General features: G+C 43.4%; 2 protein-coding genes across 3 annotated transcripts; both read right to left on the reverse strand.

The window, feature by feature from the left end:
• Positions 1 to 2,773: 2,773 nt before the first annotated feature.
• Positions 2,774 to 117,426, reverse strand: LOC147891117 (Urb2/Npa2 family protein). Of its 2 annotated transcripts, XM_087389408.1 has the most exons (11): positions 116,898 to 117,426; positions 90,098 to 91,973; positions 87,931 to 89,418; positions 43,772 to 44,178; positions 42,065 to 43,679; positions 40,606 to 40,849; positions 39,925 to 40,414; positions 19,248 to 19,410; positions 18,918 to 19,021; positions 18,717 to 18,808; positions 2,774 to 3,221 (listed from the first exon to the last, which is right to left on the reverse strand). In XM_087389408.1, exons 1-11 carry the CDS (start codon positions 117,329 to 117,331, stop codon positions 3,145 to 3,147), a joined length of 6,990 nt encoding a protein of 2,329 aa, XP_087245534.1. In that variant the 5' UTR covers positions 117,332 to 117,426; the 3' UTR covers positions 2,774 to 3,144. The 2 variants fall into 2 exon arrangements, with proteins under 2 accessions (XP_087245534.1, XP_087245535.1); XM_087389409.1 differs by lacking the exons at positions 2,774 to 3,221; positions 18,717 to 18,808 and having other exon boundaries at positions 19,014 to 19,049.
• Positions 117,427 to 138,847: 21,421 nt separating this feature from the next.
• Positions 138,848 to 140,030, reverse strand: LOC147891118 (uncharacterized). Its single transcript, XM_087389223.1, has 3 exons — positions 139,832 to 140,030; positions 139,444 to 139,570; positions 138,848 to 139,241 (listed from the first exon to the last, which is right to left on the reverse strand). The coding sequence occupies exons 1-3, from the start codon at positions 140,028 to 140,030 to the stop codon at positions 138,848 to 138,850; spliced, it is 720 nt and encodes a 239-aa protein (XP_087245349.1).
• Between the last annotated feature and the right edge of the window lie 4,149 nt (positions 140,031 to 144,179).

Consider the following 144,179-nt stretch of genomic DNA (forward strand, 5'->3'; position numbering starts at 1 on the left):
CTGCTGCAAGTGCCACAACAACGATGATGGCTTGTATGCCAATGATGTAGGAGATGATGATATTGCAGACCCCGCGCATCTAGTTCGACTCGATCAAAATGGTTTGACTAATATGAGACGTTCCATCCATTCTAGCTAAGTATGCTTTAGCATGGTGAGACTATAAGTTGAGACACTTTTTGAGTTGAAAACCCTCTTAAGTTGTAAATTGATTGCCTTGCGGCATTGGAGGATCATCTTCATTGTAATGGTTTGTGTTATTATTGGAATATAAATTTACTCATTAGAGTGTTGAATTATTTTTCTTTTATGTTTGATGGGTGGTTTGCAATGAGTTAACATGTTAATAGCTTTTAAACGTTGCTCTCTTGTCGGTTGTTTGTAAGACAGATTGTCGAAACCTTTTCTCTTGTATGATTTTTCCAAAGATGTAAGCATTCACTAGGGATGACAAATATTCTTAGGGAGAACTAATCTAGATGATATGCTTTGCTTAGGTTCCCCTTGTTTTCATTTATTTGCATCTTATGAGTGTAGGCGATGTTGCTTAAGCATTTTGGTACAATACTAGAGGGGTCAAGATAGGCCACCGTGATGGGAGATGTAGAAGATGCCAAGGTCACGAGGAAGACATTTTCCATCTTTTCATGACCTACCCTCATTCTAGGAGAATCTAAAGATTGTTTAGATTCAACTAGGAGAACTTATCATCTAGAAGGCCATTCTACCTAGAGATGCATTTAAAATAGAATAGGATTGCTCGCAATGCTCTTTAGGATTTAGATTTCTAGAAACAGTTTGAAATTTAACAATGTAAATGTTTATAGTGAAGGGCTTTTCTGGCATTAGTGAAGCAAGAAAAAGCACAGTTGATGCAAGAACTACAGTTGAATGATGAACTCTCAAAAAAGGAATCCCAAGACTATAAGTAGGAGACACATTGTGAACTTTGAATACATGGTAGTTTTGTCGAAGCCTTGTGGTACTCCCTTAGGAATTTATATGTTGCTAGTTGGACAAGTAGTATTTTCTTATAAAATATATACAAAAAAACATTTTATCTTCCCACAAAATTGCATATTATTATCTTTGAATCACACAAATAGTGATCCCTAAAAGTTGTCAAATAATAGACAAAAAGGTGCTGATATATTTTTCAAACTATGCTCGATAAAGTCCAATAAACAATGCTGGTCCAAAACAAGTGAGGTATGACCCCTTAAAGATACCATGAAATATTACATAGAATGGCCTCTTTTCATAACAATTATGGCTCGGTGTTCATACAAAAGAAAAAGGCACCTCACTTCTACTTTCAAACACAAGACAATGGGAGAGAAACCTTATAAGTGCCACATGGAGCTCCCGAATCATCTATGATATGTTGCCGTTGTCAACTATGTATTTGATGCCATCATAACTCTTTTTTAGCAATGAATACTAGATTCAGCATCCATTCTATGACTTGACTCGCCTTGATTGCGCTAGTTCCAATCATCTAATCTCCATGACTCCACTTGACTTTGGTACCTTTATCTATATGCATTGATCTTCATGTTGCAATACCTACCTATGATTGTGTACCTTTGTCCATGCCAAATTTTTTTTGTTGTTGAAAGGATCCATTGAATCTTTGCACGATCTTGCACATGCTTTGGTTAAAATTTGATTTCCTCTCAAAAGCACCTATAAGCCATATTTAACTTTAGACCATTCTAGATATATTCGTATGAAATCCCTCACTTTTCACAAATCATGTTCACTCATGTATTACAAAATTCCTAGTTACAATGCCACTCCACCGCTTCAACACTACCGTTTTTTAGTGATCATTTTTCTTTTTGCTCAAAATAAAACATGTGGATTGTATCAAAGTTGCATATATATATATATATATATATATAAGTTTGCAATCCAAAACACACACAGTTTCTCTTTGAATCTAGGAAGCATCCAAAGGACGGTGATGGCATGGTAATCACTAAAACCAACGCTAGTTACTACACAACCACCCTTGAGCTGATGCCGACAAATTGAGGACTTCTTAAGCAGTAGATCATGATATAATCAACAACATATTCGTTGGAGCAAAATGGAATTTTAAGCTTCATGGTACTGCTTTGAGAGTATTCCAAGTGTATCCTCAACAAGCCAAGCTCAAAACGTTCCAACAGACAAGCTGTTCTAGCTAAAAGTTTTCCCACAAGATTTGGAACTGCTCAGGGACAATGTGAAACAAGAAAAAAAGATCAGAAAAGATACAAATAGTAAGCTTTTTACTAATTTACCAGCCAACAATGTGTGACAAGACAAAGGTTTCAAGTACAACAAAATAAATCACCAGAAGAGGATCGATCAGCAAAGCTTCTAAGACAATTTGAATGACCAAGGACAACATTCACAACCAATGTCAACATCTAAATCCTAAGTAAATCAAGATAAGACATGATCTTATCATAAAAAGAATGGTCTTCGAAGGCACAAGAGCAGCACCTTTTAGCGATCAGTTTTAAACCAATATACTATTTGAAATGCAACTCACAAGCCCAGTGCTAAAATTATTTCCCACCTTATCACCCTTGTTGATATTTAATTTCAAAAGCTAATCTCGCTTTGTGGGACCACATGCAAGAGTCAGTCCCCAAATTCAAAAAGACTATGACTCACAAAGGCCAAACAGATGTTGCATAATTTTTAATAAGGTTAGAAAAAACTATTTCCCACAGCAATTTATAAGGAAATCCTTCGACATAGCACCAATGATATCCCCAAGTCTACCAGAACCTTCTAGGATGCCAAATTCCAATGTTGAGAGGGAAAAATCAGTTAATAACTTTTAGCCATTATTGCCTTGGTCAAAGATTATGACATATGAGCGATGACCATCTTGTCCAATATCTCACTTAGACCTGCAAATTTTTTTTCTATTTGAAACAATTATATTGAGTCAACATTCGTTTTAATCCCTCATATGATACAATGAAACCCCTTCAATGCCTCATTATCTGTCTCTGTGCATTTTAATTTGGACCTGCTTCCCACGTCCTCATGCTTTGAAATCTATATACCAATTGCAAATTGAAATTGGAGGATTGTGCAAATCCTGAATCCTTTGATGTACATTTTCCTACACTGCTGGAATATTCATACTTTTCCAGTGTACTTGAAGTGCTGTTCGTAATCACGTCGTAAGGCCGTTAGTGAGCTTCTCCTTGGTCCCTCTGCAACAAGAATTCCAGCATTGAGAGATTTATGGTTACATTAATAATATGCTTACACCTGAGCTTGTCCTAGCGCCTCTCTATATGGAAGCAAAAGGGCAAAAAAAGACAGATACAACACTCTTACGCAAAACCTGTTTGATTTATAGATTACACACTCGGGGATCATTCGACCTTCAGGAAATCGGCATATCTCACACCACATGCAGCCTTGGTGTCGTTTCAGTTCTGTACTGCAAAAGGTTCATTTTGTCTCGTAGACTCAGGATCCAGCAGCTACATATCTCTATGGTGTTTGGGCTAAAACTCGTAACCGTGATTAGCGCACTTAGACGCACTTCAGGTTCTTATGCATTGGAAACACCTTCGTGTAGGAAAACATGTGTATGCAGGTGACAAATTTCATACTGATTAATTATCTATCGTAACTGATATTCCAAATGGATCTTCTAAAAAGGAGACTTCTATTAAGTATGAAAGACATCATGATCTGGATGAGACCTGGACCCTCAACCAAGTAGCCATCAGTGTATGGACAATATCTGTCCAGATGCAAGAAAAGGTATGACAAGGATGATCTATGAGTGCTCTAATGCCTCTGTCCATCCAGCTCTTCTCCCACCGAAGCAAGAGATGATCCGACAGGGACAAGGAGTGATACTGGCAATGATCTCCCAGCTCAAATTCAAATATCCTTGGGGAGATTTACACTGGGAATCTGGAGTGTCTCCCAAAGGACAAAAAAGTGGAGCTTGATAGCCCACGAAAAATCTCCAAAAAAACCTGAGGCTCAATCAACAATAGCCAGGCTACGGAACCCCCGGTAAGGTAAAGGATAAGAGGGATAAATCTGCCCATAAACTCTACAATCCGAGTCCAAATAAGCCTGGCCTGCTTGCACTCCCAAAGGCACTGCTGAATGGACTCTTGACACATGTGAGCATGACTGCATGAAGAATCGGCTCCAAAAGTCTCCCTCCATTTAAAACTGCAATCCCGCCATGAATTGATAGCCGAAAGATAGAGAGATCTTCCTATTCCTAAGACATCTTCAGAGACTCCTCCAAAAATGATTCTGCAAATCAACAGAACCTCTCCCCATGTCTCAAATTTCCTGGCATTGCTCACTGTAAAATCAGAGAAGGGGTGGGTTTTGGAATGAAGAAGTGCTAAAATCCACTCCTACTTTCTTGGATTCCATTGCAAAATTTTGATGGGAACACCTCCATATCCAGGGTCCCAAGCCAAGAACCTCTGGAAGTGGGTCAACAAACCAAGACTTCCCAACCTGTCCTACAACTTCTTACTGGGTGTAGGTGTGCATCCTGGATGCAATCCTCATCATAAGACCTGAATAATCTGCCCCCAAACTGTACAATGAAAATCTAAGTACCCCCTCCTCTATTCCAAGAAATGACAATCATTTGGAGGGGGATGGAGTATAAGGGTCACCTCCCCAATTGTGAGCCCCCATATAAGAACATGGAGGACGATTACTTATCCTATAGGAAGGAAGAAAGGGGATAGAATTAGGGCTGCCATGTGGGCAGCAGATTGGCTGCCACATGGGCAGAACAAGTATCTTCTTGTTTAATTTTATTTAGGGCAGCCTCACAGGCCATCTTGGCCAGTATCAAGGCTGGCATTAGATTCTTGTTGAGGGCACATGAGCTGGAGCAATGCATAGCTAAATGGAGGTTGGCTACAGAGGCCTGCAAAGATGGCCCGCAGCAACAGGTTCGGACACCATACAGCAAGGCAGCCAAAAGACTGTAGGAGGTGGGGTCAGCCACCTGGTTGGCAGCCAGGTCTGGTCGGGTGGATTTAGATTCAAAACCTGCTGCCCTATTTGGGTTGGCCTAACCCTAGGTCCAGTCGGTTGTTACAGCAGGACCTCGTGCCCCATAGAACAATTCCTTTGTGGGCATTCTATAGTTGAGAACTGAGCATTCAAGGGCACTCCAGCCTGCAGACCAACAATCTATTGGGGAGCTACGTGAAGGGCATGACTACAGCAGTGTTCCAGAGATCCATTCACTAAAGCCTGCAGATCATCACTGAACGCGAAGAGCAGAGGGAGAGCTTGAGATCAGACTAGGAGTTCTTGTAGGAGCAACAGTCCCAGACTTCTATGCGTTGGAAGGAGCTTTGTCTGCAAAGAACCCTAGAGCATAACTTTGCAGGAGTGCTTACCTTTGAGCTGCTGAAGAAACCTACATAGAAGCATGTGGCAGAACACGAGTCTACTTCAGAGGGTGCAGCAGCGAACGGAGTCATATTTTGGTACCTTACCTCAGTGATTGCTTGCTGAATGTGTTGGAGTTTTGTACTTGCTTTACACCATTATATCTATTCTGTTTTGGTTGAATCTGAAAAAGATAACCAGCAAATGTGGTAGGTGATACTTCTCATAGTGGTTTAAACTCCTTGAAATGAGGTTTGTAGACCCAGAAGCCACGGTGTTCATGCACAAATTGTGGATCTGTCCATAGACTTGGACTTTGTGGTGGAAGATGGCAGATGGCAGATGCTGCTCAGTCAGAGGACCTAAGGATAATGGCCATCATTGGCAAAGATGACAACAGGCACTTTGAGGTCGCACAAATGGTTTAGAATTACACAGTTGCATGATAGCGGAGGGTACTTTAGGGAGGTGCCCAGATTGCTTCAATGGCAAGCAACAAGAGTTTACAGGGTATGTAACATCAATTTACTTTATTGGAGACTTCAGCAGTTTGATTTGGGGTACCTGTCTCTTTATGAGTTCTCAGTTGCTAGGAGAATGGAGGGTGAAAACCTTTCATATGGACAGAGGGGAAATTCTCATTGTGGAGAATTTAACGCCTATAACAAGATTGCCATAGAGGTTCGTGGTGCAAACTTTGAGGAGTTTGGAAGACTGGCTGGTATGGATGATCAGGAGGCTTCACCATGTTTACCCTACTTGCATTATGCTGGAAGAACCAAGTGGTGAACCAGTTGAAACCTCTCACATGGAGATTGGTGATCCAAAGGACCAAAACACATGCATATACCCACTAGATGTTACGCTCTAGCCGAGGTAGCATGACCTCGGAAGAATCAGTCGACATTTCTCTTAAAGGATTTCGGTTTGTAATATATCTGTTTGCGCTTCATGTAAATGATCGGGAGGGAATTAATGTCAAGGTCCTAGGTGAGGGTTGATAGCACCAGACTAGGTGGATCTAAGGCTAAGGGCCTAATGCAAGAAATGTGCCTAGGGGCAAAGGAAATTAAAGTAGCCCAAGAGAGGGGTGAAAAGATGCATTAGTAAGGCCCTATAATGATGACATGTGGCATCTAGATCCATCTAGGGAGATGGGGCTTGTTGGAGCTAGTGAGAGAAGGAGAAGTGGGCTTTTACGTGAATATGGATTTTTGGATTCTCTGTGAGCTCTCACGCTTCAGCAAGGTTGACTGGGTGGAACAATATTGGTGCTACTCCCGTGATCTACCTGTAGTTAGAATAGAAGAGTTTTACATTTGGTATCAGAGCCCAGGCTAGGAAGTTGCGTGTGAAGGAGGGGCAGGTACAGGACTGTTCGTGGGTTGGACGGTGGGGCTTGATCGGCACTGGCCTACGCAGACAACATCGAATTGAAAGACCTGCGAAGGAGTGAGGGGATCTCCTAATCAGACGATACGTGATTGACGAATCTTGGAGCGGACAACAGGTTGGAGCGCAGGCGTGACGATGAATGACGTATCTGTTCGGTGGTCCTCCCGTGCTGGCTAGCAGGAGCTTGCGGTGTGTTAGGTGACTTTTCGTAATATTTGCTCGTGACCTCCACGCGACGGACTGATCGACGAATTACAAGGTGTTGCTGCCCGTGGTCTACGACAGAATGAAGGCTTAACAGGGGCTCGTGTTACGGGTGGTCTTCGATGAGATTTGTAGATGGGCGACGCGCAGGCAGGATTATGGAGGATCTGGGAGCCTGTGAAAATATGTTTCGTCACATCTCTCGCTCTCTGGCTACGTGACTGGCTGGCCCGTAATAGAATTCGACCTGTTTCCCAACGGACTCACAGTCATAGCCTTCTAAGGCCACGCAGACAGCTTGTAGGCTGAGACAAATTCCAAACAGAGAGCTACGCCTTGGCAGAGAAAAAAAAAAGAGCGCATCATTTGTTGTGGAGCTGAGGCGTGTATACCGTCTGTTTCATTTGGTATCACAGGGGTATCAAATCGAGAGGCAGGAGCGAGCAAGACCAGGGAGCATCAATTTTTCCTTCATTATAAAATTTCAGTTTTTAGTGTGCAGCTTATTATTCTGTACAGCAGAGTTTGCGGTTTACTATGCCTGTGTATGTACTTGTGTGTTTCAGTCAGAGTTAGTTTGCAGGAATTTTCCTAGTATAGGGAAAAGCGGGATTCCTCAAATGCCTAGTTAGCGTGAAGCTGGGATTGCAGGTATTCCCTAGTATAGGGAATTGTGTCAGAGTGCCAGTACCCTGAATTTTGTTAGTCTGTAAATACAGTGTTCTAGCGGTGTTTAAAAAAAAAAAAAAAAAAAACACCCATTGACCTGAATGGAAGCTAAAGAAGGGGCTTCCAGGAGGGACCCTGGTGAGTCAGGAGTCCGGCCGACCCAGCAGGTGTCGTGCCCAGTAGCTCACACCTTATCTGGCAGGATTGCATTACTTGAGGATGCCTTGCAGCAGTTATTAGCGCAACAGTTACAGGCCAATCCAGGGCAGTCTGAACTTAGAAGAGTGATACACAGTATGTCTGCCAGACCTTCTCGAGATGAGAAAGGAAAGGCTCCAATGGAACCGAAGTCTAGTGTCCATACGGTCGAGCCTAGAAAGGCTAAAGTACCTAATATCAATTATAGGCCTGAAAAGTATTCTGGTCGGATGAATGACGGTAGTTCTGATGTCATTGAGACCTGGTTACACAAATGGGACGAGGCGTTCGCCATTTGTGAAATCAGAAATGATATCAAAAAGATCCGCGAGGCCACCCACATGTTTAGTGAGGCAGCGGATCGGTGGTGGATTAAACAACAAAAAGATGGTATAGCATCCACTACCTGGGAGGGGTTTAAAAGAGAATTCAGAAAACACTTCTTAACTCCTGACGAAGCATCCCGAGCTTGGCATCAATATAGAAACCTTCGTCAGAGAAATTTGTCAGTGGCAGAGTACACTGATAAATTTCGAGAGAGTGTAATGAAGGTTGATGAACCCCTGCCTTAATCAATCCAAGTGAAGGATTTCATATTTGGATTGAATGATCGGATTAAATGGAAGTTTGGGCTAAGTATGAGAACACGTTGGATGATGCAATAGCCGTAGCCCTGAACTATGAAGATGCCAAGGGCAGCAGGCCAAGTGGGTTTGCACAGGTCGAAACCCAGTATGGGTACCAGAAGAAATCTAGGTTTAAGAAGAAATGGATTAGTAAAGGGAGTGGTTCTCAGCCGAGTGGTCAAGCCAAGCAAGCGAAACCAGCTGAAACTCCTAGATCAAGTACCACCATTGGAGTAAAGAGGAAAGTAACACCAATGGCAGCCCGGGCTTGGTCTAAGTCTTCCTTAAACCCAGAGCAAAGAGAAAAAGCGAGGAGAGAAGGCTTGTGTTTTGGATGCCTTCAGCCTCATCAGTGGAAGGATTGTCCACGGAATAAGGATCGTCGGATGGCTGAGATGGTAGTCTCAGAATGCAATGTGGAAATGGAGGGAAGTCCCAGAGCGGGAGAGATGCAGATTCAGCTAGCGGGATCTTCTCAGAGGTCAGTACCTTGTTTGTTATGTGTGTCTATTGCTAAGCTAGTAACGAGTGCACCTGATAACATCCTCCGTACCGAGGCCCGCCTTACTAGACGGATGCAAGACCTGGGTTATGATAAGGAGATCATTTGGACTGTCGTGGCACTTTACGAGCGAGTCTCAGGCAAAGTCAAGATTGGGTTTGGTTAGACACAGGAGATCATGAGCACTATTGGGGTAAAAAAGGATGTCCTCTTTCACCCACCTTGTTTGGCCTCTACATAGATGAGCTCAAGACTTTCATGCAAACTCTCGGTGGGGTTGGGTGCTCTCTCGTTGGTACTCTGATTCAAATCTTGCTGTATGCAAATGATGTGGCGCTTTTATCTTCTTCTGTATAGGGCTTTCAGAGACATTTAGATGCATCAAAATCCTTTTGTGAGTCATACGATTTGAAGGTCAACCTTGGCAAAACCAAGGTTATGATCTTCAATACCTCCCAGGCAGCCATGCATAGAGAGCAGTTCACATTTGATGGATCGCCGGGTGAGATTGTCTTGTCTTACACATACCTAGGGGTTCTCTTCTCTGGTCCTATTTTCATGATGAGACTAGCTATGCCGGCTCATCTCAGTAGAGGGTACGCTTCTCTAGCTAGATAGGAGAGAGAATGCTTTCACTCACACTTTCAGGATCCCAGGACCAAGACTCTTGTTCGACTCCTTGATTAGACAAGCGGGGATGTATGGCAGCCCTAGTTGGGGGGCAGATCTTTCACATGTAGAGTGGGCTCGGGTGGAGCGTCACCATGTTCTCATGTTGTCACGTATGATTCGAAGTAAGCCGTTGGTTCCTCGTCAGATTATTCAGGCTGAGTTTGGATCACCCCTTGTACAACTTGATGCAGCATTCTAGGTCATCACGTATCAATATCGAGTCAAGGCCCAAGGGGTATGGAGACTGCACCTCAGGGTGACGTAGATTTCCATGATTGACATAGTCCTCTATGGCTTTAACTGGTGCTGAGTGTGACCACAGATGCTGGTATGTGCACACATTCAGGTGGTTTGAGAGATTGAGTCTCCACGTGGATAGACTTCCTCCCTTCCAATACAACATTGATGCGCCGTTTCTCCACTCAGGTTTAACCAAGTCATATGGGAGGACCTCTTGCAGCTACACACATTCCAAAGTAACCCACAATTGTCTCTGAAGAGGCAATAAAAGTGACCCTGGATCTCGTAGTATACTGGACACCTGAAGATGAAATGCTCCTCTGACTCAATCTTGTGTAGCTCACAGAGTGCATATCCGTCGCTCCCTAGGTACTCCCTCAACTCACCCACTCTCATTACGAAGTTGGTGCGAAGAAACCCAAAACTACCCAATAGAGATTCTCAACTTAATGGGGGAGGTGGACCCAGGTATATCAATAAAACCCTCGTCAGAGATACGTAGGCAGTGATCCGATACCTCTAGCCTAGCCTCTGCCTAGCCCCCACCTCTACCTACAGCGCCCCCTAGCCTAGCCTCTGCCTAGCCACATCCCCCCGCCTATCCCCCGCCTACAACGCCTAGCCTACCTACAGCGTCTAGCCTACCTACAGCCCCTAGCAAGCCAATTATACCTAGGCGACTGCTCAGAAGCAGCCTAAACAGCCTCAGCCCAAGCGGCAGCTCCCCTCTCCTGTGGCGACACCTGCAACAGCTACCAGCAGCAGCCCAGCAGCCCATTGGCTGCCCCTACCTCCTCCACAGCACCGAAAGAGCAGCTCCTTAGCTTCGACACCTGCAGGAAATCAAAAAACCCCCAGCAAATCAACCTTGCAGCAAAGAAGGGACAGAAAAAGGTACAAGGCACTACAATGAGGCACTAAGGCAGGCAAGGCAAGCAGGGGGGAGAGGAAACACTGCACCAACATGCCCAACATTCACCCCGAGGCATGTAAATATGTGATTTCAGTGGGATACCCCCTTTTCTCTCCATTATCTCTGTAAAAAACAGAAAAACAAGCAGTAAACATTTGCAACATGCCTACATGTGGATGTGTGGAGGATATTTGGGGAAAACAAGCCTTGGAATCTGCTTTGACGGCCCTCTCGAATGGGACAGCTCACAAAGGTACCACTGAAGTGCTCACATGCCTCAACAAAATATGCCTTGTGTTGATTGAAAAAATAGACAACCTAGAGGCCACAAATGTGGCCTTATTGGCCGAAAAAGCTCATGTTGACAAAACCCTTGCTGAATTTAAAAAGCAAGGAGGGAAAATACAAGAAGAGTGGAGGAAGGAAAAGGCCAAGAAAGAAGATTGGGAACAACAAAAAACAGATATGATGCAAGATATGGACGTGAAAAACAGACTTCTTACATCCCCAAGATAGAGAGCTTGGAAGCTCAGATGAAGGCAAATACACACGGAGATGAAGGGGAGCTTCAGCCATCCCTACACGAGGAGCTGAACACCATTAGGGAACAAATGAAGCAGCTCAAGGGGGCAAAGGGAACTTCAGAAGAAAGATGCAAGATCATAGATGAACTGAAATCTGAGAATGAAAAACTCAGAAAAGACTTGGCATTCTTGCAAGAATCTATGAAGGGTAAACAAGCTGAATTCACCCAGAGCAGGATAAAAGGAGAAACAGTAAAGCCCTAAATGACTTAGTCCGAGGTCTCACAGTAGGAGATACTCCTATGGGAGATGCAAATGCTTTGTTCATCAAAATGGGTGTGAACCTGACATATGAGACAGCTTGGAGAGTTGGCAAGCCCAATGCACCCACAAGGCCACTTGTGATGAAGCTTCGAACAGCCATGGATAGGAAGACCCTCATGAGCACGAGGGTGACCTTGAAAGGGGCCCGGATCTACCTGGACGATGACCTCACCCTCCTACAGCAGGAACACCGGAGGGAAGGTATGGTACATGTCATGGCAGCGAGAGAAGCAGGGAAATGGGCTGCATACAAAGATGGTAGGGTGATCATCCGAGAGAGAGGAGATCAGGACCAGCTGGAGAAGGAAGAAAAGGAAGAGAAAGAAGAGGGTGAATTATGACGGTGTCGGGCCAAGGGGACACAACGTGAACTGAGAATTGCAGTGTGGAATTGCAATGGTACACTCTGGTCTGATCCGGGTGGTTTCTCTGAGACATACACTGACAGAGACATGGTCTTCTATACTGAGACACATGAGAGCCTTGAGAAAGGACTGCCCATTGTGACAGGATGTACATGGGAGTCATCTCATAGGAAGGAGACGAGGACAGACACTAGTGTGCAGGGTCCGTGGGGAGTGGCTATCCTCTTTAGATCACACATGAGACCTCTCATATTAGTGGCACGGAGAGAGGAGCCACAACACATGTGGATACGAGTCCAGCTACCAGACGCATGACCGATTCTCATAGCAGTGTGTTATTTCCCCCCAGATACTTCATCCTATGCATGTGAGGTCACCACAGAAGGGCACAGCTTGTATGAGTCGAATCATGATGATATCACTGAATTCTCCAGGCAAGGGGACATCCTCCTTCTTGGTGACTTCAATGCACGCACACGGAACTAGATGAACTTGAGCTCGAGATAGTGAGACACTCTGCAGATGCACCGTAGGTGAAAGAGTATGGACGACATCTACTTGAGCTAGGGATTGTTCATGATTTGATAATTTACAATGGTCTTCAGAGATGGCCATCATCCGGTGGTCTCACTTGTTTGCCACATGGCGGAGGGACAAGCACAGTGGACTATCTATTAGGTCCCTTGGCCTTTACCTCATGGATATACGACTTTATTGTGCCTCCTCCCCCACTCCGTGCTGATCACTCACACTTAGCCTTTTATATCTCTACCACTATGCCAGTCACAAGGAGGGTCCCCCCCATGCCCACTTGTGTACAGGTTCACTTTGATCGTGCCCTGGACCCCATCTATGTGAGCAACCTGGTGAAGGGACTTCCAGCCCTCCTACTTGGAGATGTTGTGGACCTCGCCCACGCCTCAAACACCCTTGTCACAGTAGTCATGGACGCATCCATCAGGTCTTTTCCCACAACTCGATCTACACGTGCTTCACTAGGGAAGATGCCATAGAATCCTTGGTATGATGACGAGTGCAGAAAGATGAGAGCTCACCTCACACTTAAGCAAGCCCTTGGCCACTTGACATCACCCGAGGCATAGCGGATCTCACGACGACTGACATGTCGTAAGTGGCAAGCCTTCCTCACCCACAGAATGTACGAGGTGATTAGTTCTTTTCGAGGGGGGTATCCCACCATTGGTTGGGGGCTTCTATCGGAGGGGAAGCCACCTATACCCATCACAGACCCAAGTGTTTGGCACACTTATGCACGCTCTCTTTATGATGTCCCAATGCAGGCACCACCCGATATGTCCACTATGCCTAGGCCCCACCACTTGCCACTTATTCACTGCATAGAATGTTGCACTCAACCAGCTTCATAACCGGAGAGCACAGGACCATGAGGGGCTACAGACTGAGCATTTCGATCATGGATAGGATGTTTTGGCTCCGGTACTAGCACAAAATGTTCAACCATGACATATGTCATGGCTTCCCACCCTCATGGAGTACCACCACCACGATACCGATACACAAGGCAAGTGACCCCATGGATAGTGGAACTATCGCACTCTCATGATTGGCCACACACTGGTCAAGATCTATGGATTGATACTGGAGAGGGAGATCAGCAGCCATACAAAGGCATATGGGTAGGGTCCTCTAGGGCAGGCAGGTTTCTGGAGACAGTACTCCACTGTAGACCACATCTTCACCTTGAGGACTATCATGAGGAGGCGAGGTCGAGAGATGCTAGAAAGTCTATGCTTGTTTTGTAGACTTTCGGAAGGCCTTCGACACTGTCCCGCGATCCCGCATGATCAGGAGACTACAATATATGCAGATTCCAGAGGTTCTGATTTGGGGAGTGGTGAGCCAATACGAGTCCATCGCAGGGAGAGTTCGTGTCCCAGGAGGCATATCAGACTGGGTTGAGAGTACGATTAGAGTAAAGCAGGGATGTCCTCTCTCATTGACTCTCTTCGAGCTCTACATTGATGAGATTACATCTTTCATAGACCGTCTAGGAGGCGAGGGAGCACCACTAGCAGAGTTGATGATACAGATTCTGCTATATGCGGATGACATAGTCCTCCTGTCTTCTTCGGCAGAGGGAATACAGAGACTTCTAGATGCCCTAGAGGTGTTCTGTAGAGAGAGAGACCTGATGGTTAACCTTGGGAAGACCAAGGTCATGATCTTCAATACTTCTTACACAGTGCTCCATCGACATAGCTTTACATACCAGAGTCAGCCAATGGAGATTGTGCAGTCCAGCACATATTTGGGTGCAGTTTTCATAGGGCCAGTTTTCACGACAACCCATGCAGCCAGAGTACGACTCACACGAGGGCACGGTGCTTTGGCTCGACTAGAGCGACAGTGCTTCCATGCACACTTCCAGGATCCATCGACGAAGTGTTGGCTTTTCGACACTCTAATGAGGCCGACTCCCATGTATGCGGCACCTTTTTGGGGTGTGATATTTCAGCAGCAAAATGGAGGAGATTTGAGCGGCTACATGTGATTATGGGCTCTAGGATGATTTGGAGGAAGCCCTCGGTCCCCCATCAGATAGTACAGGCAGAGTTTGCCATGACCCCCCTCCAGATTGATGCCATCTTTCAGACAGTGACTTTCCTCCACAGAGTTTGGGACCTACCTCGTGAGAGACTTCCGAGGCTGGCACTAGAGTCCTCCATACGAGTAGCAGAGAGGGGGGTAGATACAGCATGGTTTGCACGCACCACCGCATGGTTTTTCAATCATGGCATTTAGATCAATCGACTTCCCCTGTTTCAGTATAGCATGGATGCACTGCTCGAGTTGATCCCACAGGATGATATTAACCGCATCATACCGTTAAATCTCCTCTAACTCCACACATCTCGCACACTTGGGGGAGGGACCAAGAGTTCCCCACCAAGACCTAGCTCTACTATGATCACTTTCTGAGAGTATTAGAGGATGGGCTCATCATCACACCTTAGTATCTCGAGGACAGAGGAGTCTCACATGCATTGAGGATTGCCATCGGATAGATGCGGGTCTCGTCCCATCAGCTGAGGATCAAGGCAGGGAGAGCTACATGTATACCTAGAGAGCAACGGACTTGCAGGCTGTGCACGATGGGGGCGGTCGAGACAGAGGAGCACTTTCTATGTGTCTGCCTAGCGTACTATGAGATCCGAGGGTGCTACCACTGCCTTTTTCAGGAGTGGCACGGCTTTGGCCCACTCTCACGATTGATCCACTTCCAGGACCAAGTTTGTATTGGGCTCTGCCGACACAGGGAGACACTACTACGACATATCAGAGAGCAACAAGATGGAACCACCGCACCACAGGTACTGAGATAGACGAGTGCAGAGACAGGTCACGGATTTCTATGCATTTGACTCAGCTCCAGGGCACTTTGGGATAGAGGAGGAGGAGCTAGCTCACATGAGAGATATATGGATCGGTGGAGAGAGCCGACACAACACTATTAGGCGAGGGATACAGGGACTGCACACGGCGCGATAGGCGACTAGAGCACACACGATCGAGGTTTGACCTATTTCAGCTCTCCTTAGGGGAGATCGACCAAGGCGAGGCATCACCCTTGACATAGCCCATTGGATCCAGAGATCGAGGAGGCCACGCCCTCCACCACTACGAGAGACATCCCAACAGATGCAGATACGTGAGCTCTTTGCATGTGGAGCCGGTTCATGCACTCGGGACTCTAGCTCTGAGCACTTGATATTTTTTCATGCCACCCTCATGCTATTTTGCTACTTTTTGGCTATTTTGTACTAGTATAGCATTTTAGTACTCAACAAGGGCCTTAGTGAGCCCTTTGCCCTAGCCCACAGTGATCTATATGAGTTACTTGATTCCTTCCTTTCCGCAAGGCCTTTTGCAGACGTTTCTCTCTCTCTCACACACACACTTTTTTTTTTTGGGTGAAATCATTGATTGATTATATTATATGAGTAGTAACCTCAAAGAAAGGTTCTACAATTACATCAACTGAAAATTTTAGTATATGCCAAAAAGACCTCATGATCTATGCAGCGGGTTTGTAAGCAATCAAAGAAAGATTGCTGCAGAGAACGCCTAAAAAAGCCAAACAGAGAGAAAGTAGGATCACCAAAGACTTTACAATTCCTATATGTCCATAAAGTCCATAGTGCCCAGTAGCGAACCCAAACGAAGAAAAGATGCAACTCCGGTCCGGATGGATGAAACCCAAATAGCTAGAAGAACTTCCCAAACGGAACAGATGGGAATCTCGCTCGCAAGTGCTGTCGAAGCAGATCAAAAAACTCACGAGAGCACGGACAATGCCAAAACAAGTGAGGCACAGTCTCCGAAGAAGCAGAACACCTATGGCAAAGTGCAGGAGCAATGTGTCGATGAGCTAATAGCTGTCCACATGGAAACACTCCCAAAAGAACTCGCCAAAAGAAAACCTGTTGACGAAGCGGTACTTTATAGGCCCAAAGTTGCTGTAATCTTTTCCTCCACCACTTGGCTGGGCGATGCATTCACCAAAGAGAATCACCTCTCTCTGAAACCCAAGGTTGAGGCAAAAGGATTTTATACAATGCAGGTACAGTAATATGAGCCTCAAAGGACGAGAAGAGGACCCTGGAGAAGTCAAAGTCCAATCTTCTAGTCGGTCCTGGAGTTCCAAAGGAGGAATCGGAACAAAGGGCGAAAGCATAGAAGTAATTTGTCGCCACAAAGGACGATAATGAGAGCCCAATCCATATGTAGTGGCTGCTAGAGAAAAGGGGAGCACAGTACCAGCATCATCTATAACACACACACACACACACACATGTTTCCGCATGTGCACAACTTTCACAAATTGTTCCATAATTACCCACACAGAGTCGTGACCCTTGATTTGGTCTCTCTCTCTCTCTCTCTCTCTCTCTCTCTCTCTCTCTCATGTTTCCGCATGTACACAACTTCCACAAATTGTTCCACAATTACCCACATAGAGCCGTGACCCCTCTATGTCCTACATAAAATCCATGGAGATAATTTCCGATCTGCAAGAACTATTTTAAGATCTGCTTCTCTCTAAGAAGGTAGACCATTATGCAAAGTAGACAAAAAAACATCTTTAAATTCAATCATTACATAATTAGAAGAAGCTTTATGCTTTTCAACAACATCTAGTACTAATTTTCTTCTTTCAGATGTGGAAGAATAAAATCATCCACAAAACTAAGTTCATAAATATATACCTTATATTCTTGCTAGTGTAGAGATCATTCCAATTCCACTAAACAAATATATAGGTACATCATGTTCCCTCTGGATCTATAAGACTCTACCATGTTTTTCGAATATGATGGAGTTATTTAAATAACTCTGCTGCAAGCTATGCCCAAGACTGTAAAGCCATTCTCGACCAAGAAAAACATCTTGTCGAGATGCAAATTTAAAAATCCAAGGCCTCCTGATAGCCTTAAATGTCCACCTCTACACCATGTATAATGGTGTCCCAAACTTTCTCATCACTGCCCTTTGCAAGAGAGATTACATGTTTATGGGCACTTGGACTCTCACAGGCAACTTCAATTTCTCAACTAATGATAATTAATCTTTGGTGTTTCTTCTCAATCTACTTTTATTGGTCTCTTTCTTCACGAGATTTCTAAAACTCAGATGCTGCGTGGCTCCCAACAACAATAGGATCAATCATTAAAGTCATCGCTCTAATACTAGTGTAACGTCAACTACATAAGAGGGCTCTGCTTTTATTTGTCTCTCAGCCTTAGATTCTACATGATCTCTAGTTGCTCTCTTACTCTCGTGAGGTCTCTTTTTCTCTCTCGACCTCCTTCCATCCTAAGCTCCACTTCTAGAATCCTCCCCTGCACCCAGCACCTCCATTTGGGGCCTTTAATTGGGTGCCATGTGTTTTTCCATTCAAGTAGTCCTTTTAGCCTTCCATATGCACCCCACGGCCTAGGGATTAATTCCAAGCCATAGCTCTTTACACCAACATGATGCTAGCATCCCACCTTGGTAGACGCTATCGAGCCCTCCTAGTTTCTCGCCTCACCGTAACCAAGCATAGGCTTCCACGATTCTAGTTGACATAATGGATTATGCATAATGATGCAATTGCTAAGATCCAACCACCATTTTGCATTATGGGAGGGATGGTAGGGCATGGGTTGTGAACAAGTTCAAATCCAGAATCTCACTCCAGTTCAATGAAGGAGTCTAGGGTCCTCAAGAGGGAATGTGCAAAATTTTAATTTTGCACCATAAATGTGCACTATGCCCTAGGAGTTAACCTAGTTCTAGGGTCTAGGGTTTTCTACAAAACCCACTATTCCTTTTTATTTCAAAGTTGTGTGCAATTCACAATGTCCCAAGCTTTCTCCAACCTCACAAACTTCACAGAGCTAAAAGCTGAACGTAAAAGAAACAGGAAAAGAGTTGCTGGTTGCAGACATACATTGCAGGCCAATCTTTGCTTCAACACTACCGTGATAGCTTACTCTATCAATGCCAGTAAAGCATATATCTAGATAATCCAGAAACATGCCAAAACTCATCCTCTAAAAATATACATAGTGCAGTTTCAATCTCACGATAGTCACTCACTCTATGAATGCAATTAAAGCATATAATAAAATAGGCAATCTAGTCAAATTGTACCTCCAAGGACTGCATACAGTTGCTGTAAATCATCTGTTGAACATGCATTGATCAAAGCATATGCTCCAGGTCGAAGTGCCCCTTCAATCGCTCTGAATTGACCACATAGATCAGCCTAAACACAACTTCTACAAGGACAAGAGAATGCTTCTTTCTTGAAATCTTACTGAAAGCTGAGAGACAATTTTAAACACAAAGCACCTGGAGAGGCCCCTGACTGTCATTCCATATCCGGAAATAATACAGATGTAGTCTGAAAGGAGATGACCACAATACTTCCCCAAGTTTTCTTTATGCTCCGCGACCTTAGTTAATACGCATACAATCATGAGGCTGCCAGATAAACGTACAAAACTGTATATACAAGAAAAGAACATTTAAAGAGACTTTGAAACTTGCTTATACAAATGCTTAAGAGCCCCAAGCCCTAATAATCAGGGAGCGAGGAACAAACAATTTGACATCTTGAGATCCTACGGTCGAAGAGGATCACAAGTACATGGCAAGAGATATAAGGAAGATGAGATACACCTCTTCATAGACTCGCCTCAGCCAGCTTGCGCAATGAATTGCAGATTGCATGTTCAAACTTCCGTTCTTTTGCTGGGACACTATTGAAAGTTCCATTATCTCAAGGAAAAACAGAAGGCATCGTAAGGAGTCACCGAGGAGAGCCATACAATGGCCACTCTCCCTGCATAACCACAAGAGACAGGTGATGCTTGAAATAGTCCAGGAGGTATTTCCAGATGGTCTTACCTAATAAATACTTTCCAAAATGGACTTGTGAACTTAAAGATGCCTCAAACAATTTTCCAAGAAGATCAGGGATTTGATAAACTTGGACTTTGCAAATTCACAAAAGTCACACCCTATTTACTTGGGTATAATAACCTTTACACGTAAGCTTTGAAAAGAAACCTCTACAGAGCAGCTGACATAAAGAATGGCCATCCTGCCTGATTGAGAGAGAGAAAAAGGAAACAATATGTAAAATGATCAAGAATTACTGGACATGCTTAACTAACAGAGCCATGGATCACAAGTGTGTACTAGATCCATGGCACCCACTTTGCTGGTCATCCTCATTTGATACCTGTTTTGTGCTTTTCTATTGGCAGCACTTTTCCACCACCACATGTGGCTGAAGTTATGAAGTCATCGCAGACATAGCCACCACAAACATTTTCATGGTAACAAGATATTGAGTCACCTCTGCTAAGGTCCCTCACTTAAACTCTAACAGGTCAAATTCAAAGTCTGTGAAGTTCTTTACTCATGCATATTGCAGAAGCAGATTGGCTGACAAATAGGTTCCCATGGTCATGAACCACTGTCAATCTTGTTTTATACAATATTTGACGATCAAAGAGACTCGATCTCAAAAGAGAGAAAGGAAGGAATCATTTTCAAGTCTGGGAAAAGATTCATGAAACAAAAACTGCAACAATAGCAGCCAAGGACAGTCATGTGCATCTAAGCATCCTCAAAAGTCATGAGGGAGAGCCATGCCTTCAAATCCTCATCAGTCATACAGTACTTGCCACCTCTCCTCCAAGGAAAGAAAGGCCCGACCCTTCTATTAGTCTCTTTTGAACAACTAGTCAAATGGGCTAGCTTGTACCCGAAGGACCTGTTGGAATAGCAAAGGAAAGTCACATGATCTCGTCACATAGAACTCAATTAAATAGGCAAAGAGACCCACAAACTTAAACAAAATAAAGACAGATTGTCAATCGGGTAAATGATACTAGTTTATTCCAATTGCTACATTTAGAAAACTTGATGGAGACCCTTAGGAGGATTCCCCCGGACCTAGTAATGCCTCTAGGCATGGGATATCGTTAGCATCTTGGGACCGGGGAGAAGTTGATACCAAGGCATCGGAGAAAGCTAAAATAAATTCCACACACTTTGAATTACAAAGGAGGTATGGGTCTTGTACAACCAGCGTCTTGCAACCCCAAACTACGATTAAGTACTAAAGGGGCACATGGCATAGTGGCACGTGTATGCTTCAAAAAATTATTATTGCACAAACCTGAGGACAATTGTACACTTCAGGAAGGCAGTGGCTCCTGAGCCGAAATGGGAACTAAGAACAAATCCTGAGGCTCCATGTTGCTCAGAGCTATAGGAGGCACATCCGTAACGCATCTGCATGAAGAAGGCATTGCCAACTACCTCTGACTCATATGGAGCAAAGGCACAAAAATAGTTCATTAAATCACCTTGCGGTAGTTTGGTAATAGGATAGTCGTAATTACACCGAAGGTCTTCAGTTAGGCCATGTTTTATGTTATGTGATGGACAATGGACAACGGGCCACATGATGTGGCATACCCCAACATACATCCATAATGGCGTTACACATAGAAAGGGAGGGTCACAAGGGATTGAGTATTGCACATCTGCCTGCAATTGAGAGGTAGTTTGATTGCATCTAGAAGAAGAGCACAAATAGCCGTGATAAAGGACAGCATGTCTATGTGGTAGGGATAGCATTTGGCATGCACTGTCAGGGCCCAGCAGTAGGCGACCTCAGCAACAGCCAGTAGTCAAAGTTGGGCTGATCCAGTCGACAAATTCCCAGACACAGTCGACTATTTTGAACAGACCCTAGTCGGGTATTTGTGTTGGATCTAGGGCCCTCCATTAAACCTATAAAAAGGCGCCTTCTTCCGCATGTTTCCTACAGCAACTGAAGCCTCTACAAGCCCTGTAGATTGAAGGAGTGTTCAAATATCTCTCTCTTCTATAGTTCTCACTAGGAATCATCATTCTTGATTGCTATTTTGCCCAACATCACTAGCTGCATGATTCTGGCTCATTCTTGAGCAGTTTTTCCCACAACTGTGGAAAAATACTGAGTTCTTCTTTTCCTCTCTATGCTATACTGTTTGTGTAAAATTTCCGTGAGTGAGCACTTTTGTTCTTAGGGAGGTCAGTGATGTTTGAGTTCATTCCATTGCATTAGGGTTTTTTCCCAAACAACCCTACATTCTATCACACGGATGGAGGGCACCGTTCTACTGGTATAATAAATGGGGCTTTGCCACGTTTCACAAAGGCAAAGCACTCACCATGTCACTCACTCTAGGACAGCCAATCAAATGCTAGTATTGCATTTGTGTATGTGTTTGATGCATTCTAATTGGGCACATTACGTTAGTGCTACATAAGAGGGGGCTGAATCCCTAGCTTCCATGAGAAGCCACCATGTGACTTCACCCTCACACCTCCTCAGTTAGGATTTACTATGTACCGGGTTCATTGTGTGTGTGGAGTCATTGTCGCACTTTCAATTCTATGCTTTCATCCTAGCCAGCTTTGGCATTTCCATTGTACCAATTCATTGTGTGTATACGCATCTTTACCTACCTATGCATGTGCGTGGAGGGCACTTTAATCTAAAAGGCCACCAAATTCCATCTTGCTAGACCTATGAATACCCTACAAAGGGCAGTCACCTAGCAAAAGAGAGCACCCTCCCTTGACCAGAGTATTGGAGACCCTAAAGGGATCCCCTATACTCCTTAGATTTAGAGGAGATCCCTTGCAAGGTGAAGAGGAAAGACCTAGCAAAATCTAGATGAAGAAAATCATGCGTGAAGGGAGACCTGTCTTAGCAAGGAAACTTGTAGAAGAGGATCTGAGCAACCACTAAATCAAGACCAGTAAAGACATGAAGTCATAGTTGCTATTTCTTAGTCAAAATGTCAAATAGGAAGGCAAGGTGATTCTTTTTTTAAAAGAAGCAAAAATCAAATCATATCAAACAAGGCACAGTGTTGTCATTTGCAAAGGAATCACATTAGCAAGTGCAGACCATCTACTACAAAAATCTATGTGGCAAATGCTACAAAGTACAATGCAACAAATAGTTGAAGAAGCCAAAGTCGAAGAGATTACACAGGCTTGAAAGTGACTTCTTGCTCACGGTGGCTGCCATAGCAAATCAGCAATAGCGAACCATGCCAAGAGAAGACAAATAAAAAACAAAAAAGCAGCAACTCACCGGCAAAGCATCCAAAGATAAAATACTTCGACACAATTGGCAAAAACCTGCAATGCTAAGCATAAGATCGGTTGTTATGTCCATGTGTGGACATAACGTTTTGTGGAGGTCAAATTAACAACGTCATGTAACCTAAACTTGAGATAGTTGAGACACAACGTACCATTGGTACAATTAGGTAGTCTTATGATTGAGACCCTAAGACACCTATGCCTATATAAGTTTAAGTCTTAGCTCATTTAGGGCATTCGTGAAAGTGGGGCCTCTTGAGAACATCCAACTAGGATGGAGCTTGTCCAAGCCGATGATTCCCTAATGACACCCATGCACAGATGGAGCTGCGTGGCATGGGACGTGTAGTCTTACTTGAGTGATCATTAGTCCAAGGTTTGCCTAAACTCTCCGAGATCTACCTAACCTCTAGCTCAAGGGTGATCCTTACGAAGGTGTATGGTTGGGTGGTTGTGCTAGCCTACACCATGTCCTTGCGTTTGTGTTCTAACCTCTCATGGTGTTTGCAAGTAGCTCGTGGATAGAGTATTCTGCAATCCCTAGGTTGGATGTGGCTAACCATAGATGTTTCATTGGTGCTATCATTGTAGCGGGAAAATAAAAAGGTGGCAAGACAACATTTGCTGCTAGTGTAGTCTAATGCCGATTTGGACAAACACAAAGCAGAAGACTTGCAACAAAAGATCAAGGAGATATTGGTATGAACAAGCGGCATGACAATCTACATCAAACAATCTGATAATCATGCAATTACCAACTGCACCTACAAAACACCAATGGCAACCATCGCTACTAGCATATGATGTTGACCTGCAAACAATCAAAAGAGGGCCAAAAGGCCCACAAACATGGGCCATAGTAGCTACACCATCTGTAACAAGAAGCATATACGCACGAGAACAACACCAGCAGTTTGTGGGAAAACACCAATAAAAGTACAGCGCGAGCACCTTGTAGCGCATGGGTGACGGTCTTGATACCAAGAAAAGGCCAAAACACTAGAAATTGCATCTGCAATAATCGCCAACTTGCTGAAGTACAACAAAGAATTTCAGAATTCTTTTGAGAGGCTAGAAACTAATGCAAAGAATTTTGTACCGGAAAACGTTTTGTCCCGCTAGCCAAACATGATGAAAGTGTTAAAAACTTCTAAAAGGCTGTTCTTCAGCAGAAATCAGCCTCTGAGGTCACCACAAACTTCATTCAAGTCATGCCGATCATTCTGATTGGTTATAATGCACCTGAAACCTCAACATAGAGTATATCTCTCCAGTTGAATACGTTTTTCTATACTTTTCAATCCACAAATTGGGCTCACAAATAGGGCTTGCAAAGACGCACATTTGTTTATGTGTATTTGCTTTGACATTGAGAGCCTACCATGGATCTGCACGCTTCATTGTTTGATGATCCTCTATTTTCACAAAGAAGGCGAATAACATTGCCAATTTATTTTACCCCATTATCCTCATCATCAAGAGCTGCATATATAAGGCTGAAATGAAGTACAAAGGTATAAAACCTAAAACTCCGAGGTGTAATTCTAATTGGGGTCTTACTCAACTACTAACTCTGGTTAAGGAAAAAAACCTCAATGAGGGAAAGAGTATCCTAACCTTAGTAAAGGTGCACACAAGTGAAGAAGAATCAAGTAAACGTGCACACAAGTGAAGGAGAAACAACTCGCTAAACTATTGTATTGAGAATATAAGGCTGAAATGAAGGACAAGGGCATAAAAGTCTGAAACCCTAGCATGTAACCCAATTGGGGTTAAGACCCTTACAAACAATCAACCCAATCACTAACTAGTTAAGTAAAAAAAACATCAACAAGGAGAAAAGTGCCCCTAATCCCTAAAATTGAGCACTTCCTTGAGGAAATAAACCTCAACAATGGAAAAACTGCCCCTAACCTTATTACTAACCTAACATGCCTTAATATTTCCGACACCCTCTTGCAGTGACAATGTTCCAATGTACAAGGTGTGCATTGCGCTCTCAATCCCCAAATGGAAACAAGTTTAAAGCTTTGTAGAAAACCTCAAACTTTTCTGGAGTTAGTGCCTTGGTGAATAGATATGGCCACATTTTGGTGTGTTGGGCAAAAGATCTTGCTGGTCTCCATTGCATATAGCTGTTCTCCTACATAATGATAGTGAATTTCAATGTGTTTCATGTGGGTATGGAAAAACGGATTATGTGCTACTGCAACAGCCCTCTGGCTATCAGTGAGAATTGGAGCGGGAGACTCCAGTGATGCATGCAGATCTGCAAGCAATTATCGCAACCAAACACATTCAATTGCTGTTGTGAAATCTGCCCTATACTCAACTTCACAAGAGGAGGTACTGTTTCCATGTAATGCATGAATGTCTGTTAAAAAAACAGTTTCGATCAGTTGATTGTTGCGTGTCATACTCATCATCCCAGCCCCAGTCACTATAAACATGCAGCTACAACTCACCACCTGGGAAAAGACAATCCAGATAACCATGTCCCTTGCCAATAACAAAAAAGCACACTTGACCCCTTGCTAATGTAGTGTCCTTGGACTATGCATAAACCTGCTCAACTACGACACTGCCAACTGAATATCTCGCTCAGTATTGCACAAGTAGATGAGGCATTCATAATATTGAGACCTCCTTCCCCTGTGGAGAGAATGAGGGTCTCCTAAGCCACCCTGGCTACAACATATGAGGCACCATCTAACCCACTCCAAAGAAAGTTCCTGACTGGTCTCATGAGCTGAGATATACAACCTTTGATCTGCACCAACAAGAGCAAACGAACCAGGCAGTAGCCAATAATACCTGGTTCACAACCACTACTCTAAAAGCAAGGTCAAGTCTGGCAGAACTCCAAAAAATGAGTTTCCTCCTGATGCTCTCCAACATGGGAGCAAACTACTGTGCTGGAGAGTTGCCCACCCCATCTTCAAGCATTTTCAACACTTTGTGGCAAAGGTTGAGAATGAAATAGGCCTCACAGTTCAGATTCTATGCACAGATAGAGTGGGGGAGTATATGTCTCATGAATTTGAGGCTTATTTGAAAGAGAAAGGCATCACACATCAACTTACAGTGAGGCTTACCCGTTAGCAAAATGGCAAAGCTGAGCAGAAGAATAGAACTCTTATGGAGATGGATAGATGCATGCTCACAAGCAAAAAGTTGCCTCATAGGTTTTGGCTTAAGGGTCTCATGTGTGCCAACTATGTTTTGAATCGGGCTCCCACTAAGGCTTTGAAAACAAAGACTCCTTATGAAGTTTGGCATGGGAGAAAGCCTTTAGTGGAACATTTTCATGTCTTTGGATGTGTTGTATATGCCCATGTGCCTATTGAGTTTCGACATAAGTTGTCAGACAAGGCAATTAGATGCATATTTGTTGGGTATAGTGCAAAGAGCAAAGGTTACCGTCTCTACAATCCTGCTTCACGCAAGATTTTTGTCAACAGAGATGTAATCTTTTCAAAAAATTCAGCACATACACAAGCTGAATTTAATGTGCCAGCTTCTTCTACATCAGATGATGTTTTTGAGAGGTTAATACCCATTGCTTTGGGTTCCGCATTTGACATCCCTGCTGAAAATCAGAATTTGCAGCAAGCTCCTCATGTTCCACATGCCCCGATTCAGCCACCGGCTGATTTAGTTCCTCTACAGGAAGAGGAAGATGTTGTCAGGCAAGAGACTACAGAAATGCATGTAGCCAAATCTGTTCCCAATTGGCTGCTCCAAACTCTCAGGGAGAGTAAACTTGATGCTCCTTTGCCTGGCAGAACTCGTAGTGCAGCAAGGCACAAAGGGGGGCCTCTTTCCGTTGAATCAACTTATGCGGGTACTCTTCTTGATGAGGAAGAGCCTAATACTTTGAAGAAGCTAAGGCCAATGTGCATTGGATGAATGCCATGCAAGATGAGTTGCAGTCCATTGAGAAAAATCAGACCTGGAATCTTGTGGATTTGCCACCAGGAAAGAATGCCATAGTACCAAATGAGTTTTTCCAAGTAAAAAGAAAGTCGATTGGGTCCATTGATAGGTACAAGGCACGGCTGGTTGCAAAAGGCTATGCTCAGAAGAAGGGCATTGATTATGAGGAGACATTTGCTCCTACTTCTAGGATGACTCCTATTTGATCAGTTATTGCAATGGTAGCATATTTTGATTGGAATGTTATTCAGTTGTATATAAAAACAGCTTTTCTTAATGAAGACCTCCTAGCTTTGAAATTTCGGGTAATGCACATAAAGTTTGCAAGCTTAATAAAGCTATGTATGGGCTGAAACAAGCCCCACGTGCATGATACTCCAAATTTGATGCCGTTCTGACCAGCAAGGGGCTTCATAATAGTCCAACTGAAAGTACCCTCTACATCAAGAAGGATGGGGGGGATATTTTGGTCATCATTCTTTATGGCATGCTCCTCACAGGGTCACATGAAGAAAAAATTGCAGATTTCAAAGCTGAATTGAAAGCTACATTTGACATATCAGATTTGGGCATGTTACATTTTTATTTGGGGATCCAGCTTATACAAGAGAGACGTGGCATTATTATGTCTCAATCCAAGTATGTGCAAAAGCTCTTGGATCGGTTCAACATGCAAGATTGCAAGCCTACAGCCACTCCCATGGAACCAGGGCTGAAGCTTACTATGTATGATGCAGGTGAATCAGTAGATGCCACACTCTACAAAGCTTATGATCTTGCTGGGAAAGGGATGGATGTCTGAGCGGTTGAAAGAGTCGGTCTTGAAAACCGAAGTATTCAGTAGAATACCGGGGGTTCGAAACCCTCTCCATCCGTGAGTACAGCCATGAGTTAGCATTCTCACGTGGTGCGTTTCCCACCCCGATTTGAAGAGTGCTTCTTGTCAGTTATGACCAAAGCCGAGCCTAAGAGGTTAAAAGAGATCATCACAATTTCATTTATGACGCGTCTAGCCCAATAGGCTCTATTTCATTGAGAATCAAAATATACGGCGAGAGAATCAAAATATACGGCGGTGTTTCAGCTTTCCCTAATTGCTACGTCAGGCTGTTGGATGCCTCATTTATTTGTGCAATACACAGCCTGATATTCAGTTTGCAGTGTCGCATGTGAGTAGATATATGCACAACCCAAAGACAACACATTGGCAAGCTGTAAAACGCATCTTCCGTTACTTGCAAGGCACAAAGTCTTATGGCTTGATGTTTCCGAGGGGGGGTGACTTACAGATGCATGCTTACAGTGACTTTGATTGGGCTGGAGTTTATGACACTAGGCAGTACACAAGTGGTAATTGTTTCTTTTTGGGACATGCTTGCATTTCTTGGCTAAGTAAGAAACAATCTACTGTGGCTACTTCCTCATGTGAAGCTAAGTGCAGGGTAGCTTTCACAGCAACAGTTGAGTGTGTGTGGCTACGTTGCTTATTTGTTGATCTTCACCTATCATTGGAGGGTTCTTCTCCAATTCTCACTGATAGTCAGAGTGATATAGTAGTTGCAAAGAATCATGTGTTTCATGCTCGCACGAAGCACATTGAGATTCATTATCATTATGTCAGAGAGAAGTTGCATGCAGGGGAGATCAGTATGATCTATGTCTCCACACCTGACAATGTTGCAGTGTCACGAGGACGTGAAAAGTGATGTAAAGTATCTTCGTAACTCAATCTACACTTAACCCGAGGTTAACCATGGTTAAGTGTTGTAATGGTTTGGCTGTGAGGGACTGGCTAGAGGAAGTGCACACTTCCTAGAAGTTCCTAAGGGCAAAGTCTAGGTGTAGTACTAGGTTCTAGGGGCAAGGTAAAGGCTTTAAAAGAGGGGTCTAAAAGTTGGGCCCAAGGACAACCAACGTTGTCCTTGGTATGGGGGTTAGGACTTTAATGAAGGGGCAAATGGCAAGGAGGAGGTGCCATTTGTCATGCATGTGTATGCATGCCCTTTCCCCACCTTTTCTCTCTCTCCCCTCACTCTCCCAGAGATGTTGAACGTTTTTAGTTGTTCTTGTGTGCAGTTTTTGAGCTGTTTGAGCTGTTTCAAGCCTGTTTTCAGCCGTTTTAAGCCGTTTTAAGCTGTTTTAAGCCGTTTTGAATGTTTCAAGGCTAGTACGCACTTCTAGGAAGTGCTAGAAGTTATTTTTGAACTTTCTAAAAATTTTCGTACGGACTATATGGACGTACGGCTCTACGAAATCCGTACATACGTGTTCAGCTGCCTCCAGCAGGTGCCCGGGTTGTCTTTTGCTGTGTTGGATCTTTGTGCACATGTTTCTGGCTGCGTGGTGGGTTCTGGAGCTATTTTGGACCAATGTAGGCTGCAGGAGGAACTTTCCTTGCTCCTTTTGGCACCCTCTCTTAGGAGGACTCATGCATAGATCCCGAGGCAATCATTTCGGGACAGATCTGTGAACCATCTTTCCTCTACAGCTCTTTCTTGTTCACCCTCCGCTCTCTACCTTCATTTCTCTCTTCTCCTGATTGCTGGAAAACACCTACACCCTGCGGGGAGCCTGGACAGAGGATAGGTGCGAGGAAGGAGCTCGCCCCTCTGCCACAGACAGCGGGAGTTGGTTCCAGGTTCTGTTTTCCTTGTTCTTTCTTGCTTTGCAGCTTTTTGCAGTGCATGCATGTTGTGTGCAATCCCTTCACAACTCCTACAGGTTCTAGTAAGCACCCAAAGGCAAGGGTGATCCTGTGAAAGGCCTAAGGACAGTGTGGATACATGTGATAGCCTCGAGGCTGCCTTGAGCTCAGTTTGCCAGTGGTCTGGATGCCTGAATGCCTCTAAGTTGTGTCAGATCAGAAGTAAATGCATGAGTATTTGTACTTTTTTAGCAGCAACCTAGGTAGTTTGCTGTTTTAAGAGGAGGGTATGTCACAAGGACGTGAAAAGTGATGTACAGTATCTTCGTAACTCAACCTACACTTAACCCGGGGTTAACCATGGTTAAGCGTTGTAATGGTTTGGCCGTGAGGGACTCACTAGAGGGAGTGCACACTTCCTAGAAGTTCCTAAGGGCAAAGTCTAGGTGCGCCACTAGGTCCTAGGGGCAAGGCAAAGGCTTTAAAAGAGGGGTCTAAAAGTTGGGCCCAAGGACAACCAACGTTGTCCTTGGTATGGGGGTTAGGACTTTAATGAAGGGGCAAATGGCAAGGAGGAGGTGCCATTTATCATGCATGTGTATGCATGCCCTTCCCCCACCTTCCATCTCTCTTCCCTCACTCTCCTAGAGGTGTTGGACGTTTTCAGTTGTTCTTGTGCAGTTTTTGAGCTGTTTGAACTGTTTCAAGCCTGTTTTCAGCCGTTTTAAGCCTGTTTTGACTGTTCCAAGGCTAATACGCACTTCTAGGAAGTGCTAGAAGTCATTTCTGAACTTTTTCATATGTACTGTACAGACGCCCGTATGGCTCCATGGAATCCGTACAGACGTGTTCAACTGCCTCCAACAGGTGCCCGGGGTTGTCTTTTGTTGTGCTGGACCTTTGAGCACATGTTTCTGGCTGCGTGGTGGGTTCAGGAGCTGTTTTGGACCAGTGCAGGCTGCAGGAGGAACTTTCCTTGCTGCTTTTGGCACCCTCTCTTAGGAGGACTCAAGCACAGATCCCGAGGCAATCATTTCAAGGCAGATCTGTGAACCATTTGTCCTCTACAGCTCTTTCTTGTTCACCCTATAGGTGCGAGGAAGGAGCTCGCCCCTCTGCCACATACAGCGGGAGTTGATTCCAGGTTCTGTTTTCCTTGTTCTTTCTCGCTTTGCAGCTTTTTGCAGTGCATGTGTGTTGTGTGTGCAGTCCTTTCAGGACTCCTACAGGTTCTAGCAAGCACCCAAAGGCAAGGGTGATCCTCTGGAAGGCCTAAGGACAGTGTGGATGCATGTGATAGCCTCGAGGCTGCCTTGAGCTCAGTTTGCCAGTGGTCTAGATGCCTGAATGCCTCTAAGTTGTGTCAGATCAAAAGTGAATGCCTGAGTATGCCTTTCCAGTGGAAATTCTAGTGGTACACCTGGATTAGACGCCTTGAAGACAAGTAGAGGATTTGCAGAAACATCGCAGGGTTGAACCCTTGTTGTAAAGCATTTCTATTCAGAAGCATTAAATAAATACCGTAAGGGGCACCAAGGAATTTGGGGCCAGTGGGTGCATTGTGTACTATTTTCATTGAGCAAGGGCATTCTAGCCTCACCTTTGTTGTTGTTGAAGCTTGTTCTAAGTTGTGCTAAGTGATTGAAGTGACTGAAGCTTGCATTGTGGCCATTTAAGAAGTTTATGATGACTGAGTACAAGAAGATCACTGCCCTTTTGTGTATCGAAAGCCGGTTTCATGCAGACATCTTCACCACAACACTTCCACGTGAGAAGTTTGAGGCATTTCTCAATGCCCTGAACTTATCTCCTTTTGGTGATTGATCTTTTCCTTGTACATCATCACGTTGGCATTGCAGGGGGTGTTGGAATTATTGCCATAATTCATGGCAAAGACCAATGTGTAGTCAATAAGTGAGTTACGGGCACTTTTTCCTCTTTAGAGGTTTTTCTCTCTAATCACAGTTAGGATCTGTAACTACGGTTAGTGGATAGGTTTAGGCTTTGTCACTTAGACAAAACCTTCACCTCTTGTATGTTTTCTACCATCTCTTCTATTTAGTACGTTTGTGGCTTGCTCTCCATCTTCCCTTTTGCATAGACAAAATTCACTCCACAAGCCCAATGCTTGGCTAAAGTTTGCACAATTTGGCTGAAATCCGACTTATACCCATATATAACAATCCCCTCGGCAAGAAGGTCAACACATGCAAGCATTGGAGACTAAGCCCCAAATTTTTTAGGGCAAAAGACGCAAGTGAAAATGAGGCAAAGCTAAGCAGGAAAGTTAAATAGTATCATTACCATGTTAGACAAAGAGAGAGTGAGAGAGCAAGAGAGCTGAACGTTAGATTGCAATAGATGAAGTGATTGAATACAACAAGAGGGAAAGGTTTTGTCTAAGTGACAAAACCTTATCCTTCACTAACCATAGTTAGTGAACTAATTGTGGTTAGGGAGAAAAACCTCTAATGAGGGAAAAGTGCCCCTAACCTACTTATTACATTACATTGGTCACTGCTAGAATATAATAATAATTCTAACACCCCCCTGCAGTGTCAATGTCATGTACAAGGAAATGATCAATCACCAAAAGGAGATAAGTTCAGGGCACCGCGAAATGCCTCCAACTTTTCACGTGGAAGTGCTTTGTTGAAGATGTCTGCAACATTGTCATGTGTTGACACAGATCATACTGATCTCTCCTGCATGCAACTTCTCTCTGACATAGCAATAGTGAACCTCAATGTGCTTTGTGCGAGCATGAAACACAAGATTCTTTGCCACTGCTATAGCACTCTGACTATCACTGAGAATTGGAGAAGGACCCTCCAATGAAAGATGAAGATCAGCAAATAAACGACGCAGCCAAACACATTTAACTGTTGTTGTGAAAGCTGCCATGTACTCAGCTTCACATGAGGAGGTAGCCACTGTAGATTGTTTCTTGCTCAACCAAGAAATGCAAGCATGTCCTAGAAAGAAACAATTCCCATTGGTGGACTGCCTAGTATCATAGTCTCCAGCCCAATCTGAGTCACTGTAAGCATGCATCTGCAAGTCACCCCCCCTAGGAAACATCAAGCCAAAAGACTTTGTATCTCGCAAGTAACGGAAGATGCCTGCTAATGCATAATCTTTGGGCTGTGCATATACCTGCTCACCTGAGAAACTGAAAACTGAATACCAGGTCGTGTATTGCAGAGATAAATGAGGCATCCAACAACCTGGCTATAGAGTGTGACATCAATTGATTCACCTGCATCATGCATTGTAAGCTTCAGCCCCGGCTCCATGGGAGTGGACATAGGCTTGCAATCATGCATGTTGAATCTGTCCAAGAGCTTTTGAACATACTTGGACTGAGACATAACAATGCCACGTTTCTCTTGAATAAACTGTATCCCCAAAAAGAAATGTAACAAGCCCAAGTCTGACATATCAAATGTAGCTTTCAATTGGACTTTGAAATCTGCAATTACTTCCTCATTTGATCCGATGAGCAACATGTCATCTACATAAAGAATGATGACTAAAATATCCCCCCCATTCTTCTTGATGTAGAGGGTGCTCTTAGTTGGACTATTGTGCAGTCCCTTGCTAGTTAGAAAGGCATCAATTTTGGCATACCATGCACGTGGGGCTTGTTTCAGCCCATACAAAGCTTTATTCAGCATGCATACTTGATGTGCATTTCCTAAAATTTCAAAGCCCGGAGGTTGTTTGACATAAACCTTTTCCAACAAGTCTCCATTAAGGAAAGCTGTTTTAATGTCCAACTCATGAACATTCCATTCAAAATTTGCAGCCATTGCTATAACTGACCTGATGGTGGTCATTCTGGATGGAGGAGCAAAAGTCTCCTCATAATCTATGCCCTTTTTCTGAGCATATTCTTTTACAAACAGCCTTGCCTTGTACCGATCAATGGACCCATCTGGCTTTCTTTTGACTTCGAAGACCCAACATGTACCTATGGCATTCTTAACTGATGGCAAATCCACGACATCCCAAGTCTGATTTTTATGAATGGATTGCAATTCATCATGCATGGCATTCATCCAATGCACAATATCCTTTGCTTCTTCAAATGTCTCAAGCTCCTCCTCATCAAGAAGAGTATCTGCATAAGCTGATTCAACTGAAAAAGCCCCCCCCATGTGCCTTACTGCACTACGAGTTCTGCTAGGCAATGGAGCCTCAAGCCTACTCTCCCTGAGAATCTAAAGCAACCAATGCGGGACTGTTTTGGCTGCGTGTATCTCTTGAATTTCTTGCCTGACAACTTCATCCACACCCTGAGGTTGTACTAATTCAGCTGGGGGCTGAATCTATACATGTGGATCTGGCGGAGGTTGCTGTAAATTCTGAGTTTCAGCAGGGGAACCAAATGCTATAGGAAGCATCCCCTCAAACACATCATCTGAAGAGGCTGGAATCTAAAATTCAGCATGTGTATGTTATAGAGAAACGATAGGGTTTGCAGTGGAGTGATAAAAAATAGACAATACTCAGACACAACTGAAGAACGGAACTCAGAAAACATAGTGCCTATCGGTAATATGAAAAACTGAATACAAGAACCTCAAGCCGTCGTGTCTCAAGGACTGTGGCTGAGGTGAATCAAAAAGATGCTTCCATGTAGAGAAACAGTAGAAAAAATAGCAGCAGAGGGAGCGAAACGCAGTCCTCTGTGTAGCTCGATGATGATGAAGATGATGAAGGGCTTTAGCTGCCCTAGGTGGTGAGGAGCAGATCTGGAGCAGCAGCTGGAGGTCCAGCACTAGATCTCGAGAAGAGGAATAGAGGGGCAGAGGATGGAGCAGGCAGAACTGGAGCAAAGGAGAAAATTTGGAGCACAGGAGTAGATCTGGAGCAGAAGGGGTAGATCTGGAGCAGAAGGGGCAGATCTTGAGCAGGAGGGGCTGCAGCAAAGGATGGAGGAGGTGTAGAGCAGCTGCAGGTCCTGTTCGAGAGAGTGAAGGGGGTGCCAGCTGGTCGGCCAGCTGGTCAGTGGGCCTGCCAACTGGTTGGCCTGCTGGTCGGCCAGTTCTGGCCTTTTTGGCCACTTGTTTGGCCCTGTGGCTGACCTTTTGGCTGGCCTGCAAGCTGGTATGTTTGCCCCAGAAATTGGGGATTGTAGTTGCTTAACACCCCCTCTCAATTGCCAATTTGGAGGGGCAGACATTGTGTGCTTGGAGCTTCGTGTAGAGATGTCGACGGTGGCTATCCCTGCGAAATGCCCAAGAGATGCAATGCAAAAATGCAGAGAAGGTCACAAGAGGAGTGCCCTTGCAAGGGAATTGTTCACTTCCTCAAGTGCCTTAGTTACACATATGATCAGCAGAAATAAGAACACTGTGAAGCTCGAGAGAATAAGCCACCCCCTCTCACCGCCGAAAGGTGGAGGGAAAAGCAAAGGTAAAGAACAAATATGTCGTAGCAGCACTGATAATCCAGAGATGGTAGGATTCCACCAAAGGAAGAGGTCGGAGCTGAACATGAGCCAGTGTGTGCCCGATCTTGGACCTCGGGAGAGAGGAGTCTATCCCCACCTCCATGCATGTAGAAGATTCGAATCATCAAGACACATCTGAATAGAAAGGGTCCCGCCTAGGGAGAACTTGTAGATCCTGGAAGTTGATGCCGATGGAGATCTGCTAGACTGCTAGAGGTGAAGGATCATGACCTCCTTGTTCGAAGGAATCAGGAGTGACAAGCCTGAAACCGAAAAGGGAGGGAGGGATGGGAGTAGAAGATGGAGGTTAGAAAGGGAGGGAGGGATGGGAGTAGAAGATGGAGTTTAGAAAGAGAGGGAGGGATGGGAGTAGAAGATGGAGTTCTCTCCCGTAGTGCGCAACAGAATGAAGAGGAAACTGATATGTTCATAGGAGTGATGCTCCCCGTACCTATGGCCTCCATGAAGAAGCAGGATCTTTAGATCACCAGAGATCTGGGGTCTTTAGATCACCATGGCTCTGATACCATATAGAGAAACGATAGGGTTTGCAGTGGAGCGATAAAAAATAGACAATACTCAAACACAACTGAAGAACGGAACTCAGAAAACATAGTGCCTGTCGGTAATATGAAAAACTGAATACAAGAACCTCAAGCCGTCGTGTCTCAAGGACCGTGGCTGAGGTGAATAGGAAAGATGATTCCATGTAGAGAAACAGTAGAAAAAATAGCAGCAGAGGGAGCGAAACACAGTCCTCTGTGTAGCTCGATGATGATGAAGATGATGAAGGGCTAGAGCTGCCCTAGGTGGTAAGGAGCAGATCTGGAGCAGCAGCTGGAGGTCCAGGGCTAGACCTCGAGAAGAGGAATAGAGGGGTAGAGGATGGAGCAGGCAGAACTGGAGCAGAGGAGCAGATCTGGAGCAGAGGAGTAGATCTGGAGCAGAAGGGGTAGATCTGGAGCAGAAGGGGCAGATCTGGAGCACGAGGGGCTGCAGCAAAGGATGGAGGAGGTGTAAAGCAGCTGCAGGTCCTGTTCGAGAGAGTGAAGGGGGTAGGTAGCCTTTTTATAGGCCTGACCTTAGGAGGTTGGCCAGCTCTGGTTGGTGGGCCTGCCAGCTGGTCGGGCTGGTCGGTGGGCCTGCTGGTCGGCCAGTTCTGGTCGGCCATTTCTGGCCTTTCTCGCCACTTGTTTGGCCCTGCTGGCTGACCTTTTGGCTGGCCTGCAAGCTGGTATGTTTGCCCCAGAAATTGGGGATTGTAGTTGCTTAACATATGTGCAAAATTTTCAGAGAATATAACATCTCTACTAACAAAAATCTTTCGTGTAGCAGGATTGTAGAGACAATAGCCTTTGCTTTGTGAACTATATCCCACAAAAATGCATTTGAGTGCCTTAACTGACAATCTTACTTGTGAGCATGCATCTATCCATTTCCATGGCGGTGCGATTCTTCCGCTCAGCTTTGCCATTCTGTTGAGGTGTAAGCCTCACTGTAAGCTGATGCATGATGCCTTTTTCTTTCAAAAATGTCTCAAATTCATGAGACATATACTTTCCCCCTCACTTCTGATTTTGCCTTGAGACCATAGACCCAAGTGTAGTTGGTAAATTCATCTATGAATGTAACAAAGTAGAGATAACCCCCAAAAGCAGGTGTCCTCATGGGACCGCATACATCACTCTGAATAAGCTGTAATTTCCGTGTAGCTTTAACTGCACCATCCTTTTTGAATGGAAGTCTATGCATTTTGCCAAGAATGCAGCCTTCACATGCATGAGGAGGAGGCAACTCCAAGGGAGGCAATGCATCAACCATATCATGCCTCTGAAGTGTCATTAAGCTGCCATAGTTCATGTGCCCATACCTAGCATGCCATAACTCCGCATTCTGCATCGCAGCAGTGGGAGTGCTAACTGATAATGCAAGATGGGATCTTTTTTCATATAGATCAAGCTGAAAAAGACCCCGATACAAAGTGCTAGACAACATCAAAGCATAGTCATTTTCTTTGTCTCTGACTGCACACTTGTCATCATAAAAAACAACCTAAAATCCTCCTCTATTGAGTGAGGACACTGAAAGCAAATTCTTCTTTATCCCTGGCACATAGAGTACATCTGAAATTCTGATATCTGTGCCATCAATGGATGTGAGAATAATGTCTCCCACTCCACACACTGAATAAGAAGAATTATTCGCACAAGTTACCTTCTTCTTGGTGGGTGAAGAATGCAGAGTTACAAACAGACTCTTCTTGAAAGTGAGGTGCTTTGAAGCACCACTGTCAAAATACCAAGTATGAAGTGTCTCATCAACACTAAAGGAGCATTCATCCTTGAAGGATCGTAACTGCAAGTCAAGAAAGCATATGAGTCATCATCTTTAGTGGCTGTAATATCAGAAGTACCCACTGAAAAATCTGAAGTCCAAGACAGAAAGGCATAGTGCTCTTCAACCAAGTTGGCTGCAACATCTCCTCCATCATGAGAATGTGGAATTGATGCATCTGACACAGCCATACCGGAATCCCTTTTCTTCTCTTTGGCTATGCGCTTCTTGCACTTTCCAATATAATGACCTGGCTTTTTGCAATAATGACAGATGCCCTTCTTTTTCTGCTTATTTGTATCACCTTTTGCCTTATAAGAAGGCTGTCCAGAATCAGCTTTATGCTGATGTGTGGGTTGATTGGCATGTGGCTTTTGCTGCCCTTTATCCTTGGGCTCAAACTTGGAGAGCATAGCATGCTCGCCAGGCCGGGTTGCCATATTTCTGCGAGTTTGTTCCTCTTGCAACAGAAGTCCTACCAACTCGTGAAAGGAGAGAGGATTGCTGCCCCCCCTCAATGACAAATTTAGCGAGGTGTGGAAACCGAGATAGGACTCAGGAAGAGAGTTCAAAGTGGTGGTGATCATCTCTGAATCCGGAATGACTTCATCAATATTCAGCAATTGTTCCCTGAGGTCCTCAAGCTTTGTGAGGTGAGAATTCATGGAATCTCCCTCCTCCATATGTGTATGGGAAAGTTCTCGCTTCAAAAAGGAAACCCTGGCATCATTTCTTGCTGCAAACATACTCTCTAGTATCTCCCAAGCTGCCATAGATGTCTTGCATGGCCGAATATGAGGTATAATGAACCTCTTGACAGAAAGAGAAATTACTGAAAGAGCTTGTGCATCTCTAGAGTCCCATCTTTTCTGCTCTGCTATGGGAGCTCCTGGAGCGGCTGCTTCAACCACCCGTGCTGCATTTATACCTCTACCCCTGCCTCCAGTTGTAGGAGTGACAAGTGTAGTCGCTGTATCTGGTCTTGCTTCATCCCCATTGACATAATCCCAAAGATGTCTACCAACCAAGATATTGCGAACCATGAAACTCCACAAGGAGTAGTTAGTGCCATCCAACTTATCCTCCTGTGTGAGAACCCCGAACACCTCATTGGAGTTGTTCTGAGCCATTTATACCAGAAAATATCAAAAAATACAGCAGACTGACCGAGTGAAATCCCTTCCTGGGATATAAAATGCACAAGTAAAATCTGCAAAGAAAAAGCTGCCCACAGTGACAAATATTGTCACAGCCTGTCAAAGGCTCAAAATGCACTTCAAAACGGCGCTATACTGCACTGTACGGATGGCAGCACTTGTACGGACAGGCTGCACGCAGAATGTACGGACAAGCAGATTGGCGCTAGATGTACGACAGATTTCACTGTACGGAACGGTCAACTATGGCTGTATGGAATCGCCCGTACAGATTGTGCGGAGATAATCAAGGTGAGCAAGGTGAGCGAAGTGTAACGGGCTGGGAGCTGGGAGCCAAGAGCTAGGCCAGAAGCTAGCAGCAGGGTCTTGCTACTCTGATACCAAATGTTAGACAAAGAGAGAGTGAGAGAGCAAGAGAGCTGAACGTCAGATTGCAATAGATGAAGTGACTGAATACAACAAGAGGGAAAGGTTTTGTCTAAGTGACAAAACCTTATCCTTCACTAACCATAGTTAGTGAACTAACTGTGGTTAGGGGGAAAAACCTCTAATGAGGGAAAAGTGCCCCTAACCTACTTATTACATTACATTGGTCACTTCTAGAATATAATAATAATTCTAACACACCATACACAAGATCAATATGGCTTGGATTGATGATCTTTTAGGTACATTACTTGGGACCATAATCTTTAGTAACATTGATGTTAAGGTTACGATTAAGTCAAAATCTGAAATGAGAATGGGTACTTTTAGAAGCAAATTTGGTCACTCTAAGTTTTTGTTAATGCCGTTAGATGCCACATGGAAGAATGAAGAGATGTAATTGGTTAAATTAAACGTGTGGTAACTCACATAAGCTGCATAGTGTTTTTGGTTGTGTTGCCAATGCTTTGGCTACATTAGTCATTTTATTAATGACATTCTAGCCTACAACAAGAGTATTGTAATGATTGTGAACACTAACTCCAAAGGGGGTTGAAATGGATCCAAAGAAAATACCAGTTATTGAACGATGCAATCATTCTTAGAGTTTTTAAAGTTAGCATCATAAAAAGTATCTCTTATTCGGGAAAAGAATCGACATGAAAACTTTGATACAGTTTAAAAGGACAAATGTTGCAGGCTCTATTTAAAGATTGTTCATCCCCAAAACTGTTTTTCCTATGAACCAATGCGAGCGGTCATGTGCTAGGAGTGGTTTTCAGCAAAAGAAGACCATAGCCTTTGAAAACAAGAAGCTTCCTCCCTCTCAATGTAATTGGCCAACTCGTGAATCAATAGTTGTATGCTATGATCTATGCTATTTAAAGTATGGAGACATTATCTTTATGGTTCAAAGTTTTATGAGGATGTTAACCAAGATACTTTGAAAATATTTTTGTAAAAAAGTAGACGCAAGTGGCTGCTAAACTAAGTGGGCAGAACTCATGTAAGAATTTCATATGGGAATTTGATACCAAAGAGGAAAGGAAGATAAAGTTGCTAATGCCTAGTCACCCATTATGCATAATGCAAGTTTCAAAGTACTAGAGAGTGCTCTAATGACTAAGATAAGGGAATATCAAAACATGAACGAGTATTTTCATAGCTGGTGGATGTAAGATTAACCCAGCTCTATAAAATTCTTGAAGAGGAGTAGAGTGATACCTTTTTCTATGCCGCAGAAGACTGCGGAGCAATTTACAACATGATGTGTATATTTCGGGTAACCTAGTACATGCCGATAGATCATCCAACACTGTGTTTGTATAATTGCTAGAATCAGATCCTCCATTTAATGAAGAGAAGTTCTGTATCAGCTTCAGCTGGGACATGTTCCTTTGATAAAATGGTTTCAACAAGTCAGCAGGGCAGCTCATTGCTTGAGCCACATGGTTGGCCTTCATGGGGAAAATCACTTCACGTGATGATATGCTCACCAGAATGTCGATGCATTTCACTATAGCAAAAGTTGCATCTATTGAGCTTGGAGACTCATTACCAACAGTATTGATGTCTGTTGGACAACAAGGTAATTGAGTGGCATGACTTGACTGATCCAAAATATGCCAGAATCTTTGGGAGTTGGCAATTACATTAAAAATTGCAGCCAGATAGCTTGAGGAGTATCTTGCCAACGTCTGAAGCCTCTTGGGACCTGTAAAAAAAGATGTCAGTCCTTTTAACAAATACATCCAAAATAGCAATATAATGTTCCAAGTTCCAAGAATCCAGTTCAGCAATGGGGCCCAGCTCAGCGTACAGCAATCTATATCCACTTATACATTCCTCTAATCTATTGAAAACATCTTAAAAGTTCTGAAGTTGCTCGCTAAAATTCAGGCTCACCAGAAACAGCATCCAAGCTTAATGACAGGCATTCGACACCTGCAACCACAATAGTATTCAACTTCATCCTGGAAAAGCAAGCAGCTTCCCATCTATTGATACCTCTGTTGAGACCCAAGAGGGCTCGCTCAATTGTCTGCAGCGCTAAGCGGAAGTGCAGCCCTAGAGGTTTTCTTAAAAACATTGTGAAAGAGCTCTCAAGAGAACGCTTGAGCTCCTCGTGGGCTTCCTTATTCTCTATCACCTATTAAGACAGCCGAAGACAGTTTAAAGTTTTCAATAAAACTCTTAAAAAAAACTAACTGACATGTTTATGGATTAAATTTTGTAATTGACTTTCTGACATGAGCTAAACAGAAAGAAAAACAAACAGCAAAGTTCTTAAACTCAATAAGCAAGAAGAGCAACAAGACTTTAGCCTGTAAACACCAAAGAACTTCATGCTACAACCCTCAATAGCAAGAAAAAATAAAGCAACACTACAAAATAATTGCATTTCAAGCTAGTAGCAAAAATTCCTCAAAATGTCTCACGACATCTAAAGCTCGGTCATCTATTTCTATAGATGCTATTTCAAACGATGACCACTAGCTAGTAATCCAGGAGAATGCACAACCTGCAGACTGGGATAGACCACCATGCTTTTGATAAGGGTGATCCACTAAGCACCTTTGTAACTGGCTTTAGGTGGGCTCTTCTGTGCATTGGAAAGGGAAAATGGTGCTGTAAAGAAAGTTTTGAAGAGCAACCCGAGCCTTCAAGTTGAAGGTGCTTGAGTAGCGATACAAGAAATCAGGTACCAAGTAACTGTGATTCCTGACTCATGGGATTGACTCCTTGAGTATTGAACATGCAGCCCTCAAGAAGTGTCTTGAGGAGCTGAAAGATTCTGATGAGAAATCCATGGACAAATCAAAGCAAATGGAAGCCAAATTGGATGCAAAGATAGATGCCCACAACAAGGAAGTAAAAGTTTGGGCCATGGTGGTGGGCAAGTATAAGCCTACAAGGTCATTAAACTTGATTTAATCGTCCCACCATTTAAAAAAAGACAGCATTTTCCTTTGTCAGTCTGCGCCTTGACCCTTTCCCCGTACAGTATAACAGCCTACAGGATTTAGAGAATCGAGGGAAAGACCTTCAATCACAGTTCACATTCTACACTGAGAAAAGAAAACATGTGGAAATTGAGACATTTGGTATTCCAACTGCATTGAATGTGAACAGATTCTCCCACCCTTCCGTTTCTTTCTTTAAAAGGATATTAAATTGCAATGGCATTTGACAAATGCTTAACCTAGCATCCTGTCTATACCAGTGAATGGCTCTTCAGATAACCCTCACAGAATCACACAAAATTAACCCTACAGAGAGCCAAAGTGCTTTTAAAAAAACAATCCATTTTGCCAGGATTTAAAGGCATACACCCTCATCACAATGTTCTAACAGATGTCTTCACCTGGCTAGTCGAAAGCAGAGCTCCAAACAAAGACATGTGTGCATCAATTACTTTCACAAAAGCTGTGGGGGAGAGAGATGGCCTTGTATACGGAAGGAAACTCCCAATAGATTCCATGTACTTGACAATGCCCAGGAGCAGGATCAACCAACCAGAACCTTTTAGTTGTGAGAGCTTAGCTGTTTCTAGCATGATCCTGTTTGCAGCTCCCACAAGCAAACTCATTGAAGCTGTCCATACTCGGGTAGAAAATCCTGAAGCCTGGTTAGCTATGTTTGGAGAATGAAATAAGCTCTTGAGTCTCACAATGGCAGCCATGGCCATAAAAAGCTCCCCCAGCAAGTGTGATTGCTTGCTCCATTTTCCAGAAAGCATCTCCCTAAAAAGTGATACCTGCAAATCTGACATCTCTAAAAAGCTTGCAAATGATTGAGCTGATGAACACCTTTCTTCTTGCATTACATTTGGTACAGAAAATCTCCATTTCAATCGTCTTCTATTCTCTGACATAATATCATAATCATCAATGTCACTCCCTTCATCCTCCTGTTGAACCCTGGCATCCTCCATTTTGACATCGGCAAAGCTGCTTGAATCTATCTCTGCAAGATCCTTTCCACTATCACCTCCTGTCATGGTCTCTCCATTTTCCCAAGCATCAGGAACATCTTCCATCCTGACTTCCAAAAATTTTGAAACACTACCAGTACAAAAAGAGTTGTCCATCTCATGATCCACTGAGTTTCTGTTGATAACGAGTTCTTGATTCACAACTTCATCACACAACAAAACTTCTTGCAAACTATCCAGTAAAAAGGATTCTGCAGTGTTTATATACAACATCAGGCTATCAGGCAGCTGACCATGCCACTTTGTGCAGTCATCCTTATCTGCATGGCATTTCTCATCAAGAGATTCTATAGTCATTGTGGTGCTCCATAATAAACTACTCACGGCTGCTATTGATGCAAACACACCATATGAATTCTTTCTTGCAGTTGTGCTCCTTTTTCCATTTTTGTCCCTGAAAGATGCCACCATTTTTGGAAGCTTAGAAAGCCCTATTGAGCATTCAAGCTTGATTTGCTTGATATACTCAAGAGAGTTTCTCATTTGCACCATTAGAGTGGTGGTGAGCGGCTCTAGTGTGCCATGTATAATCATTTTATCAAGGCTAGTTGCTTCCATATTTTGACCATTCCCAGATTTCACTAGAAGAGGATCCAGAAGATCTTTGGCCAAGTTCTGGCTAAAAAAGCTGAATAGGCCTGTTGTGCACTTCAGGATAGAGACTATAATATCTTCACCTGAAGCAAATGTCAGATCCTCTGCATGGCCTTCAAATATATCATAGAAGCATGCTGCTACAGCATGGATAGACAGCAATGGCCAATAAAATGAGTAAGACTCATGCAGCAACACCTCTGTAGGGCTAGACGATTCTAACCCTGATTCCATTAAACTAGCTCTCAGCAGCACAGACCCGAACGCCCTACGACAAGCCAACAGAACCTCTAAAAAGCATATAGCTTGTGACCAATCAAAACTAGCATTCGATCTAGTAGAGCACTCCAAGCGGTGGCTTCTGATCTTTATGAGACTTGCAACAATAGACCTGGTGGAAAAGGCAATACAAATCAGCACAAAAAATAAGATAAGAAATACAAAGTCGGTCCATTCAAATTTTACAATACCAAGAAAATTCACCTCTCAAGCCTAAAAATAATACTTGTAAACTTGGCTGCAGAGCTAGCTTTCATGTATCCTTTGGGAAGCCTTGATACTAGACTTATCAAATTAGCGCATTTTCCCAAGTTCAAGTCGCTCATTGGCAAAATCATGCGTTTTTTACCAACTTTCAAGGTTGGAAACAGATTCTCCTCTGCATTTCTGCCTTGTATATGAACATCATCAGAAGCCAGATTTACAAATCCCCCAACCCTACCTACTTGATTTTCAATGACGTTGAGTAATGATTGGCTAACACTACAAGCTGTAAAATCAGATAGACTAACATCCGGGAAGCATTCATCTGGCAAGGCATCATCTTCAAACATATATATATATGGCTCCAATTCTTGACAAAGTGATTTGACAAAAACTCCCCGAACAGACTGCAGCAAAAACATTTAACAAACATAAGTAGTTAAATAGGACACTATTATGCAAATCTCTTCTCTCTTACGGGCATCGCAAGCAATAAAGCGTTCTTTATCCAGCAAAACAAACCCAGATCTCTTGACCAACCTCCAGCAACGTACATTCACACTATAAAAACCTTTACTAGGCTTCCATTCTCCAGACAGGTAGGCACAATCAATAACAATAGCCACGACAATAGGTGACTATCTCACACTAAATTGTGCTACCATGTGGAAAGAAATGGGGTGAAACATGCCCTATAATTTTATGTTTACAAGTTGCTGCCAAACAAAAATCTCCTTTCTCTTACAGATAAGGCAAGCAGTACCCTCTTAGTTATCCAATAAAACCCATCTCTAATCGCCCACAACAAGCAATGTAAATTCACAGTATAATGATCTTTGGTACAATTATATCCGCTAGACAGCTAAGCACAATCAACTTTGTTAAATGGCCATGACAACAGGTGATTATCTCACACTAGAGTGTGCTACCACTGTGCAAAGAAAATCATGTGTACCATCCTCCTTGGGAACTAAGAGGAACTCACCAGTTCATCGTTTGACAACACATTTACCACCGCTAGCCTGGATATACAGGTGGTGGATATTCTATAGAAGAATGACACACAGGAGATTATCATAGGTCAAGAAACAAGCAGCCAGCAGAACAAAAGGATGAAGGATGGGCTCAATGTGAAAAAAACATGAGAAGTATTCCAAACACCAAAGGATGCTTCCAATTCCTTGAAGGCTCCCTATGGAGAACCATTGCATCATGAAGTTGTTATATACACATACATACATACACATGCACGCACGACACAGTCACTTTTCCAACACCCCTCCTTGATTAACAAGGATTTAACGTAGCATCCATTGTGTTCAAAAATTTCAGTTGCTTAACCCTTGCAAGAGGTTTGGTTAGTATATTTGTCACTTGATCCTCTATCAGATTTATCTCATTGCTCAAAAGTTTCTCACATACAAAGTGACACTGAACTTCTATGTGTTTAGACGGAGCACGAACAATTCTTGGCTACTTAAGAGAACTCATTATCCATATATAAAGGAGTTGATATTTTTTGCTCCAGTCCAATAGCTTCGAGATTCTCCTTAACCAAATAGCTTCACAAGTTTATTTTGTTGCTCCTCTATATTCAAATTTCATAGAGGAGAGCAGTGGTACTTTGCTTCTAAAATCTCAGCCTAAATCCAATGTTGAGCAATATCCGAAAATTGACCTACTGATCTACACATCCAACCCAATCACTATCAGTGTATCCTAACATTTTCAGATCATTGTTTCTCTTGTATTCAATTCCAGAGTCAAAGTTCCCTTTGTGTATCTAAGAATCCACTTAGCATCTTTTCAATGGCAATCTTTAGGATTGCCCTAGGTCTGGTTGAAGTCAAATCTATCAGGCTAAAAAAAATGATGCCCATTTCATATGTCTATCAGATATCAATGGCTGGGCCAATGAATGTTTTATGCTTTGTTGATCCATCTTAGTGGAACCTTTATCTCCCATTAAAGAATATTGCCACATTCTTAGAGCATGTACAACAACGGTTAACTCCTTATCATATGTGCTATAATTGCACTCCACTAGCTTCAACTTTTTACTTCATATGCTATGGAATGTTCATCCTATATAAGGACTGCTTCAATTCCATAACCACTAGCATCAAATAAAAAGTTACAAAACTCCAGTAGTAATCTCAACTCATGTATAGATTAAGGTCCTATGGTTTTCAGGCCCTAAATTCCAGGTGGCAGGTCTTCTAGAAGCGAATTAGAAAGAGATCTTTGGTGAGCAGTTTTAGTGACACAATTCATAGCTGTAACTATACAAAATCAGGAAAACTTTATCTCTTCTAATTGTACTTTTATCCTAAGTATAATTCAATAGAGAAGTAATCTCTCTTTTTATTTCGCTTTTAAGTATAATCCCTTGTCATCCTTTACAATCCACATTTGATTAGAGTCACAATCTATCTTTGGATTGTATTAATGTGTTACGCTCTAGCCGAGGTAGCATGACCTCGGAAGAATCAGTCGACATTTCCCTTATAGGATCTATCTCTGTAAAATATGTGTTTGCGCTTTATGTAAATGATCGGGAGGGATTAATGTCAAGGTCCTAGGTGAGGGCTGATAGCACCAGACTGGATAGATTTGAGACCAAGGGCCTAGTGCAAAGATTGTGCCTAGGGGCAAGGAATTAAATGCATCCCAAGAGAGGGGTGAAATGTTGCATTAGGAAGGCCCTATATGGATGACATGTGGCATCTAGATCTATCTAGGGATTTGGGGTCTGCTAAGGCTAGTGAGAGAAGATAAGGATTTGATTTTTTACGTGATTTTGATGACAGCTCTCTCTCTCTTGCTTGGAAGTCTTGGCAGAATTGGCTGGGAGGAAAAATCAGGGTGCTACTCCCGTGATAAGAGAGATAAGGCTATAGTATAGAGAAGAGGAAGGTGACATAATGTCTCCAAGGCATACCCAAAATAATATCAACTCCTTGCCTCTAGGAAATCTTGTATATCCTTCTAGGGCTTAGTGGAAGTCTCCAAGTTTTTAACTTCCCTTGTATACTTGTACTTAATGTTTGTGAGCACAACCTCCGTGAAATTAAGTTATCATGCAAAACAACTTCTTTTTTATTAATGTAACCTCTCATATTCAAAGATGCATGACAATTGTACCTACTTTCTCCATCGGAATGATCACTTCTCGTGTTAGTCTCTTGCTTGATTGCGTCGTCCTAGATCATGCGAACCATTGCAAATGAGTCCTCTCTCTCTTTAAGTAGGGGGCATTTTTTGGGTATATGTCCTTCCCTTTTTGAACTCAATGTTAAGAGTGTCATTAAAGGCTTGCAAGTCTAGGGCTGCATCCACCTTGAAGCTTTTAGCATGTGGGAACATAAGCTTCCTTCAAAAGACCGTTGCCCTCCTCCAAGAGAACTGCCAGAGGGTGAGGATGTGGGACCCCAAGGTAGGTTCCACTATTGGGATTTGAGTTACCATCCTTGAAAAGCTTGAGTGGCTTGATCTATGCTTTGGGCAAGTTGGTGAGACATTTGCTGGCCAAATTCAATCACCACCTGGAGTTTTTGCCATTGGTTTTAAGAGGAGTATCTGTCCTTTTATTAACAAAGCCAAATTTATGTGTAAAGAAATATTTACCACCAAACCTCTTCTTTTGTGGGAAATGCATGGACTATTCTAGACTTTCCCCTCCTTTGAAATACCATTTGTCCTCTCACAATTCATAAAAATTGAAAGCTAACTCAGTGAGAATGAAACACCTTGTTATGCTCTAGCCGAGATAGCATGACCTCGGAAAGATCGGTGGGCATTTTCTCTTAGATGACCGACTTCTGTAATATTTTATGTGCGTAAATAAAATGGTCAATGGAAGTAACTGCCAAGGTCCTAGGTGAGGGTGTATTGGCATCAACTAGGTGGTTCTGAGTGCTCAGGCCTAGGTGCACCTAAATGTGTAAAAATGCCAAGGGGCAAATGTTTTAATTGTGCCCCAAGAGAGGGGTAAATGGTGTACCAAGCTAAAGGTCTAAAATGATGACATGTGGCAGAGGGAACCATCTAGGGAGTTGTGGGCTTGTGGATAGGCATGAAGCAATGAAATTACGTATCTTTTGATGCTTGCAGTCTACAAGAGAGGCTGGGAGGAAAATATGATGCCAGCGCCTGTGATTGTGAGTTAGCCAGTGAATCAACGAAAACCAGAGAGTTAAGAAAGTGTACGTTTCATTTGGTATCAGAGCTTTAGGCTAGACGAGGGAATTGGGTATGAAGGGAGAGCGGGATATGTGACGACACACAAGAGCAGTCGCATCGAGTCCTTCTTGCCACGGATTGCTTCCGCTTGCCACTTGGAGAGCCTCCGCAGAAAAGAAACCAGGCGGAAAAGAAGAGCGAGGTCAAGGACGCCACCTCCACATGGGCACACATCGCGCTCTAAGAGCTGTCTACGTGAACCCGTTGGTTTACGAGTAGCTTAGAGCCAGGGAACGGTGGCGCATGAGACTGAGGTTACGGGCAGGCACTTCGACGCGATAAGCGGTGTTGGGTGAAATTAGCGGGGTAGGCTGACGATGGGCGGCAAGAGCGCACGGACGGCTGAATTCGCCAGGCTATGAGATTCATGACAAGCGGGGTCGACGGTAGTATTTGAGCGGTGCCAAGACAGGGGTCGATGGCAATCTTGCAGGGTGGCCAATAGCGAGGACCTTCTGAGCAACGATGCTACCAGTCATGGAGGCTTCGACAGATGGGTGACAGACGGGATTGTTGAAGGCACGTCAGGGGTGTTTGTGAACCAAGCAGCTTGGATACCGTCACCCCCACCTCTAAGTCTTGAGCCTCCTCTATTCAGGCCTGCTAAAATAGCGTTCATGAGACTAGTTCGAACCTCCACCAACTCCGACCACTTTGTGGAGCTTCCAGGGAGCGGTTCTTTTCCCTTCTATACAAATTTTCAATTTGCAGTTTATTATTCCTGTACAGCAAAAAGGGAAATTTGAAGTGTGATATACTTTTGGGGTTTTGGACGTACGGAAAGAAGTTTTAAAAATAAAATAAAATAAAATTCTATTTTCCCTTTTGAAACAATGGAGGCAGAGGGACAAGATTCCAGGGTAAATCCTGGTGAATCTAGAGTGCAATCTACGCAAGAAGTGTCCCATCACACAACGCCTACTCTGGTGGGTAGGATTTCTGTACTAGAAGATGCTTTACAACAGATTATGAACCAGCAGCTTCAAGTGAATGTTGGTCAAAATGAAATTAGGGAGATGGTGCAAGCCTTGTCAGCTAGACATCTAGAAATGAAAAGGGCAAAGCTCCAGCAGAGCTAGAGCCCAGTATACACTCATCAGAGCGTACGAAGGTCAAGGTACCTAATATTGCCAACTATAGACCGGAGAAGTACGCTGGTCGGATGACCGAGCGCAGTTTTGATGTGATCGAGGTTTGGTTACACAAGTGGGAAGAAGCCTTCGCCATTTGTGAAATCAGATCTGATCTAAAGAAAATCCGCGAGACCACTCACCTGTTTATTGAGGCAGCGGATAGATGGTGGATAAAGCAACAGAAAGATCAAGTTGCCCCTACCACCTGGGAAGGGTTTAAGGCTGAATTTAAGAAACACTTTCTTCCACCTGAGGAAGAGTCCCGAGATTGGGATGCTTATAGAAACCTTCGCCAGAGGAATTTGTCGGTGGCAGAGTACACTGACAAATTCAGGGAATGTGTTATGAAAATAACAGACCCTCTCCCTATGTCGGTTCAGTTAAAAGACTATATCTATGGATTGAATGACAAGATTAAAATGGAAGTTCGGGCTAAATATGTGACTACATTAGATGAATCTATTTCAGTAGCTTTAAACTATGAGGATGCAAGAGGCAGACCTAGTGGGTTTGTGCAGGCAGGGACTCAGCATGAGCACCCGAGAAAAGGGGGATTTCAGAGGAAATGGACTTCAAAGACAAGTGTCTCGCAGCCAAGTGGCCAAACCAAGCAGGTGAAGTTGGTTGAGGGACCAGCAAAGACAAGTACCATCGTTGGGATGAAAAGAAAAGTAACTCCAATGGCAGCCCGGGCTTGGTCAAAGTCCTCGTTGACCCCTGAGCAAAAAGAAAAAGCTAGAAAAGAAGGATTGTGCTTTGGCTGCCTTCAGCGACATCAGTGGAAAGATTGTCCACTAAATAAAGACCGTCGCACGGTCAATATGATTTGAATGCGACACGGAATGCAGGAGAGTCCCAATGCGGAACATATGCAGATGCAATTGGCGGGACCTTCTCAGAGGTTAGTACCTGTGTTGTTAAGTGTGTCTGTTACTAAGTTAATAAGCGGTGCACCTGATAACATCCTTTCAAAGCCCGCAGCAACGGGGTATACGGTTTTCAATGAGCCCGAGTTGATTAAAATGAAAGGGCAAGTAGCCAATCATGATGTGATTGTGTTATTTGACTCAACGTCAACGCACAATGTAATTAACTCGAAGCTTATTAAGAGGCTCAAGTTGAAAACTAGTCCGTCTGACTATGCTTATACGGTCAGGATGGCAGACGGAAGTTGAACTGAAGTATGGGACCAGAGGGTTACCCAGTTGGAACTTTGAATTCAAGACTATGTTGAGAAGCTGGACTTTGAGTTGACCAGGCTTGCTTACGTAGAAATAGCCCTAGGCATGGCTCGGCATTTTTGAAAAAATCCAGCCATTGATTGGAAAAAGCATATTTACCAGTTCAAGATAAACGGGGTAGAATATGTTTTGCGAGGTGAAAAGGACTTACCTTGAGGACCATTAATTTCAGTCATGGAAATTCGGAAGACTCCGAAAGAGTTTCTGTGTCTGTGTATAGCATCGATAGAGTTGATTGATGATGCGTCGACTAGCACTGAGGCTACCCAAGATGGGGAAATGGCCGAGTTGGCTGAAGAGATATCGGAGAAGTTCTCTGATTGTTTTAGGGATGAGTTACCTTATGGGTTACCTCCAGAGCGGAATGTTCAGCATAAAATTGAGCTTATCCCCGGGGCAGAACCTGTAAATAGATCTCCCTATAGATTAAGCTTTACAGAAGAAGCTGAGGTGTGAAGACAACTGGAAGAATACCTCAAGCTGGGGCAGATTCAACCCAGTTTTTCACCTTTTGCTTCCCCAGTGATATTAAAGAGGAAGAAAGATGATACTTTTCAACTCTGTATAGATTACACAGCATTGAATAATATCACTATTAAGCACAGATATCTGATGGCTCGGATCGATGATTTGCTAGATGCATTGCATGGGGCCGTAATTTTCGGTAAGATAGATCTTAAGTGTGGCTACCATTAGATCCGTATTAGAGCCGAGGATGTGCATAAAACCGCTTTTAGAAGCAGGTTTTGGTCATTATGAGTTTTTGGTAATGCCCTTTGGACTTACCAATGCTCCAGCTACATTCGTCATGCTTATGAACGATTTACTACGTCTGTATATCGGAAAGTTTGTAGTACACTTTATTGACGATATTCTGGTATTCAGTAAAAGTATTAATGAGCAGCATGAACACTTAAGAATAGTGTTCAATACTTTGAGGAAAGCCAGTCTTTATGTAAATAAGAAGAAAACTATACTGTGTATGGTTAGACTTGAATACTTAGGATTACTCCAGAGGGGGTAGAAATGGATCCAAAGAAAGTGGTTGCGATACTGACTTGGCTAATCCCTCAGAGTCTGACCGCTTTGCGATCATTCTTGGGATTTGTCCAATTTTATCCGAAATAGTATCGCCATTGACTAATCTGACCTCAGATAAAGATATGGGGACAGAATTAACAGGAAAGTTTTAACACCATAAAACAAGCTGTGGTCACAGGACCGGTGTTAAAAATAGTTGATCCCCAGAAACCATTGTTCCTGGAAACCGATGCAAGTGGCATTGCGGTAGGAGTAGCTCTCCTCCAAGAGGGAACGCCAGTAGCCTTTGAAAGCAAGAAGCTTTCTCCCTCTCAAAGAAATTGGCCAACTCATGAATTAGAGTTGTATGCTGTTGTCCATACTTTGAAAACATGGCGACATTATTTGTATGGATCATAGTTTTATGTGGATGTTGATCATGATACTCTGAAACATTTTTGTAAACAGCCTGACTTGAGAGGCCGCCAAGCTAGGTGGGCAGAACTCATGCAGAAGTTTAATTTGACGATTCGGTACCGAAGAGGAAAAGATAATAAAGTTGCTCATAACATGAGTTTCACGGTGTTAGAGAGTACTCTAATGGCCGAGATTAGAGAAACTCAAAAGGTGGACGAGTTCGTTCAAAGCTTTTGGCCTAAGGCTCATGTATTGAAACCCGGGGAAAAGGATGACCTGGCATCCAGAAAAGGCCAAACTTATGCAAGATATGCCATAAGGGATGGTATGCTGAAAAGAAATGGCAAGGTAGTAGTACCTAATCAGAATAATCTCAGGTAGAGAGTCATTCGAGAGTGCCGTGATAGCCCATATGCGGGACATCTAGGAGTCGAGAAGACATATGATCTCGTGAAGCGAGATTTCTTTTGGCCAAAGATGAAAAAGCATATTCATGAATATGTGACACGTTGTTTTTTGTGTCAAGTAAGTAAGACAGAGCGGGTGAAGCCACCCGAACTTTTACAGCCCTTGGAGATACCACTAAGTAAGTGGGAGAGTATTTCCATGGACTTTATTGTAGGTCTGTCTACAACACAAGATGGATATGATTCTATCCTTGTGGTGGTTGATCGTCTTATCAAGATGGCTCACTTCATTCTAACTAAAGACATATATTTCGTCTGCATGGATTACCTAGATCCATAGTGTCAGACAGAGATGTCAAATTTACCGGTCATTTTTGGACTGTGGTATTTGAGACACTAAGGACTGAGTTGGGAATGAGTAGTGGGGATCATCCAGAAATGAATGGTCAGACGGAAAGAATCAACCAAATTTTAGAGGATATGCTTAGAGCATATGTGTCATTGAGGCAACATACATGGGACAAGTGGTTGCATTGTTGGAGTTTGCCTACAATGGAAAAAACATTCCTCTACAGGGTTCAGTCGCAAGTCGCAAGACGCAAACCAACAAGAATCCTGAACCGAGGAATAATGCAAGTGCGCAATCCGAAGATACCCATGGTGTTGGTTGCATGGCATGGTCTACCTCTATCGAAAGCTACCTGGAAATCCGTATACTCTTACGGAGAGTATTCCCAGATTTCATCATCGAGGACGCTGATGCTTGAAGAGGGAAGGAATGTTATGCTCTAGCCGAGATAGCATGACCTCGCAAAAATCGGTGGGCATTTTCTCTTAGATGACCGACTTTTGTAATATTTTATGTGCATAAATAAAATGGTCAAGGGAAGTAACTGCCAAGGTCCTAGGTGGTTTTGAGTGCTCAGGCCTAGGTGCACCTAAATGTGTAAAAATGCCAAGGGGAAAATGTTTTAATTGTGCCCCAAGAGAGGGGTAAATGGTGTACCAAGCTAAAGGTCTAAAATGATGACATGTGGCAGAGGGAACCATCTAGGGAGTTTTGGGCTTGTGGATTTGATGCTTGCAGTCTACAAGAGAGGCTGGGAGGAAAAATATGATGCCAGCGCCTGTGATTGTGAGTTAGCCAGTGAATCAACAAAAACCAGAGAGTTAAGAAAGTGTACGTTTCACACGTTAATCTCAGCTCTAAGTTTTGACTTCAATCCTAACCACATATTTTCTTTTTTGACCTTCTCGTGGACTATTTCTAATGTTGTAGGTGATGTCGATCAGTTAGTGTATGCCGAGATTGCTTCTTTCTCAAAATGTCTAAATGCATCCTAATGTTATCTAGTTATCTCCTCGAATTATGCAATTATGAAATCTTTCTTTATCAATCTCGTGTTTGGTCATCAACGAGACTCTAATTTATCCTTCTCAATAAATTTTCTCCTGAAAAGTAATCATCAAGTTTACTAATCCATGATTAGATGGCGCATGTGTCTTTCTTCCTATCAAATCTGAGATGTGAAGGCTTTTCTACAGATCTAACTCCCTTGCTAGATCTTTGTGTCTTTATAGTAGCTTTCATGCTTCTACAAATGCCCTCATTTGTATCACTATTTGATGACTCATCCTGCGATGCGCATCTCTCTCTTCTTACTCTTGGTTCTTCTCTATAAATTCTCCTTAGGCTCTCACTCTTGTTTTGATTGTGTGTAGAGTGCATCTAATTTTTCTTGCTTGCATTTGATGTTCCATCTTTCTTGTTCTTTTCTTACTCCAACCTCTTCTTGCACTCTTGTTATAGTATCCAAGCTTCTTATAGTAATGGCACTTACCCTTTTTTCTAAACTGAACTGCATTATCTGAATTTTTCTTAGATAGTTATGCTGAATCACTCCTAGAATGATAGCCACCATAATGAGACCTGCCCTTGCCTTTAGCCAACAAGGCTTGATTCCCATCATGCATATCAACAGAGATGTTTTTTGTGTGTCTGTTCTTCATGTAATAATAGCCCCACTAGCTCCTGAAAAATAACTGGAATTGTAATACTTAGGGATAGTATGAAAAGACAAGTAAGACTATGGCAAAGAGCTTAGTGTAGTGGACACAACTCATCAACATTCAACAACTATTCTCTAAGATCCTATCCATCATGCATGCAACCAGGGTCAAAAGGAAATGTGATATATTCCTTTGCCTTAGGTGTTGAAACATTCTGGGGTCATCTGGATGGTAATCTGTCCTAGCACGAGCATCATCACAAAGCTCCATAATCACATACGTAACGGATGTCCCCATGGTTTTTGTTCTGCACACCCCATTGTGCTTTGCCTGCACATGGGAAGCATTGACTACTTTGCCATATACCCCACATGCTACCTTCAATTAATGCTTCAATGAGCTATCTTTGCATTGCATCTCTGGTTATGCTCTCCTTACCAAATGTGAAGAACGAAAAATCATCTTTATTATAGCTGCTGTATTTGGTCTGAAACAGCTCCATACGTTGCTGCAATTCCCCAACGTTCCATGGAGCTAGAGTTCTCACATATATGATAACAGAGGGCTCCAATACTTGGATGCTAGCATACATGTCTTTAGATGTCTTCCAAAGATGATGTCCTTGCTGAAACAAGGTGCATCTAGCCTCCGAACAGCCAAGTAGTCTAGGAGAGACAAATCAGGCCTGCTAGGAATTGATAGTATTGCGCAAGAGCTCACACAATGTGGTGTGGGGTGTGGAATCACAAACTTCTTTACTTAAAGAGCATAGATGTGTTAGAATTATTGTTATATTCTAGCAGTGACCAATGTAATGTAATAAGTAGGTTAGGGGCACTTTTCCCTCATTTGAGGTTTTTCCCCCTAACCACAGTTAGTTCACTAACTACGGTTAGTGAAGGATAAGGTTTTGTCACTTAGACAAAACCTTTCCCTCTTGTTGTACTACTTCACTCTTTCTATTGCAAACTAAACGTTCAGCTCTCTTGCTCTCTCACTCTCTATTTCTAGAGCAGCAAGACCCTGCTCCAAGCTTCCTGCCCAGCTCCCTACCGCTTGCCCGCAAGCTCCTCCTGCTCCCAGCACCCTGCTCGCAGCTCTCTGGACTAATTCCGTACATTCGCGCCAGTCCCTACCATCGATTAGCCCATTGGCATTCCGTACATCTGCGCCAGCCCGTACATTGCCGCCATTAGTGTCCGTACAGCGTCCTATGACGTACGGACTGACACTCCGTATTGCCAACTGCCCTGTGCCATACTGCACCATCCGTACACGTACATCCGTACACAGGCGTCCGTACACAGGCGTCCGTACAAAGGCATATGTACACATGCATTCCATACGCAATCGTCTGTATTGCGTGTCGCCATTCCATACCTGACAGCACTGGTTGTCTGTACTCCGTACAGTTATATCCGTACAGGTTGCTGCAAATCCGTACACAGTACGGATTTTCGTACATTTTGCAGGCCGTTGTACTCTTCATTGGCGTCCGCACTTCTGTGCAGGTTTTATTCTTGCAGGTACTCTAGCAGTTGGTTTTTGGGCAAGCATTGTTTGCAGATAGCCATTGTTTGGCTTAGATCTTGAAGAGAATTTGGGGCATTCTGTATTCGTGGGTAGACATTGCAGTTGGTTTGCAGGTTGTCCAAAAATTTGGGGCTTTTGGAATTACATTGCAATTTTGCAGTGAAATTTGGGGCTTTTGCAGGCAGAGTGCAATTTGTGCAACATTTAGAGCTTTTAGATCATCTTCCCTCTTTTGTATGCAATTTCCCACAAGAAATTGGGGCTTTTGCATTTGGGTTGCAATTTTGCAAGTAAAAGAGCATTTTGAAAGTTCGCAAACAATTTTGGACTCAATGTGAGTCAATTTGCAGACTTTTGCCACTATTTGCAGATTTTTTGGGCATTGAGCAGAGCATTGTGGTGAATTTTGAGCCTTTGACAGGCTGTAACAGTATTTGTCACTGTGGGCATATTTTTCTTTGCAGCTTTTACTTTACAGCGACAACTCCTGTCACTCCTACAGCTGGAGGCAGGGGTAGACGTACAAATACAGCACAGGTGATTGGAGCAGGTCCAAGGGTAAAGGGCAGCAAAAGCCACATGCCAATCAGCCCACACATCAGCATAAAGCTGATTCTCAACAGCTTTCTTATAAGGCAAAGGGTGATATAAATAATCAGAAAAAGAAGGGCATCTGTCATTATTGCAAAAAGCCAAGTCATTATATTGGAGAGTGCAAAAAGCGCATAGCCAAAGAGAAGAAAAGGAATTCCGATATGGCTGTATCAGTTCCACATTCTCATGATGGAGGAGATGTTGCAACCAACTTGGTTGAAGAGCACTATGCCTTTCTGTCTTGCACTTCAGATTTTTCAGTGGGTAGCTCTGATATTACAGCCACTCATGATGATGACCCATATGCTTTCTTGACTTGCAGCTATGATCCTTCAAAGGATGAATGCTCTTTTAGTGTTAATGAGACACTACATACTTGGTATTGTGATAGTGGTGCTTCAAAGCACATCACTTCCAAGAAAAGTCTGTTTGTAACTCTGCATTCTTCACCTACCAAGAAGAAGGTAACTTGTGCGAATAATTCTTCTTATTCAGTTTGTGGAGTGGGAGACATTATTCTCACATCCAGTGATGGCACAGATTTCAGAATTTCAGATGTACTCTATGTGCCAGGGATAAAGAAGAATTTGCTTTCAGTGTCCTCACTCAATAGAGGAGGATTTCACGTTGTTTTTTATGATGACAAGTGTGCAGGCAGAGACAAAGAAAATGACTATGCTTTGATGTTCTCTGGCACTTTGTATCGGGGTCTTTTTCAGCTTGATCTATATGTAAAAAGATCCCATCCACTGCTGCGATGCAGAATGCGGAGTTATGGCATGCCAGGTATGGGCACATGAACTATGGCAACTTAATGACACTTCAGAGGCATGATATGGTTGATGCATTGCCTCCTTTGGAGTCTCCTCCTCCTCATGCATGTGAAGGCTGCATTCTTGGCAAAATGCATAGACTTCCCTTCAAAAAGGATGGTGCAGTGAAAGCTACACGGAAATTACAGCTTATTCACAGTGATGTCTACGGTCCCATGAGGACACCTGCTTTTGGGGGTTATCTCTATTTTGTTACATTCATAGATAACTTTACCAACTACACTTGGGTCTATGGTCTCAAGGCAAAATCAGAAGTGTTTATGCATTTCAAACACTTTGTGGCTATGGTTGAGAATGAGACAGGACTCAAGGTGCAAACAGTTCACACAGATCGAGGGGGGTATATGTCTCATGAATTTGAGACATTTTTAAAAGAAAATGGCATCCTGCATCAGCTTACAGTAAGGCTTACACCTCAGAATGGCAAAGTTGAGCGGAAGAATCGCATCGCCATAGAAATGGATAGATGCATGCTCACAAGTAAGAAGTTGCCTCATAGATTTTGGCAAGAAGGCCTCATGTGTGCCAACTATATTTTAAATCGGGCTCCTACGGAGGCTTTGAAGACAATCACTCCCTATGAGGCATGGCATGGGAAAAAGCCTTCAGTGGACCATTTCAGAGTTTTTGGTTGTGTTGCATATGCCCACATGCCTGTGGAGTTCAGACACAAGTTGTCAGACAAGGCACTCAAATGCATTTTGGTGGGATAAAGTTCACAGAGCAAAGGCTATCGTCTCTACAATCCTGCTACATGCAAGATTTTTGTTAATAAAGATGTTATATTCTCTGAAAATTCAGCACATACACATGCTGAATTTCAGATTCCAGCCTCTTCAGATGATGTGTTTGAGGGGATGCTTCCTATACCATTTGGTTCCCCCATTGAAACTCAGAATTTACAGCAACCTCCGCCAGATCCACATGTACAGATTCAGCCCCCAGCTGAATTAGTACAACCTCAGGGTGTGGATGAAGTTGTTAGGCAAGAAATTCAAGAGATACACGCACGCCAAATCCACATGTATAGATTCAGCCCCCAGCTGAATTAGTACAACCTCAGGGTATGGCTGAAGTTGTCAGGCAAGAAATTCAAGAGATACACGCAGGCAAAACAGTCCCGCATTGGTTGCTTCAGACTCTCATGGAGAGTAGGCTTGAGGCTCCATTGCCTAGCAGAACTCGTAGTGCAGTAAGGCACATGGGGGGGGCTCTTTCAGTTGAATCAGCTTATGCAGGTACTCTTCTTGATGAGGAGGAGCCTGAGACATTTGAAGAAGCAAAGGATAATGTGCATTGGATGAATGCCATGCACGATGAATTGCAGTCCATTGATAAAAATCAGACTTGGGATGTCGTGGATTTGCCACCACGTAAGAATGCCATAGGTACACGTTGGGTTTTCAAAGTCAAAAGAAAGCCAAGTGGGTCCATTGATTGGTACAAGGCAAGGCTGGTTGCAAAAGGATATGCTCAGAAAAAGGGCATAGATTATGAGGAGACTTTCGCTCCTACATCTAGAATGACCACCATCAGGTCAGTTATAGCAATGGCTGCAAATTTTGAATGGAATGTTCATCAGTTGGACATTAATACAGCTTTCCTTAATGGAGACTTGGTGGAAGAGGTTTATGTCAAACAACCTCCAGGATTTGAAATTTCAGAAAATGCACATCAAGTATGCAAGTTGAATAAAGCTTTGTATGGGCTGAAACAAGCCCCACGTGCATGGTATGCCAAAATTAATACCTTTCTAACCAGCAAGGGGCTGCACAATAGTCCAACTGAGAGCACCCTCTACATCAAGAAGGCTGGGGGGGATATTTTGGTCAATCATCATTCTTTATATAGATGACATGCTACTCACCGGATCAAATGAGGAAGTAATTGCAGATTTCAAAGTCCAATTGAAAGCTACATTTGATATGTCAGACTTGGGCTTGTTACATTTCTTTTTGGGGATCCAGTTTATTCAAGAGAAACGTGGCATTGTTATGTCTCAGTCCAAGTATGTTCAAAAACTCTTGGACAGATTCAACATGCATGACTGCAAGCCTATGTCCATTCCCATGGAGCCGGGGCTGAAGCTTACAATGCATGATGCGGGTGGATCAATTGATGTCACACTCTATAGTCAGGCTGTTGGATGCCTCATTTATCTCTGCAATACACGACCTGATATTCAGTTTTCAGTTTCTCAGGTGAGCAAGTATATGCACAGCCCAAAGATTATGCATTGGCAGGCTGTAGAACGCATCTTCCATTACTTGCAAGGTACAAAGTCTTTTGGCTTGATGTTTCCCAGGGGGGTGACTTGCAGATGCATGCTTACAGTGACTCAGATTGGGCTGGAGACTATGATACTAGGCAGTCCACAAGTGGCAATTGTTTCTTTCTAGGACATGCTTGCATTTCTTGGTTGAGCAAGAAACAGTCTACAATGGCTACCTCCTCATGTGAAGCTGAGTACAGGGCAGCTTTCACAGCAACAGTCGAATGTGTTTGGCTGCGTCGTTTGTTTGTTGATCTTCATCTTTCATTAGAGGGTACTTCTCCGATTCTCACTGATAGTCAGAGTGCTATAGCAGTGGCAAAGAATCCTGTGTTTCATGCTCGCACAAAGCACATTGAGGTTCACTATCACTATGTCAGAGAGAAGTTGCATGCAGGAGAGATCAGTATGATCTATGTGTCAACACATGACAATGTTGCAGACATCTTTACCAAAGCACTTCCACGTGAAAAGTTTGAGGCATTTCGTAGTGCCCTGAACTTATTTCCTTTTGGTGATTGATCATTTCCTTGTACATGACATTGGCACTGCAGGGGGGTGTTAGAATTATTATTATATTCTAGTAGTGACCAATGTAATGTAATAAGTAGGTTAGGGGCACTTTTTCCTCATTTGAGGTTTTTTCCCCTAACCACAGTTAGTTCACTAACTACGGTTAGCGAAGGATAAGGTTTTGTCACTTAGACGAAACCTTTCCCTCTTGTTGTACTACTTCACTCTTTCTATTGCAAACTAAACGTTCAGCTCTCTTGCTCTCTCACTCTCTATTTCTAACAAGATGTGCAAGCTAGTAAATAGACAATGCTCAGAGACAAATATAGAAGCAACACTTTATATTTCCGTCCGTCCACAAAGTAGGATAGGATACAATACCAAAAGGTTCTCCTACTAGATGTCGAGCACTTCTAGATCTCTGAGCCCGCGTGCTCCACCTCAAGCATACGTAGACTCTCTGTCTAGAGTGTTCTTTTCAACCTTGCTGCCTTGAGTGTCAACCTAGGTAGGCAGCCCTCCAAGCTCAGTGTGCAGCTCTTCCTTCTCTCCTGGTCCTCTGGGAATAGGCTCCAAGAGTAGGTCTCTTGCTGCTCCTGACTGCTTGGCTTTTGCTGCTCCTGAAGATGATCACAACACCTTGCTGCCCTAGAAGACAGCCAAGGTCCAACCTCTAGGGAGCTCAGTCTGCAGCACACCTTCCACTCTCCTTCACCCCCAGTGTGAGGCCCAAGGGAGTGGCTTCTAGCTGCTCCTGCTGTTGCTGAATGTTGGACGATGTAATGGAGGCCCAAATGCCCTCTTTTATAGGCCCAAAGGGCTCAGAAGAATGGCCGACCCAGCAGGGGGATGAACCGACCCTCTCTGACCGACTTGGTTGGCTGGCCCAACCCTAACCAGCCGACCTGCTGGTCGGCCTGGTTGGCTGGCTCAACCAGCTCTATATAAGGGCCCTAGCCAGCCCCTTTTGGGCTCCTCCTAGGCTGCCATTTTCTGCTGTTGGAGACTCTATTGCAGGCTGTACACCTGCCCACAGATCCCTGCCATGCTACGCCCTTTGCCGGCACCATGTCCTGCCCATATACCTTCCGTACACTGCCCTGCAGCAGCCCGTACAGATCTGTACAGTGGCTGACATCATCGCGCCTTCGTTCCTGGCTGGAGTGTTGGGTGTTGGAAGCAACAGAAGCTCAAAAATGGAAGCACAATGGAGAAAAACGAGATGCTGTAATAGATTGCTGCAAAACTGAAGTGTGGAGGCTCAAGGGAGAGCCAACATAACAAAACCCTGGGGCTAACTGCCCTAACTGGACTAAGTGTCCTAACTAACCTAGATGGTACATAAACTAACTATACCGATAGTCCTAATTGACTATAACTAGGCCTACAAGGCTCATACCAAGGTATAAGTGGCATCTATGGATAGCCCATGAGATAGCCTACTAACCCCCCTCCATGGTATGGGCTGAAGTATCCTGGACATGGCTAAGGATACCTAAATATCTAGTGTCATTGTTGCACATGTTTGTCCGGTAAGATATAGCAACCTATGATTGTACAAAGTACAATAGATCAAGTTACGTCGCTCCTGCGAATGCTCCCACCCCTCCCCTGCTCCCGTCTACCCCCCCTCACGCTGTGCGACCCCTCTCCCCTCCCCCTCCTCTCTCTCCGCCGCCTCCCAGCTCGCAGCCGCCCACCGCGCCTCCTCCGTCCCCCTCTCCTCCTTCTCCGCCCGCCATCCCCCCCCCCCTCTCCTTCCTTCTCCACCCCTCCGTCCTCTCCCCGCCTCCCCCCCCTCGTGTTGCACTACCACCCCCCCGCCCCCTTCCTCCCCCTCCCCACTGTTGCGCAACGCTGCCACCCCCCCCTTTCCCCTCCCTCCTCTCCTTTCTTCCCCGCCCCCCCTCGCGCTGCGCTGCCACACCCTCCCCTCTCCTCCCTCCTCTTCCCTGCCCTGCGCTGTGTTGCCCCCCCCCCTCCTCCTTTCCTTCCCCCTTCACCATTCGCTCCCTCTCCACCACCTCTCCTCCCCCCGCTTCCCCGTACTTCTCCATCCCTCCCTCTTTCCTCCCCCACCTCCGTCCCACTCCCCCTCCCTCGCCTCTGCCATTCCCTTTCCCCCGCCTTTTGGAGCTTTCGCAGTTTGTCGGTGCGGTATGGCGGCTGTGAGCCCGGAACCGGTGGCCCAGACGGGAGACCCCCCTTCCATCAGCCTACCGCATATAACACTAACAGAGCATCAGGTCTCCTTGGTGAAGCAGGCCGCCACTGACTTCTCCCAGACGTCCATTTATGGGAGAGTCATTGGCTATGCTCCTTCACGAGCAAGACATCACGGACTGGTTGCAGTCCACCCTCTACCTTGAGGACAACCACATTGAGGAGGTCGCACTCATGGGACGTGGTATCTTTTGGCTCAAGCTCTCCTCAACACAGGCTGCGAGCGATATGGTCAGACGGTCCCTTGATTCTGTGGGTGGGAAGATCATCCTTATGGTCCCATGGTATAGGGGCTTTAGTGTAGCAGACTTCGATGCCCGCAGGCAACTCAGGATCCCCCCCGCCAGGCATCAACACCCCCTCCCGAAGGGGAAGGCTGGATTGAGGTCAAAAGAAAACGGAAAGGAAACAAAACAGGACCAAAAAAGCCTTCCCATCTACAGCAAGAGACCCCTGTGGTCACCAATCACAGCAGCAGCCTGGTAAGGGGAAGGAGAAAGGGAAGGAGAAGATCAGCCAGCCTCCCCCTCATCCTTCACCCCGCCCCCGCCCCCCCCCCTCCCCCCTCCTCCTCGGTCCCCCTACCTCCCCCCCCCTCCGGGATCCCCCCCAGCACCTTTGGTTTCAGTCCCCCTCTCCCCCTCGAGCATGATCCCAAGGGAGCCCCCCCTTCCACTTGCGCCGCCTGCGGCCCCGAAGCCAACACAGACCTCCTCCGCGCCTATCCCTCCTGGCCCGGTGGAGGGGAGAGGCCCTTCCCCGCAGATGGCCAGCACTATTCCAGCTTGTTCGACAGCCAGCACCCCTCTGTCTGCTTCAGACTCCTCATCCTCGTCCCCACACCCAAGGGCAGCTCCTAGAGCTCCACCTTTGGAGTTTTACCGAGCAGAACCTTGGGATTATTTGGATGCAGTGGGTATTGGCTCCTTCCCTGCATGCCTAGACATCAGCATCTTCTTCCTCCGAAAGGAAGCGGAGGGTAAGGTATCCGTCCTTGCCCCCCATGATGGTCCTAGCTATTCCTTCACTATCACTAGTAACGGGAATGAGTATTGGACGAATGAAAATGTTTGGGAGACGATTCGAGATTAGCAGTCCCAGGAGCAGGTGCAGGACTGGATCGGTAGCAGAGCAACGGAGCTTCTTCAGCAGCAGTGGAAGGAGGGTAACGTTCGTCTGAGATGGCACCACAGCACCAAACGATTCCGCCTTTTGGTCATCATTCGACCGCCTCTGGAGTGGATCTACACGGAAGGGCTCCGCCCTTGGAGGACCTCAGAGGTAGCGGGCTTCTACAGTATTTCCCTGGCAGAGGCTTTGAGTTGGTTAGAGGGAGCTTACCACCATAAGACGAAGGGCCTCTCCCCTCTGTTGAAGGTTTTAGAGGATGGGTCCGATGATCCGGCCTCTCCTTCGAAACCCTCACAGAAGCGCCTTCGTCTGCACACTAGACATCCTCCGACCACCTCGACATCGACCGCAAGCAGACAGCTGTTTGTGGCCCATCTCCCCTCTTCATGAGTATACACATTATCTCTTGGAACCTCAACGGGTTCCACTCATCAGGAACCCGCGGCCCCAGGAAGATGGTGCTCAGACAGGAGCTCCAGTCAGCCTTGGTGGGAAGGGTAGATGTGCTCCTATTGCAGGAACACAAGCTTTCGGCTTCTCAGACCAGTAAATGTGGGAAGGTCCTCACACGACGCTTCCACACCTACTGGGAACCTTCGATTGGCGAGTAGGGGAGGAGCGGGGGTGTCTGTACCTCCATCGACGTTTCTCTAGTTCAGCATGTGTGTGGTTTTGGCACCTTGATCCCAGGACGAGCGCTTTGGGTGGGCCTGAATATTGAGGGATCCCGCATCGGCTCCTCAATATCTATGCCCCGACCGACCTTAAACGGAGAGCCGCTTTCTGGAGCTCTTTGACAGACTTATTGCCAGAGATGGATTCTTTGATTGTAGGAGGGGACTTCAATAACCTTGAGACTTCAGAGGATTAGCAGGGACAGGGCCCAGAGTTCCTCGGTATAGCTCAGGCAGAGCAGGTGGATTGGGACTCCTTGTTCGCTGTGGGAGGTCGGGACAGTTGGAGGGAGCCTTCCTTTTGCAGATGGACAGGGAGTCTTGACTTCTCTTGGGGTTACAGGAGGGAGGGAGGCAGACTTCTGGAGCGGTTGGACCGTTTCTATGTCAACGATTAGGCGCTAGGCAGAGGTGGAGAGTCAGGAGTGGTTCCAAGGACGACCCTCTCTGACCATGCCCCAATCATCCTAGTCCTGGACTCAGCCTCTCACTCCTTACCTCCACGCTCGTGCCGGATACCAGACTCCATCTACTCCAGAGCAACGGTTCGCAGCAGGATAGTGGACCTGTGGGAGCAGGATTGGGACCCCATGGGGGATATGGCAGCTCAGGTAGCTCAGGTTCTTGCCAAGTCTAGTCTCATCTGTCAACAGGAGGCGATTCAGGTCAGGCAGCAGTGGTGGGCAAAGGAGAGGGGTCTCAGACGAGATCTTGCCTCGATACAGCGGATGCAGCAGTCTTCTCTAGGCTCTGAGGAGCTCAGACGACAGGAGGTTAGAGCCCGAGCCATGCTAGAGGAGATCACCCAGCGACGCTCAGAGTTCTCGTTTCATGCTTCCAAGTCCTTTTGGGCTAGGAAAGGTGACAGGATGTGTAGAGAGTTCTTCACGACTCATGGCCACAGGTCAACAGGGGAACAGCTCCGATCTCTTAGAGCGCAGGATGGTAGTGTCAGGACAGATCCAGACGAGGTCCGGGACTTGGCGACAGATTTCTACAGATCCCTGTTCCAGCATGAGCCCCTAGACCCTCGTGCCCGCCGTTGCAGGGAGGAGGTGTGGAGGTATACACCGTCGCTCGTGCAGCCTAGCATGAGTGAAACCCTTCTCGCCCCTTTCACCGTGGCAGAGATGCAGGATGCGGTGAGCGCTATTGATGGGCAGAAATGCCCAGGTGAGGATGGACTCTCTAGAGCTTTCTTCACCACCTTCTAGGAGCAGGTCCACCAGCCCTTGCTCGCAGCCTTCTAGCATATCTTCTCCAGCGGACAGATGCCAGAGAGCCTGTCACCACAATGTAAATATCCTAAGTCAAAGTACAGTTGACCATTTATTTGATCATAATTAAAGAGTTTTATATGTGTTAATTACGGTCAAAGAGTTATTTTAATGGTCAAAGGATTGACTACGGTCAAAGATACTTGACTCTAGTCAAGTAAACCTGACTACGGTCAGAGAGTGTTGACTTCGGTCAACAAGACTTGGCATGCGCCAAGAGGGGTTAACCCCGGTTAACCAAGATGTGCCAACCTCGGTTGGAGAGACTTGGCTATAATTAAGGCGCCTTGACCTTGGGTCGAAGCTCTTTAATTATAATCAAGAGTGTTGACTCCGGTCAATCAGAGAAAATATATATATATTTATATATATATATATATATATATTTGTTTTGATGTGCACATGTGTTCAGTGGGGACGCCCACCGTGACTAGGATTAGTCCACAGTGTGTTATTTGCATGCAAAGTGCTAACAATTAATGGGTACCATGGTGGTGCGCTTTTAATTAATTGTTGCACGTACTAGGAAGGATTATTTTTCCTAAGCGAAATGGGAGCCTGACAAGCATCTAGGAGGCGGTTCGTGTGACCGAGAGCTTTGAAGACTCCAGAATGGCCCTTAGAGGCTTGTAATAGGTTTTAGTCTAGATTTTAGACAAGTGGCATGTTGCCAATTTGAAAGGGGGCTTGAAGCTCTTGTAAAAGAAGAATTCTTTTCACGTTGGGAGAGGAGAGAGACTTACGAGACAGCTTGAAGCTGAACTTCTGTAATAGATTTTCTGAAATGAATAAAGACCTTCGGGGGGGTCCAGCCCGACAATTTGTCCTGGGCCCTAGTGTATGTTCAGAGAGAGGGAGTGAGGGAGAGCCTTTGGAGCATGTAATTCCGTCGTACACGTGAAGCTATTGCTGTTTTTCCACTCTCAGTGCTGTTTCGTCAATTACGGCTGTTTCGCCAATTACGGCTGTTTCGCCAATTACGGTTGTATTGGTATCAGAGCGAAGGCTCATAGCCTCTCAAGGCTGTGACGATTCTAGCAAAGGAGCTTAAGAGGAGCTAGCTGGTAGGCCTGCGGACGATTGACGAAATGTCTTTATTCAAAGCATTAACGAAAAAGGCAGCCGGACAGACGGGAGTCACTGGGTGAAGGTTTTGCATCGCCAATCGATGCTCAATGCTATGCTTTATAGGCGCTTGCGCTGAATTGGTGATTCGTAATCTGTTTCGTTGGGCAGCCCTCGTCGAAATCCTGAGCCGCCAACGCCAACGCTACACGCCTAGCTCGCCATCGCCCGTCAAGGAGACCCCGTTTCCAGAAACTGCAGAAATTATGATGTGGCAGATCTGACACGTGGCGCTGACGTGGTGCTGACGTGGCGCGGGACATGTGGCAGAGGTCTTGCAAGGTGCTGATGTGGCCCACGTGTGTAATCTGACACGTGGCAGGTGACGTGGCAGACACGTGTGGATTCCTGACGTGGCAGTACAGGTGGCAGTCAGCTCAGATGCTGACATAGCACTGACACGTGGCAGCCAGGCTGGTAGACCTGTGGTTAGTGTGACCTTGTTCAAGCTAACTGCAGTTAGCTGACCCTGGTCAGGGATTTGGTCAGAGGACAGCCTAACCAGACTGGACTGGTGCAGTTACCCAGTTTGGTTCAGTTAGTGGCCAAGTTACAGTCATCTAACCAGACCAGAACAGGACTGATCTGGTTAATGTAACCAGTAGTTACCCATCTGGTTACTGTTCTTTCAAAAAAAAAAAAAAAAAGAGACAGTTGCAGAGACAGTTTTGGCTATCAATTTTCTCCTGCCTGTAAGACTTTTACTGTCAGAAAAGTAGCAGAGAACCAGAGAAAAGCAGAGAAAACAGAGATTTGCAGAAAAAAGAGATGCATGCCTTTGTGCACAGAAAAGGGGAAACAGATGCCTTTTGAAGCCATCTGCAGCAGCCAGAAAAAGGGGAATATAAATTGTTGATGCTTTGGAAATTGTGTGGGTATATGCCTTGAACTGACAGCCAGTACTGGCATAGATTGTGAATGCAAAACACCTCTTGTTGAGGTACCTTTTCTGTTGGAAAAGCAAAGGTAGTGTGCATTAGTTACTTGCACAGTGTGAGAAAAATCTGCAGATCTCAGAATATGGATCAATCTGTTGGGATATCTCAAGGTGTATGCCTCAGGCACACCTTATGTTTCTATGTGTGAGTGCTAGAGGCACAGTTAGGTGCCCACAAGCACAGTTAGGTGGTGGAAAAGCCACATAGGATGATTGAGTGAATCTAGGAGCAGATTGAGGAGATGATTGTGGAGCTTTGAGGTCATCAGTGATGTTAGTGACCTTGTATGAGGTGCCTACTTAAGGACCTCTTTCTTCTTCATTCTATAAGCAAGTATTCTGATTTTGTGTCCACTCTACTCTTTCCTTTCAATATTCCAACATGGTATCAGAGCCCTTTGATCCCCCTTGAGCCCATTTTTGCCACATCATCATCTTCTTCTTCATCTTCTTCTTCCCTATCTTCCTCCTTCTTCCCAAAATCTTAGAGAGCTTGGTTCTCCACCTACAAACGACCATTGCCCAAACCCTCTGAGCTGGAAACTCCTCTAGTATGGGCGAACTTCCACCTGCAAGCAATTGAAGAAAAAACGTCTGTGGTGGCTGCCATTCTCCAAACAGCGAATTTCTTCTGTTGCTCAATACTCCCTGCCTACTCCGCCATTGCCTGAGCCCTTTTAGGAGTAGATGGGCGACCTCAAGACGAAGATTTTGAGCTATTTTTCAAGTCATTTGGTTCAGTAACGAGGGAGAAATCGTCAAAACTCAGTTTCAGCCTGTAGCAACTCTCCCGGGCAAAAGTGCGCACCATTTCGTCCAACCTCTGTGCTGGACCTTCTCTGGTATATGAGCTTTCTTTTGCTTCAGAAAGCCCTCTTTTCCTTGCTTTGAAGAGTGAGCTACAAGCCCTCCAAGTTCAGCTTTTCAGTTTTGACAGTTTTGGACAAGTTTTTGAAGATGATGCTACATAAAATGCTACTCTAGCATTTCTGGTTTTTTGAAGCTTTCAATAACTTCAGTACAAGTGTGGCTTCAGTTTTGTTTTGACTTGCTAGACCTGGTTTTGATTGGAAAGTGGTTATTTCATCCACTTCTATGAAGCATGCAAAAAGTAGCATCATTGTTTGAAAACTAGTCACTACTATTTGCTACATTAAGTGCCTATACTTTGGAAGTATTTCAGTTTTTTTTTTTTGCCTTGTAAGAGAGATAGACACTGCCCAATATCTGGGTTAGACCCTCTCATGGCTACCTTATATAATCTTGAGAAGTTCAATGGAAAGGGCTTCCATACATGGCAAATGAAGGTAAAATTTGCATTGATGCGGGAGAACTTATGGGGACTTGTCAAACCTACTCCTACCGCTTCTTCTACGGCCTCAAATGCTGGAGAATCTTCAGCTCCAACACGACCGGCAAGGGATCCAGCAAGAGAAGAAAAAGCATATGGTATAATTGCTTTAGCTTTAGACCTATAAGGGCAAATCTCTATTCACCCCTGAACAGATAGCGGAATTCCGTAGAGATGGGAAATGCTTCAGGTGCGGTAAAGAGGGGCATGTGGCTGCCCAGTGCCCAGAAAAGCCTTCATCATCGAAGGGAAAAGAGGCAGAGAAGCCACGAGGACCGCAAAAGCCAATGGCGGGGGGTATTCCTGATATACTTGGTCATGCTTTGAACCCAGAAGAAGAATTGCTGCTATCATGGGGCAAAGTTAGAGACCAGCAAGCGCTAATTTTATTTGATCCAGGGGCTACTGATAATTTCATATCAGAGGATCTAGCCCTGAGGCTGGGAATTAAGACGGAAGAGTTAGGCAGGGCTTTGGATGCTGATCAAATGTTTTGTGGGAATCCTGTGCCAGTTACTCCCTTGATAGGCAAGCTCCGTCTACATGTTCAGAGTTATGTGGATCAGGAAGACTTCTTCATTTCTCCACTGAAACATTATGATGTAGTTTTGGGGATGCCTTGGTTTCACCGCAAGGCAGTGAAGTTGACTCTTCCTGAAAGAGTGCTGAAATTTGTGCATAGGGGGAAAAATCAGCGTGTAATTGCCAGCAATAAAGGGGACACTATCCCCATTGTATCTGATGTTTCATGCGGTAAAGCAATAAAGTCTGCAATTTCTGCGTACATGGTTTTTGTAAAAGAAAAAGAGAATGATATGCATGCTGAAATGAATGATGCAGACAAAAATAAGTTCCAGTTTCTTGTAAACTTTAAAGATTGCTTTTCTGATGTTTTGCAAGGGGAGTTACCCCCAGAGAGACCAGAAGATCATCAGATAGAGTTAATGCCTGGTAGTGAGCCACCAAACAGACCCCCTTATAGAGTCAGTGCGACTCAGAGAGAGGAGATTATGGCTCAGGTACAGGACTTGCTGTCCAAAGGGTTGATTCAGCCCAGCTCGTCTCCTTTTTGTTCCCCTGTACTGTTAGTACAGAAGAAAGATGGTTCATTTCGTATGTGCGTCGATTATCGCGCACTGAACAAAATGACCATCAAGAATAGATTCCCTATTCCGCGCATTGATGATGTCCTGGATCAATTAAATGGAGCTTCAGTTTTCAGCAGGATAGACTTAAAGAGTGGCTACCACCAAGTGAGGATACAGCCTCAGGATGTGCACAAGACAGCATTCCGCACTACATTCGGGTTGTATGAATACTTAGTGATGCCTTTTGGATTGACAAATGCTCCAGCCACATTGAATAGAATGATGGATCGCATCTTCCGGAAGTACAGGCATTTTACTGGTACTTTCTTTGATGATATCTTAGTTTTTTCTAAGACAGAGGAAGAGCACAGAGAACATCTTGCTATAGTGTTTCAAGAGCTGAGAAATCATCAGCTCTATGCAAACAGCAAGAAAAGTGAATTCTTCCTGGAAGAAATCCACTATCTGGGGCATATAATATCCAAGAATGGGATACAAATGGATCCAGCGAAGATCCGTGCCATCCAGGAATGGCCAGAGCTGAAAACTGAGCATGAAGTTCGAAGCTTTTTAGGCTTGTGTTCTTACTACATAAGATTTATCAGACATTTTGCTGATATCGCAGCTCCATTACATGACCTTACTAAGAAAAATACAGCCTTCACCTGGGGATTATCACAGAAGAAAGCATTCAACACACTCAAGGAAAAGTTGACTACAGAGCCTATTCTGGTAGTCCCGGATCTTTATCAGTCTTTTGATGTTGATTGTGATGCTTGTGGAGAATGTGTTGGGGCTGCATTGCATCAGAATGGTCATGTAGTAGCCTATGAAAGCAGACGACTTCGGGATGCGGAAAGATATTTAGGAATCTATGAGAAAGAGTTATTGGCTGTAATTCATGCCATCCATACATGGAAACATTATCTTTTGGGTGCAGATTTTACTGTCAAAACAGATCACCAAAGTCTGAAATACTTTTTGACTCAGACCAAGCTTTCAGAGAAGCATATGAAATGGGCAAACATGCTGTCAATGTATCATTTTCAGATTGTCCATACTCCAGGAATTCGGAACAGAGTGGCAGATGCCTTGTCCCGAAGACCCCAGGTCAATAATGTAACTATTGCATATCATCAGGACCTGGAAGGCATGAGGGAACAATATGCTCATGATTCTGATTTTGGTGAAATTTTACAGCAGATGCAAGAAGGACAATCTACCAGTCACTATTCCCTGAAAGATGGGTATTTAATGAAAGATGATTGCCTATGCATCACCCAGGAGATGAGGAAAAAGATTTTGGGGGAATGCCATGCACCTCCCTATGCTGGACACAGAGGAATTACAGCAACAACTCTAGCACTAGAGAGGTATTTCTTTTGGCCAGGAATGCGGAAAGATATACATCAGTTTGTTACTGAATGCCTTACGTGTCAGAAAATGAAGTATGATAGACAGAAGGCACCTGGCCTACTTATGCCTCTTCCCGTGCCTCAGGCACCATGGGAAAATATTACAATGGACTTTATTTTTGATTTGCCGAGATCAAAGTCAGGAAATGATGGGATTTGGACTATCATTGATAGATTCAGCAAGCAAGCTCATTTCATTCCGGTTCGCAAAACCATAAAGGCAGATCATATGGCTAAGCTGTTCATGGCACAGATCTTTAAACATCATGGTATGCCTAAGTCCATTGTTAGTGATCGAGATCCCAGAATGACCAGTCTATTCTGGAGAGCTTTATTTGATAACATGGGGACGAATCTGAATTTTTCTTCTTCTTTCCATCCCCAGACAGATGGTCAAAGTGAAGTAGCAAATTCTACCATTTTGGATATGCTGAAATGCTACGTGGGTGACCAGAGTTCAGACTGGGAAAAGTACCTACCCTTAGTAGAGTTTGCTTACAATAATACAGTACATAGCTCTACAGGGAAAGCCCCTTTTGAAGTCATATATGGGAAGGTGATTTTGCCACCTATATTGAGGACTAAAGATGAAATATTTGCAGCTGATCAGTTTGTAAGAGACCTCCAGACAGCTTACAGCCAAGTCCGGACAGCAATTGAAAGGTCTCAAGAGAAACATAAAAGGGCTGCAGATAAACATAGGAGACAGCTAGATCTCAAGGAAGGGGACTGGATACTTTTGAGGTTTGAAAAAGCTAGGCTCCGCAAGTTTAAAGGCAAACAGAAAGTGTATGCAAAGTTATCTCCCAGATATTATGGCCCTTTCAGGGTTACAGAAAGAATAAATGAGGTTGCATACAGATTAGCATTGCCAGAGCATTGGAGGATTCACAATGCATTCCATGTGAGTCTTCTAAAGAAATTTCAGGGACCAGAGCCTACAGAACCAGTATCAGAAGATCCACCAGAAGTGGATGAGCTGAAGGAAGTCCTTCAGCCAGAGCAAATTGTGTACCATACTGTACGTAAAGGCCCTCAGGGTAAGGAATTTTGCAGGTATCTTGTAAAATTCAAGAATTATACGGCATTAGATGCCAAGTGGATGGACGAAGATATGTTATCCGATCATCCACAGCTTTTAGATGCTTACAAGGAAGCTTTTCAGTTGAGGTCAACTGAATAGAAGCCGAGGGGATGTCACCACAATGTAAATATCCTAAGTCAAAGTACAGTTGACCATTTATTTGATCATAATTAAAGAGTTTTATATGTGTTAATTACGGTCAAAGAGTTATTTTAATGGTCAAAGGATTGACTACGGTCAAAGATACTTGACTCTAGTCAAGTAAACCTGACTACGGTCAGAGAGTGTTGACTTCGGTCAACAAGACTTGGCATGCGCCAAGAGGGGTTAACCCCGGTTAACCAAGATGTGCCAACCTCGGTTGGAGAGACTTGGCTATAATTAAGGCGCCTTGACCTTGGGTCGAAGCTCTTTAATTATAATCAAGAGTGTTGACTCCGGTCAATCAGAGAAAATATATATATATTTATTTATATATATATATATATTTGTTTTGATGTGCACATGTGTTCAGTGGGGACGCCCACCGTGACTAGGATTAGTCCACAGTGTGTTATTTGCATGCAAAGTGCTAACAATTAATGGGTACCATGGTGGTGCGCTTTTAATTAATTGTTGCAGGTACTAGGAAGGATTATTTTTCCTAAGCGAAATGGGAGCCTGACAAGCATCTAGGAGGCGGTTCGTGTGACCGAGAGCTTTGAAGACTCCAGAATGGCCCTTAGAGGCTTGTAATAGCTTTTAGTCTAGATTTTAGACAAGTGGCATGTTGCCAATTTGAAAGGGGGCTTGAAGCTCTTGTAAAAGAAGAATTCTTTTCACGTTGGGAGAGGAGAGAGACTTACGAGACAGCTTGAAGCTGAACTTCTGTAATAGATTTTCTGAAATGAATAAAGACCTTCGGGGGGGTCCAGCCCGACAATTTGTCCTGGGCCCTAGTGTATGTTCAGAGAGAGGGAGTGAGGGAGAGCCTTTGGAGCATGTAATTCCGTCGTACACGTGAAGCTATTGCTGTTTTTCCACTCTCAGTGCTGTTTCGTCAATTACGGTTGTAGAGCCTTGCGACAGGCTTGATTTGCCTCATCCCCAAAGGGGGGAACCGTCAAGAGATCAGACAGTGGCGCCCTATCACCCTCCTCCCGACTGCCTATAAAATCCTCGCCAAGATGATCAGTAGCCGCATTCGCCCCCTGCTACATGACTTGATCCATGACACCCAGACTGGTTTTGTCCAAGATCGCAGCATTTTGGACAACATTTTCACATTCTCAGAGGCGACGAAGTGGGCCCAGCATAGTGGCCAACACCTTGCCATACTCCTTGACTTTGAGAAGGCGTACGATAGGGTAGACTGGTCCTTCTTGGAAGGTACACTCTCTCAGTTCGGTTTCCCAGACGAGTGGATCAAAGGTATTGCTAGTCTCTACAGATCGGCCTCCAGTCGGGTTATCATCAACGGCAGGATGGGGGAGAGATTCACCCTCGAGCGCTCGGTGCGTCAGGGCTGCCCGCTTGCGCCCTACCTCTTCTTATTTTTTGCAGAGGCCATGACTCACTTCCTACGAGCCCGTACCACTGGTCTTCAAGGAATGCGCCTCCCTATTCGGGATGATGTAGAACTTCTGGACTCCGAGTATGCAGACGACATGGCCTTGTATGTGCAGGATGATATCGAGTCACTGGAGTGCGTGAGACTGTCTTTAGAAGTTTTTTGCCTAGCCGCTGGGGCGAAAATCAGGTCCTTATGGCCACCACTTGGTACGTGGCAGGGCCCTTGTGGTCAATCAGGTCCTTGCCACCTCTTGGTACGTGGCATCTTGCTGGTGTTTCTCGAGATCGTGTGTAGCCCAGCTGAGGAGACTGGTGCGGAACTTTCTTTGGTCTGGCTCAGATGGTTCCGGCACCACCAGAGCCCGGGTCGCCTGGCAGACGGTCATTCTCCCCTAGATAGAGGGCGGTCTTGGCATCATAGATCCAGAACTGCAGAGTCAGGCATTACTTGGCAAGTAAGTCATCCGCGGTCTAACCTCAGGAGGGTAGACGTGGAAGCTCTTGCTTCAGCATGGTCTCAACGCGTGTATCCCCCAGAGAGGGGGTGATTGGCAGCCGTCTATCCGGTGGATTTTCACTTCTGCCCCTCTGACTCAGCCCCGTTCCCCCTTCCTTCGTGGCCTCGTCTCAGTCTGGAGGAAGTTGCGGCACAGCCTCTCTCAGGTTCCCCCCAGCTGCCAAGAGGAGATAGACAGACAGCCCCTGATCTGGAGCAGCCAGGTGACAGATGATACAGGTCGCCAGCTTGGAGAGAGATCCCATATCCCATGGGCGCTCTGGGTGCGTGGGCCTACACGCTCGCTCTGGGTTTGGAGGGACGTCTATAGCCAGTTGAGCCCAGGCGAGCTGGCAGCAGCAGTAGGTACGGCACGTGGAATCCAGGCTCGACGAGCGAAGATCGATGCTGCCATTCCTACAAGTTGGAGGATTCCCATGATCACCAGACAGCTCCTCCCGGGAGATAAGAGGTGGCTAGGGCAGTTCACACCCCGTGGCATTCCTTTGGTGGTTGCAGGCCTTTTCTCGGACTCCTCGATTCACTTCTTCTCCGTCGCCGATGGTAGCCGTCTCTAGAGCAGAGAGGCCGTGATCGACCCCCAGCTTCCCTGGCAGCGCCTTCGCATCATAGGGCTGCAAGGGAAAACGTGGCATATAGACCCCCTGATTATGCAGGACCAGGACTGGAGACTCTGGATTTGGGAGGGCCGCTCCTTGACAGAGGTGGAGTGGGACCCAGGGGAGTGGTGCTGGCCACCACTGGAGACCTCAGAGAACCCTACCCCCTTCTTCTCATACAGTGCGCGTACCGGTAGGTGTGCTCTTGGGGCTCTCCAGCGCAGGCACTCGAGCTAGGACTGGTCACTTGGGGAGCCGTTTGCTCGTGCAGCACCGAGATGGGACATCACTTGGCTTATGAGTTCTCTAGGCAGGATCCAGTTTTCTTCATCACGCAGGCCACCTGGGCATACATGGACAGCTTCCCTTGGCATCTGACAGAGACAGATGCAAGAGCGATGACTCGGCACCTAGTTTGGAAGATCATAGGGAGTATTGTAGGCTGGCATATCTGGACTTCCAGATGCGCGCAGACCTTAGGAGATCAGGCTTCTTCTGCTACCCAAACCCTAGCGGACATTTGGAGCACGATCATTCACACGCTCAAGGGTCAGTGGGATCAGATTTAGGGGGAGTCCCGGGCAGGGAAGGAGAAGAGACGGCGCTTCCTTCGCGACTGGGACCATCAAGAGCTGTTCTTCCAGCACTCTGCTCAGAGTCTTCAGTGGCATTACTCCCCCCCACTATGGCTGTTTGTCCACACTCCGATGATTATGCCCTGAGAGGCTTGTAATTAGTATTTTGTTACCACAGGCTGTATCCGTTTTGTGATTACAGCCCGCTGGCCTTTAGGCCCTCTTGTACTCTCGTTTTCAAGCAAGATAACTAGCACTACTTTTTGCGCAAAAAAAAAACAATAGATCAAGTTACAAAATGTACTAAGTTTAAAGCTTGCCAAAAAGCCTCAAACTTAGGTCGAGGTAGAGCCTTCGTAAAAAGATCTGCCAAGTTGTCTTCACTAGGAACATAAGACAACTCAATATCACCTGCTGATAATCGCTCTCTGACATAGTGATAGTGAAGCTCAATGTACTTGTGCGAGCATGGAAAACTGGATTCCGTGCAACAGCCAAAACACTCTGACTATCAATGAAGATGACAGTAAAAGCAATGTGACATGCACAAAGATCTGCAAGTAGCTTCCGAAGCCAAACACACTCCACTGTGGCTATAAAAGCCGCTTTGTACTCAGCTTCACAGCTAGAAGTAGCAACTGTACTCTGCTTCTTGCTGAACCAAGAAACTCATGAAGTACCAAGCATAAAACAGTTGCCACTATGTCTGTGGACCCTGGATCAAATAGGATTAATGCTTGCTGATCTCTTATCTTTCCCCATGATAGCAAAAGCTCTTTTTCCTTCGGGTCTGAGGTACTACCCAAAACATCTGGGACTGCTTCCACCATTGGCCTCGGTGGTACTTGTGGCTTTTTCTGCTCCTTAGAACCCGAAGGCTTCTTAGGGCACTGGGCAGCCATATGCCCCTCTTTCCCACGTCTAAAGCATTTCCCATCTCTGCGGAATTCAGCTATCTGTTCAGGAGTGAATGGGGATTTGCCTTTATATGACTTTGAAAACTAAGTACCCCTCGGCTTCTGGGACTAAAACCCTTTCTTATAAGCATCCCAAAACTTTTGGTTGTACACATCCAGTGTATCTCCTGCATCCATATGCAAACTATCCCAATCTTGAAGGACATGATCTCTAAACTCTTTAGGTATGAACTGCTACTAGAAGGCTTTCTTGAAGTCCTTCCATCTCTTTGGGGCTGACCCATCTGTGGTCTGTGCACTCCACCATGCACTAGCTGTCGTTGTCAAGTGCAAACTGACCATTCTTAACTTGGAGGATTCTAAAAACTTTTCTGTACCGAATGCAGCATCAAACTACCTGATGAACTGCAATGCTTTGTCTGTATGACCATATTGTCCATTATAGGTCATAAACTTGACAGATTTACCTCCATCTTTGAATTCCTTGGTCTCTCCGGAAGACTTGCTCTTCCTAAACTTCTTGTGTTTCCTTCTTTTCCTGGATGGTTTATCTGATAAAGAAGAAGATACATAAGTCAAGCTCGAGGTAGACGGTGAAGGACTTGTAGATTGGTGATGATGCCTCGATCTCTTCCTGCTATGAGATCGTCCCCTATGAGATCCCTCTCTCTCGGGCTGTACACGAGAGTGTGCCTCTGGCATTGGCGCATCATAAGCTAAATTAGGCATATTTTCTGCTTGAAACAAATGTTGAGCTCTTGGATCCCTTCTAAGATTTTCTATCTCCTGCATACGAAAGCGTACCATCTGCTCAAATTCTTGCTGATTTTGCTGCACACTTCTCTGTCTTGGATGTGCATCCCTATCTTGTTAATCCCACTAGATAGGTGATCAAGTTTCTCACACACATTGTGTATGCAACTGATGCACGCAACGTTTGCTTTTCAAAGAGAAAAAAAAATTACCTCAACAAGAGGGGTCTTGCATTCACAATCTATGCTAGTACCGGGCTGTCAACTCAAGGCATATACCCACAAAGTTGCCAAGGCATCAACAACTATATTGCCCCTTTTCTGGCTGCTGCAAAAAGCACTGAGTATGCATCTGATTTCTTTTTTTTTTTTCTAAGCACAAAAGCATGCATTCCTTTACTTGTGCAAATCTCTGATTTTTCTCTGATTTCTGCTTCTTTTTTTTTCTGACAGTAAATATTCTCTCAGATAGGTGAAAACTGCTAATACAAACAGTCTCTGCAACTGTTCTTTTTTTTTTTTGGGTGACAGTAACCAGATTGGTAACTGTTGGTTACTCTAACCAGACATACTAGTTTTGGTTTGGTTAGTCTACAACTAGACTAACTGGATTGGTCATAGTCTGGTTACAGTGACCTTGGCTTTTCTCTATGCAGATCTGCCCTTGGCTTAGTTCTGCCAAGTACTCTCCTCTTTGTGTGAGGTGCTGCCCATGTGGCAGCCCCCTCCCTCTCTCTTTTTTTGGGTTCACCCCCCCATCAATGGGGGCTTACAGATGTGGAGGTAACCATTCCAACACAAAAGTCCAAACCCCTGACAACAAAATAATCAAACACATTGTTTGGACCTGTTCTAGTAGAACAAGGAGGGGGCATTGGATGGAACACGCGAGTGCCAAATCCTGTTTGACCTCCATTTGGTTCACGCTGAACTGAAAAGGGTCAGCTGTCCATGTTACTTTTGTAGTAAGAAGACAGTACAAACATGCACAGCCCCCAAAAGCTATCAGCCATGTGCAACCCGAAGTGCATGTGCTGACCCGTAGTCTTGCATATGCATTGCCATATTGACTACAGCTGAGCAACATTGAGAGAATCATCTCTGCCGTAATCCTCAAATACTACTAACCAAGATCCAATCAAGCCCTCGGACGAGTACCCCTTCTTTATTGAAGGAGTTGCATATGTTGATATCCAAGATATGCTTCAACCAAATCTGTAACAGAATTACCATTCAATGGCTGCATGCTTCTGGCCCTTTTTCCACACAACACCAATAGGTTGCATATAACATGGATATATACCTTTGTAAGACTAGACTAAGTCCAATTATACAAATTTAGATTTTTTGTTGTTCTAAAGATAAAAAATCTACACAGAAAATAAAAGAGAATATGAAAGAGAAGAAAAAAGAGGTAAACAAAAACTTTTATGAAAAACAAAAGGAAGACATACATAGCAAGCAAAGCAACACTTATGTTGTCATCAGTACCCAAGCATAAGCAGCTATACTGGGTTTCTAAAGACCCGTGGAGTCTCTTGCATATAACATGAACATTAAAATTGGAATGGCAAGGCCTAGTCATAGATTCTCTTGCAATCTTTCCTTTGCAAGTGGCTGCTTCAAGCTCAGCTGGTTCTTTTGTAGAGCTGCTGCCGCTTAAGCTCTCCATAGAGGGCACAATTCCCAAGATTGATATCATTGTAGGATTTCCAGTCAGCTGATAAATAAGTTTCCATAAATCCTCATTCGCCACAGACTGAAATAGTGGGCATGTAAGGCTGTGAAATCCATTACCCCTTGAAAATAGTTGCATACAAAATTTCAGTTCCATAGCCACAATTCACAAATCTGAAACCACAATGCACCCATTTCTGTCCAGGCTTGAACGTTTGTCTAACAAGGAGCCATTCATTCAACAGCATGAGTCCTATCTATGATTGCATTCTACGAGTGGCCATGAAGGAATTGGCAAACATATGGGTGGCCTCCATGTGATACCAACATCCGTGACCTTCATTGTTGACAAGCTGCATGTACTAAAAAGAAGCATAATGCCTAGATGATAAATATGTCAAAATTTGTGCCCCAAATAGCTCAACATCACATTGTATTAGGATTGCAATCATAACAGCTGAATCTTGGGACTGGTCTTGCTGGATTACGTCTGCAACAAGCTGGACAAAGAAACTTTTTACATATTTCTGAATTTCTAGCATACAGGCTAGTGATATCTGCATGTTACCCATAGATGAACTATAATTAATAGCCTGAAATCACCCTCATGGTTTTGCTCAGCCTCATCATGTGCACATGGATTGAGTGCCAGCACATGGCAGCATTTTTATCACATGCTGCATGCAGCCCAACTGATGTTCTGCCCTTTCATTTACAGGTCTCCTATATGCCATTGTTCGCATTATGGCTGCTAAGTGTAGAAGGCAAAACTCCCAAGAATACTCACCTAATGAGCAGTAGTGAAGGGCATTAGTTAAATTAAAGTTATAGCCATATTCCCCACCATCATGCTCTTGAATGTGTTGTGATGCAGCTTCAAGATTAAACGTGCCATGCATATCTTGCCATTATTGCACAAGCTGCTCCTCATCATTGTGTGTAAGTTTACTTTGGCACAGTGTAACCAGAAAACGCGTTCGCCCAAGCGAAACGTGTAGAAACGTTTCACCGAAATGGGCAAAATGCTAGTGCATTGGGCGAAACGCCTTGGTGCCAGAGTGTTACTATTTTTTCCTCTTTTGAGTGTGCTTAGTGTGTATGTGTGTATCTGAGAGCTCTTTTCACACAGAGAGAGAGAATCTAGAGATAATTTTTTATGTTTGATATATAATTAATATAAAATACAAATTAAAAACCCGTTTCTAGACGAAACGCCTGACAAAAGCTAGAAACGTTTCTTGTGACACTGCTTTGGCATCCTTTGCTATCATCTGTGTGGTCTCCTATATTTTCTTCCTTTATGAAGACCATACAATGCTTAACACTCAACGCCTCCTTGGAGATTTTAGTCCAACAAAGCTAGCATGCCTAGACGTATCAAGTGTAAGCACATCCAAGTCCTTAACTTGCTGGTCAACATCTCCATCATGATTTTTATCATATATTTGCTCATCATCATCTATCTTTTCACTCATCAAGCTTGCTTCATTGTCACTGTTATTTAGGCTTGTTCCATCACCCTACATATAGGAATTTCTTCCATTACTATGTTGTACTACACGGCATCATCTGGAGCAATGCATTGTTCCTGCAAATTGATATAACAGCCCTCTTTCTCTTGCTGTCCGATCATGTGGGCTGCTGTTTTTATTTGAGCATCTATCCCCAGAAAACCTTTTGTATTGCAGCTATAATTACCTAGAAACAACCAGATATTTGTCTTGCATGGCTTTGAAGTATAATTTGGCTGCGTACTAGGGAGAGGTGTAGCATGGCTGGGCTTCATTACCAGCATTGGCATAAGTGCATCCTCCTCAAATGTGGGGTGTTGTCACGAGGGACCCTAGAAAGTCGAGTGTTGTCATGAGTTTTGCACTTGTGGGCAAGACCCCAGAAAGGTAATGGGCAAAGCCTTGGGATGTGGGTGTGTAAGATTTCCCCCTTGGGATTAATGCCTTGGGGGTGAATTGGTGAATAAGTCCAAAGAGGGGGAAAAATACCCTTAGGATCCAAGTTGCCCATTGGTTTGGTCCCACTAGAAGGGGCAAGGGACAAATGAGATTTTAAATTGGTCATTGGTTTGACCCCATAGGGCTTAGGGACAAATTAATGACCTTGGGGGGGCAATCCAAAATGTGGGCTGCCACGTGGCATGCCCATGCAAACCAAAAAGAAAAGGAAACTTTGGGAAGAACGCTGGCCGACGGGCGTGGAAAAAAGGGCATGAGTGCTTTGGCAAAGGAGGTGACACTCAGGATTAAGTGAGCGAGTTCAATTACTAGTAGTACCGCTGCCATAAAGCATGGCTGTGTGTGTATGGAAGCAGATCTGTTTGGTGCTATACGGAAAGAGCCGTACAGACTGTACGGATAGTCCGTACATTTGATTTTCATTGTAGGGCTGTACGGAAGGGGCTCACTGAGACTGAATGCGGTGTACGGAAGGGACTAATTGCTGCAGTACGGGCTGTTTGATGAGCTTGGGCTGCAAAGTGTTGAAGGACATACGGGGTTGTACAACTCTTATCCTTTGCTCTTGTACGGGCTGCTGCCAGAGTGGCTCAGTGAGAGAGTTTCTCAGCTTGGCAGGGAGTGCATGAGTTCATGAATGGTGTGCATTAGCTCATGAATGACCTCGGTTGAGCTCACACACGTCTTGTTGTTAGTTGTGAGCTGTTTTGGAGAAGCCTAGTTGGCAGAAAGAAAGAAAGAAAGAAAGTTTATTAAAGTCTTCGGAAGGTCGATGGGTCTATGAGATTGTGAGAATCCTGATACAAACTAGCTGGGGGGGTTGGAGCTACTAATCGAGCATCCACACCCATACAAAAGCCAAAAAATTGTATCCTACACAGTCATATTAAAAAAAAGTACTCCTCTATCACCATCATCAACTTGGTGGGGGTTTAGTATTTCAAGCAATGGCTGTTCAAGCTAATAATGGTCAAGGAATGCTTGGAAATTACCCTGTTGGTTTTCAGCCTGGGATGCAAGGCAATGTATCTAGGGATATGCAGCCCGCAACGCCTAACATGTGTATGACAATATCGGCATGCAGCCAGGAATGCAAAGTGGAAGGTCAGGGACCTTTGGAGCTCCTTGTTTGGTATGCCTGGGGCTGGTTTGACAAACCCTTTAGTCGGTAGTGGCAGTGCAGGGCAAGCTAGAGGGAATGCAATGCAACCTCCACTTTTGCAGCCACTTGTGTATGACAATCTGACACCCAAAGGAAAGGTTAAAAATTACAAGGAGAGTGGGCAATAGTGAAGTTTGAGACCTTTAATAGGGCTCAGGATAGGTTGAAGGCTTTAGCTTTTGTAGAGCAGTTTGATGCAGCCTCTCAGGGGGAAACTTCATTGAGTCCTCAAAAATGCAAAAGGCAGCCACCTTCCTGAAGGCAAATGCTCTACAGTGGTGGACAAATTTGCTGCTTCAAAATAGTGCACCCACAAGTTGGGTTGAATTTAAACAGGTGTTTTCAGCTACTTGGTTGACCACTACCTTCGAGGTGGATGTTATGACAGCATGGCACAAGTTGGATGCAAGCCAACTTTAATCACTTGGAAGAATACAATAAAAATTTTTGGGAAGCCCTTTTGCCAATCAGCTCTTATCGGCATGAGCCCTTGTCAAAAATGATTGAAAAATATTGTTGTGGACTGCCAAAGGAAAGTAGGAACTACTGCACTAAAACGAGGGTTACCAACATGTCTCCGCTCTTTGAGAATGCTACTACAACTGATGCATTAATGTTGGGGAAAAGCAGCGGGTATAAAAGCAGTAAGTCTGAGAGTTTCAAGAAAGCAGGGAAGCCAGGGAATGCTCCCAAACCTCCTTGTAACAAAGGAAATAAGCATGATAGGCTAGGCTCTAATTGGCTGTCACACGAGGAAAGGAAAGCCTTGATGAAGGCTAATAAATGCATTCATTGCAAAGAAGAGGGCCATGTGGCACAGGATTGCCCAAAGCACAAGCTTAAAGGGAAGGTAGATGATAGAGCAAAAAGTCAAGAAGCCTAAACCATCTGCAGGATTAATGCCTGATGTTATCAGTGAGCAGCCTAATGGCGATGCTAAGGAGCTTTGCAAGGCATGGGACAAAGTGAGGGATCAGATGGCATTAATCTTCTTTGAACCAGAGCTCGTGCAAACTTTTTCCCTCCGAAGTTGACAGGCAAACTTAGAATCCTGGCTTTAGTACACCGGTTACCCGGGGACGAGCATTTTCTGAGCAAAATCTTCCGAGCGTCCGAGCGAAGGAAAAAAAGAGCTTCCAACTATGCATAAATATGGCAAAAATCAATCACAAGAAAACATAGTTTCACTTAGAAATATGCAAAGTATTATAGCAATGCCTATTTTATACAAAAATCTTTAGGTAAATCTGTAGGAATGGTGAGAGCATAATGGGATGGCTTTTGAAGAAACCCACATGTAGAGTAGACTTCTCTATGAAAATTCCCTTATGATCCTTCTTACAACTTTTACTTAATAGGGGGTGACATTGAAAACCCTCTCTCAACCTATCTTCATGAAAGAGTTTCTTCAAAGAAAACTCATTGAAGCAAGCCATCCAGGTAGTTTCGCCAGCGAAACCCCTTTGAAGCAAGTCTCCCAAGGTAGTTTCGCTGGCGAAACTACCTTGGACAGCACTTTTAAAAGTGACATAACTTTCATATCCAATATCCAAATATAGTCATTCAACCACTCAAATTGATCGGAACACCCCATTTGAGCACATCTATGGAGTTATATTTTGGAAAATCTTTCATATATAGTATTAAATATTACATGTATTTTATGAGAGTGATATATAAACCCAAGTTAATACTTATTTATAGTAATTTAAACTTCTTTAGAAACATGTCCATAAATATGCTATAAAAACAATAAAAAGATATTGCCATATGATATAAATGTGTTAATAAGTAATTATATATGCATAGTATTATTACATTGAGAGTGATTATGATTATGTTGTGTAAAAATGAATGAGTGACTAGTCTATATATTTTTATGATAAAAGGATCTAGTTCAAAAGGGCTCTTACCCCTTAATATATATCAAAACCCTAAAAATTAAAATTAATCATAAAATCCCCAAATTTTTTGAAAAAGTGTAAAAACCATGTTTCCTAAAGAAAAACATTTTTAAAAATCTCTTGAAAAACACGCTCGGATAAACCTGCTCATAGGTTTTTGCTCGTAAAATTGACGCATCCCGGTTACCCCTATCATTTTAAAGCTCCGCTTGCACATACAGAGCTTTGTGGACAGCGAGGAAAGTTTAACTCAACAGTAACAAGGGCTTGACCTAACCTTGGTTAAATTAACCCAACTAATCTAACCCCCAACTAAACTAACCCTAACCAAGTTGGTTGTGATTAACAAGCGATGGCGAGATATTTTCCTGCATGCCTCAATCCAACATCGTCCTTCTAGCATCAATGATGATAGCTCTGGCCGACCGCGCCAATCTGCTTGCCAAACGAATGTAGATAAGCGCTAGTACAGGTGGAGAGGGATTGGGCGTTGCAGCTTATGTTGCTCGGATTACGACAAATGGGATCTGTGGTGTGCTACTGTAACGCAAAATGAAGGGTGAAAGGGTCTATAGAACAAAGGTGCCAGAGTCTTAGCTCTGATACCAATGTAGAAAAGGAAGTAGGGGCAGATTATAGAAAGGAGCTAGAAGAGTGGAAGGGAGAGAGAGAAATGGAGAGGAGGAGGGAGATGAGGAAGGAGAGAGAGAGAGGAAGAGATGGGAAGAGAAGAAAGAAAGAAAGAAAGTTTATTAAAGTCTTTGGAAAACCGATGGATCTATGAGATTGTGAGAAACCTGATACAAGCCAGCTAAAAGAGTGGAGCCACTAAATGAGCATCCACACCCATACAAAAAACAAAAAACTATATCCTACATAGTCATATCAAAATAATAACATCACTATCATCAACATCACCATTAGAGCGACTGTCATCATAGTACAAGTGAAGTATGCTCCAAGGTCAATGTGGTCACCCCCTCGTCAAGAGTGAGGGAGCAATTGCATGAAATTAGATATAGAGTGCTGTCGGATCTTGGTCATAGCTCTATGTCTAGCAAGGGTGACAATCACCCCTATCGGTCGCGCTTCCACTCTGAACATGGAGGGAATGTCCCCAAGTGTAATTTGTGCATCAACCCTCTGCTTGAGCTGCCATGTCATTGGCTCTGAGTCCCGATCATGCCTAGGGCCTATAGGGGGGGAGTCTATGTGGTCCGACTGGAAGAACTCCGTGATCATGCTCAGAGAGAGAGAGAGAGAGAGAGAGAGAGAGAGAGAAAGAGAGAGAGAGTTTATTAAAGTCTTCGGAAGACCGCTGGGTCTATGAGACTGTGAAAAAACCTAATCCAAATCCAGCTAGAGAGGTGGAGCTACTAACCGAGCATCCACACGCATACAAAAACATAAAACTTTATCATATATAGTCACATCAAACAATAATAGTAATCATCTAGAGCAAAACCATCCTTCACAAGTAGATTTGTAGGCTGCAAGTAGGAGGAGGAAGGAGAATAGAAGATAGGATTAGATGTCACATCAAAGTCCATATAAAGGGAGGGGAGGTGGACTTATAATCTTGGCCTTCATTACAAATGTCCTATATGTGCCAGTCATAAAGAAGAATTTACTATTTAGCTGCACATGCTAATGCACAGCATCTTTGGATGCTCCAAATCAGGGTCCAGGATCAGCCTATCAGACATGAGAATGTGCAAGAGGTTGCCAGAGAGGAGAGAGCTGCTTAATAGGAGCTAGAAAATCCCTAGATGGCTGTTGCAAACTGTACAGGACAGCAGACTTTCAACCCCTCTCTCTAGTAGGACAATGGCGGGACAAGTGAAGCAAATTCGATGAGGGCCAGAATTGGATTCTGTCATGAAGAACAATACATGGGAACTAGTGGATTTGCCCATAGGGAAGAAAGTGTTGGAAAGGTCACCTCCCCATCTATAAGCCCCCATATGAGGAGAGCGTGGGGGAGGGAGACCTTGGGCAAGATGTGCCCCAAAAGAAGAGAGGAGGGTACCTGGCTGATCTGTAGGAGCATAAGGCAGAGCAGAGGACAGCAGTTGGGACCCAAGAGAAGAGGCCATGAGCTCACGGATGGCGTCAGCAACAGTACGGAGCTGAGGCGCACACGTGTGGGCAGATCAGGGAGCCAAGAAATAGCGCAGCATAGTGGGGGTCTATGGGCAGGTATACAGCCTGCAGCAGGGTCTCCAGCAGCAGCAAAGGGGAGCCTAGCAGCAGCCCAAAAGGGCTTGGCTAGGGACCTTATATAGGGCTGGTTGGGCTGAGCCAACCAGGTCGGTTGGGCCAGCCAACCAGGTCTGTATAAGGGGCCCATTTAGGGCTGGCTGGTCGGTCCATTTGAAAGGTCCTTGAGCCCTATAAAAGGAGAGGCACTTGCCTCATTTCATCATCCAGCAACCAGGAGTTCCAGGGCAGAAAGGAGCAGCAGGAAGCCTACTCTCTGGGCCTATCTACAGGAGGTGAGAGAGTGCAACAAGGGCTGCAGACTTAGCCAGGAAGGGCTGGACCTTGGATGTCTTCTAGGGCAGCAAGGTGCTGAGATCATCACACCTTCTGGAGCAGCCATTCGCAAGCAGGTTGGAGCAGTGGAACAGCTATCTTGGGGCCTACATTGAGGAGGACCAAGGGGACTTGTGTGTTGCAGACAAAGCTTGGCAGGGGCTGCCCACCTAGGCTGATTCACAGGCAGTAAGGTGGAGAAGAACGCACTAGACGGAAAGTCTACAGACGCTCGAGGTGGAGCACGCGGGCTCGAGTCTAGAGATAACTGGCAGATAGGAGAAGGACCTTGTGGTAAGATCAGAGGACCACACCATTGGTGGGACTCTGGATCTATCTCTTTTGTATTGTGTCCATGGTTTTGGACGGAAATATATTATTTTGGTGGTTTCTCTATCTGGCTGGTTCATTGTCTATTGATGAGTCTGCACATCTATTTTATGCACATAAGTTAAGAAGTTTGTGATTCCACACCCCACACCACACTGTGTGAGCTCCTGGGCATTACTATTAGTCTTCCGCTGTCCGTACCCTCTGTTAGGTATTTTCTAACAGAAAGCTATTGGGACAAAGTGGGTATACAAGAGAAAATTCATACATTTTTTACCAGTCCAGGTCTACAGAATAGTCCACTAAGATTAACGTATATGTCAACAAGGACAAGAAGGATTTGTTGATTGCCATCTTGTATGTGGATGGTATGCTGCTCACAGACACAAATGAAGAGAAAATTGCTGAATTCAAGAATGATCTTGAAGCTTCATTTGAGATGTCTAATCTCGAGCTTTTACCATATTATTTGGGCATTCAGCTTATGCAAACAGATTAAGGCATTGTGCTCAATCAATCAAAATAAATTTAGGGACTATTACAAAGGTTCAATTTTCATGATGGCAAGCCTATTTCAACTTTTATGGAGCCAGCTTGCCTCTACGCTCGAAGAAGTCAATCTAGGCCTCGAATAGGAATGTCAACACGTGTCACTGATCAGAATGGGCCAAGAAAGCTGAGAGTGATCCAAATCCACTCCTAAATAGGCAATGGCCTTAAATGTCTTTGTACATAGGCCATCTAAATGCAAAGTACTCTAACTCAATTTCTTGCATGTCGCATAAGGTGCACATCCATCCCTCAAATTGGATTCCCTCTGCTTGTCCTATCTCAATGCATAGTCAGTTAAGCTATTTATTACCATGATGGAAACATCAACAAAGACTACATGGTATGACAGAAAACATTTATGTTTGTATTAAGCAGTACAGGACCTACGACAAGATTGAGATCCAGAAAGGCCTGTGCTGAGTAACCAATAGACTGACAAATCTGTGTGGTGTTTATTTAGGGCTCAGGTAGATCAAGCTGCTTGTTTTGACAATATGAGACTTCAAACACGTGGAGAAATCTTCTTGGCAACAAGAGACTGTTTGAAAGCCTGGTTTTGAGGAATAAGTAAAATAGATAAGCGAGAGAATACACATACATTGAGTTCATAAAAAGTTGAATCCTTCAGCAAATCACTAGTAAGAGAGTAAAGACTGCAATGTGGTGTGATGAATTCTTCGAACTGAACAGCCTTTCCAAGCATGAACTGTATAAAGCTTTCTAGATCATTCTCAGAAGTAAACTCAGACCAGACACCAATGTTCTGACAGAGCAAACCCCATATTGCTATTGGTAATGTTTCACTGTTAAGAGTTCCAAGCACCCTGTTCCAAGAAGCTTTGAAAAAACCACTTCTTTCTTCCTGCTTGCCCGGAAATGAATCCACATTTTCATGGCTCTTTTTCCTCTTGTGTCTCCTATTGTCATCCGCCAAGATATAAATCCACCTAATCAGAAACTTACAGACAGAAGAAGCTTCTTGCATTAACTTTTTGTAGCGTTTACGTAGCAACTTCTTTTCCACTTGCTTATTGTCCATCCAAGAACCTCCCTCCACAACATCTGAAACCGGCTGATCTGTTGTGCAGTTTTGTCCCTGATCTTTTTTATGTGCCCCTAGTAATGCCAGCTCTGTTTGATCTAATACGAACTTGACTGCCTTGATCTGCCTGCTCAGGTCAACAAGACTGTGCATTGCAATGCAACACAGCGTATATGATAAAGTTTCAATCTTTTGGTGACCCATTTCCTCCAAGCTCTGCTGAATACCACACAAGACATCCAAAACAAAAACTGACCCTTTTCCTGCACAGGAAAAATATCCTTCCTTATAAAGTATTGGTTCTATTTGAGAGAATTCACCTGTAAAAGATAGCATCGTTGGATCATTAAGTGTTGCACTGGATTTCCTTGCTGCCTTGGGAGGCATCAAACTGATGCAATGTCTGTGCAAGCTCTTGGTTGACATGTAAAGACGGAGGATGACCTCCCAAACCAGTACAATAATGGTGTATTCATTACTACCATTATGCGACCCATCCATTCTATTTGACAAGGGAAAACTCTTTTTGGAGCCTCCCTCTATCATGTTTCCACTTTCTTGCTTTGAGAAATACAAATTGGCAAACATTATAACAGGATTGTCACTGCTGACACAACTATCCACAAGTAAGCACAAAACTGGACTCACAACTCCCTCCATCAAAGCCCTTAAAGCCATCCCAACCTGTATGCTGTTGGATGCCGTGACAATCCCATTCTCAAGAATGCAGATATAAATCTCTGTAAGAGCTTTGATTAAAACTCCTCGTACCCTATGGTGGCTCTGCTCAATATGCACGCCACTTAACTGTAGCATATGCAATGTATCTTTAACATCTTTGCTCATTAACTTCATGAAAGACCCTACTTGACCTTCAGGTATCTCCTTCATAGCTGTAGCTATTGTCTCCAAAACCTTTGGTGAAAAGATGACAAGCTCTATTGCTTTGATATAGTACTTGACAGGGAGCATTGTGGCAATGCAGCAATCAGGGTTCACAAGTTGCCTCAAGGAATTACATAAAGTGAATATAGGTCGGTCAATCTGGAATCCAAAGCAAGTAAGAATCAATAAGCTGCTGTTGAAAACATAAACCACCGTAAATCAACTTTAGAAGTAGTTGGTAAACGACCGTAGAAGATCAAGTTTGGAAGTAGTTGGTAAAATGCTTACATACATCCATGGACCATAATACATCAAAAGTGAAATTATATTCTCAACAAAACTTAAGGCACTTTTGTTTAATCTGCCAAAAAAACCATAGAATCTATGCAAGCAACTGACATGCAAATAGGGGAGCCCTCTATAAATACAATAACAATGAAAGTTTTGTCCAGGTCATCATCTGGTATGTTACAAAACATGAAAAGCAAAATTAACAAAGAATTGGAAAAAAAAAAGAAGTTCACTCATCTTTTGAAGATAACAGTTTAAGACCTGAAAGCAAATTTTGAATCTAGTATAACATATCAACCACCACAATGTGGCAATTCATGCAAATACACAACTTCAGATAGCTTTTACCCAATCAGATGATGATTCAAAGTTTCCCCAAGCATCAAGTAATTCAGAAATACATTGACACATATAACAGATACCATCTCACGACACTTATGAAAGCTTAGACAAGCTCCTTAAAACCTTCCAAGAATAAGTGAGCTGAATAATATTTTAAAATAGAAAGATCTCTTTTTCTTCTTTCTTGAGGGAATGGTCAGCTGACCTGCCTTAGTTCACTGAAGACTTCTATCATCCGTGAAGCTAAAACGACTGTCTCTTCAGCAAGTCTTTGTGGTTCAACAGATTTGCCAATTTCTTTTGCTGAATTGGCTTGCACTGCAACAGAAGACAGAAGAATAATCCATAGATCCATCAACTTATGCTCGATAACCCTATACTCCATTTCCAAAATGTGGCCAATGCCAAAAACAACTTCCTTCAATATGCTAATTAACAAGCAAAGAACTCCTCCACTCCAGCAAGTCTTCTTGTTTCCTAAACCTGCCTCAGGTTGCGGTGACTTTAACACCTGTGGTAGCAACCTGCCAAAATTAATAAGAACATCACATATCTCCTTCATGAAGTTCAGATGTGTGTGGACTGCTGTATCTTCTGTTGGCACATACACATGTTCCTCTTTTGCAACAACTAGCAATTTATTAGTAGCAGCCAGCAAGGATTTAACACGGGTAAGCTTTGTTACTGTGACTTCATTGTCCTTAGAGCAAATACAGTCAGAGTTCTCCTGAAGATCCTTCAGGAAAGGAGAAACCAGTTCTGCGAAGAATGCAAACAAGCCCCTGCCAGGCTCTTGCACATATTTCCTTTCGGTTGCCAAATTAGAATGTTTGTCCTCTTGGCCAAAGTCCAGGATCAAGCCTATGCCCTGACCAGTTGTGTGGTCCTCTGTCTTAGTTGTCACGTGAGCTGAGGAGCGATCCCTTGAGCCACGGCTACCCTTTACACCAAGCAGGGATTCAGACATTGGAACTGCTTGTGCTTTCAGTTCTTGGACAAAACTCTTGAATATCCAAGCTAAGGATTCTAATGTAGAAACCTTTCCTTCGTTTCTGAAGCAATCTAGCCGCTGAAACAGTGATTTATGATAGCTCAAAAAGGGGGTATACAAGCCTGCTGTTTTTTTGCTGTTGACAATCTCCTCTCTGCTAGATTCATTAGAGAACCCAATGGCTTGCTGTGCCATCTTACATACGTTGAAAAAGCCGCCAATATGGGATGGGTGAAACAGGCTGCATTTTATTATGTCTTCAACTGCATTCAACAGTTTCGTCTTCTCAGACGAAGGCCCCAATCCTCCACCCTCTGACATGCTAAGAACCACCAAAACATCCAAAAGTGTCTCAAGCAATTTGTCCACAACAACTTGGAAAACCTTTCGAGGATTTGGACATGACTTCAAGAACTTTATAAAACCCCTGTTTACAATAAGTACAAGCTGAAACAGCCCGCTTGTCTCATGTGCCAAGAAGTCTTGACAACCTGCATCCCTCAAGACTAGAATGGCTATCTTTAAAGATGCTGATGCTGAGGACACCCATAAATCTAAATTTGGCCTGAATGAACCCTCGTATGCATTAAATAGTAACTTTACAACATCAAGTATTCCTTTGACAAAGTCCCCTGTGATGCCATCTTTAAGCCATGCTCCATTTTCCAGATCAGAATTTACTTTTAAGAAATTACCATTTTTTGCAGAACTGCTCTCTAGGATAACGCTTACCTCGGCAAGTACACACGAGATAGATCGCATAATGCTCGAGGAGATGTGCCCAGCTTTCCATTCAATCCCTGACAGTAAGCACCATTTAAAAACAGCCCAGTATCTTTCATCTAAATGTGCTGGAAGTGTGCTTCCTTCCAACAATCTCGTGACAGGACCATTCCCCTTCCGATGCCCAACAGAGTGCACAGGATGGGCTTTGGATGAACTAATTAATGCTGTTTGTACCCATTCAGAAATGAAGGAAACAAAGTATGAAGGGGGAATCCATTCACTTCCGGACAACAGCATGTGGCCCTCTTCCTTCATAAAAGGTCTCTGTCCAGCCTTTACAAACTTGCATACCAAGTCGATTTTCCTGTAATGTCAGTCTCAACTATGTTATAACTTTGATCAAATTGAAAGAATCTGTCAAAGCTTTAAACACATCATAAAAGGTGGCAAAAAACCTTCTTATTTAAAAAAACCTATTGAGTAAATGCAAATAACCCTCTTATTCATCTAGAAATCCTTGCTTCTTATCCTTAAAAGTCCATGTATGCTTGAGTCCCAATAAATGAAGAGACAAGAGGGTCACGTAATCCAGTATCCTCTTTCTATAACTACTTTAGACTTTAATAGCACACCAAGTGGCATACATCAATTACGGTAATCCCATCTACTTAATTAAAAAGAAAATTATCAGCAAAAGACAACACTATCCTCTATCTGTTGGAAAATAGGGTCCAGTGTCCCACCTGTAAGCCCTTATATGAAGAGAGCAGAGGGAGTTGGAGGAATGGGGGATATGAGAGTCTATTGTGGGTGCCACATGGGCATATCTGGGTCGAGGGAAACATCCACACGACAGCAAGGCTGGCAATGGAGATCTGGAAAAGGGCCTACCTGTACGGATGGTACAGTAACAAGTATGGAAGGTGTACCACAGGTGCAAAGGCCAAAGCAAGTCTGGATGATGCAGAAGCAAGTACAGCAACCAGTACGGAACTTCTGCAGGGGCTGGAGGAGAATGTACAGGTCGGCAGATGTGAAGGTCGGGTACAGCAGTGCTAGAGTAGGAGCCAACAGGCTGCGCATACACATGGACCAGGGAGAACTGCCAGTGGGTCGGCAGTCTGGACAGTCTGAGGACTGTCAGGTCGGCAGAAATGGGGCCTCACGAATACCTGATCAGGTCGGCACAAACACAGACTGGGTCAGCCCAGTCTGTGGCTTGTTGGTTGATTTGCAGACTCATTGGCCAGTCTGCTAACTAGATCGGCCAGTCTAGAGGGCCTAAAGCCCTATAAATAGGCTGATTTGTGGGCACAACATTCTGTCACATGCACCTCTGCACTTGGGTACAAGGTGACACCTAGCTACATTGACAAGTGCTAGTAGATCCCTAATCTAGGTGATTTTTGTCATATGCCGCGAACCCATTGTGAGCCCTAGTCCAGGACAGTCAGGCACGAGCTGCGTAGGTCAGTCTCTCAGGCATTAGTTTCAGTTCGTGTTCACTGGTACCCACTAGAGGACTCAGTAGGTTAGTGTTTCCGTCTTAGGGTTTAGCTAGGTCTAGGTCTCAGCCTGGGGTAGCAGCCCAGAAGGGCCCCCTGAGGTAGCTCCAAAGCAAGGGGGAAGGCGCCTTTTATAGGCTACCTCTGCCCCTCCCTAGGCAGCCCATTGGCTAACCAACCAGCCAGCCAGCCAACTGGCTGGTCGGCTATCTAAGGCTGGTGGGTCAGCGCAAATCAGGGCTCTCCAGCCCCTATTTAAGGGGCCCCTTGCCCCCCTCATTCCTATCCGGTTCCCTCCGCAATCAGTCTTCCTCTCCAGCCCAGGAGCAGCCTCCAGCCTCTCCAAAAGTCCCTGCAGGACAGCATCAATTCCAGCAGTCCCCGTGCGATTGAAAGAGGGTGTCCACGTAGCACCATAGCCGGGCTCGGAGTAAAGGTTTGGGGTTCAGTTTCAGCAGCTTTCCTACCACTGAGCGAAAAGTTATGAGCAAAATACTGAGAGGGGGTCAAACTGTTATGAAAACCACCTACTCCAGTTTTCGGCTCTTTCTTAGCTCTTTTCTCAGCTCTCTCTCATCTTCATCCCGTGGACAGTACAAGCCTCTTGGATAGCCTTGGGCCTTGGTCATCACGGGTATGTTTCTCAGGCATTCGTGGGTCAGCTCTCAATGTTCGAAGGGTCATCCTTAGAGTTGCATTCCATGCTCTCTGAAGGAGTGTCGTTTGTATTTCACGTTCTCCAAGTATAAAGCAAATCCTTCCCTATTTCGGGAAGGGAGCCCTCAATGGGTACAAGGACACAATCTAGTGTCGGCTCCATTTCTCTAACCCTGAAACTCTCTCTCTCTTCCTCTCTATGGTGCATACGCATATGCCTCGCAATAAGGTTTAAAGAAGGTCTCGCTGCGATTACACGATCATTAACCGTTCCATGTTGTTGGAATAGGGTTGGTCACCTCCGCACCTGTCAGCCCCCATATGAGGAGTGCATTGGGGGTTGGACCATAGAATAGGATTAGGTATGGGGCTGCCATGTGGGCAGCAGAGAGAGAAAGCATGTACCTGGCAATTGGAGGCCACCATGGAGGGCAGATCTGGCATGATGGAAGGATCTTGGTTGCGCAGGCATTGCAGCAAGCATAAGGTGCGGGTTGACGTCACCAACCTGTACGGATGAGTATGGACAGAGCCGGGGCCAGGAGAGGACCTAGATGGTCACGGATTTAGTGCAGCAGGAGGCGGAACCAGCAGAGGCAGATCACGGCACTGTTTGGGCAGGAAATAACTCCTAATATGGGCTGGCTGGAGGGGCCAGCACCTTGCTGAAGGACGACCTTGATTCCTTGCTTGGAGGAATTGGCTTCTATGCCTTAAGGATTGTACTCAAGCGGGACGCTCAGGTTCAAGCAAGTGTATGAAGGATTGTACCCAGGTGGGAGGCTCGGGTTCAGGCAGCTGTACGACACTCTATACCCTTTACCTCTTTCAGTTCATTATCATGGCCAATAGATATCAAATCCCAAATTTTCGTGAGGGGCAAGCTCGGCGGGACCAATTACCCGTTGTGAAAAATGACAGGTTCGAAGCCACTCAATGTTGAGGGAGTCGTGGGGGATTGCGATGGGGACAGGGCTGTTGCCTCATGCCACCGTGACTACCCCAGCCACATTGACAACAACAGCAGTGTTGACGCTAGTTGACCCTATATTAGTGAGAGCATGGCAAATTCTGGATGTGGAAGCCTTGTCTATCATTGTGGATATGACGGTGGATATGGTGCTGCCTCATAACAGATGACGAACTCTTCTTTCAAGGCTTGGACAACATTGAGGGATATGTATGAGCTCAACAACGAGGCAAGAATCTTGGATCTCAAGACGGAGCTATACGTCATGAGGATGGATGAAGGGGAATCAGCACAAGAACACATCACCAAGATGAAGGTGGTGCGGGATCAGCTGGTAACAATTGGTCAAAGGACACGCTTGCGACCAGGATGGCAAGGCTATTGCTGGAAATGCTCCACTAGAGCTTGTTGGAAAGGTCACCTCCCCATCTGTAAGCCCCCATATGAGGAGAGCATGGGGGAGGGAGACCTATGACATGTGCCCAAAAGAAAAGAGAGAGGGAGGGGGCTGCCACATGGGCAACACCTCACACACAGATGTTGGAATTATAGATATAATTCAGCAGTGACCAATGTAATATAATAAGTTAGTTAGGGGCACTTTTCCCTCATTTAGAGGTTTTTCCCCCTAACTGCAGTTAGTTCACTAACTATGGTTAGTGACTACTAAGGTTTTGTCACTAGGACAAAACCTTATCCTACTCACTTTGTGTTGTACTCTTTTTACACTCTATTCTATTGCAACTACAGCTTCTAAGCTTTCTACTCTCTCACTCCCTCTTGCTCTCACTATCTCCCTCTCCTTCATTTGGTATCAGAGCGGGTTCTAGGCCTTTGAGCCCTCTGCTCCTTTTCGTACCAGCGCCTTGCCTCCAGCTCCAGCCCGCTCCAATCTGTCCGTACAGTCCGTACGACTGTACGGCATCCTGACGCATCGTCGGCCGTACATACCTGCTGACCGTACATGTGCTGACCGTACAGCGCAACATTCAGATTCGTACATCGACCGCCGTCCGTACCAGCGCCGTACACTTTGGAAGACGTGTCCGTACATCAACCACCGTCCGTACCAGCACCGTACACTTTGGACTACGTGTCCGTACATTGACCGCCGTACAGCGCAACAGCATCCGTACCTGTTGTCGTACAGTGCCAGCCGTACAGTGCCGTACAAACTGTACGGCATTTTCGTACTGTTCACACTGTCTGTACTGAATCCGCTTCAGTACAACAGGTAGCTGCTTTGTTTCGAAAAGAACCAGCAAGTGTTTTGTTTTTTGACAGACAAATTGTGCAGACAGCCATTGTTTGGCCTACATTCTGGGAGCACATTTGGGGCTTTTGCAGTTTTTGCAGAGAATTGCAGAAATTTGGGGCTTTTAGTTGAATTGCCCCTTTCAGGTGCAATTTCTTGCAGAAATTTGGGGCTTTTGCAGTTTGGATGTAATTTGGCAGTTGAAAGATCATTTGGGAGTTTTGCAAGCAGTTTTGGACTCAGTATTTGGGGCTTTTAGCATTGTTACCCTTTTCTGGCTGCAATTTCTAGCCACAAATTGGGGCTTTTGTGTTGGGAGAGCATTTTTTGGAGTATTCAGTACATACTGTCTTTCTTGGAGTGTTTGGAACACTTTTGGCAGATTTTGGAGAGTGTTTTATGCTTGGACAGATTTCTGACAGCTCAAGTGCAGAAATCTAAGTTGCATATACAGCCCGTGCTTGGCTGTGTTTTTGGGAGTGGTGCATTTTATTCCCAGTAAGGGAATTCAGCTTTGTATCTGCTTCAATCTCTTTCTCAGATATGGCCCATCAAAATCAGAATGAGTTCCAGTTCGGTGGTCTTTCACAGGAAGACAAATTGGATGGTACCAACTACTCCCTCTGGAGTTTCATGGTACGTAATATTCTGATTTCTCGCAATTTATGGGATTATGTCAATGGGGATGAAATCCGACCAGCAGATATTGCACCTGCTACCCCTCCTCAGCAAGGAGGTGGAAGAGGTCGTGCACAAGGTGCAGCTGCGGGACAAGTTGTTGGTGCAGCTACAGTCAATACTCCTGAGCAAAAGAGATGGGATTCACGGGATGCCTTAGCCTTGTCATGCATCTCTCTTTCAGTGAAAAGATCAATCATTCCGCATATCCGGTCGTGTAAGACCTCCAGGGCAGCGTGGGATATTTTGGAAAGCATGTATGCAGCACGGAATGATGCCAGGGTATCTTTTTTAAAAAGAGAGTTGAGCAATACACATATGGAGGAGGGTGACTCCATGTCAGCCCACCTCACTAAGCTACAGGATCTCAGAGAGCAGTTGTTAAACATAGATGAAATTATTCCTGATTCAGAGATGATTACAACCACTCTGAATTCTCTTCCTGAGTCTTATCTCAGCTTTCACACTTCGCTGAATTTATCATTGAGGGGGGGTGCAAATCCTCTTTCTTTTCATGAGTTGATAGGACTTTTGCTTCAGGAAGAGCAGACCAGGAAAAATTTGGCTTCATGTGCAGGTGAACAAGCCATGCTCTCAAAATTTAAATAAAAAACAAAGGGACAGGCAAAGACAGCAGCAAATCAGCCTTCCAGTGGGTTAGGACAGCCTTCACAAAAGTCTAAAAGTGATGCAAGCAAGCCCAAAAAGAAGGGTTTTTGTCACTACTGCAAAAAGCCAGGTCATCACATAGCAGAATGCAGGAAAAGGATTGCAAAGGAAAAGAAAAACAGCTCAGGAATGGCTGTTTCAGATTCAGCCCCTTGTGCATCTGACAGTGGGGATGCTGCAGCCAACTTTGTTGGTCAAGATTATGCCTTTTTATCTTGCATTTCTGATTCTAGGTTGGCTGTTCCAGATGCTCGGGATAGTACAGCTTCTTGCAGTGATGATACATATGCATTTTTGACTTGCAGTTTTGACTCTCCTTCAGATGCATCTGCTTTCAGTGTTGATGAAACACTGAACACATGGTATTTTGACAGCGGTGCATCCAAGCACATCACTTCGAGGAAGTGTCTCTTTACTTCCTTGCATCCACCTCCTGTTGGTAAGAAAGTCACTTGTGCCAACAACTCCTCATATTCAATACGTGGCACAGGAGAAGTTGAGCTCACTGCAATTGATGGCTCAATTTTCAGACTTTCTGATGTCTTATATGTGCCTGGCATAACCAAAAATCTCCTTTCAGTGTCCACTCTTAACAGAGGGGGATTTCAGGTCATCTTTGAGGATGACAAATGTGCTGTCCGGGACAGGGAAGCTAACTATGCCTTAATGTTATCTGGTACTTTGCTGCGTGGGCTTTTTCAGCTTGATATTTTTGAGAAAAGAGCAGCTCATGCTTTGGCAATTTCTACCCCTACAGTTGCCATGCAAAATGCAGAATTATGGCATGCCAGATATGGCCACATGCATTACAACAGCTTAATGACACTTCAGAAATTTTCAATGGTTGATGCATTGCCACCTCTTGAGATACCTCCTCCACATGCCTGTGAAGGGTGCATTTTAGGTAAAATGCATAGATTTCCCTTCAAGAAGGATGGTTCAGTTAAAGCTGTTCGCAAATTGCAGCTTATACACAGTGATGTCTGTGGTCCCATGAGGACTCCGTCATTGGGTGGTCATCTCTACTTTGTCACATTTATTGATGACTACTCCAATTTTACTTGGGTTTATGGGCTGAAAAAGAAATCTGAAGTCTTCACAGTGTTTAAACACTTTTCAGCCATGGTTGAAAATGAAACCGGGCTCAAGATACAGACATTACGCACGGATAGAGGTGGGGAATACCTATCTGCAGAATTTGATGCTTTCCTCAAACAAAAGGGTATTGTGCATCAGCTCACAGTCAGGCTAACCCCTCAGCAAAATGGCAAAGCTGAGAGGAAAAATAGAACCCTCATGGAGATGGACAGATGTATGCTGAAAAGCAAACACATGCCTCATAAATTCTGGTTAGAGGGTTTGATGTGTGCCAATTACATTTTGAACAGGGCTCCCACTAAGGCTTTAAAAACAAAAACTCCTTTTGAGGTCTGGAATGACAGGAAGCCTTCAGTGGATCACTTCCGAGTCTTTGGATGCCTTGCCTATGCACATGTGCCAGTTGAATTTAGGCACAAATTGTCAGATAAAGCCATCAAATGCATATTTGTTGGATACAGTGCAGAAAGCAAGGGGTATCGTCTCTACAATCCTGCTACACGCAAAATCATTGTTGTAAGTAGAGATGTGATATTTTCAGAAAATTCAGCTCACACTCAGGCTGATTTTCAAATGCCTTCATCTTCAGAAGATGTCTTTCAAGGGTTGCTACCCATTGCTTTGGGTTCCCCTGCTGATTTTTCTGATCCAAATCAGAATTTACAGCAACCTTCAAATGCTTCAGTTCCGCCACAGGATGTCATGCCTCCTCCACAGGCAGTGGAACAAGTGGTGCAGCAAGAAATTGCAGAGATACATGCAGCAAAAACAGTCCCAAACTGGCTGTTACAGACTCTCCGGGAGAGTAAACTTGATGCTCCGTTACCTGGCAGGACTCGCAGTGCAGCAAGGCACATGGAAGGTGCTAATTCAGTGGAATCAGCATATGCAGGTACTCTCCTTGATGAAGAGGAGCCTGCCACATTTGAAGAGGCACAAGGTAATGTGCATTGGATGAATGCCATGCACGATGAGTTGCAGTCCATTGCAAAAAATCAGACTTGGGATGTTGTGGACTTGCCACAGGGTAAACATGCTATTGGCACACGATGGGTATTTAAAGTCAAACGGAAGCCAGATGGCTCCATTGACAGATATAAAGCCAGGCTGGTTGCTAAAGGCTATGCTCAGAAAAAGGGCATAGATTATGAGGAGACTTTTGCTCCTACATCCCGGATGACCACCATCCGATCAGTAATTGCAATGGCTGCACATTTTGAGTGGAATGTTCATCAGTTGGACATAAAAACAGCCTTCTTAAATGGGGACTTGCTGGAAGAGGTGTATGTCAAACCACCTCCGGGTTTTGAAATTACAGCAAATGCACTTCAAGTCTGCAAGCTTAATAAAGCTTTATATGGGCTAAAACAGGCCCCTCGTGCATGGTATGCCAAGATACATGCCTTTTTGACCAGCAAGGGGCTGCACAATAGTCCTACTGAGAGCACCCTCTACATCAAGATGGATGGGGGGGAAATCTTAGTCATCCTTCTTTATGTTGATGACTTACTGCTCACAGGGTCCAATGACGAAAAAATTGCAGATTTCAAAACTGATTTGCAGACCCACTTTGATATGTCAGATTTGGGGCTGCTTCACTTTTATTTGGGGATCCAGTTCTCTCATGAGAGACGTGGCACTGTTATGTCTCAGTCCAAGTATGTTCAGAAACTTTTGGACAGATTTAACATGCAAGAATGTAAGCCCATATCTACTCCTATGGAACCGGAGCTGAAACTCACAATGCATGATGCAGGAGAATCAGTTGATGCCACACTTTACAGTCAAGCTGTTGGATGCCTCATATATCTCTGCAATACTAGGCCTGATATTCAGTTTGCAGTATCTCAGGTGAGCAGGTACATGCACAGCCCCAAAACTATACATTGGCAGGCAGTTAAGCGCATCTTCCGTTATTTGCAAGGCACCAAGTCTTTTGGCTTACTATTTCCCAGGGGGGGTGACTTGCAGATGCATGCCTACAGTGATTCAGATTGGGCTGGTGATTATGACACTAGGCAGTCCACTAGTGGCAATTGTTTCTTTTTGGGAAAATCTTGCATTTCATGGCTGAGCAAGAAACAATCTACAGTGGCTACCTCATCATGTGAAGCTGAGTACAGGGCAGCTTTCACAGCAACAGTTGAATGTGTCTGGCTGAGACGTTTATTTGCTGATCTTCATCTGCCTTTAGAGGGTCCTTCTCCAATTCTCACTGATAGTCAGAGTGCCATTGCAGTGGCAAAGAATCCAGTGTTTCATGCTCGCACGAAGCACATTGAGGTTCACTATCACTACGTCAGAGAGAAGTTGCATGCAGGAGAGATCAGTATGATCTTTGTGTCCACACATGACAACGTTGCAGATATTTTCACCAAAGCGCTACCACGTGAGAAGTTTGAGGCATTTCGCAGTGCCCTGAACTTATATCCGTTTGGTGATTGATCAGCCTTGTACATGACATTGGCACTGCAGGGGGGTGTTGGAATTATAGATATAATTCAGCAGTGACCAATGTAATATAATAAGTTAGTTAGGGGCACTTTTCCCTCATTTAGAGGTTTTTCGCCCTAACTGCAGTTAGTTCACTAACTATGGTTAGTGACTACTAAGGTTTTGTCACTAGGACAAAACCTTATCCTACTCACTTTGTGTTGTACTCTTTTTACACTCTATTCTATTGCAACTACAGCTTCTAAGCTTTCTACTCTCTCACTCCCTCTTGCTCTCACTATCTCCCTCTCCTTCAACAGAGAGGAGAGTACCTGGCACAAGGAAGCTTGCCTCGAGGGCAGATCTGGCAGAGAATGGCCAGGGGATTATCACGGACAGAGCAGAGCAGATCTGTGCAGCATCTCCAGCCAGGAACAAAGGTGCGATGACGTCAGCCATTGTACGGATCAGTACGGGCTGCTGCAGGGCAGTGTACGGGCTGGACATGGTGCCGGCAAAAGGGCTGCAGCATGGCGGGGGTTTGTGGGCAGGTGTACAGCCTGCAATAAGGTCTCCAGCAGCAGCAAAGGGCAGCCTAGCAGCAGCCCAAAAGGGCCTGGCTAGGGCCCTTATATAGGGCTGGTTGAGCCAGCCAACCAAGTCGGTCAGAGGGGGTCGGTTCATCCCCCTGCTGGGTCGGCCACTTCTCAGGGCCCTTTGGGCCTATAAAAGGGGGCATTTGGGCCTCCATTACATATGCTCTGGAGCAGCAAACCTACAGCAGACAGGAGCAGCAGTTAGGGCTTTCTTGAGCCTACTCCCAAGAGGTGAAGGAGACCAACAGAGAGCTGCAGACTGAGCTAGTAAGTGCTGCCTACCTAGGCTGATCTACAGGCAGTAAGGTAGAGAGAACCACTTTGGACAGAGAGTCTACATACGCTCAAGGTGGAGCACGCGGGCTCAAAGATCTAGAAGTGCTTGACATCTAGTAGGAGAACCTTTTGGTGGTATTGTATCCTATCCTACTTTGTGGACGGACGGAAATATAAAGAGTTGCTTCTATATTTGTCTCTGAGCATTGTCTATTTACTGGCTAACACATCTATGCACATCAAGTTAAGAAGTTTGTGATTTCACACCCCACACCACATTGTGTGAGCTCTTGGGCAATTCTATCAGTCTTCCGTTGTGTGTACCCTCTGTTGGGTCATTTCTAACAGAGCTACAGTAGTTTTGTAACTACGATGATTGCAAGGTAGAGGGCGGCACCGGTGACTTTCGAAGAGCTAGTTCCATTGCTGCTACAACAAGAAGCTCGAGAAAAGAAGTATGATGATTCAGATAAGGATGACAAGGCCCTAATAGCTTTGGACAAAAGCAAAGGCAAGGACAAGGGTAAGCCTGGTAAAGGCAAGCTCAAATCTGACAAAGGAGCGGACTCTTCAGATGAAGATAACAAGAAAGAGAAGAAGTGTTTCTACTGCGATGAGCCAAGACATTTTGTGAAGGATTGCAAAAACATCAAAAGGAGGAGGCAAGCTCAGAGTCAGAGGATTCAGTTCAACTGGTGGTGATAGAGAAACTTTTCTTGGTGGCTATTCCAAGTGCTGTTGAAATTAGGTACATGGATCCTGGTGTTACTGTCCGAATGTAAGACATTGAGGATTGGTTAGAAGAGTCGTCAAGATCCTTTGTGAAGGATGTCATGACAAGAGAAATCACTAATTCGTGATTAGTAGACATTGAAAACATTATTATATATTATACGCCAATGGTGTAACATGTATTTGTATTTATGATGGACACCGACTGATTTGTTATGGCGGTGGATCATCTCAGTAGATAGGACTAGTCGAGCTGGAGCCACTGCTTCAGATAGCATTGAATTTTGACATGTGATACTTATTCTATTAATAAAAATGTGCACACACGTGTCTAGGTCCTAGGGGCAATAGGAAGGGAAGGGTGCATTAAGGTGCATTGAATGATAGATGCATGGGTCATAGGCTAAGGGTAGGTGTAAATGGGAAGATGGAACTTGATTGATCTCAAGGGACATTAATGAAAGGGTATCACCCTTTCATTGTGAATCTCACGTAGCATTCTTCATTCACCTTGCATTCATCCGCCATCTTTCTCCCACCTTGCATGTAGGTCGAAAATAGAAACAAGTACTCTCACGAGGGCGCTCTTCCCCATTGGAGGGCCAATCCGCATTCAAATTCTGCATGCATTGCACACATTTGCCGTCTAAAGAAGGCTGGTTCTTCACATTTGGTATTAGAGCAGCAATAATCCACGACCGAGACAGCAAGAGGGTGTGCGGGACAGAGGGCGCGAGCGCACGGAAGGCTGCATGGAAGCGAGCTGCGAAAGGAAGGCTGCACGGAAGGCACAAGAAGAGCGCCACGCGTGGAGGCTATTCGCGGGTCGATGCGTGCGGAAACAGAAGACGCGTGCGGAACAGAAGGCGAGAAAGGTTGGGTATAAACAAGGGTGCAAGTTTTGGAGCAAGTTATTCTTGATCGCTGCAAACTTTGCATTTTGGAGGCCCTGAGGCAAGGCATTGCTTTGAATTTTTTAGTCTTTGCACAGGGAATGGGGTGCCCTAACGGGGTGACTCCCCTTCCTGTGCGAATAGACCCTTAAAACCCTTAAACCGTGGGGAAAAGAGATCCCTCCCGTTCTTTCCAACGGAAAGTCGGATTGGAACAAGATATTAAGGGGGTGATCCACCCATCAAGTACCCCCTATAACGGTATCTAGAGCACCAATCCGCTCAAAACAAGTAGCCCAAATGGAGTATACCAGTTTACAGCATAAAAACAAGGAAGAAAGGCTAAAAGAGAAGGAAGAAGAGGTCAATTGAAGTGGTTTTTCGACACAAGCGAAGCCGGAGTCAGATAAGTACCACCAACTCTACAACACTTGACTTTTGCTGTAAAATAAACCCCTTTTCTGAAATTACAGCAAATCATTTTCTCTCTAAGGGATATTTAATAATGAACTTGTCCTTTTTCCTCCGCTACCAGAAGGAGATGGGGAGAGAACACCATCACCTCCTCCTGAAGAGGATGATGTAGATGAGAGTTTTACACATATTGAGTATGATAACCCACGTATAGAATTACCTTCATCTCTCCTTCAAGAATCTCTTGATAGGGAGTTTTCCTTCAGAAATGAAGGGAGAAACGAGTTCATCCAAGAGCAAGGCACCGAGTTTACACCTTTAACTCAAAATCCCGTACACATGGATTATAATCCAAGTGCAAGAGGGAGAGAGGAGTCTCCCATTGATAAGCTGGTTTCTTAGCTTAGCCATATGATTGAACAGTCCATTATGACAAAATTAGGGACTAAGAGAGTGCTGAATTTTGGGGATGACGATTTAAGTACCCCCTCAAAGAGAGCTAAATTCCAACCTCAAGAGAGAATAGAGTCCCAAAGTATGATGGAGCAAGAGAGGCGGATAAAATCCTCAATTGGATTCGCCATTTTGAGCTATATTTTGCTCATCAAGATAAGACCGATCACAAGAAGCTTGCTCTTGCCACACTACATCTACAAAAGGATGCTTTAAGGTGGTGGTCCTTATCACAAACGAGAAAAGAGCCTATTCTTCAATGGTCCAAATTTGTAGAGCAACTTAAGGCCACTTTCATGCCTCTGAGGCATGAATAAGTATTGACCTTCCGCTGGGAAAGGTTCAGGCAATTCGATAATGAGAATAACGCTAAATTTACAGCTAGGTTCTCAAAACTCTCTTTAGAGTTACCTAAGAAGAGCGAAGATGATAGAAGGAAGAAGTATTTAGCAGCCCTAACCCCAGAAGTGAGATATGAGGTTGAGATGTTCAACCCAACCACCTTGAAAGACCTCACTAAATTGGCTGAGATTGTTGAGAGGAAATTGAATCCTCGTAAATCCTTCAACAAAGGAAAGGAGAAAGCTATTGTACAAAATGTTAACAGCCAATCACGTCCTGGATGGATACCATTTCCTTCCATGACTGACGATGAGAAGAAAAAGCTAATTAAGGAGGGTAAATGTTTCGGATGTAAGAAACATTCAGCATCAAGAGGAACCAGAACTTGAAGATGAGATTTAAGTTATGATTAAGACCCCTTCCCTTCTTTCCTTTCAGTAATACAAGAGATCGTGTACTAGCAAGAGAAGATTATTTGTAGATTATGAAGAGAAGATGCAAATGCAGAAGTAAAAGAGAAGTGTACGCAAGAGAAAGAGACAAGAGAGGATCCACACAAGAGAGAAAGAAGTGCACGCAAGAGAAAGAGACAAGTGTACTCTAGTGCCTCATGAGCTTGCGGTGGATGGATTCACACCGGGCCTATGCACTCAGATCACACACAAGGCTGAATTTTTTTTTTCACAATTCAGAAGGCCTCTTCCAATGGGACTTCATCCTCTAGGATGCGACATGAAACTAGGGATCCAGTGGTTCCCAAAGTAATCACCTGTACTCAATTAGCGGCAGGATCCCTTCACAATTGTCGAAAGACTACTTGAGCCAGCCATTATCCATGGGAGACAGAAGTATTACTAGTATTCCTCTAATTTCTCACATCCAAGCAGCCCTAGTTATTCGGAAAGGCGCGGTGTGTGCACTGGTGTATGCCCGCTACCTAGCTGAATTCAGTGCAGCCAACTCCTCTTTGGGGCAGGCCATCTCATCCAAGAATTCAAAGATATCATGCTCTAGGATGATCTACCACCACAGCTTCAGCCTCACAGATCCGAGGATCATCGCATCGAGTTAGTCCCAAACTCTACCCCTTCCAGTAAGTTTCCGTATTGTTTATCTAAATCTTGGAGGGAGACTTGGAACAACAGCTGGCTCAGTTACTGTGTGATGGGTTTATCCAACCATCCACATCACTTTTGCGGCTCCAATATTATTTGTCCAAAAAATGGATAAGTCGACACGATTATACATCGACTACAGGGCACTCAATAAGGTCACGACCAGCAATAAATTTCCAATGCCCCGCATAGAATACATCTTGGAGCGCTTGAATGGAGCAAAATATTTTTTTAAGATAGACCTTAAGAATGGTTATCATCAAATCCGAATATTTGACGCTAACATCCCAAAGACAACGTTTAGACAGAGTGAGCTCATTACAAGTTCGTAGTCATGCCATTGGGTATTAAAAATGCGCCGTCAACGTTCAATAAAATGATGTTGCGGGTGTTCGCTGAGCAAATAGGAGTGTGCTTGTTCATCTTTTTAGATAATATCTCGATCTTCTCAGCCACAACGGAGCAGCACTTAAGGGATGTGCGGAAAACCCTCCAACCTTTGTGTGCCAATCAGCTCTATCTCAATGCCTAAAAGAGTGAGTTCGGGCTGATGGAAATCTTGTATCTGGGCTATATCATTAGTGTAGATGGCATCCACTTGGACCTCAATGTAACAACGGTTATCTGGTTGTGTAATCCTGTGCTGTCCACCCGGATGCAGGGTTACAGCGTGAGTGAGAGAGTGAAAGCTAGGAGTAATAGATTCTAAAAGAGAGCTGAGAGATGACTGAAATATAGAGCTGAGAAGTGAGCTGTGCAAAACTGTAAATAGAATTGTAGCTGCAGAAACAGTACCCAAACCTTACTCCGTTTGCTGGTCCAAATCCCCAACTATTGTGCTGCGTAGACACCTTTCAAGAGGGCTGAACTGAGGTCAAGAGCTGAGGCTGATCAAAGGATCTCTGAAAGTGCCATGGCTGCACCAAGGGGCTGGAAAGGAGCTTGTAGGAGTGCTGAAGGCTGGGAGGCTGAGTGAGGAATGAGGGCATGGAAAACTGGCCGACTTTTCAGTCGGCTGTTTGGGGCTGGTTGGTTGGGCCCTTGGCCCCATAAAAGGTGGCCAAGGGAGCGATGCGGGCAGCCTATAAAGGCAGCCCTTTCCCAGCCCATTTTCTTCACTTGTTCCAGCCTTGAGGGGGCCTAGAAGGGCTCCTATCCTCGCTGGACCTAGACCTATCTCTAATCCTAAGATGGAAACACTACCCTACTGTTCTCTAGTAGGTACCAGTGAACAAGGACTGGTCTATCTGACTTGACCTAAGGCAAAGAGACTGACCTACGTAGCTTGTGCCTAACTGTCCCTGGACAAGGGCTCACAAAGGGGTCACAGCATACGACAAAATCTCCTATTAGGGAACTATTACACACTTGTCAATGTAGCCAGTGTGTCACATTGCACCCAAGTGCAAGGGTGCATGTGACCCTCGACAAGGTTCAAGCTGTTAGAAAAGACCCAACAGAAGGTACACGCAGCGGAAGACTTCTAGTAATGCCCAGGAGCTCACACAGTGTGCGGTGTGGGTGTGGAATCACAGACTTCTTTACTTATGTGCATACAATAGGTGTGCAGACTCATCAATAGACAATGAACCAACCAGGTTCAAGCTGTTAGAAAAGACCCAACAGAGGGTACACGCAGCGGAAGACTTATAGTAATGCCCAGGAGCTCACACAGTGTGCGGTGAGGGTGTGGAATCACAGACTTCTTTACTTATGTGCATACAATAGGTGTGCAGACTCATCAATAGACAATGAACCAACCAGATAGAGAAACCACCAAAATATATATTTCCGTCCACAACTATGGACACAATACAAAAGAGACAGATCCAAAGTCCCACCAATGGTGTGGTCCTCTGATCTTACGACAAGGTCCTTCTCCTATCTGCTGGCTATCTCTAGACTCGAGTCCGCGTGCTCCACCTCGAGCTTCTGTAGACTTTCCGTCCAGATCACAACACCTTGCTGCCCTGAGAGACAGCCAAGATTCAGCCCTTGAGAGCTCAGTCTGCAGCACACCTTCTACTCTCCTTCACCTCCAAGATGAGGCCCAAGAAAATGTCTTCTGGCTGCTCCTGTCTGCTGCTGGTTCTGCTGAACTGTTGGATGTGAAATGAGGCCCAGGGCCTCTCCTTTTATAGGCCCCAAGGGGGCTGACAAAAAACCGACCAGCCTGCTATAGACTGGCCGACCAGTCTGTGGCTGGTCCAGCCCTAAAAGGGCACACACCCCAGGGCTTTTGGCCCAAACTTCCAGGGCCCTTTGGCCCTCCATTCAAGGCAGGTATCCAGCCTATATAAGGCCTGCATTCTGCCCACTGACAGCCATATTTGCTGCTGCATATCTGGGCCTGCACATCCTGCCATATCTGCACCTCTGCCAGGTCCTCTTCCCAGCCACGTGTCCTGCGCCGTATTCCTGTACTTCCTGCTGTCCTGACCCGCCTGTACCGCGCCATCATCAGGGTCTATTGCAGGCCCTTCACCTGCCCACTACCCTCGCCATGCTGACGCTGTGAAGATCCACGCTTTTCGAAAATGCAAATGTGTGCAATGCATGCAGAATTTGAATGCCGATTGGCCCTCCAATGGGGAAGAGCGCCCTCGTGAGAGTACTTGTTTCTTTTTTCGACCTACATGCAAGGTGGGAGAGAGATGACGGATGAATGCAATGTGGTAGAAAGAATGCTCCGTGAGATTCACAATGAAAGGGTGATACCCTTTCATTAATGTCCCTTGAGATCACTCAAGTTCCATCTTCCCATTTACACCTACCCTTAGCCTATGACCCATGCACCTACCATTCAATGCACTCTAATGCACCCTTTCCCTTTCCTATTGCCCCTAGGACCTAGACACGTGTGTGCACATCTTTATTAATAATCATTGGCCAATGTTACATAGTTTTGGCGGTACTATTTACACCGCTTGATCGATCATAAATACAAACATATAACCGCACCATCAAATTGGCGCCTAACAATAATAAAGTTCTAATGACTATTAATTAACTAAATAATCATTTCTCTTGTCATGACACTCCCTCCTGCTTGAATGAGCAGAAGTCCTCTTCTGGATTATTGCTTGTCTCTTCCTCTTATGTGCACTTTCTCTTGTTACTTCTGCCATTGCATCGCCTCTTTGTAATCTGCGAGTATCTGTGGAAAATCTGTAAAGAACTCTTCTTCCATCCATTGTGCATCACTAGCTGGCTGGTTTTTAAACTTCAGTAAATACATATCTCTCTTCTTTCCACGAGTACTCTTCTCTTTATGGTATACGATCTGTTCCGGAGTAAGAACTTCAGTCCCATCTTCAAGTTCAGGTTCTTCTTGCTGCTGAGTATCCAAAAACGCAGAAGTATCGCCACGGTATCTCTTCAAATTGCTCACGTGAAAGATGTTCTTCATACACCAGTGGGCTGGTAACTTCAGCTCATACGCTCTGGATCCTTCTTCTGGATATAAAGCTGCTGAAATCTGAAATGGACCATAAAACTTCGGTGCTAGCTTGACATGTTTGGTACTTCCTCTCACTGACTTGATTCTTCTTTTATCAATCTTCAATAAAACCCAATCATCCTCCTTGTAATAAACTTCTTTTCTTTTTTTATTGGCTGCCTTGGATTGTTGAACCTGGGCCTTCTTAATATGTTCTTTTACCTGCTCAATAACCTGTGACATATCCTCAGCAAACTGGTCAGCAGCAAAAATTCGCTCCCCCAAGTGTGTTATTGGAGTGGGTAAACATTGCCCATAGATGATTTCAAATGGGGCTTTCTTGGTGGAAGTATGTACAGTGTTATTATAAGCAAACTCTAACATGGGTAAGAACTCTGGCCACCTTCTAGGTTGGTCATGGACATAAGCTCGAAGTAAAGTAATTATGGTTTGATTGGCATTCTCACTTTGTCCATCTCCTTGAGGATGGAAGGCTGTAGTAAATTTCAGTTTGGTTCCGAGATTCTCTAATAGAGCTGTCCAAAAGTTGCTAATGAAACGGCCATCATTATCGGATACAATGGATTTTGGTAACCCATGTAACCTGAAGATTTCCCTAATGAATAACCTTGCTGTTTCAGGAGCAGACAACTCTTTTTTACAGGGAATAAAATGAGCTTGTTTACTCAGCCTATCTATAACAGTGAAAATCTGCTCAAACTGACCAACCTTGGGGAAACCAGACACAAAATCCATTGTAATGTGTTCCCACCTTTCCGAAGGAATAGGCAAAGGCTGCAAAAGACCAGCAGTCTTACTTGTGTCAGATTTAATGCGCTGACATACGTCACATTGTTGAACAAAGGTCGAAACTTCTTTGCGAAGTTTAGGCCAATGGAAGTATCTCTCAATATTGTCAATGGTTCCTCTAATACCTCTATGTCCAGAATATGGACTCGCATGTAACTCACTCATGACTAGATACCAAAATGTTTTGGGTACACATATGGCACGTCCCAAAAATAAGTATCCATCCACAATGGAATAAGCCTCTAAATCCCCAACCTCATTACGTTGAATCTTCCCATAAATGTCAGCGAAGTCCTCATCTAAAGGATAAGCTTCAACCATTGCTCCTAATGATTTCTCCTTAATCACAGAAACGTGATTAACTTGGGGCCGTCTACTCAAAGCATCAGCTACTAAATTCTCCTTTCCCGGCTGATATTCGATATTTGGTTGCCCAAAGGATTGAATATATTCAGCCCATTTGATTTGTCTTGAAGAGACAATGGGTTGAGAGAACAAGTGCTTGATACTTTGATGGTCAGTCTTAATCTTGAAAGCAGAACCATATAAATAATGCTTCCATAACTTTAGAGCATGAATGACTGCCAATAACTCCTTCTCATACGTGATATATTTCAATTCAGCCCCTTGAAGTTTTCTACTCTCATAAGCAATGGGATGCCCTCCTTGCATCAACACTGCCCCAATCGAGGTACCACTAGCATCCGTACATACAACAAAGAACTCTTTGTCCATGTCCGGAAGTGTTAACACTGGTGCAGTCACTAATGTTCTCTTAAGCTCCTCAAAAGCTACTTGGTGAACCTCTCCCCACTCATACAAGGAATGCTTCTTCAACAAATCTGTTAGTGGGGAAGCAAGACGTGCAAAATTCTTAATGAATCTGCGATAATAACTACACATCCCTAGGAAGGATCTCAGCTCATGTAAGTTTTTGGGTATTGGCCATTCAATTATGGCCTTGACCTTTTTAGGGTCAACCCGAATTCCCTCGGCAGACACAATGTGTCCCAAATACTCTATTTCTGTCTTGAAGAACTCACTCTTCTTGATATTTAGGAACAATCGATCCTTCCTTAGGAGCTCCATCACCTTAGCAAGGTGATCCTTATGCTCTTCCTCATTCTGACTGAACACTAAAATGTCATCAAAAAAGACTATGACAAATTTTCCCAAGTAGGGTCGCAAAACCCTTCTCATCAGCCTACTAAAAGTGGCTGGAGCATTAGTTAGGCCAAAAGGCATGACCAAAAACTCATAATGTCCAGTGAGAGTGCGAAAAGCAGTCTTATGTTCATGCCCAGCTTTCATATGAAGTTGATGATAACCAGATTTCAAATCCAATTTGCTAAAAACTTTAGCACCTGTAAGCATATCCAATAAATCATCCACTCTTGGAATCGGATACCGGTTCTTAATCGTAAGTTTATTCAAAGCACGGTAATCTATACACATACGATATGATTCATCCTTCTTCTTAACCAATAATACAGGTGCTCCAAATGGAGAACTGCTTGGTCGAATCAGGCCTTTTTGCAACAGATCTTCAATTTGTTTTTCTACCTCCTCCATTTCTATCCTGTTCATCCTATATGGGGCTCTACATGGAGGGGAAGCTCCTGGCTCTAAGTCTATGGCATGATCATCTTCTCTCTCCATGGTCAATTCGAATGAGTCATCTCTTGAAAATCGATCCTCATAAGCTCTAAGGAACTCATTTCTCTTCCGATCTTCTTTTGAGATATGAAGATCTCGTGAATCCCGTATATACACAAGATTACAATCTACCCCTCTTTTTACCAATCTTTTGGCTTGGGTAGGAGTAATCAATGGAATTGTATACACGTCCCGATCCCCTACGATCCTTATGTTTTCATCCTTATGTACAAAGCAACAATGATGAGTATGAGGATGAATAGCAGGGTTAAAATCATACCGCCATGGTTTACCTAGTATCATGTCAACGTCTTGTAAAGGGGCTACTAGAAAATCCCTTCGATCTCTATATTTTTGTATACGAAAAGGAATATTTCGTACTATGGATGTGTCTTCTTCATTGTGTCCCCTAAAAGCTCCTGAAAGCGACATGTTTTTTATAGGTTCTGGTTTAAGATGGAGTAATTTTGCCAATCTATCACTTACTAAGTCATAATTACATCCATCATCTAGGAGAACCACTATTCTCTGTCCATTCACGAATCCATACACCTTAAAAAGATCATGAGGCCCAAAGGTATTGGCTGAATGGACAGCATTCACTATTGGCTCAATAGTCACAGTAGATTTCGAGGGTGACAAGGTAGAAGCCTCACCCTCCTGCTTGGATGCCTTGGCTTTCCCTTTTATTGAATTCGTCTTGGCAATCTTAGCCAAGAGAACGGGACACTTATGCCATACGTGCCCTGGCTTATGTTTCTTACAACCGAAACATTTTCCTTCCTTAATCAACTTCCTCTTCTCTTCGTCAGTCATAGAAGGAAATGGCACCCATCCAGGACGTGATTGGCTGTTCACATTCCTTACAAGAGCTTTACCCTTCCCTTTATTATTCTTAAACCGGTTTGGTTTCCTAAAAGTGGGTATATTATTGGTCTTAGATGATGACCCATACTCCTTATTAAAGGGTTTACGAGGATTCAATTTTCTCTCGGCTATTTCAGCCAGCTTAGTGAGGTCCTTAAGCGTGGTCGGGTTAAACATTTCAACCTCGTACCTTACTTTTGGGCTTAAAGCTGCTAAATACTTCTTTCTCCTATCTTCCTCACTCTTTTCGGGTAACTCTAGAGAGAGTTTCCAAAATCTGGCTGTAAAATCTGCATTACTCTCATTATCGAACTGCCTAAACCTCTCCCAACGAAAGGTTAGGTTCTCTTCATGCCTCGGTGGCATGAAAGTGGTTTTTAGTTGCTCCACAAATTTAGCCCATTCATGAATAGGCTCTTTTCCTGTTTGTAACAAGGACCACCACATTAGAGCATCCTTCTGCAGATGCAATGTGGCAAGAGCAAGCTTCTCTTGCTCGGTCTTGTCTTGATGGGCAAAGTATAGCTCAAAATGACGAATCCAATTGAGGATTTTGTCAGCCTCCCTTGCCCCATCATATTTGGGGAACTCAATTCTCTCTCGCGGTTGGAATTTGGACCTCTTAGAAGGGTTACTCAACTCTTCATCCCCGAAGTTTAAAGTCCTCTTAGTCCCTAATCTTGTCATAATGGACTGCTCAATCATATTGCTAAGCTGGAAAACCAGCTTATCAACAGGAGTCTCCTCTCTTCCTCTTGCACTTGGATTAGAATCCATGTGTATTGGGTTTTGAGTTAAAGGCGTGAACTCATCACCTTGTTCTTGGCTGGTCTCATTTCTTCTTTCATTACGAAAGGAGAACTCCCTATCAGTAGGTTCTTGAAGGAGAGACTGCTGTAAATCTATTTGTGGATTATCATACTCAAGATGTGTATAACTCTCACCTAATCCATCCTCTTCAAGAGGGGGTGAAGGTGTTCTTTCTCTCTCTCCTTGGGGTAATGGAGGAAAAGGAATAAGTTCATTGTTATATGTCCCTTCCCCTTCCATTCTTTCCTTTTATTAATACAAGAGAGAAAATGTCTTGCTGTAATTTCAAAAAAGAAGGTTTATTTTACAGCAAACTTCAAGTGTTGTAGAGGTGGTGGTACTTATCCGACTCCCGCTTCGTTTGTGTTGAGAAGACACTTAAAATGACCTCCTTTCCCTTCTCTTTGAAGCTTTTCTTCTTGTATTTCTGCTGTAAACTGGTCTCAAAACCTCGAGATCGGTCAGTCGTGATCCTTTTCCGCCAACCTCTCTTGCGACTTCCGTCGTTCGCAACTGTCGCACTCTTCTCGTCCCGCTCGTGGATCGTCGCCGCTCTGATACCAAATGTGAAGATCCACGCTTTTCGAAAATGCAAATGTGTGCAATGCATGCAGAATTTGAATGCCGATTGGCCCTCCAATGGGGAAGAGCGCCCTCGTGAGAGTACTTGTTTCTTTTTTCGACCTACATGCAAGGTGGGAGAGAGATGACGGATGAATGCAATGTGGTAGAAAGAATGCTCCGTGAGATTCACAATGAAAGGGTGATACCCTTTCATTAATGTCCCTTGAGATCACTCAAGTTCCATCTTCCCATTTACACCTACCCTTAGCCTATGACCCATGCACCTACCATTCAATGCACTCTAATGCACCCTTTCCCTTTCCTATTGCCCCTAGGACCTAGACACGTGTGTGCACATCTTTATTAATAATCATTGGCCAATGTTACATAGTTTTGGCGGTACTATTTACACCGCTTGATCGATCATAAATACAAACATATAACCGCACCATCAAATTGGCGCCTAACAATAATAAAGTTCTAATGACTATTAATTAACTAAATAATCATTTCTCTTGTCATGACAGACGCCATCTGCAGGTCCCAATCCTGTGAGGTGCTGCCCATGTGGCAGCCCCCTCTCTTTCTTCTCTCTTGGGCACATCCTGCCCTAGGTCTCCCTCCCCCACGCACTCCTCATTTGGGGGCTTACAGAGGGGGAGGTGACCTTTCCAACACAAGCAATCACGAGCTGAGCAGTCCACAACAGCTCAAGAGATCCGATCTTTTGTTGGGCTTTGCAGGCCTACAGCTCTCAACATGCCCAAATTCTCCACCACTTTAGCACCCTTAACAGATATTTTAAAAGGGGTCAAGGCTCGCCAGCAAAAGATTTATGTTACCAGCGCAGCTTTGCAAGCCTTCCACAACTACAGCTCCAGTTATGAAAATAGCGTCTTAGGATAATTCATTCCTGGTCATCATAGATGCAAGCATTGGCCATGGTCATCACAGATGCAAGCAATGTGGCCATTGGGGCAGTTTTACAGCAGGAAGATAGGCTAGTGGCTTACTATAGCAGAAAGCTCAATGACACTGAAAAGAATTTATCTATGACAGAGAATTACTCGGAGTGATCCAGGCATTGAAGCACTAGAAACTGTTCCTTCATGGCCAGACTTTCACAGTCAAAACAGATCATCTCTCAGCTTTCACATAGTTTTATCAAGCTCCATCTCTCTCAGTCTCCGTCCTCCCTTGCACCTGTCTCACTCATGCAGCTCCGCTGCATGCCCGTGGACAGCTCGATAGCCTTGCACAGTGGTCTACATTGACGGTGTGGGCAGCATTGGGCCTTGGTCGTGGTGGGTTAGTTCTTAGGGATTCATGGGTTAGCTCTCAATGTTCAAAGGGTCCTCCTCAAAGTTGCATTATGTGCTCTCTCAAAGAATGTCGTTTGTATTTCACAATTCTCCAAGTATAAAGCAAATTCTTCCCTATTTGGGGAAGGTGGGTACAAGGACCCAATCTAGTGTCCTCTCCATTTCTCTAACCCTAAAACTCTCTCTCTCCGTCTCTGTGGTGCTTACACATACGCCTTGCAATAAGATTTAAAGAGGTCTCGCAGCGATTACAGAATCGTTAGCCGTTGCATGTTACAATTTAGCATTAGCAATGATCATCGGGATGACCGCAAATTCGGCACATCCGTACATTCAACTGGCAGTTGAGGCATGGACAATCCTAAAAGACTTGTATGAGATGGCAAATACCAGTCGAGTCATAATGCTCCAAATATCCGTTGTTCAAGTTGAACATGGAAGCAGGTGACCAAGTGAATGATTTAGTCAAGGTCCAAGTGTTAAAGCATCAACTGGACACTGGATTAGAAGGTGGTCATCAATTAGTTGGCCACTCTCATGCTGAGTAAATTGCCACGTTAGTGACAACCCTTACAGCTAGAGAGAGATCAAAGCTGTTGACCTTCAAGAAGCTTGGTCCCTTGTTGATCTAAGACGAAGCAAGGTAGAGGCTGTATGAGGATGATGGCAGTGAGAAGGCCTTCAATGTCATTTCCAAAGGTGAAGATCTACATGGAGGGAAACATCCACAGGACATCCACGTGGGGCAGCAGTGTAGACTGCAATGTGGGCCACTAAACAAGTCCAAGATTTATTCTCTTCTCTCAAGGTTCTTCCATTGCATACACCTTATCCATTTCTATTTCCAATGAGTAGAGAAACAAGCCATGGGTCTAGGTTTTTCTAATAGTACCTTACCACCCTTTGAGGTTTACACCGTTGCACCCTTCGACCCTCTACTAATTAGAAGTTTTGTTTAAATCTAAGATATTCCAGATAATGTCTGTACTCTCTATTTGTTGGTCCTGGAGGGTCCTAAGGAATGACTTGGTTAGTGAGTTGCTAATTAGGGCCATACTTTTGAAGTTAGTTCATTTGGTCAATTTGACCTTGCAAATTATGGTTAGTATGAGGCTTAAATGTGGGTTAGTAGAGATTTAAGGGCTTCTAATGTGTTGAGGGTTTAAGGTTTTTGTTTGCTTGTGGAGGGCCTAAATGTTTTTTTGTCTTTTATCCTAAAGCTTTTGTCTTTTGTTAGGCATTTCTCTCTAAAGATGGAGGCTCTCTTTGTCTCTTATATAACACCACATTTATATTACTTTTGTCAAAATAGGCACTCATCCCCACTTTTATTTAATGGCCCATCCACCACACACACACACGCACGCACATACACCTTTTCACCTCTTTTCTCTCCTCTCTTTCACTCATGTATTTTTCCCGATATTCCTTCACCTTCAATTGCTTTTTCTCTTTTCTTTTCCTTCCATCGTTTCCTTTCACAAGTTATTCAAAATATTTATCGAGCTACTTACACTTGGACTTATAATGACACTCCAAAAGGCAGGGCCATAGTGGGTTCCCCACCTTGTTTCACTATGCCTTTTTGTCCAAACTTCATTTTCTTGGGTAAAGTATCTTCTAATAAAACTTTGAAAACAATTCAAAAGATTACCTATCTATGCATCTACTTAAAGCTGCATAGCAAACAGCTGCTACTTGGCTAAACGAATGCAAGATTGAAAAGAGAGAAACCTGTTTTGGGGGACTTCATGTTTCCTGAGAATCCTCAAGAGTTCAAGTGTTGAAGGCACACTCTTTGATTCGTCTTTTTGGCCTGAAGAACGCAGCATTTCATCCTGCGATGGTTCTCCTGACTCCACCTCGGGCCTTGACGACCCACTAACCTTGGTAGCTAAACCGCAATCCAGAGAGACCTTGGGTTCTCCTTCCGCTTCCGTCTCTTGCTTCGTATCAATGCGTGTCTTCTTTCTTGATCCCCGTTCAAGGCACATCCGGGATCGCTTTCGTTCCCTTGGCATAAGAAACTGCTTTTGGGCGGGGGCCTCATCCTCCAAATTCCTGCTTGTGGGTTGATGAAGAGGAGGAGGAACTTTGTGTCTGCGGGGACGTACTGGGGGGAGCTGCGAGTGACGTTGAAGCATCAACCAAGTCTTGAAATTCCCCATGGTAGGGAAAGTAAAGGAAAACAGGTTTTCTGCAGCTACTCCATAGCCTCAAAGGATGCAACGAGCTTGCCAACTCCTCGTTGCCTAAGCTTAATCATAATTATAAGGATTTGCATTTACAAGAGTGCCCATTCCAGGGGCATTATGGGCCGACCCTTTACATCGCTTGAGGGACCCTCGTCCCTTGTCCATCGCTAGCCGCCTCTCAGTATGCATGAAGTGCCATCCACTTAGAAAGGAAAGTGTGCAGCTTGGGCATTTGGTGTGTAATGCATTGGTCACTCGTTATCAAAGCCCCACTCTCCTATTTGTTAGAATTGCCACCTAGAGGGACACCATCCAGTCTGTTATAAATAGTCTTATTATAGAAGTCTCTACACATAATTAATCAACTCATGCGTTGCTGCTGCGGCACAACATGAGAGTACTTAGTCATTGGAAGCAACGTACCTAGAAGCTTGGCATTGTTGGAGGGACCCTGGAATAACTTGTGATTGCTGGTTTACCCTGTGCCCATCACTAGGCGCCCACGAAAGGGCTCTCCCTAGGCATAAAGTGCCATCCACATAAGAAGGAAGGTTTGCAGCTTGGGCATTCGGTGTGTAATGCATTGGTCGCCCGTCATCGAAGCCCCTCTCCTGTTCATTAGAGGGACACCATCCAGTCTGTTATAAACAGTCTTCTTATAGAAGTCTCTACACATAATTAATCAACTCGTGCGTTGCTGCTGCAGCACAACATGAGAGTACTTAGTCGTTGGAAGCAACGTACCTAGAAGCAGCATCAAGCCCGGGTGCATTGCACCTTCTTGTGTCACCATTGCACCTTATCCAGAATTCTAAAATGGGTGAGACAAGTGGGTGAGGGGTGGGAGCGTGTTCGGCAAGGCTTGTGGGGGGGCTGGAGAGGGTGTCATGTGGCAAGCCCTTTGTGCCACTTTTTGAGTTGTTTCCTTCTTTTATTTTAAATCTTATTTTAGGAGCTTTGTGAAGGTGACACATGTAGAGGAAGATAGCATCGAGTTCTAGAGAGGAACCAACATCGATTATATATAACATAGATATTAAAGTGATTTCCAACATGTTTTCTCAATATTTTGTAATGCTATAAGCTAGATCATTGAGATTGGAATGGTTTTTGGGATGTTGGTTTGGGGGGCCAAGCTTAAGTTCCTTGTTTTTTGCCTTAGTCCCATTTGTAGAGTTGCTTATTTGAGGATCAATGTTGTGAGCATGAGGCTTAATCAATCATGAACATGAGACTCAATTAATCGTGGACATGGCGTTCTCCTATTGTACACACGATGTGGAGGCCTCTTCTTCATGGGAGGAGAAGGTCCTTACTTTGCATATGACTGGGTGGTCTTTCTTTGAAAACAGTACTTTGTAAGGATTTTGAAGAATTTTTCAATGTGCACTCTTTAAAAATTCAACTAGAGTTTTGTGTATGAGTATGCATTGTTGAGGATTCACACCATACTACTTTTAGCATACCACGAAGTTGGCTTTTGCAAGCAAGTAAGTGGATATTTTTTTGAAAGTCGATAATTCTTTCTTTAGAATTAAGTTTGTAATAGTTACTGGTTTACTTTTTGGTTAGGTTTTAGTTGCTCATTTTCTTACACGATGGATCATGTTCTTATGATTGCTTCTTTGGTGTTTTAGACATATTATGTGTTTTGGTTCATTATATTATCCTTCATTTTCTTACATGATTTATCATGTTCTTATGACCGCTTCTCTAGTGTTTGGCATATTATGGCTTTCCTTTGTTGCGTTGGTGTTTTCTTTTATGTTGCCTCTTGTGATAAACATATATTTGCTTGAATGTCTTTTGCTTCTCCTTTTTAATGATGATATGGTGTGGTTTAGTAGTCTAGGATCAAGTCACCTAGGTTGCTCTCTTGGAATAAGATGATTATTTGAGCCATCTATCTTGTCCATTCATGTCTATATCAGAGAATTGAGATCGCATGCTCCCTTTCACTATCAAATAGCTTGAAGTCTCAAATATATTAATCTTGTGATGACTTTTAAGAGGAATGTTTCAAGTAATAAGCATGTCAATTAAGTGACATGTTAAACCTATCTATTACTTTTTAAGTGCTCCCATTCAGCGCTTTTTTTTCAAATCATTGCAACCGTTAGATGTGTAGCGATCTTTAACAACCCACATGAGCAACTATACATTATAGATTTGTCTCCTGAAGAATCCTTAGCTTTACTTTATGTAAAATGGCCCAATCCACTCCTCTCCCATGACATGATGGGCCATTTTCAATGGCTGTTTGATAATATTTATTTAAAAAAACAAGCATCAAAATGAGCATAAATACCCTGATGTTGTTAGCATCATTAAAAGTACAATTGAAAACCAATCAAAGGTTGGACCCCAAAGAAAAATTGTGTACTTTTTTTGGCAAAAAAAAGATATCCTTTATCAAGGAAATCAAATGTAGAGGAACAGGACTGCCTCCTGTGTCAGGAAGGCAAAAGCTAGTCAACTTCTCAAACAATAGCTTATACAAAAGCTACTTAAAACGGTGAAAAAGGACATGCATTTGCTAAGGAATCTTAGTGTTTGATTCAAGTCATCTACTATCTCTTCATGGCTTAGAGTTTGGAGCATAAGATTTAACATTTAGCATTTAGCACTTGCAAACCTTCCTCCTCTCTAGTAAACCAATTTAGAATTTAGGTCCTCTAATGTCAAATGGACCTTGCTCTTCTCCTACAAAATGATTTAAGGTTTAGGGATTAGGGTTTCTCTTGCAATCCCTTCAGGCCATGGGAATAGGTCCAATCTTTATTTTCTACATCAGGAGATTGTTGTGGCGAATGCTTCAGCAAAGGTTCATGTAAATGGTGAAATGACACAATATTCCCCCTTGAAGGTCTATAAGATAGGCTGCACCATATAACCTTTACTTTTTTCTATTACTACTGATGCACTGGGCTAGCTCCCACAAGATAAGATACAAAAGGGAAAGTTACAAAGAATTGAGCTACCTTCAAGAAAACACCTTGTCAATCAACACCCAGGACACAACAAGATGTCAAAGGGGTGATAGAATGCCCTGAGATATTCTACAGGTCTCTGATTAACCACTCAAAGTCAAGGTGATCTACACTATGTGTTATTTATTAGAATACTATAGTCTACATTGACATTGAGATGGTTGAGAATGTGCTCAAAGTTCCAAGAGGCATTTGCAAGCTAGTTTCCTAGAATGTCCATGGAAGAAATAGGGTGTCATTAGTGAATTTCCCCTTGTGCAAGCTACTAAGGATGACGGATTCAAGGTTTCTAGCTTGCCAAGACGTGGAATTTTTGAGTCAAAGCTGATTAACAAAACCATGTTAAACAATGCAAAGAATAACTTTGAGTGCAAGTCTCCATTTGGCCAACAAGGATGGGACACCCAAGTTTGTGCTCATATGTGCCAAAAGGATGAGGAGTTACAAAGGCAAAGCGGATAAGTTGATGAAGCACACTTGACTATGGTATTTGATCAACATCTCAAGGTGGGGACGTTGAAGCTAAGGTAGAGTGAGCACAAGTTGAGGTAGCTACACCACACACAAGGGAATTGCAACTTGCCAACTAAGGAAGTTGATGAAAAGGCAAAGGAAGTTGAAAAGTTGCCTATGGAGGAGAGGAAGAGAAGACAAGAAGTAGAGGAGCCCATCAAGTGCCTAAATCAAGAACTAGAGGACATGGAAATGGAGGTAGAGAGTGCAGAGAGGGAGCTCAAGTCCATGGTAGCAACTCTTGATTTTTAGAGTGCAGACATTTCAAATGGCTTTGCAATATGCAAAACGATTGACAATTGAAAAAGATGGAGTGATAGAGCAGCTACAAAAGGACATGGAGCAAATAGAGTCATGTTAGGGGGGCTACAAGAAATGTTGAAAGCCAGATAAAATGCTTAGGATTCATATCGGTGGAGAGTAGCTCCACGCATTATGAAATAGCTGCATATTGGAAGGACATGTACTACAAATTAAAACTCCAATACCATGAAATTGTGTAGGAGCTTGGCTAGGCTATTGATAATTTGATAAGTTAGTTTGTCCATAGTTCTAAATTAGAGGGTAGAGTGACCCTCTTTCAAGCCACCACTTAGAGTTTCTCAAACACTATAACAATTTGACTCTTTTTTAATGCTTTTATTGGCAAAATTACATTAAATACTTTTTTCCAAAGTCTAGAAAGCATTAATATATTTTCAATATTTGCATCAATACAAAAGTGTCAAAATTATAGTTGATATTTGCATCCATATTCCCATCAATAAATAATATTTGTGACAAAATATTCGATGCTAATATCGACAATAATATTGATGCTAACATCGACACTGTTAAAGCTTATTTGATGCTTATTTTATCATAAATATCGACTTTGTTAAATTTTTTTGAAGCTATTTCAATGGAAATATTGACACTTTCTTTTGCCTAAAAATTTTTCAAGGGAAAATTAGAGCTTGGCCAATTCCTAATCTTTTATTTTGCATAGAAGTCTATGCTATACTATTTTGGCCGTTTCATCTATGTATTTATATTGTTTGAGTACAAAATTATAGGCTTGTTCTATAGCCTATTCATCGATTCCTACTTCCTACTCACACTATTATGTATTGCATGTAGCCTTTGCAAACACACTCATTGAAGGGACCTCTCACATTATTTTGAAAATGAGTCAATGATGCAAGGAAAACACATTGCTGGAACACATAGTCCACGCCCAACAAAGTCTAGCTCACAGATTTAAAAAATATAACACACTCCTCTCCCATATAGGGAGATTTGACACACAACAAAAATATCACCTACCCAAGATGAACATGACAACTCTGATACCATGTTAAAGTGGACACACAATCCAATACTTAACACACTCAATGATGAGGATGAGAGAGAATACCAACTATTTGCTATAGGAAATCTACACTACTATCATATCAAAACAATGAACACAATACAATATATATTGAACCCTAATGTGGGTCACCCTAAGGGTAAACTTAGAGGGAAAATAAATCCAAGCATGGAGTCTAGCAAAATGAGGGGGGTAATCAATTTCAATGGTACTATTGGCAATTTATCTATAATGTACCCAATTAAGAGATATTAAATTTTGAAAGCTAGTGTAAGAGATGCAAGTTTATATAAGCCCAAAAATTATGGTTGCCTCTTGTGGACATACACATCACCAAAATAGACTTCCTGTTGACCCTTGAGAAAGTGCCATGAGGCCTTAAACGTTTTAAAAAACCAAAAGCGAGATGGCATGCTAGTAGGTTTGACGCTATGGATTATAAAATGTAGACATCTTTGACATGCCCTACGGAACCCATTGCAAGGAAGTGCATGGAGAAATAAGCGTGTAAAATGACAAATAATATTGGATACATTCAAAGAGCATTGCACATGTAGTGACCTAATTAGAAGAAAAGTTGAACAGCGTGTTGAGAAGAGCTTTCTTGACATGAAAGAAAAGGTAAGCAGCTCAAGTGCTAAGCTCTTTTTTCTATCAAGGATGGTTTTTTGTCGTGTTGAATCCAAAACCTAACCATTATAATTCAAACTTTTCTATTCATGACCAATGGGAGTTTATGGCAAGATGGAAATTGGTAAAAAATATGTGTTGTGAGAATTGGGGCCCTCCCTTTCATGTTTGCAAAAAAAGCCGCTATGGATCATGTGGTCTATTCTATTTTATCATGAGCCACCACTGATTTTATAATGCTGCCCACTTGTGCACATTGTGGCATGAGTGGCAAAAGGCTATGGTGACACAAATAGCCTACATCCAATAGAAATGTGGATACAACTATCACCTTTACCCAAATTATGACATGCAATTAATAGTAAAAGTTGTTCTTTGATGACAAATAGATATAATCTCAAATACAAAACTCACATCACAATTAAAGGCTAATTACAAGTAAGGGCATTGATTATTTTGATACATTATAAAAAAATTCACCACATGAACATTTGGATTGCATTTATCACTGAGACTTCGTGAAAGAATTCCACATTGCATAATCCCAAGATTTGAAGAAGGTAATAATCCTGTTCCAAATTTTACAAAGCATTGTATGTCTTAAAACAAGCACCTAATCTATTATTTTGTGAATTGATACTTATTTCATAGGCAAAATTTTCCAATCATGAAAAAAAATGGAGGTGAATATCTATTAAATGGAAAAGCTAAAAATAGCCAATTTGGCTTGGGAAGTTTTATATTTCTTGTAGTCATGTGAATTTGAGAGAGATTTTGTAGAAAAATTTCAAGGTAGAAATTGGATCACTTTGAGGGTAGAAGAAAAAGATATCACCATTGGCATGCTAGGACATAATATTAGATCTATCTATTTCATTTTATCACCAAATAAGCCTTGCACATTAATCTTGCCATCCTAATGATTAATAGTATGAGAGCTAAGCAAGACATATACACTACAAGGTATGTGCCACTTCACATGAGTATCATTATGTCCATAAAAAAGCCCCATCTATGTATTCATTGGGTTCCAGTAGAACGTACAAGAAATTAACAACATCACTATTTGCATCAGTATCCACATTGGTATACATCGGGCACAGATGCTGTGTTCCCCAAAAAGAAATTTGTGGAGCATATTGTGGAGTGTTTCGGCCCCATTCTACCCCACTATAACTAAAAATCAAAGTCAATTTCAAGTTCCATGTGGATTATTCTATAGTATTTGGTTGCATTACAAAAATATTACCTAAACTCTCACATCATGTATTACAAAAGTTCCCTCCAAAAGAGGGTACATACAAATACGAGTACATGCCAAAAGAGAGCTACAAAATGGGAGAAAGGTGGCTATGCACAAAAGATAAATATTAATATATTTAAGCTAAGTCTACTCATCCTCGTCGTCCTCCTCCTCATCTAAGCCGATCTCGTCTCCTCCCTTGCTTGCATCCCCAGTCTCATCTCCTCCCTCACCCTTGACCTATGGCCTTGCTCTGGCTTGCACCGTAAGAATCTTGCATATAATAATTTAAAAAATACAACTAAATCTTGGTTTTTAAAATGGAAAGAAAGATGATTGAGAATAAGGAGGATTAGAGACTTACATGGTGTGCAACTACCATGTAATTAATAGGGGCTCCATCTTGATCTAGCTTGTAAAAGAGAGCCTACATGCTGTTCTTGAATATAATCGTACTTGTCGTCTATAGGATATTGCCAAATCATGGAATGGTTGTGAGCCCAAATTCAAAACATCATATCAAGTACTATGAGTAAAACGAGAGTAAAACAATGTTTTCAACCCAAACTAAAATTTACCACCCATAAGTATAGTACTCACTTGCCACCACTCTTGGCATTTGAAGCATGTCTCCTCTACATTTAAACACATCGCTTTTTACTACCTATCCACCTATTTGGATCATCACGGATCTCCTTATCTCTCTTCCAAACTGACCTGCTCACATAAGGAGGCCTCAACTTGCCTTTTCTCACCACATCTTGGATATTTGATTGATGTTTCATTACATTGCACGTGTGATAGCATGTACTTTGTATTGAAATTGCGATTGAGAGAACTCCCTATGAAGCTGGTATATGACAAATTTTATTCTAGAGACTCTAGCATGGCCATGTATCTAATATGTCACAAGCTATGACTCTGTCCCCTTTGGCGTCCTTATTGATCTATTGTGACTCATCTACATCATATGCTAGACTCATGCCATATCTATGGGAGAGGGTCTTTCAAAGGGGTGTGCATGGACTTGGGGTGGCAGATGGGGCGCAAAAGGCCTATGGTGGCAAATGGACCTAGTGTGGGCCTAGGGCGGTAGATGGGGTACTAGATGGCATGGCAGTGTCTCTTGTAGTAGGAGGGTACCAAATGGTGTGGCAATGGTATGCATGCAGTCGTGGCGGCTCTACTAGTGGGCTATGTCTCAAGAGGAACAAGGTATCAGCTTTGATGTGCAGATTCTACCACACCATCCAATCCCCCACCACAACATCCTCTCCTATGATGACATTGAACCCCAGTTGATGATGCCTCACTATGAGGCATCTCCTCCCCAATACGAGGTGTCTTAAATGTATAGACTTGAATGAGAGGTATGAGTGGATGTTTTGAAAGACTACATGGCCCATTGGAATGCCACAAACTGTTGTGAGATCATGTCAGAGACAGACTCATCGATCTGGTCAAGACTAATTTGTGAGATCCATGAATATGCACCCCTCTGGCTAAACTTTTATGCAAAGAGGAGTGATGACTAGACATAGGTACTACATTGAAAAGATGAAAAAAAACAAAGAAAAAACTTGAATCAATACAGGAAGTTATACGTAACAAAAAACTTGAGTTGCAAAATAAAATAGATATATACAGTTTAAAGGATCATACCTAGAAACAAAAATAGAGTAGAATAAGTAAAGTAGAAAAGTTTGGTGAACCTACACATATGAGAAGGATTTAAAGGACTATATTTTGGTCCTAAGCAAAGCTAAACTACGTGAGGCATCTCATTCAAGTGACCTATAAACAAAGTCAAATTAAAAGATGTATTTTGATCCTACAATAACTGAAGGATATGGCATCAAATTCTAATAGAACATCCCTATATGTATTCTAATAATAGATAGTTCCGTCTTTGATAACAATACATACAATGAATATTCCTTTAGGATTCCCTACCAAATCCTTTCTCTTACTGCTTCAAATGCATATAGGGATGGGATGGAGTAGGCTGAGAGGAGAGGGAAAAGAGTTTGGAAGGAGAAATAGGATAGAGGGAAAAAGGAAGGTCATGCAGAAAAGGGAAAGAGGAGAGGGGAAAGAGGGAAGGGCAAGCATATAGGGAAAAAGGAGTTGTAGAAAGAGTGAAAAGAAGGGGGGAAAGAGGGAAAGGGAATAAATATGGGGATCTGGAAAGAGGAGAGGAAAAAAGAAAAGAGAAAAAGGGATGGCATGTAGGAAAAAGGGCAAGAGGGAAAGGAAGAAAAGGGAAAAGGGAAAGGAGGGGATAGAGGCATGTAGGAAAAAGAGGATGGCATGTAAGAAACAAGAGGAGATAGAGGCATGTAGGAAAGGTGAAAGGGATGGCCTGTAGTAAAGAGGAAAGAGAATGGCATGTAGGAAAGTGGAAAGAGCATAACTCAAAGTCTATCATTAGAAGAAAGAACTTCCACTTGATACTTTCAACATTAGGAAAGAGAGTGGCATGTAGAAAAGAGGAAGAGGATGGCATGTAGGAACGAGAAGCCTATAGAGACATGTAGGAAATTTAGGAAAGAGGAAAGGGATGGCAAGTGGGAAAGGAAAAGAGGAGAGGGGAAAGACGATAGAGGGGAAAAATAGATGGCATGTGCCATGTAGGAAGGGGAAAGAGAAGAACATAAAGAGTAGGGGAGGGAAAGAGTAGAGGAAAAAGGAAAAGAGGGAAACTAATGGCATGTAGGAAAAAGGGAAAGAGGGAAAGGGAAAGGGAAAACTTGGGAAAGAGGGAAAGGGAAAGCAAAAGATGAAAAGGAAAGGGGAAAGGGGAAAGCCATGTAGAAAAAGGAGTGGATAAACAAAGCAAGCAAATAAACAAGACAAAGCAAGCATACAAGGAGGGGATAGAGAACATAACCAAATAAACAAGACAAAGCAAGCAAGATAAAGAAAACAAGTAAGGCAAGGCAAGGCTTTCCCTTTCTTCTTAGATCATGTTTGCATAGTCTCTTCTCTCATGTTTCCCCTTTCTTCTCCTTGTTTCCATATTTTTTTAAACATAAAAACTTAGAAAATAAAATAGTATAAAAGAATAACTTACTTGGAACATACTTGGAGAAGCAGGAGGGTCAAAATCATGGGTTTGAGAGCTTGAAGAAGAAGAACAATCCAAATCCCCTAGAACTCAAAAACTTATTAATGTCCTTCGCAAATAGCTTCTAGCAAGGCGGAGAGGGTTGAAAACAGAAGGGGAAGGGCTTGGTAAGGTGGGGGAAGGGCAGCAAACAATCTGGAAGGAAGGAGAGGGTAAGCAGTCTAAAAATTGCATGGAAGAATGAGGTAGAAAATAACTTTGGGCTTTTTGGAGCACCTACAATGATGATATAGCCATCCATATTTCTGTCAAAAGCGTATGTAGCATACGGATGACTATACAACATCTATAGTAACGGTTGTACCAATGGTAATAGAGCATTGGATAGTTTTGATTCAGATTTTGATTTCTTTGGCATTGTTCTGGATGTACGTAGCTGGATAGCATGAGTCGAAACCCATCAGATAAAGGCCCCATGCCAGGAGATTGGAGTGCCTTTGTGAGAGGTGGGCTTGTTCTTGCGCACATTGCAAGTTCTAATTTGACATGAGCTCCGTCTCGTCCTACAACAGGTGCAAGATTATGGAGAGCTTTTGTGAGATGCTTTTTGAATTCTTGATGTTAATGATGCTCATTAATCGATGAGTCAATGGTGTTCAAGTTCATGATTGCATGTGTATTGCACATGCTAGCATTATTTACATGCCCTTTACATGAAATAATTATACAAGATGAGGAGGGTGAGAGAGCACCAACTGGTCCCATACTTGCACTCAACTAGCCATGTAATCAAAGAGATTTAGGTGAACTTTTAGGAGTGCTATAGAGATTCATGGATCACACTTAGAGCATGAGGATAGCTTTCCTGGTGTCCGAGATGAGGATAGTCTCATTGATATTTGAGATGAGGGTATGGATGACATGATGGATGCTATTTTTATGTGCATGACATCACATGTACACCTGATGTCTAAGTCCAAGATCATCATGTAGGAGTTGCAATAAACACCCTTGTATGATGGTGCTTGGATATCAAAACTACAGGCTTGCCTTTAAATTCTAAATTTAAAAGAAACATATGGTTGGTTAGACACCATTGTCTTTGCTTTATTGAGATTAGTACACTTATGTTGGATATTATTTAAACAATTATTAATATCACGTTCTTAATATCTCCTTAATATTTGCTGCCTAAACCAAATACCATGCATGCATCAAGGGATGAAGCGAAAAAGATGCTAAAAAGTGTTGGGATGGATTATGACACTATCCATGCTTGTCCTAATGATTGAGAAAAAGATGCTGAAAAGTGTTGGGATGGATTATGACACTATCCATGCTTGTCCTAATGATTGTATTCTCCTTTTTCATGAGCGTGAGGATTTGGTTAGTTGTCCACATCATTATAGACAAGACTTGCAACGTGAGCATTAATACACATCCCAATAAAGGTCTTAAGACACTACTGATCATCACGAGAATATAGCATATGTTTAGGTCTAAGTCCATAGCAGAGCTGATGACATGGCATGCCACACATCGCTCCATTGATAATACTTTAAGACTTCCTCTAGATTGTGCTACTTGGAAGAACATAGATAACATGTGGTTGAATAAGGCTGAACTTTGTAAAGGAGACACATAACTTACGTCTTGGGCTCATGATGGATGGTGTAAATTCTTTTCCAAGGGTTAAGCTCAACATTAGGGACTGAATGAAATATGGGGAAACTCTTGAAGGTAAAAATAATCAAGTTTTAAACCTCAATGACGACATGCAAAAGTAGATTCAAAGATATGAAAAGACCAAAATAGAAAGAGCTAGCGAGAGGAAGAGATTCAGAGCAAGGCATAGGATGTAACCATATCCACAAGACCTTGCTCTTCTCCGGAAAGATGTGTCACATGCTTGGATATAACAAGCTCTTCCTCAAGCCGAAGATGATGGAGAGATAGTAACTAAGCAAGAGTGGGAGTTTGCACAAGGATATGATCTACATGTAGTTTTTTACATTGTGATTTGATTAAGTTAATTATGGTCACAATTGCTATAAAATGAATTCTCATGATTTTGATGATTTTCCTTTGTAGTACAAAAAGTACAATGCATTATGGTCATATGGATGACATTTTTGTATGGAATGCATCGATTTGGATCATTTTGATCCAAGATGGTGGTATGTGGTCCAAGTTGCTCCTCAAAGTAAATAGAATTTTGAAGACATGGATGTAGATAGAAGATGCCAATGGATCCAGTTAATGCCGATGGATCTAGGGAAGAAGACGAAGATCACGACATGGGAAAAGAAGGTTGAAATAATGACATCACAAGAGAAGGGGAAGAGAAGAAGTGGAGATCACAACATTGGGGAAGAAGATGGGGATTATGGTTCACCTGATATTATTGAAAAGGGTACTAGAGAGGATTAAGTCTTAGATAGTATAGACCTTGATGATATAGGTGAGTTGGGAATAGAAGTAGAGCTAGACTGATTTGGCATGATGGACTTGGATGAAGACGCAACCTTTGATGTAAATGCTACTAATTGATTCTCTTATCGCAGAGAATCCTTGGCCTTTGCACTCCTATACTTGCATTATGTCAATTCTATATATTAAGTTGGTCATGAATGTATGAGAATTTTGATCCCAAACTTGGTGTTCATGTTCTTACATTTTTTATATTTAAAAGATTAAAGATCAAAATGATTTTGGGTCCTATTGCAAACTACTTTTTGTAAGTTTGACAAGAATGCCAACATTGGTATGTAGGTTAGTATAGGCATCGGTATAGATGTCATGATACCCGTATTGTGACAACGTTGTCTATAGCGATGCATGCCTATATTGATGTCTATACCAACCTACATATCGATGCCTATGCCTATATATTTTAGAGAGATTTTACGACCATGAGCTTTACTGATGGTCTGCCAGTTGTGATGTAAAAAACATTATAAGGCATGCAAAGTGTTGAAAATGGACCCTCGTGTAGTAGTGATAGCTCATTGAATTTATCTCATTGCCTTTTGTATTGTTTCTCTTTTTTGTGTCCCTTTACTTACTTGACCCCTTTAAAAAATTCACAGTTAGAAAAGAACTTACTCGCAATCTAAACATTTTAAAATTAAAATCAAACTAAAGTGATGATTATCACTCTCTATCATAAATTCTACCTTTGATAAGAATTTAACATGAATTGAATGAGAAATCTCTCTCTCTCTCTCTCTCTCTCTCTCTCTCTAACCTGTATACACATCACATGTTTTTAAGTAGTATTCTTGAAAACAATTGTTTGTGAGTCTTAGCTTCCAAACAACGTCATTTTCATATTCAAACGTACATTTCTTATCTATATACTTGTGTACATTCTTCTTGAAAATTTCAATTAAAACATCTTATTTATCTTCCAAGCACATGCACCCAAAAGTTTGTAAGCCTAAGGTAGAGGTTCCAAATATGGGTGTTGAAAAGTCAAGGAACCATAGATACTAAATGGGTTTTTCATCTACGTACAAGTAAAAATAAATAAAGCCTTATAAGGATTAGGAATTTAGGCCCCTTATGTAAGATGGGGCCTCTACAAGTTTTTTGGGGTGCAGCGACAAGCTTAGGTGCATGAAAAGCAAGGATTGAAATAAGGATCCAAGAAGCACCTAGGATTAACAATAGAAGGCACAACAATACAAAGCAACTATAGATGCACTTGGTAGACGCGCAAAATAGCGAGCGCATCTATAGGCGTTGCTTGAGTAGAGGAATTACGGGCACGTCTAAAAGCGCGTCTAACAACTCGTCTATTTGCGCGTTTAAATAGCGCGTCTATTTGCACATTTAAACTGAGAAAATACGGGCCCGTCTAACATCGCATTTATCAACACGTCTATTTGCGCATGTATTAACACGTCTATTTGCACATCTAAACTGAGAAAATATTGGCCCATCTAACATAGCGTTTATCAGCGTGTCTATTTGTGCATGTATTAGCACCTTTATTTGCACGTTTACATTGGGAATCAGGCGCGTATATAGACGCAAACTAGAGAATACAGAAAGTGAGATTTTGGTGTACATCATTGCTTTCCAAACATTGCCCATGATTACCAAAGCACATAATTTTAACAAAAACATCAATGCTTTTTTGCAAGCCCACATATACAAGAATTAAGTGAGCTGAGGAGAATGAGACAATATGTAAAATAGTTTTGCCAATATCAATGATGGGCTACGGTTCAATCTCATCCTCAATGAGATCAACCCTTGCCAAACTATCTACTTCAAAATCCAAACAAGTGTTTAGATCTACAAATACATTCAACCCACTAATATTTGTGCTGTAGACTCATGTGCTCATCGAAATAGCATCACCAATGGTAGGCTCGTCCTCACGGGTAATGGCCTTAATATCTGTATCTCCTATCTCATGATCATCCTCCTCTCTCGTATCACGGTCATCATCACGTCCATGGCCATGATCATCCTCCATACACTCCATATTAGTAAATGTACTATACATCACTTTGGAACGTGGCATAATAGGTATGACATGCCACCATCGAGTATTATCCACATTTGTTGATAGACAACCTAATTCAAACACAAATACAATCATGTTATTTTTCTTGCATCAAATATTTAAAAGTGAGTATTTTTATATGTGTGCACAGTACCTGTTCACATTGTTGCGATAATACTAGTGTGTCCTTCCTACTTTACCAAAACTTTGTGGAGTCAATAGTTACAAAGCCACTTGCATGGCATTTGATTGTTGCATTAGGGCCTCTTTCCACCACGTCCTTAAACCACTTTACATCCAAAACAGACACAAAGAAGCGTCGAAAGTCAAGCATAATAATATCTTGGATTATGCCACAATAATCATCCATGGCTCCATTGGCTCCCTTAAAGCTAGCAATGATGCCGCAATCTTGTGTGTTTATCTTATCATCAATCTGTTGTGTTAAAAAATGCTTGCCCTCACACCATATAGCATTGAACATAGTGCACTACACCAAGAAAAAATCAATTAAATAAGCAATCTAAATTATTGAAAGCTCCTAACTTATGCATAACATTCTATATACCGACCTTGCTCATGCATCCCCTAGCAGACTCCCATTCTTCCATTGTGATATGCATCCCCTCGTCTTTCATCACATCACTATTAAGCACGCAAAAGAGGTTGATACTATTATGCAACTCCGTGTCTATTACTTTGTTGCGTCCTTTCCCTTGAGGCACAATAGAGGTCATCCTTAGGTCTTCATCATCTCTCCATAGTCGTGGGAGAGAGCTATCCACATCAACAAGAAACTCAAAAATATATACAAGTGACTCTTGTACCAACCAACCCTCAGCCATGCTACCTTCGGATCTTGCATTTTGTCTCACGAAGCCCTTCAAGGTCTTCATGAAGCGCTCGAGGAAGAACAACCATCGTGCATGTATTGTACCGCATATAGCAATCTCATCCACCAAATGCACTATAAGATATAGTTGGCTTGTGAGAATAGAACGTGGAAATGTCTCCTCGACTAAACAAACCACCTCCACTGACATAACTCGAGCATTCTCAAGCGTGGTGGGATCTATTTTCTTTGAGCTCACATACCTAGAAATGAAAAAGTACAGAATATTAGCAATATGCATTCAAACTTGCATGGAGCATTGATATGCATCATATTTTGTATCATGTAAAGTACCTCACAAGCTCGCCCATCTTGTAAATACAATATTTTAGGTCCTTCGATGCACTACGTGAAATGTTAGTAGGTAGTATGAACTAAACCCACGAGGAGGTGGTTGATTAGTTGCTTATAATTATTCACTCACAAATTTGAAAGGAAAAAGATATTATGCACATAAAATACTTACTTTGAGCATCTTGTGCCAATCATGAGATTTCAAGCCATATAATTGCTCTACACCTGTTTTCTTGCTCTTTGTAAAGGCTCCCTTCAAACACCTCATGCATCCAGTGGGAGTACGAATTGTAGTAATAGCGCACTTCACTGTCGCCATCTCTAGCTTTGATAACATCCATGGTGCATGAGGTAAAAAAACACGCCCATTTGGTCTCTCTTGTGGCCAAGCTTCATGCATCCTCCTTGTGGTACGTAGATCCTCCCTTATGCCTGCAAAATCTCGTGTCCCATTCAAATGCTCCCAAATGGTAGATGCCACATTCTTGAAGATATGCATGGGATCAAGTAGGTGATTGATCTTGAGGTGGGACCAATATGGTAAATGATAAAAGATGGAGTATCTAAACAAAATAAAGTGTTAGCGGGTAATCTTTATTTCCAGCCAATATAGCACACAATAGTTACAAACCCTTACCAGCTCATGCCAAGTGGTGGAGTTGTGGAACCGTCCCAAATTCTCATCCAATCTCCCATGGTGAGTGATTGTGGGAGGACTTCATTCCAAGGGGCAACATATCTAGGATGATCAGGTGGGAGAAATCGATGGTGATTCTCATAGATGACCTTATTCAATGGGTCTGCCCATGAGGCAACTAGCGAAGGACCACAAACAGGACGTGCATGGTAACCCGATGTAGTGAGACTCGAACAATAGATGCAATTAAGAGTTGAAGGTGGGTTTAGGATGCCACATCCTTTGCCTATTCATAATTCATAGTGCAATGCTTACCTGAACACTCGCCATAGCCTAGGAAGTCATGCATCGTCCACATCAAGACTGCTTTGCAGTTGAAGTCTTGTGAGAGGGAGGCCTACTCACATCATGCACCTCGATACCTCTCCAAAGTATCTCTAGCTTGTCAATCAAAGGCTCTAAATAAACATCAAGGTTTTTGACTTTATGTTTCCTTGGATTTAGAAGGGACAGCATAACATGTCCTTTCTTAATAGCCATAGAGGGTGGAAGATTATAATTCACCAATATCACTGGCCATACACTGTAAGACATGCTTTTGAGACCAAATGGGTTCACACCGTTCATACCCAATCCAAGTCTCAAGTTCCTAGGTTCTTCCTTGAAGCTTGGCCATGTGTCTTCAATATGCTTCCACGCAGGAGAGTCCGCGGGAGTTCTCCACTTGCCATCGGTTGATCGATGGGAGGAATGCCATGACATGAGCTCTACAATAGATTTGCACTTGAACATATGTTGGATGCGAGGGATTATGGGAAAATGTCGCAGAACCTTACGAGGCACATCCAAAGTTTTGAGATCTGCTCTATATCTTGCCTCTCCACAAGTAGGACACTCTCTTGCATCCTTATGTAGTCCACGAAACAAAACGCAATTGTTGACACATGCATGGATGCGCTTGTAATCTAATCCTCCAAGAGAGGTCACATGTTGCCTTGCCATATCTCTTGAGGTTGGTAATTTATTCTCCCTTGGAAGCATTTTACACAGTAGCCTGCACGTGAAGACCATAAATGAGGAAAAGCATTCGAGTAATTGACCCACTAGCATAATTCACCATGTTTGCAAAATAGACTTTAAAGCTTACTTGAGTAATGCACTCAAACTTGCATTGCTCCATCCATAGATGGTGTGCAAGTTTAGTAACTCAAGGGAGGCACGTAGAATAGAGAATGTGCACCCCTTAAATAGTGGAGTCGATGCTGCAGTAAAAAGATCATCCTGCTCCATGCTATCATCCCTTCCTTGATGGACATATAAATCTTGCACCATATCATCAAACACCTCCTCCACGGCTTTATGAGGTAATGGTGGAGGGCTACTATCACCATCACTCCATGCATCTGTAATGGTCCCTCCTGAAGATCCCACCTTATATCGCCAACGCTTCGCCTCCTCACGGTGAGCATAGGGCAACATATGCGGGTGTGGCATTGCATCCTGTATCAAATTAAAATGGGATCATAGCTCAAACATATGAACACCCATAGGTATCTCAATCAACTTTAACTTACAAACCCTTACCCTGTTTATGGTCGCATCCCATTCTTCATACTTTGAGATGTGATTGAGTGTAATCCTACGTGCACAATACATGTTTCCTTGACATCGATCACACATACATTTGATTTTTTGCTCCAACCACATTTTGCGATGGTGGATATGGAGGGATTCATCCTCACTAGAGCTACTTGTTGAAGATGAAGACATCCTACAAACAAACAATCCAAAAAAATTTGCTCTTCTTCAAATGTTTAATTTTAAACTCTGTGGCACATCTAAAAGCACGTTTGTTTGTTCTTTGTGTTGCATGTCTAAAAGCGCATCTAAAACCATGTCTACTCTGTGTATTTAGATGCACTAATAGATGCACCTATAGACGTGGCTTTTAAACCTGCTTTTAGCGCACTCGCTTCACTTTTCTTGACACTACTTATACTTCGCGCGGCTTGCTTGCTTCCTTATTAGCAAATCCACAGTTTCGATGCTTAAGAGGAAGGCACCCACACTTACTTCCAAGCTTAAAGGAGAGGAGGGCGAACAAGGAGGTTGAAAAAGGAGAAGAACCTTCCATACCTCTATCCAAGGTAAGTCTTTTTGCAGTTGATCTTTTTTGGAAGTTTGCTCTCTTTGGATTTATACTTTCTCATATCCAAAAAACGCATGATTTGGGTATCAACGCATGATCTAGCGATCAGTGTCACATTTGTGTGTCAGGCACAATGTCCTTTTCTACTTTTTAGAAAAGTTCGTTTGTCGGAGCGCGTCTAAAACCGCATCTACAAGCGTGTCTAAACGTGCATCTAGTTTATTTGCAGACACAGACAGCCGCGTCTATAGATGCACTATTATACGCGAAAATAGATGTGCATAACAAACGCATCTATAGATGTGCTCTGACAGTAATCCTTCCCCTTTCTTCTCAGCTCATCAGTAATAGATTTTTTTCTTTTTTCCAGTTCAACATGTGGCCAGGAAGTGCTTCCAGCTCACTTGATCCCTGGGAGTCTATTTTTAGGGACTTATATAACCTTTTAGGACACCCTCCTAGTCCTGCAGAGTTATATGGGTATATGACAGGTACTCTAAACACCCCCTAGGAGTCAGCACTACAGACTCCAAACCACCTCATACCAGCTGAGATCACCCCAGTGGAGTCAGCACAGCCCAGCCAGCTACACAGCCGAGGCCCATCTCCCATTCCGTCTTATGCCCCTTCCCCCATGCCGTCTTATGCCCCTTCTGCCATGCCATCTTATGCCCCTTCCCCCACGCCATCAGGAGGTCCTTCTGTCTCGCAGAGCTGTCGATGTACTCCTGTGCAACCGAGACTCGGTTCTCCAGCTACGACTGGTTAGCATAGTCCTATGCAATCTCCAGCTACGAGTGGCCAACGTACGAGCTCGACACGACACGGTAACAGGCGTAGTAGCAGGGAGAGCGGTGGGGGATGCATGGCACAGTGCTTTGGGACGGGTGGCGATGGGGACGATGATGATTCAGATGATTTAGACGTGCCTCTGGGTGATGGTACGATATTCCATGACATCACTTAGATAGGAGGCATCTTGATGGATGCGCGGGGAAAGGACATCATGGCCTTCATGTGCTCTGTAATTGCTAACAATTACAGAGATTGCTTTATCCACTTCAAAGACCAGCCAAAGAGGTTGGCTGATGAGACCCTCGCTGCTGTTCGCTCTAGATATCCTAACCCCCCCATCGCCATCTCACAGATAAATGGGCCAAGTCAAAGATTGTTACGATACTTGGCAATAAAAGATCTTCGCTTAAGAGGTAGGCACTAGCGGAGCTTGCCAGGCTCGAGGGAGGTCAACCACCAAGGGGCCCGCCCCACACCGCTCATAAGCGTGAGTGGAAGAAAGCAATGAAGTCAGCGAGGGAGGACCCCAGTCTGCAGCACGTGGAGGCATGAAGGATCTAGCTGGAGGAATATGGAAGCGCGCATTTCGGAGCAGCGGGTGTTGAATCATGGGAGGCCCAATTTGTAAGTATCGATCTCAAATTATATTGCTTATGTAGTTTATTAGGAGGTTGTTTCTTTGTACTAATCCCTCCGCAAATTGTGTCGTCTTGCAGCTTGAGATCGTGGGCAGATATCCTACTCCCGTGGAGACAACTTACCACTGCCACCATCATAGAGGAGATACATGGAGGCACTTCTATGATGATGGGTTGATTACTGAGGAGCAGTATATCCGGGCTACTGGAGTGGCTCCCGAGGTATTTGAAAGTAATTAAATAATGCCAATATTATAAGTAAAGATTTGATTTTTCATACATTATGTCTTGACCTATTGCTCCAGGTAAAATTTCCATAGCCAATGGCATTGATCTTTACTCCAAAAATGCACATTGGTGAGAACCATACCTTTCTTCACCTAATTGACTTGAGCCCTATTTATAAAAATGCAGCTGGTAGGTAGGTGCTAGCAAGAAAATAATAATTGCATGGGTAATTAAGTTTACAGGCCCGTACACAAGACGACGAGGAAGACGAGGAAGGAGGCACAGAAGGGAGCGCAGAAGGGAGCGTGAAAGAGAGCGAGGATTATCGTAGAATTTGTGCTAGCTACTCTTTTTTGTACTTAAAGCCACTGGCTTGGCTTCGTGCCTCTTGTATATACACTCCTCTTATTTTTTGTACTTGAAGCCACATGACGTGGCTTAACTTCCTTATTTTTTGTACTTGAAGCCACATGACGTGGCTTAGCTTCGTGCTATATGTACATACAAGCACTTTTTGAGCTTTCAATTTTATTGCGCTTTGGACTTGTAATGTTTTATTTGGAATTGTAATTAAATGCAATTGGCTGTAAGAATTGAATTAGACAATGTAGAAATGGGATTCTTGTAACTATATAGCATACACAACATACACATCATTCTGTAAATTAAAAAAAAAATATTATAAAGCACGTCTATCAGTGCATCTATAAACACGTCTATATACGCGTCTGTCTGTCGACAAGCATCTATTTTTGCATCTACAAACACGTTTATAAGAGCGTTTATTTAAGCGTTTATATACACGTCTATATGTGCGTGTGTGTCCTATATAGACGTGCTGTTAGACGCGGGTCTTCAGACGTGAAAATAGACACGCAAATAGACGCGCCCGTAAGTTTTTTATTTAGTTCAGTAAACACCTTTGTGTGCGCGTCTATGGGTGCTTTGTCTTGTTGTGAGGGTCTCCTGCCATTGAAGCGTCATATGTTGTCATGAATTAGTACTTATGATTTCTTTGATTATAACTCTTCTCCATTGATCCAAATGTAGCTATATGCTTATGAAGTCCAACTTACAACCAAGCCATAAAATGCAATTGAAAATCGTGGGGGCATTTATAAGGCATACATTAAGATGTGACAAAATGTGAGACATTTGGAGGATAGTTCCTACACAATGTGAGCAATTAAACTCTAAGAAATGAGGAAACTAGGGCTTGAGGTGAAGCTATGACTCTCTTATAAGAAAAGGCCTTTATATCTAGTATATTTGATCAATGCACTTTCAATGGAAACGTAGTTACCCTAACGTTAAATATCATAGCCCAAAGTTTTAAGGATATTTTAAAAATCCTTCCTAATGTATGTATGAGCATTGAGGCACCTTCATGGACATTTTGAATATAGCTAGCTGTTTTGTCTATATGCCAAAGGTATGATGTCTTGTGTTGATTTACTTGCTCGACATTCCCATTATATGTGGTTTTGCTTTGGAAACATAAGTTGTAAAGATGAGCTAATTGTTATGGCTCATAATATCACTTGCTCTACAACAATTTCTTGTGCTTTGTATGATTATCAAGGTATGGAGAATCTGATCCTGGGACATAATCTCCATAGTGCATGTGTAATCGGATTGCAGCTAACTTGGTCAAAATGCATTCAGGTTCCTCGTCCTCCTGATATCTAACAGTCTCCCTGTCCGAAATTCCATTCGTCGAGTTTGCGTTCTTCTTGTTGTAATCCAGGAGATCGATCGGCACTTCTTGTGGCTTTGGAAGATACCTCTTCAGCTTTTTCGCCTCCTCCGCCGTAACGTTTTTCGACGTGATCAACCTGCGGAGCATCACCTCCTGTTTGCGAAGGCTGCGCCTCTCCGTAGAGCCTCTCAAGGCTTGCCAATCATATTTAAAATCTTCACCACCAGATGGTGGCTTCAGCCTTTTCACGACGAACATGATAACAGGGTTAGCGTTCAAACTCATTTCGGAACGTTGTATTTGGGTGGTATGGCGAGCATGGATTTGAACAGAGATGGCGCCTTTACTTGTGTGAACAGTTATTTATGCATTCAGCAGCTGGCCAAGGAATAGAAGGAACAGCTACAGACGTCCACAATCTACCCATCTGGAAGAACACTCACCTGAATGCTTCACCCCTTATGCGAGCCCTTCTCTTCCAATGACAAAAGTCCGGCATTTTAACTTCGTGGATAGCTCGCAGCCTCTTCAAAATCACGCGATTCTTCTTCTCTATCTTGTTTACCCTATCTGCTCACACCGGATTCCAAAAGTTGACGAGATGTAACAGAGCTACGATCGAGCTTTTTGGCGACCACGAACGTAAAGGAAACCAGCAGCTAGCCCACAAAATGGTGAGACGCAAGAAATATGGATCTCAAAGACAACGCGGTAGCTACAAAGAGGCAAGGAAGGGTCGCAAACTTGCAGGAGCAGGGAGGAAACATGCTGCTTCTGAGATTGGCTGCCGGGGAAACATAAGACGAACGTGAGGATTCCGCGAATCGTTACCCTCTTGCAGGCGCATTTTCTTGGTGTTCAAGGTGACGAAAGGTCCACGGTCGGGGCTCTTGTTATCGATGGCGGGCTTCATGTTCTTAATTCGGAGCTGATGGCGGCGGAGCATAACGTCGTGTTCCCATTTGATGTATCCAGTCAAGACCTGATACTTTTTCATACGGGAATCCAATCGGAGAGCATTGGAACACATTTCCGTCGTGGCCAAACTTCCGTTGGTGGCAACATGCATGAAGACTTTTTGTGAAGCGTTTCGCTTCTTTTGAGAAGACACGACCCCTATTAACCCCCCTTCCTCACAAGCGTCGTCTTATTTCCACCCCTCCTAAGAGCAAGTCCCCCCTACGCTAGCACCGGTGCTCACCAGCCCGGTGAGCACCACTAGCACTAGTAGGATCGTGTTCCAGGATCATCACCACTAGCAGGATAGTATTGCAGCCCCATGCGAGACCAAGGCTTGGTGAGGATGCTGGACTAGCATTGACGCTCGAGCCCAGCATCCACAAATGTGGTGATTGTAGGCTGGTCGGCAGGCTTGCAAACCCCTTTCCAATTCTAGGTTGGGGGAATGCATGCCACTAGTGCATTCTCTATCAATTTTGGAGGGTCACTCATCATATGTAAATATCGCATGTGGGTTATAACAAAAGGGGTCTTTTTAATAGCAAAAATGCACAAATTTTTATTGAAAGATACTTACAAAAGCAGCTTTTTAATTAGGATATTGAAAAAAATCATAAGTTTGTATAGAAAAAGGGCTCATTTTAAAGCCTTATGATTTATAGATATGGGATTTTAATAATACTCTTGAACGCATGTGATATATAGGGTTTGCAAGTAGTGACTTCCCCCTACCTTGAGGGTCCTACCTCATTCTGCCTTAATAGCTTGTGCTATTTGGTTTACGTCTTAGGGGGGGCAATAGATCTGAAATATGGAATGCATGTCCTCCCTCCAAAATTTATAAAAAATTCTTCCTTCAGTTACCTCCATTAGATTCGCCACCATGGGCTATAGACCCTCGTATGCTCTCTCCATTGCTTTTCGTTCCACTCCTAACTCTTTTTTCTCTACAAGTCTCCTAGTACATTTTAGATTGTCCAAAAAGTCTTTAGAAATAGACCTTTACAAGGGGACAACATCAAAATTGCTTTACCCTACTCTTCCTGCCCAATCTTGATACTTGTTTTTCTTAGTAAGTCTCTTATTATTCCGTCATTTCATTCGAAATAGACCTTTGCAATTAGAATCTTCTTTTTCCATTTTGGATAAGTTTCCCCCTTGTTAACTTTAGCCCCTATGATAGCCTTGCTTCTAATATTATTGCTATACTAATGCCTCGAAGTGAACTATCATAATCAAATAACATATGCCTTCTTAGGGCCTCTTAGGATGTACTTTAAACCAATTAGATTAGAGTGCCTATGTGTGGCCATAAAGGATGAATAATTTTCACTAATAAAGGCCATTCCCACTGTAAAATATTGGCCATATCTTTCATGCTTTCTTGCAAGGGTATGATGAGGATATCATTATGCTTAAAGTTTCAAGCCCTCGTATTTCTTTTCACACTAAATACTATTGCATATTAGGGTGGGAACTATTCTCACTTTTCCAAAAAAGAATACCCTCATTTTGAACTAGAGAAATTTATAAGATAAATATATAATTTCTATCATGAATAAAATGTACATTTACAAATTAACATTTGAAAGAAGTCAATACCCCAAAATAGTGAACAATGCCTTTAGATTGCTATTTGAAAATTGTTAATGTTTTGGCATAAACGTTTGTTGATAGATTTTCACTTTTACCAAAATTAACTGTAAATGACTAAAGGCATTACCTCCTTTTAAAGTTGAGTTAAAATTTGATCATGGATATCAAATTCCCATCTTGGTTGCAAGCTCTTTGCATGTCGATCCTATCCTTATCATGATTGGATTCTTATGGAAATGTGTAAGAATCCGACTTCAAGGCTTGGATTGAGGTGCATGATGAATGGAAAAAATAAAATTGGCATAAGAATTTGTTCCTTTGGATAGGAATTTCATAAGCAATTGAAAATCTTATCCCTCATATAAGACTTTCATAGGCAATCAAAAATAATATATGATGGATTTAAAGTGCATAATATCTTATAGGGACTAAAAGCATTATAAATATAGTTTTTAAAGGAAAGCCTCAATTTTTAGACACTCTTGTAATAGTTTGTAATGGATCAAATTAGAGTGCATGATTAAGGTTTTAATCAAGAAACTTAGATAAGAACTTCATCTTGCATCTTACTCTCATGAACCAAGGACCACCGGATTGGGATGTAAATTGAAGTTTTCTCTTAGTATGTTAGACCTCTTGCCCACTTAAACTTTACATTTTGTCCCTAGTTTTGATTGGAAATCTTGAAAGCTATGGACATGGAGAACATCATAGATTGCAAGTACTTACTTGGAGCCATTAGAGTGAGACAAAACACTCATTTTGTTAGTTGGGTGCCTTCAATGCAATGGCTAAGTCTGCTCTCCCCAAGGCCTTTTTTCATAGAAAAGAACTTTCTATCTATGCTTGGGAAAACATAACCATACAAGTTAGTCATTCGTGAAGCATTAATTGTTGAAGAAAAACTAAAAAATGGAATTGGTTGTCAACTAGTCTATTTTCAAAGAAACTAGCTTACTACATATGGGATCTCTAAAATAGGGGCCAATAAAGGTGGAGGACTATGCATCTAGTGAATGCCTTACTTGGTGAATGCCTCTTAGCATCTGTCCAAGATCTTGATGCCTTGCACTCCCATGTGGCATGGAAGGTGTTGATAATTTTTTGCCAAATGGAAACTAGGGTGGATATTAGGGGACTTGATGGCCCCTTATCACCAAATTGCAATGGGCAGCTTAGATGTTCCAAGCAATGGTGCTGAGACACTCTCTCCTATATACTGTCTTATGATGATGAGCCAAGTAACTATTGGGAAGGAGGAGTGGCATCTTGCACCTCTATCTAGAAGATCATTGACCTTGGTGAGGCTAGGTTAACCCTTCCTAAACATTGATAATAGCCTTTAGCAAGTGCCTTCCTTTAATAAAACCCTTTTGTTCCTACAAGTCTTATTATAAGATCCTATGCTATGTTCTTAATGCCAAGGCTTTTGCAAATATTTTATAATGCTAGTTAAGCATAGTAACAGATCTCCATTTTTTTATTTCCCTCTTTGGGTATAAGCTTAATTTTTTTATTTCCCTCTTTGGGTATAAGCTTAATGATTGGTTGGCAACTACTTAGCCTTGATGCTCTCTTCCTAGACTAGGAGGAGATAAGGACTAAGTAGCTCCTAGAAGACCTTACAAAACTTAATAGGCAATCCTTCTTCACTAAGGTTCTTCCCAATAGTCATTATCTCAACAATAGCTGAGCAAATAGCTAATTCTTTGAGTTCCACTAAGGTTAAGGGAGACTCAAAAATAAATTATCAAAGTTCTAGATATATGAAATTGTCTATAACATCCTCACACTTTACTCTAGCTTTTTTTCACTACTACACATAGATCCTATTGTGATGTTTACGTACCGACATTTAGGGCGCGCGGTGCGCTAATCGTCGGTATGAAAAGCGTGTCCCATAAAGCGTCGCTATATAGCAACTTTAAACAAACGTCGCTATATAGCGACTATTACAAAGGTTACTATATAACGACACTGAGATACTATTTTATAGTGACATTTTCCAGAGAGGTTTTTTTACTCATATAGGCCTTAAAAGTTAGTTTTTTCCAATGATAAAATTTTTTAAATTTTCATACATGTTTGATCTTTTGAGAGAATAAAAATATGGGAGCATGTACATCAAGCCTTTGAAGCTCATATATTCATATCCAAGTTTGAGATGAAAAAAATCAATAAAGAGCATTCACATCAACTGTTTCATCTTGAGCCAATCTAAGGTGCCAAACAAGTCTATCTCCAACTCTATACCAAGTGGATCTCCTAAATCATCATCGTACTCTAGCATCGTATGTTCACCTAAAAGTACTTGATCATCTTCTTCAATAAAGTGTGGTGATTCTTGATGATCGTTGTCTTTTTCCTCAATATCATGATCTCCATATTCCTCTCGTGCAATGTCATTATGGGCATCTTCCTCTTGGCTCATATTATGATCATCTTCTTCGTTAGATTCATCGGGATCAATTGGATTCGGCATTGGTAAGAGGCTCTTTTTGAGTCCAAATCTCTAAATGGTGTTTGGTTCCATGATACCACGTGGTCTCTTCATTACCATGTGGCAAAAATAACCATGAGGCCGCATGCTATTGCCTTGCTATTGCATGCTTTTATCACATAA

This window comes from Dipteris shenzhenensis, chromosome 18, assembly GCF_047967505.1.
Source record: "Dipteris shenzhenensis isolate YYH24624 ecotype China chromosome 18, Dip_SZ_1.0, whole genome shotgun sequence".
In the NCBI taxonomy this organism is placed as follows: Eukaryota; Viridiplantae; Streptophyta; class Polypodiopsida; order Gleicheniales; family Dipteridaceae; genus Dipteris; species Dipteris shenzhenensis.

What these genes read in the sequence shown, in the direction of transcription:
- LOC147891117 (XM_087389408.1), bottom strand. Translation starts at nt 117,331, where the DNA reads ATGGGGAATTTCAAGACTTGGTTGATGCTTCAACGTCACTCGCAGCTC. An exon ending in CTTCTGCGGCATAGAAAAAG is followed by an intron (nt 19,411 to 39,924) that starts GTATCACTCTAC and finishes GTGGTTATGCAG; the next exon opens with GGAGAGTGGCCATTGTATGG. An exon ending in ACAGTCAGGGGCCTCTCCAG is followed by an intron (nt 18,809 to 18,917) that starts GTGCTTTGTGTT and finishes TGGTCAATTCAG; the next exon opens with AGCGATTGAAGGGGCACTTC.
- LOC147891118 (XM_087389223.1), bottom strand. Translation starts at nt 140,030, where the DNA reads ATGTGTTCCAATGCTCTCCGATTGGATTCCCGTATGAAAAAGTATCAG. An exon ending in GAAAATGCGCCTGCAAGAGG is followed by an intron (nt 139,571 to 139,831) that starts GTAACGATTCGC and finishes CGGTGTGAGCAG; the next exon opens with ATAGGGTAAACAAGATAGAG. An exon ending in ATAAGGGGTGAAGCATTCAG is followed by an intron (nt 139,242 to 139,443) that starts GTGAGTGTTCTT and finishes CGTCGTGAAAAG; the next exon opens with GCTGAAGCCACCATCTGGTG.